At 39.3% G+C, this 144179-nt stretch overlaps 1 protein-coding gene across 2 annotated transcripts; it reads right to left on the reverse strand.

The window, feature by feature from the left end:
* Positions 1–44049: 44049 nt before the first annotated feature.
* Rbbp8 (RB binding protein 8, endonuclease) lies at positions 44050–113947 on the reverse strand. 2 transcript variants are annotated; one of them, XM_027404328.2, is made up of 19 exons: positions 113808–113947; positions 108900–109107; positions 98875–98917; positions 96124–96219; positions 89502–89614; positions 84371–84437; positions 76931–77106; positions 72989–73093; positions 68988–69079; positions 67003–67115; positions 65482–66349; positions 65280–65406; positions 63294–63382; positions 61526–61634; positions 58329–58466; positions 52301–52370; positions 48747–48843; positions 45883–46024; positions 44050–44327 (listed from the first exon to the last, which is right to left on the reverse strand). In XM_027404328.2, exons 2-19 carry the CDS (start codon positions 109006–109008, stop codon positions 44230–44232), a joined length of 2652 nt encoding a protein of 883 aa, XP_027260129.1. In that variant the 5' UTR covers positions 109009–109107; positions 113808–113947; the 3' UTR covers positions 44050–44229. The 2 variants fall into 2 exon arrangements, with proteins under 2 accessions (XP_027260129.1, XP_035296176.1); XM_035440285.1 differs by lacking the exons at positions 96124–96219; positions 98875–98917; positions 108900–109107; positions 113808–113947 and adding an exon at positions 94649–94761.
* Positions 113948–144179: the final 30232 nt, after the last annotated feature.

A 144179-nucleotide genomic window follows, 5' to 3' on the forward strand; every position in this document is an offset into this window, starting at 1 on the left:
TAAAATGAGATTGATGACTTCTCTTTATGCCATCCTAGAGCCCTCATCCAGTGGCTGATGGAAGCAGAGACAGACATCCACAGATATACACTGAGCTGAAATCTGGAACCTAGTTGAAGAGAGGGAGGAATGAAGATTGAAGGGGTCTGTACCAGGTTGGAGAAACCCACAGAAACAGTTGGCCTGAACAAGGGAAAGCATATCGACCCCAGACGCTGTCTGGGAGGCCAGTACAAGACTGATTCAGCCCCCTGAACATGGATGCCAACAAGGAGGCCCCTGCACTCCAGGGAGCCTCTGGAAGTGGATTAGCATTTTTCCCTGGTGTAAGAAGGGACTTTGAGAGCCCATCCCATATGAAGGGTTACACTCTGGCTCTGGACACATGGGGAAGGGCCCAGGACCAGCACAGGAAGATTTGGTGGACTTTGCAGAGTCCCCGTTGAGGGCCCTACCCTGCCTGGGGAGTGGTGGGTGGATGGGGTGGGGGGTAGGTTGGAGGTGGGGGAGGAGGGATATGGGTGAGGGGAGGGAGAGGGAGAAAGGACTTACATGTGAAACAAGCCTGTTCCCTAATTTAAATTAATATATATTAATTATTTAATTATATTAAATTATATCATTGAATTATTATTTATGAATTATTAATTTAATAATTATTTATTTATTTAATATTTGATAACTATGTATCATTGAGGCTTTTAAATGAGATAATTTTATAATCAGCCTTTTAAAGATCTGTTCAGTTTTTAATAAAATTTTTAGTTTTATTATAGGGTTTTCTAACTTTTCTACCAATTCCTCTATATTATGCTTTTCTTATTGATGAAAGCCCATTATTGGACAACCACTTTAATTTAAGGGCCCATCTCAAATGCATCCTAGAGGAGAATCTGCCTTGAATGCACGAAGCCCTGGGTTGGATCCCCAGCACTATCCAAACAAACAAACCAGAGAGAAATAATAGTGTTTTCCTCTCTCTTCTGAGTGTGGAATTGATAAAAATGTTTGGCACTGAGTGTGGAAAACAGAAAAAATCCCCAACTTGGAGTTTACTGTAGATTTCTTCTTAATCCTCTTGTAGACACGGATTCCTGTAAACCTTTGTGCCAAAAGAAGAGAGGGAGGGTTGGAGAAAACCATGGAAAATGCCAACATAAAAGCTGTGTGCTGGTTGATGGAAAATGGGAACATGAACAAGAGGAGGGCAAGCCAAAAGTGCAACAGGAATGAAAAGGGGGAAAGTGACTCACAAAGAGACCTTCAGAGGAATGAAAGAAAGCAGAACCTATGAGCAAGGCTACTCAGAGAGTCCTGTGTCTGAGATAACTATGTCTATGCAAATCTGAAGAAGACAAAACAGGAAGAGGCAAGAGCGGCGTTGTGAGGCCCAGGTGACAAGACTCTCCCAATTTTTGTGCTTTGTGAGATTGCCGTGGGAGTTTTCCAAGACACTATAATTCCCATGAAGAAATGAGGCTTCATGGTTTGCCAAATCTGACATGCATTGGTCTATGAAACCCAATTATTAAATTCTTAGGAACTTTGTAAGCAAGTTGTTAGATATGGCTATTTTAAAAATTAAATTATATAAGCTTATGGTGACACATATATTAAAAACTATACTCAAAAGTCATCACTTTTGAAATGAGAAAGATTTGTATAATCTAAAGAGAACCTAGAGTCTAAAAGGCCATCACTTTGTGATTATGTTAGTCCCAGCTCGGTGTCACAGTATTCTGAAGGTTGCTCACATGTCTTAGAAGGAACTCCATACAAAGATGTGCTGTGTGGTGATGTAAATAGAAATGGCCCCCACAGGCTCATGTGTTTGAATGCTTGGTCATTAGGCAGTAGTGCTACTTGACGGGTTAGTAGGCATGGCCTTGATGGAGTAGGTATTGCCTTCTCGGAGGAAGTGTGTCACTGGGTGTGGGCTTTGCAGTTTCAAGGGCCCAAGCCAGGCCTAGTGGCTCTCTCTTCCTGCTGCTTTCAGTTCCAGATGCAGAACTTTTAGCTCCTTCTCTAGAACCCATGTCTGTCTGTGCGTCACCATGTTATCGGCCATGGAAATGAAGTAAACCTCTAAACTGTAAGCAAACCCCAAGAGTTGCCATGGTCATGGTGTCTCTTCACAGAAATAAAACACTGATTATGATATTCAGGGTTTTTTTGTTTTGTTTTTGTCAACTTGATACAAATTAGGGTCATTTGGGAAGAGGAACCCTCCCTGAGAAAATGCCCCCCCATCAGATTAGCCTGTAGGAAACCCTGTGGGCATTGTCTTAACAGATGGTTGTGTGGAAGGGCCCAGCCCACTGTGGGCAATATCATCTCTAGATAGATGGTCCTGGAATGTGTAAGAAAGCAAACAGTGAGCCAGTAAGTGGAGCTCCTCCGTGGTCTCTGCATTGGTTCCTGCCTCCAGGAGCCTGCCTTGAGTTCATGCCCTGATTTCCCTTCATGGTAGACTCTAAACTTTAAGTTGAAATAAACCCTTTCCTTCCCAGGTTGTTTTTCGCTATGACATTTTGGTCTGCAATAGAAAGTAGACTATGACAGGTATGTAACTGCATGTTCCTTCCTAACCCTGCCTTCAGTGGGTGCACACTGATGGGCTGGAATTAGCTGTGGTTGGGAGTATTTTGCATGGAAATCAGCAAATGATGTACGTCAGGGCTTAAAATAGTTTGATAATTGTCTAAATATAACAACAGGGCAATGGAAGGATTCAGAATGCAGGTTAAATTTGTGTTGAGCCTGTAACTATTAAATTGTGGACGATCCAAGAAATGGGAAATATTCTTCCATTACTCAAAAGCAATTATTTAATACATTGAAAGATTGCTTACACTGTTGAAGAAGAAGAGCAATATCTTGGCATGTCTTTTCTGTTTCACGTTTGTTTCTCTCATTTTAGGAAAATATTAACCTAATTCATGTCATAACTATACTTTTTCATCAGCCACTGTGATGGTTGTTTTTGGTTGTCAACTGACTACATCTGAAATTAACTAAATTCCCAAAATGGAGGACATGCCAGAGAGGGACTTTTGCTTAATTTGAAGTAGAGACACCTACTTCTAATCCAGATCTTTGAGGAGGAAAGGGACACCTTTAATCTGGACCACACCTTCCACTGGAAGCCTTTATAACGTAGAAGAGGGAAGCTTTTGCTCTTTGTCTGCTTGCCCTAACCTTGTTAACATGCTATCCCTTCACTGGCATTAGAGCCTACTTCTTTGGGATCCCAGTGTCTACAGAAGACTAGCTGAGATATCCAGCTTCGTGGACTGAACAATTTCCAGATTCTTGGATTTTGCATTCACAGCCAACCAGCCATTATTGAAGTATCTGGATCACAGCCTGTAAGTCATTCCAATAAATCCTATGTACATATACATATATTTATACATACATACATTATATATGCATATACATATATATGTATATATGTATATATATTTATTCTGTAAGTTCTGTTACTCTATGGAACCCTGACTAATACAGTTACAATCAATGTTGGCTTTAGATTTGAAGAGTTTGGCATGAGTTAACGAAATCATCCTTTGAAAACCAGTTGGAGATGTAGAATTTAAGGAGTATTGTGTATCTTAAAGTTTTAAAATTATATGATACACTTTTTACCAGCACATTTATCAGACACTTTCATGCAAATATATGCATAGCAATACTTATTGTTCTTGTCGGAGGGTCAGTTCTCAAACATCTGCTGGGTCCTCACTGGGTAGGGTGATCACTTACCATTTCCTCACACAGATAATGACATCCAGAAGTCTTCCTTTATAAAAGGAGTTGGGGCTAATGAAAATCAGAAACATAAGATGGGGCCACGTCTTTAATCCCAGCACTTGGGAGGCAGAGGCAGCAGATCTCTGAGTCCAAAGCCAGCCTGGTCTACAGAATGAGTTGTTCTAGGGCAGCTAGGGCTACACAGAGAAACCTTGTCTTGAAAAACAAAAAAAAAAAAAAGAGAAAAAAAGAGAGAAGAATACTGTGGTAATTTGGCTGCCACCTGTGGCCATGTTGGTGTCTGAGGGCTATGCCGCCACTGGGGTCATGCTAATCTGAGTAACCTGTGCTACCACCCAGAGCCATGATGACATCTGGGACTGAGTTGCTGCTCAAAGGACCAGTCTTGGTCTGTGGCCCCACTATAGCCAGGGTCTATGTTGATGTCTATAGCTCCTGTTACCACCGAAGGCTATGCAAAGACCCAGGGTCTGGACCATCACATTAGGCCAGGTGGGTGTCTGAGGGCTATGCTGCAGTCAGGGCCATACAGATATAAATGACCCGTGCTGTCACAAGGTGCCATGGTGTCATCCATGTCTGGGTCCATGGTTCTACTACAGCTGGAGTCTTTGTTGATGTCCATGGCCCATGTTGCCACCAATTGCCACATGGATGCTCTAGGCTACAATCTGTGGCCATGCTGGTGTCCAAGGATCATGCCCCCATTGGGGCCATACCAATCCGAGTGGCCTGCACAGCCACATGGGGTCATGGTGTCATCTGGGCCCAGGCTGCTGCCAAGAGCCATGTCTAGGTCCATGCCCTACAGCAACCAGAGTCTGAGTTAATGTCCATGGCTCCTGTTACCACCAAGGGCCATGAGGTTGCCTGGGATCTGGTCAGCCACCAGAGACCATGTTGGTGTCTGAGGACATGCTGCCACTGGGGCCATACTGATCTGGATGACCTGTGCTACCATCCAGTGTTATGGTGACATCAGGACCCAAGCTGTTGCCGAGGTCCATGTCTGGGTCTGTGGTCTGGGTCCTGCTGCAGCTGGGTCTGTGTTGATATCTGTGGCCCATGTTACCACAGGGGGCCATTGGAATCTTGAATGTTGAAATCCGAGGACCATGCTGAAGGAGCCTCGCTCCTCACTGGTCCTTGGAGAGCTGACCCTACCCCCCTCATGGGAGAGCTCCCCCCCCATTTTGGAGAGATGCCCCCACACCTCACCATGAGTGTGGGAGAGCTGGCCTTGATGATATTGGCCTAGGAGAGCTGGCGGTTCTGCCCCTCACCTAAGGGGCCAGTCCCAGTGACCTGACTGACGAACTCAGCTACCACCCAGACCCATATCCTGGGCCTTGGGTTGGCCCACCCTAATATACACCACATCTATGACCTGCTGGAGCAAGTGAAGGGACTGGTCCCATGTGATGATAGCTGCAGGATCTCCATGACTTGGGGCAACAGCAGAATATCCTAGAGGATTTCCGTGAGGGTCCAGTTGTGATGGTGTGCCAGAGGCCAGAGGCCTTGAACCAGACCAGTGACTCATTGCCGTGAACATTTGTCAGTGGGGCTGAGTGGACAAAGGGGTATACTGTGTGACACACCACAGTCCTCAGTGCCACTAAGAGGAATGAAGAAGTGTTGGAGAGATAGGAAAGATGGAGGGGTGAGGTGGGTGTTTTGTTTTGTTTTGTTTTTAATTAATTTTGGGAGAGTTTTCTTTTGGGGAGAATACTGCAGGGGTGAAGGGCAGACATGGAGGGCCTGGGAGGTGAGTGGGACTGGGCTACATGATATGAAATTTCCAAAGAATCAATAAGAATTATTTTTAAAAATGCTGTTGTAATGGATTAAGTTCCAACAACCACGTGGCAGCTCACAGCCATCTGTAACTCTAGACCCAGGGGATCTAGATGCCCTTTTCTGCCTCATCAGACTCTGCATGGGCCTACAGGCAGAACACCCATGCTCATGAAAAAAAAAACAAATGGGTAAAAGTAAAACTTGTGGTAAAATACACTTAGCATAAAGTTTATAATCTGACCCATTTAAAATGCACTTCCAGTGGTATGAGGAACATTCACACTTCTGTGCTGATTGCCACCACCCATCTCCAGAGCTCTTTTCATGGCTCTTACTGGAGCCGTGCATCATTCAACCGTAACCCCCATTGCCACTTCCCTCAGTGCCTGGCAAACCTCTGCTTTATTCTATTTTCTCTCTATTTTCATATTCTAGGCATCTCATATAAATAGAATCACATCACATTTATCTTTCTGTGATTGTTTTTATTCCACTTATAATATCTTCAAGGCCTATTTACATTAGAACATGTCAAAAACTCTTCTGTTTTTGTCGTGGGCTAATTTTTTTGTACACTGTGAAGATGTGTCTCTGTCTCAGGCATCTTCTGATTGGTTTACTAAAGAGCTGAATAGCCGCTAGCTAGGCAGGAGAGAATAGATGGGATTTCCGGGAAGAGATGGGAACTTGGAGGAAGAATCTGAGAAGTGGGGAATTGGCCAGCCAGACAATGAGGAAATGTGAGAGATACTGAGCCATGTGGCAGAATAAATGTGCTAATTTCAGTCATCAGAGCTATTTGGGAACAAGCCGAAGCTAAGGTCAAGCTTTCATAATTAATAAGACTTTTCCATGTCATTATTTGGTAGTTGGTGGTACAGAGAAAAACCCGACTATAGTTTTTACTGCTGAGCAATATTCTATCGAATGGGTCTGTCTACATTTGGTTCATCCATTCATGCATCTGGAGCATTAGGGTTGCTTCTACCTATGGCTATTGTGCATAACATTTCTTCACTAAGAGTTCTTTCCTTCCTTCCTCTTCAGAATACTTCTAATTTTTTGTCTTCTGTAGGGCAAACAAGAACAAGATGTGTCAAAATGGGATTCTAGTTCTAGCCCAAACCGTTGCTTTCATTAAGTAGGTAGCTTTGTTTTTCCTCTTCCTCCTCCTCCTCCTCCTCCTCCTCCTCCTCCTCCTCCTCCTCCTCCTCCTCCTCCTTCTGCTGCTGCTGCTGCTGCTGCTGCTGCTGCTGCTGCTGCTGCTGCTGCTGACAGGGTTTCTCTGTGTAACTACGCTGGATGTCCTGGAACTAACTCTGACCAGCTCCAGGCTGGCCTTGAACTCACAGAGATCTGCCTGCCTCTGCCTCCCCAAGTAATTGGGATTAGAGGTGTGTGCCACCACTGCCTGTCTTCTCCTCTTCCTAAATAAGAGGTTGTGTGTTATGGGAACAAGACCCAGGAAGACCAAGCTTGGCTGTTGAGACATGATAGTGAATGATGCTTTGTAGATGAACATAGTCTGGACTCCTACCATAGTATGAACCACAATTGCCTCCTGCAACAGGGTGACAGATACCCCAGCAGGTGGTTTCTAGTGAGCCAAGTGTCTTTGAGATTGTGAGATAGTGGTCTCAGGGGATGAAGGATGCAGCCAAAGGTCTAATCTCCTCCAGGGCCAGGAAATGCCAATCTTACTGAAAAGCTACAGTGATGTGGATCTGAATAAGCTTTTTTTTTTTCTTTTAATGCAGGAAATAATTTATCCTGCATTATACCTAGTTGCTGAAAAAATGACTAGTCTTTCCCAGATGGGAAAAATATTTGCTGTTAAAAATTCATTTTTAAGGCCAGGTGTTGGTGGCACACACCTTTAATCCCAGCACTCGGGAGGCAGAGGCAGGCGAATCTCTATGAGTTGGAGGCCAGCCTGGTCGCTAGAGAAAGTGCCAGGATAGGCTCCAAAGCTACACAGAGAAACCCTGTCTCGAAAAACCAAAAAAAAAATCATTTTTAAATAACATGCCTATCACCATGTTTCTTGGTCAGCTTTTTTATTCCCTAAAACAACTGAAAATAAAACAGATGATGAAAAAGGTTTTGTGTGGGGTTGTTTTTTGTTTTTGTTTTTGTTTGAAGGAGAAAATCAGATATTTGGGGCTCTTTTGAGAAGATAGTAGAGCTATGTCCAGCAGGGCAAGGTCACTGTAGCAAATGTTTTTTAGGTGACATCCAAGCTTGGAATGGAATCAAAGAGCCCAAGATGAAGAACACTTTTATAATTGCTTTTAAATCTTTTGTCAGGCTTAGAAGAGCTTCCTAAGTTGAGAGTGCTGGCCTCTGCTGATATGGTAAGAGCTTTGATAAGGTAAGGACAGGGAGTTGAAATGTTAAAATTGCCAAGGTTGCATATTGCTTAAGTGGCAGCCACCTCTCCACTGCCCTTTGTAATACCCACTTTCTAAGACCTCAGTTTATAGACATTCAAAATTCTGCTCCTTAATTACTGCTTAGACTTCCTGGTCATTTGGAAGGCCCCCAATCTAAGAATATTCTGGACACAGCTATCACTGAGTTGGTAGCAAGTCCTGAGCAATGCTCTTAGTTGTGCCTAGCTGGTTCCAGCTTGTCTGTCACTCTGGAACACAGGCAGATGCCCTGAGCAGAAACTGCCCAGCTCAACTCATATCTTCATCTGGAGCAGACCCTCCCTGTAGCTGGCATCTTTGTTCAGTAAGGGGTGTGAACCAACAAAGCCTCAGGGTGTTAGCCCCCAAAGAGGGGGTGAAGGAAAACCATTTCTACACTTACAAATATTCAGGTTTTCAATACCAGACAAGACTCCAGTTCTCTATAGATTCCAACCAGTGTCTATAGCTTACTTCACCTTTGATATAACCCAGAGTTGCAGTTATGCCCTACTCCACATCATATAAAACAGTGTTTGTTCTAGGCTGTGCCTTACCCTAGGAGACTCCATTTTACAAGCACCTCTTCACTTCATTTTGAGGGAGAAGGGTGAATTCAGCCCCTAGATGGACTGAGAAACTGCACCATCTGCCAGTCACCACCCATCCAGCACAGAATGACCAACAACTTATTCCTGGAAGTAGAAGGGAGCCACCCTGTAAGTTTATTGGGGTGAATTTAAATTGAGGGGGTACATATGCATATTAAAATTCTATCAGGGAAATGAGGCCCAAGAGTTGACCGGATGTATCAGATTGAGAAAGAGTGGGATTCCCTTATATGAACCCCATAAAGTAATGAACACCTAACAGTGTGATGGCATGGCCCCTACCAACCAATCCCCTTCATCAAGAACAGAGCACTCCCAAAGTGGCTCCATCCCCTGTTGTCAATGTAGTCTGTTTGACTGTGTGTTCACCTGCTTGGCACGGGACCTGACTAGCTGTTTTCTGTGCCTGACTGATTTCCTACTCTAGATCTACTTTGGCCTTTTACCTTACAACTGAACTCTGAAGTTTGCTCTTACACTGGACTCCAGTAGCTCCAGCACTGGTCTGGTTCACTATCTTATAAATACAGACTCGGTCCACTTCTGAAACCTCTTGAACTCTGCATCAGCCTCTTTAACTTGTATTCATTCTGTAATCTATATGCACAACACATTATACATATAGATCTATATACTGTGTGCTGTGTGATATGAGAGTTAATATCAGTAAATAAGATTGGAATAAACTTGCATTTGACTTGGCCAGGCGACCAAGATAGGTGGATTTTAGTAAAAGTCGCTGCCATTCAAGCTGCGGTCAATTGTTGTTCAATAAATTCTAACGTTGTGGAAAGACACAACATGCTTATGGTTGTTCTTTCCATAGTGCAGTCAGAGTGCTCAGGGTACCCAGATGTTGTGGACTATTCCTTTACACTGTATGAAGATGTGTCACTGTGATTGGATTAATAAAGAGCAGTATGGCCAATAGCAAGGCAAGAGGAGGTTAGGTGAGATTTTGGGAACAGAGAGGTCTCAGGGAAAAAGAAAGATGGGTTGCTGGCTAGATGCAGAGAAAGCAGGACATGTAGGACATGTAAAAGCCACCAGCCATGTGGCAGTATGTAGATTAGAATAAATGGGTTGAATTAAGTTGTAAGAGCTAGTTAGGAACACGTATAAGCTGAGGCCAAGCTTAAATAATTAACAATTACTCTCTTGTTGTTTTCTGGTGAGCTGGCAACCCAGAGAAAAATGCAGCTACATATGGTACCCAATGTCTGGCCAGGTATGTCCACATAAGGCCTGAGAAAGCTAAAAAAAGAAAGAAAAGTTCAGAACATGGAGTCAAACGTGGCTTTCTGATCACCACAGTCCTCAGGTAGGTTTGGTGGCATATAGAGACACAGCCACTGGCTACTGGCTGTGGGCTGGAACCAGCCACCAGTGCCATGCTCTAAGCTAAGCTGTATGGCAGCTGACATAGCAGTTTAAGATTTATCTCACCCCGTCAGAAAATGCTGCAGGCACTTAGTAAAGCCAGGCCCAGACACAGAAAACCTCTAAAAAGTTATAGTATGTTTAAAAATGTGCTTAGATGCTGAAGAAAAATAAAGAAAATAGGCATATACAGTCATAAAATAGTTTAAAATAATGAAGTCTTTAAAAAGAGAGTAGAGTAATAAAAAAAGCCATGTAAGGATGAAAAACATTATAACACAGTGAGCTTGGACCTCATGTGATGCTTTGTTAGTTTTGAATTCTTTTCATGCTAATAAACAGAAAATAACGGCTGCTGAGAGACACTGGATTGTGAAAGGGAGTGCTATCTATTTTAGGAATACCTTAGCTTTAAAATGGAAGTCAGAAAATGTATTACTTGGGGGGAGAGGTTATGCTTTTGTTTTCACAGAAAGCAAAAGGCTATGGTTAAAGAGGATCAGGTTTGATTGAAGGAATCCCCTGAAAATCCTGGCTACAGACATAAGAAAATAAACCCAGAAAAACTACAAAACAGGTGACATATAGTTTACCTGCTTAAACATAAAAAAAAAAAATCTTTGGCTGGCTTATGCACAATGCACAGTCCTTACTTGTGTTAATGCAGACTTGAATGTTACCTTTGAAAATTTGTGTTTTCAGAGCAAGGGAACCAGAAACCAATGAAAATGATGGCCCAGGTGGTCCAGCCTCTCAGAGTGCCCCTGTTGAAGTTTCCAGCCTCAGAGACTATTCTAGTCAGGACTGTGATTGAGTGGGAGTGCCAGGAGTAAGCAAAATGGAGTGTTACAGCTCTGGGGCTGCAAAGGTGTCCTGACCTATGGAAAGTCAGACTATCTAGAGTTGCAATAGGACAGCTCAGTCCTGGGGGGAAAGGTGTCCTGACTGTTTGGGAAATCAGGCTGCCTGAAGCTGGGGTGTGGTGGGGGATGGTCTCCTCACAGGAAATAGCAATCCTGTGTAGCCAGCCCCTAAGTAGGAGTGGCTATAACTTGGAGGATGCTACACCCCCTTTCCCCATTGTTGTCACTTAGGACAGTGTATATAACTAGTTAAGGATTGCTTCCTATTGTTTATGGTTGGGATTGGAAGGAGGTGTTCAGGCTTGGATACCTCTCTCAGATGACTTTAGGGTTTAGTTAAAATAGATAGTTAGGATGTGACATAAGCAGATTGTTGTATCTTCTTATATTTTACCTTTATGATTGTTAATTTTGGATACTTTACACTGTTAAGTTTTAATCCTCTTTTAGACTAAAAGGGGAATTGTAGGGGAAGCTGTAGCCACGCCTGCTTAGGGGCTGGCTACAGGTATGCCTGATCACGCTTGTGAGGGCGTGGCCAGAGTGACGTAGTGACGAAGTGCGTTTGCGCTTTCGGTTTCTCTTTGCTTCTTGCTGTTCAGGCTGCTGCCATGCCGGCTGGCTAGGTCGCTCTGTAAGTAAGGCTTTTCCCTATTAAATACCTTTATATTTCTACCTGACTCCGTATTGGTAATTCCCCACTATAATCCTGCTCCTCTCCTGAAGAGAGTGGTTACAGCTAACCACTTCTTGCTTCTTCTTTGGCCCAAGATGTTACTTCTTCAGCTACAGTCTGCTAAGGGGGAAGCCTCTGCAAAAATGTAGAAATCTCCTCCATCTCCTGTGAAAAGTTACTATTTTTCTCTGCTACAGCCTTGCTCAGTCTCCCTAAGGGAATGTCTCAGCAAGTTCTTCTATTCTGTTCTGGTGAATGAAGATCTTCACCCAAGACTCTTTTGAGAAAGAGATTTATTTGGGAAGGAGGAGTCCAGGACAGTGGCTGCCCCTGACAGGGAGGGGAAGGACAGCCAACTGTTGAACAGGCAGACAGGCTTATATAGGGCTTCTTGGGGGTGGAGTTTTCCCACGGAGAAGTTATTCTACTCAGGGATTGGTTAGTTTAGTGGGTCAGGGGCAGAGATGGCTCTGATTTCAGGGCAAACTGTTTCTTTCCCTGGTCCTTTTTAGACTTTGGCTCTAATTTTAGGGATAAGGCATATTTCTTTCACTGGCTCCAATTCTAGGGACAAAGTGTATCAAAGTGTATTTTTTGGCACTGGTTTCAGAGTATTTCTTTGGTTCTGGGTTTAGAAATGAAGTGTTTCTTTCACTGGCTCAGGTTCCAAATCCTGGATGTGTTTCTGTCACTGACTCTGGGGTTCAGAATCAGGGGGCTCAGGGATTGGTTTGTTTCATGTTCAGGAATTGGTTGGTTTTGTGTTTCAGTTGGTCAGAGACAGAGTTGGCTCTGGTGTCAGGGCCAATGTGAGTTTCTTTGACTGGCCCTTTTGCCCTACAAGGACTACAGATAAGCCATGCTTTCTCATTGCACAGACACTGGACAACAAATACTATGGCTAGTTTTTCCAGGATTTGGCCATTATCTCAGTTTTTCCCATGGTTTCCCAAAGAGCCATCACTCCCAGACACCAGGAAGCAGTCTAGAGAACACAATGGCCATATTCCCAAGAGGTGGGATGGGTAGTTTATTGTTGTTCAGTGGGTTATGGATGTTTGTCATCATCTGGGAGGGTTGGTTACAAATTGTTACTGGTCATGATCAGGGAGAAAGCTAAACAAAGGAGATTAGATTCAGGGAACTCTCTCTGAATGGAAAAAAGGGGGGGTTATAGTGTAGAAGTGATGGGATAAAAGGGTGGATTGCTGAGCTTACTTTTGAACAACCACTGGTCTCAACTATTTTACATTGGTAAAGACTTTTGTATATTAATACAAATTTAAGGTTATTTTTGTTGGAATATACTACACATATGTTCCTATTCTTGTTTAAGGTATTGTATCTATGCAGTTCATTTAACAATGTAATATAAAATTCTAGTTCTTGAAAATTATTATTAGAAGCTATTTAGGATAATAAAGAAATGCAGGTTAATAGTCACCTATAACAATCAAACTTGTAGTCATGTTAGATATGTTTTCAAGGTCAGTGATGTATTTTGGATAAACAGGTGATCCTAAACACTTCAAAGACCTATAGAATATGGTTTTTAGGTTTTGTTTTTTTGGGAAGGATTTCTCTGTATAGCTTTGGAGCCTGTCCTGAAACTCACTCTGTAGACCAGGATGGCCTGGAACTCACAGAAATATGCCTACCTCTGCCTCCTGAGTGCTGGGATTAAAGACATACACCAACACCACCTAGCCAGAATATGGCTTTTAAAATGTTTTAATAACATAAGGCTTTTCATGACAGTGAGACACATCTGTTCCTAGAAGCACCAATGTACTTAAAAAAAAGATGATGAGCATTGAAGAACCTCTTTGTGGGGTTTGCTTTGTGGCAAAAGCAAGCTATTTGGACAAGAAACTCCCCTTGCCTCTACTGCTGACTATGGAGAGTATTTGTGACTCAGATGTCAGACCTTCTCTCTTTTCTTTAACATTGTACCCTCAAGAAAGCCCTATCCTGAGACTCTATTCTCCACATTAACCTGAGAAATGGACCAGTGCTAAGGTAAGGGTGACTGTGAATATGAGATGACTCCTCAGGGGAAGGGGCTTATTAGCGAGCCAGGCCTACCCTAGTTCCATCCTCAGGACCCACAGGGTAGAGAGAACCAAATCTTCTCAAATTGTCCTTTGACCTGCATGCACACACTCACACATATACAGGCGCACATGTACATGCTCACACACACATGAACATCCATACATAATACTTGTGTTATGTAGGAGTGTTCATGTTCCAATAAGATACTCTTACAGGTAGAATGAATTAAAAAGAAAACAATCTGTAATGGGGACATTTCAAGTGAGGTTTAAAGGCAAATAGGGGTGATTTGGGACCCCTGAAATTGCATCAGGTGACTACTCAGCCAAGGCCATGTCTGAGGAATTGAATGATTAAATGATTGGAGGAAAGAGACAAAAATGTGTGTGTTGGTAATTAATCTCTTTGTGAGAAGAAAGTTTTGGGTTAAAAATTTTAAGTTTCTCACAAATGCAAAATATACATTGTCAAAGGACAACTAGAATCATGGCATCTGTCTTGGTTTATACAGCTGATTTCATAGGTAATCACATTTTTTGGCATTTCCATGTTATTTCTCCCTGTGCTGTTTAGACATTATTTGCATTTTGATATTTGAGGGGCAGGTCCCCATACTTCTCCACTATGCTGTTTTTCTGATTAAGAAGGTTTTCCCATGTGCTGCAAAGATGGAGGGAGGCATTTAGCAGGGACATCTTTAGAAAATTCAGCTGCTGTGTCATTTAACCCGGTTCCCTTCACCCTATCTGGAACAAATGGCTGCACAGAAAGTGGGAACAATTAGTACCTGAAATGTATACCTGTCCACTGCCACAGCTATCAGCAGTCCACTCACTGCAGAAGGTCAAGCTGGTTTTTCTTTCAATTCATGCATTATGAAACAGGGCTGCACGAACTTTGGAACACTCCCTCTGTAGGTGTTTTCTTTCTTTCTTCCTTCCTTTCTTCCTTCCTTTCTTTCTTTCTTTCTTTCTTTCTTTCTTTCTTTCTTTCTTTCTTTCTTTCTTTTTTCTTTTGCTTTCTGATGAAATCCTGGCCTTAGCTTGGCTTGTTTCTAGTCAGATTTTCTTTTTCTTTTTTTTCTCAGATTTTTTAAAATTTGAATTAGAAACAAGATTGTTCTACATGACAATCACAGTTCCCTTCTCCCTCCCTTCCTCCCCTATCACCCCCCAACTAAAACCCTACCTATCACATATCCTTTCTGCTCCACCTGGTTGGTGAGGCCTTCCATAGGTTTCATCAGTGTCTATCGTATCCTTTGGGATAGGGCCTAGTCCCACCCCCTGTGTGTTGGCTCAGGGAGTATTCCTCTATGTGGAATGGGCTCCCAAAGTCCACACCTATGCTAGGGATAAGTACTGAACTACTACAGCAGGTCCCATAGATTTCTGAGGTTTCCTCACTGAAATCCATGTTCCTGGGGTCTGGATCAGTCCCATGCTGGTATCCCAGCTATCAGTCTGGGGAACAAGAGTTCCCTGATGTTCAGTGTGGTCAGCTGTTTCTGTGGGTTTCACCAGCTTGTTCTGAATCCCTTTGCTTTTCACTCGTCCTTCTCTGCATCTGGATTCCAGTTCAGTTCAGTAATAACGTTGTGGGTGTCTGCTTCTACTTCCACCAGTTGCTGGATGAGGGCTATCGGATGGCATATAAGTCAGTTATCAATCTCATTATCAGGGGAGGGCATTTAAGATAGCCTCTCCTCTGTTGCTTAGATTGTTAGCTGGGGTCATCTTTGTAGATCTCCAGATATTTCCCTAGTGCCTGATTTCTCTGTAAACCTAAAATGTCTCCCTCTATTATGGTATCTCCATTCTTGTTATCTTCTATTCTTCACCTGACTCAAACTTTCTGCACCCTCGTGCCCTCTGCATGTCTTCTGTTCTCCCCTTCTCATTCTCCTAGCTCCCGCCCCCCTCTTCCTGTGCTCCCAATATGCTCAGGGATCTTGACGCATTCCCCTTCTCCAGGGGACCATGTAGGTCTCTCTTGGGGTCCTCCTTGTTTACTAGCTTCTCTGACAGTGTGGATTGTAGGCTGGTAATCCTTTATTCTATGTCTGAAATCAGCATATGAGTGAGTACATACCATGTTTGTCTTTTTGTGATTGGGTTACCTTGATCAGAATGGTTTCTTCTATCCATCCATTTTCCTGCAAATTTCAAGATTCCATTGTTTTTTTCCGATGAGTAGTACTCCATTGTGTAAATGTACCACATTTTCTCTATCCATTCTTTGGTTTAGGCGTGTCTAGGCTGCTTCCAGGTCCTGGCTATTACGAATAGTGCTGCTATGAACATCGTTGAACAGATGTCCTTGTTGTAGGAATGTGCTTATTTTGGGTATATGCCTAAGAATAGAATTGCTGGATCTTGTGGTAGACTCATTCCCATTTTCTTGAGGAGTTGCCATACTGATTTCCAAAGTGGCTGTACAAGTTGGCACTCCCACCAGCAGTGGAGGAGTGTTCCCCTTTCTCCACATCCTCTCCAGCATAAACTGTCATTGGTGTTTTTGATTTTAGCCATTCTGACAGGAGTAAGATGGTATCTCAGAGTTGTTTTGATTTGCATTTCCCTGATGACAAAGGATGTTGAGCACTTATGTGTCTTTCAGCCATTTTAGATTCCTCTATTTAGAATTGTCTATTTAGTTCTTTACCCCACCTTTTAATTGGATTGTTTGGTGTTTTGGAGACTAACTTCTTGAGTTCTTTGTAAATTTTGGAGATCAGCCCTCTGTCAGATGTGGGGTTGGTGAATATCTTTTCCCAGTCTGTGGGCTGCTGTTTTGTCTTGCTGACTGTGTCCTTTGCCTTACAGAAGTTTCTCAGTTTCAGGAGGTCCCATTTATCAATTGTTGATCTCAGTGTCTGTGCTACTGGTGTAATGTTCAGGAAGCAGTCTCCCTTACCAATTAATTCAAGGGTATTTCCCACTTTCTCTTCTTATAGGTTCAGTGTGGCTGGGTTTATGTTGAGGTCTTTGATCCATTTGGACTTAAGTTTTGTGCATGGCGATAGATATGGATCTATGTAGTCTTCTACATGCCAGCATCCAGTTATGCCAGCACCATTTGTTGAAGATGTTCTCTTTGTTCCATCGAATAAATTTGGATTGTTTGTCAAAAATCAGGTGTTCCTAGGTGTGTGGTGGAATATCAGGGTTTTCAACTCTATTCCATTGGCCTACCTGTCTATTTTTGTGCCAATACCAAGATGTTTTCAGGACTATAGCTCTGTAATAGAGCTTGAAATCAGGGATGGTGATGCTTCCAGAAATTCCTTTATTGTACAGGGTTGTTTTGGCTATCCTGGGTCTTTTGTATTTCCATATAAAGTTGAGAATTGTTCTTTCAAGGTCTGTGAAGACTTGTGTTGGGATTTTGATGGAGATTGCATTGAATCTATAGATTGCTTTTGGCAAGATTGTCATTTTTACTATGTTGATTCTACCTATCCAAGAGCATGGGAGATCCTTCCATTTTCTGGTATCTTCTTTAATTTCTTTCTTTAGAAACTCAAAATTCTTACGGTACAGTTCTTTCACTTTTTAGGTTATTGTGACCCCAAGGTATTTTATGTTGTTTGTGGCAATTGTAAAGGGTGATGTTTCTCTGATTTCTTTCTCCACCAATGGGCATCCGTATATAGTAGAGGTACAGACTTTCTTTTGAGTTAATCTTGTATCCTGCCACTTTGCTGAAGGTGTTTATCAGCTGTAGGAGTTCCCTGGTAGAGTTTTTCGGGTCACTTATGTAGACTATCATATCATCTGCAAATAGGGAGAGTTTGATTTCTTCCTTTCCGATTTGTATTCCCTTGATCTCCTTTTGTTGTCTTATTGCTATAGCCAGGACTTCAAGGACAATATTGAAGAGATATGGAGAGAGTGGACAGCCTTGTCTTGTTCCTGATTTTAGAGGAATTGCATTGAGTTTCTCTCCATTTAATTTGATGTTGGCTGTTGGCTTGATGTATATTGCGTTTATTATGTTGAGGTATTTTCCTGTAATCCCTGATTTCTCCAAGACCTTTATCATGAAGGGGTGTTGGATTTTGTCAAAGGCTTTTTCAGCATCTAGTGAGAAAATCATGTGATTTTTTTTTCCTCAGTCTGTTTATATGGTGGATTACATTGATGGATTTTCGTATGTTGAACCATCCTTGCATCCCTGGGATGAAGCCTACTTGATCATGGTGGATAATTTCTCTGATGTGTTCTTGGATTCGATTTGCCAGTAATTTATTGAGAATTTTTGCATTGATGTTCATGAGGGATATTGGTCTGTAGTTCTCTTTCTTAATGTATCTTTATGTGGCTTGGGTATCAAGGTTATTGAAGCCTTATAAAAAGAGTTTGGTAATGACCCTTCTGCTTCTGTTGTGTGGAATACTTTGAGGAGAATTGGTATTAGCTGTTCCTTGAATTTCTAGTAGAATTCTGCACTGAAGCCATCTGGCCCTGGGCTTTTTTTGGTTGGGAGACTTCTGATGACTGCTTCAATTTCATTAGAGGTTATAGGTCTAATTAAGTTGCTTATCTATTCTTGATTTAATTTTGGTAAGTGATATCTGTCCAGAAAATTGTCCATTTCCTTTAGATTTTCGAATTTTGAGTAATATAGGTTTTTGAAGTATGACCTGATGATTCTCTGGATTTCCTCTGTGTCTGTTGTTATGCCCCCCTTTTCATTCCTGATTTTATTAATTTGCATGTTCACTCTCTGCTGTTTGGTAAGTTTGGATAAAGGTTTGCCTAAAATCTTGTTGATTTTCTCTTAGAATCAACTCTTTGTTATATTGATTATTTGTATTGTTCTCCTAGTTTGCACTTTATTGATTTCAGCCCTCAATTTGATTATTTCCTGGCATCTGCTCCTCCAGGGTGATTGGCTTCTTTGTGTTCTAAAACTTTCAGTTGTGCTATTAATTCTCTAGTGTGATTATTCTCCTGTTTCTTTATGTGGGCACTTAGTGCTATGAACTTTCCTCTTAGCACTGCTTTCAAAGTGTCCCATAGGTTTGGATAGGTTGTGTTCGCATTTTCATTGAATTCTAGGAAATCTTTAATTTCTTTTTTATTTCTTGCTCGACCCAGGAATTGCAATTAGGTGTTACTTAATTTCCATGAGTTTGTAGGTTTTCTGTAATTCATGTTGTTGTTGAATTCTAACTTTAAAGCATGGTGGTCAGATAAGATACAGGGAGTTATTTCAAATTTTTTGTACTTGTTGAAGTTTGCTATGTTGCCAAGTATGTGGTCAATTTTAGAGAAGGTTCCATGTGGCACTGAGAAGAAGGTAAATTGTTTTGTATTTGGATGGAATGTTCTATAGATATCTGTTAAGTCCAATTGCGCCGTAACTTCTATTAGTTCCTTTGTTTCTTTGTTTTGTTTCTGTCTGGTGTTCCTGTCCAGTGGTAAGAGTAGGGTGTTGAAGTCTTCCACTATAATTGTGTGCAGTTTTATGTGTGATTTGTGTTTCAGTAATGTTTCTTTTACAAACCTGGATGCTTTTGTATTTGGGGCATAAATGTTCAGAATTGAGACTTCATCCTGATGGATTTCTCCTGTGATGAGTAGGAAGTGACCTCCTTCATCTCTTGTGATTGATTTTAGTTTAAAGTCCAATTTGTTGGATATTAGGATTGCTACCCCTGCTTGTTTCTTGGGTCCATTTGATTGGAGAATCTTTTCCCAACCTTTAATTCTGAGTTACCATCTGTCTTTGAAGTTGAGGTGTGTTTCTTGTATGAAGCAGAAGGATGGATTCTGTCTTCTTATCCATTCTGCCAATCTGTGTCTTTTTATAGGGAAGGTAAGACCATTAATGTTGATGGATATTAATGACCATTGATTGTTCATTCTTGTTTGTTTTTGATTTGGTGATGGTGGCAAAATTATGTGTGGGATTCTATCCCTTTTTCCTTTTGGCTGTTGGTAAGGTGGGATTATCTATTGCCTATATTTTTTTGTTTATAGTTAACTTCCTTGGGTTGCAGTTTTCCTCCAGAACTTTCTGTAGGGCTGGATTGGTGGATATGTATTGTTTGAATATGGTTTTGTCATGGAATATCTTGTTTTCTCCATCTATATTGATTGAAAGCTTTGCTGGGTATAGTAGTCTGGGATGGCATCCATGATCTCTTAGGTAGAATATCTATCCAGGACTTTCTGGCTTTTAGAGTTTCCATGGAAAAGTCAGATGTGATTCTGATAGGGTTGCCTTTATATGTTACTTTACCTTTTTCCTTCACTGTTCTTAATATTTTCTCTTCATTCTGTATGTTTGGGGTTTTGATTATTATGTGGCAAGGAGACCTTTTTTTTGGTTCAGTCTATTTGGTGTCTGTAGGCTTCTTATATTTTCTCTCTCGCTTTTGTGGTGATATATTATTTATAGTTTATTAAAGCTCGCCTGAGGATTTAGAAAGCAAAGCCAGCCACAAGCTATAGAGGTCAGGCAGTGGTGATACACACTTTTAATCCCAGCAGCTACACTAGCTAGCCAGGCAGTGGTGGTATACATCTTTAATCCCAGGACTCAGGATCAAGAGGTCGACAGATCTCTGTTAGTTCAAGGCCACACTGACTACACGAAATTGATCCAGTCCTAAAAGAAACAGCTCAAACAAAGGTTACCTCAGCACCTGCAATCACACACCTTTAAAATCCAGCACTAGGGAGGGGGAGACAGGAGTGATATGGCTAGATGGAGAAAGGAATAAAAGGAAGAAGAGACAGGAAGTGAGAGCTTTTGCCTCTGAGGATTCGTGGAAACAGGATTGCCATTTCAGCTGGGCAGAGTTAAGATCTACTGGCCTGGCTGCTTTGCTTCTCTGATCTTCAGTTTGAACCTTTAAACCCCAATATCTGTCTCTCTGGGTCTCTCTGGGTCTCTCTGGTTCTCTCTGGGTCTCTCTGGGTCTCTCTCTCTGTCTCTCTGTCTCTGTCTCTCTCTCTCTCTCTCTCTCTCTCTCTCTCTCTCTCTCTCTCTCTCTCTCTCTCCAACCCCTGCCTGCCCAGGGAATCTCCAAACAAAGGAAAAGCCACAAAGCCCAGTTCCACATTATTGGTGGCTGTTGCGACTTCACCCCCTGATGCCCCCCGCCCCCCAAAGTCCCTGCCTAAGTGTTCAGTTTTTGATCATATTGGGCACAAACCCACTGTGGCAAACAGGTCATCACCTCTTGCCTAGAATCTATAAAACCTCCCTGCCTTAGCTCGGGTGCACAACTTCTCTGGCCTTGTTCTCTGAGACCAGTGAACCTTCTCAATAAACCGCTGCTATCCTTTTTCAATTCTTGCCATAGCTCACTTCATTGGAGGAGAAACTTACCATCAAGGGGCGGAAAATGTATTATCTAGGTGTGAATATATCACTGGGATTTTAATGGGGATCACATTAAATCTATAGAACACAGTGTTATAGTCATTTTTATTTATATAGCAATATAGGTATAGTGATTCTGCTAATCCATGAACATAGAAACCTTTTCTAGCTTCTAGTATCTTCAATTTCTTTCTGTGGAATTTAAAACATTTTATTATTAAGGTCTTCCACTTTTACACCCAGGTATTTTCAAAAGCTATTGCAAATAGGATTACACTCCTGACTTCTGTATGTTGGTTTTGTATCTTGCTACTTTTGCTGTGTTTATCAGTTCTAAGGGTTTTCTGATGTAGCCCCCAGGTCTCTTATTTACAAACCATTTCATTTGAATAGGGATAATCTGACCTATTTCTTTCCTACCTGTATCTCTGTTTCTTATTATTCTGCTTAAGTACTCTAGTAAATAAGAGTGGAGAAAACACACACACACACTCCTTCTCTTGTTCCTGATTTAAGTGGAAGCGCTTTGAGTTCTTCTATTCAGTACAATGCTGGTTCAGGTATGTCACATCCATCCTTTACTATGATCAGTTATGGTCTTTCTGTTGGTTAGTTGCTTGGGTCCTTCATCACAAAGGACTGGTGCCTGGGTGGTAATGGCGCACACCTTTAATCCCAGCACTTGGGAGACAGAGGCAAGTGGATCTCTGTGAGTTTGACACCAGCCTGGTCTACACAGTGCGTTCCAGGATAACCAGAGTGGTTTCACAGAGAAACCTTGTCTTGGGGTGGAGGGTGGGTGGGGGAAGCACATTATCAAAACAGACTGGTGAACTTTTGTCAAAGGCATCTACTAAGATGATCATGTGATGCTTTCTAGTGAGTCTATTTATGTGCTTGCTGTAGACATTGAATTTGTTATTTTGCACTAAACTGTCCTTGAGTCTCTGATGCAAGGACTCTTGATCATGGATTAATGAAAAACAAACAAACAAATAAATAGGAAAGGTAAGGACATGACTGTTCTTAGGTACGGTGCAGAAAGTTTATTGTAGATAAAAGGGGGAACATAAGCCAGAGGCAGACACATCTGGGAAAGTCCAGAGTGGACATAAACAGACTGACTGAGCTGGGCCATGTGGTGACAGGGACGGGAAAGAAGATGGGAGACAGAGGAACCAGGTGTACCAGCCAAGAGGCCAAAGGCACAAGAGGGGCAGGTAACCCAAACGGCTGGATTATACAGAGAAGAGCCTCTGGAGGAAGGGCAGCCCGATCCCTGAACTAGAGAGTTTAGGTAAGGGACCTGGTATGCTGGGACTGAGGAGTGTTGGGAGAACCTGGAGGCCAGATCTGCTTTGATATGTAGTTTTGTTTTTTTTTTCATTTAAAAAATTAGTTTTCGTTTTTCATACCAACTCCAGTTTCCCTTCCCTCCCCTTCTCTTGCCTCCCCACTTCTTTCCCTTCCCATCCCCCATCCACTCCTCAGAGGTTGTAAGGCCTTCCTTGGAGAGTCAAAAAGTCTGGCATATCAAGTTGAGGCAGGACCAAGACCCAGCCCCCTGTATTAAGGCTGAGAGAGATATCCCACCATAGGGGTTGGGCTCCAAAAAGCCAGTTCATGCACCTTGGATAGGTCCTGGTAACACTACCAGCCCCCCCCCCCACTACAATAGACCAAGCCACACAGCGTCCACTACATTCAGAGGGCCTGCTTTGGTCTCATGAAGGTTCCCCAGCTGTCGATGCATTGTCCGTGAGCTCCCACTAACTCGGCTCGGCTGTCTCTGTGGTTTCTCCATCATGGTCTTGACCTCCCCGCCTCGTTCATAAGATCTCTCCTCCCCATCTTCAACTGAACTCCAGGAGCTCAGCCCAGTGCTTGGCTGTGGTCACTGCATCTGCCTCCATCAGTTACTAGACGTAGGTTCTATGATGACAATTAGGGCAGTCACTAATCTGATTAAAGGGGAGGGCCTGTTTAGACACCCTCGTCACTATTGCTAGGAGTCTTAGCTGGGATTCCTGAGAATTTCTCTAGCACCAGGTTTCTGCCTAACCCCATCATGGCTCCCTCTATCAAGATATCTGTTCCATGCTCTCCCTCAACTGGACCTACTCGATCACTCATGTTCCCATCCCCCATCCCCTCCCATCTACCCTCCCTCTAAGTTTACTCAGGAGACTTAACTATTTTCCATTCCTGGGACCCTCCATGTGTGTCCCTCTTAGAGTCCCCCCCTTTCACCTAGCTTGTCTGGGGCTGTGGATTGTATTCTGGTTATCCTTTGCTTTACATTTAATATCTACTTAGGAGTGAGTGCATACAATGCTTGTCTTTCTGGGTCTGGGTAACCTCACTCAGGATGGGTTTTTTTTCTTTTCTTTTTTTTTTTTTTTTATCAAGGCTTGCTTTTTCTTTTTTTATAAAGATTTTATTTATTTATTATGTATACAACATTCTGCTTCCATGTATATGTGCACACCAGAAGAGGGCACCAGATCTCATAATGGATGGTTGTGAGTCACCATGTGGTTGCTGGGAATTGAACTCAAGACCTCTGGAAGAACAGTCAGTGCTGTTAACCTCTGAGCCAACTCTCCAGTCCAGGATGTTTTTTTCTAGTTCCATCCATTTGCCTTCAATTTTAAATTAAAGGTTCTATTGTTTTTTACTGTTGAGTAATACTTCATTGTATAAATGTACATTTTCTTTATCCATTCTTCAGTTGATGGGCATCTAGGTTGTTTCCAGGTTCTGACTATTATGAATAATGCTGCTATGAACATAGTTGAGCAAATGTCCTTTGATGTGACTGTGCATCCTTTGGGTATATGCCTAAGAGTGGTATTGCTGGGTCTTGAGGTAGATTGATTCCTAATTTTCTGAGATACTGATTTCCACAGTGGCTGTACAAGTTTGCATCCCCACCGGCAACGAGGGAGTGTTACCCTTACTCCACATCCTCTCCAGAATAAGCTGTTATCAGTGTTTTTGATCTTAACCATTCTGACAGGTGTAAGATGGTATCTCGGAGTCATTTTGATTTGCATTTTCCTGATGACTAAGGATGATGATCAATCCCTTAAATGCCTTTTGGCCATTTAAGTTTCCTCTGTTTCGAATTCTCTGTTTAGATCTGTACCCATTTTATTTTATTGGATTATTTTGTATTTTGGTGTCTAGTTTCTCAAGTTCTTTGTATATTTTGGAGATCAGTCCTCTGTTAGATATAGGGTTGGTGAATATCTTTTCCCATTCTGTAGGCTATTGTTTTGTCTTGTTGACTGTGTCCTTTACCTTTCAGAAGCTTCTCAGTTTCAGAAGGTCCTATTTATTAATTGTTGCTCTCAGTGTCTGTGCTGCTGGTGTTATATTTAGGAAAGTGCTCTCCTGTGCCACTACAAGGCTACTTCCCACTTTCTCTTCTATGAGGTTCAGTGTGGCTGGATTTATATTGAGGTCTTTGATCCATTTGGACTTGAGTTTTGTGTATGGCAACAGATATGGATCTATCTGCAGTCTTCTACATGTCAACAGTTATGCCAGCACCATTTGTTGAAGATGCATTCTTTTTTTCCGTTGTACAATTTTGAATTCTTTGTCAAAAATGAGGTATTCATAGGTGTGTGGATTAGTATCAGGGTCTTCAATTCGATTTCATTGATACATGTTCTGTTTTTATGACAATACCAAGCTTTTTTTTACTACTGTAGTTCTAAAGTAGAGCTTGAAGTCAGGGATGATGATGCTCTCAGATGGTCCTTTATTGTACAGGATTGTTTTGGCTATCCTGGGTTTTTGTTTTTCCATATGAAGTTGAGTATTGTTCTTTCAAGGTCTGTGAAGAATTGTGCTGGGATTTTGTTGGGGATTACATAGAATCTATAGATTGCTTTTGATAGGGTTGCTATTTTTGCTATGTTGATCCTACCTATCCAAGAACATGGGAGATCTTTCCATTTTATGATAGCTTCTTTCATTTCTTTCCTTAAAGACTTAAAGTTCTTGTCATACATGTCTTTTACCTGTTTGGTTAGAGTTACCCCAAGATATTTTATGTTAATTGTGGCTATTGAAAAGGGTGATGCTGCTCAGGCTTAGGAGCATCGGCAGAGGCAGGTCTGAACCTCAGGCCTGGGAACAGTATCAGTGTGATACCTGAACCACCAGCCAGCCTAGAAGCAGTGTCAAAGGGAGGCTCGGGCCTCAGGCCCAGGATCGGGGAGTGACTGCCAGGTAAGATGACAGCAGCAGTTTCCAGTAGTAGCTTCCAGAAACTATTGCAAGAAGTTCCTCTGGGAAAGAGCACCTGTGTCCCAGCCAGCATCGCCTGTCGTTTCTCGGTTGGAGATATCCCATTGCTATATCAATCACTGAACCATCAGCCCCACCTACATCTAGAGGAGCAATTACCTGGGCTGTGTCCCCGCTGCCAACGGGGGGAGCATCTAGTGGAACTATAGCTCCACCTTTACCAAAGGAGCTGCTACTGATCCTTGGGCTCTCTTTCTACCAGGAGGAGAGTTCACCAGAGGCTCTGCTTTGCTTGTGCCTGAAGAAGTAGTCATTGTAGCTACAGCCCCCAAATATATTAATTGGAGAAAGAGAAAGATCTCCTGAAACACAAGCTCCACCTATACTGATTAGAGGAAGAGATGTATAGACAACAAGGTACGAACACACTCAACAATATAAAGAGAAATAAGGCATCACTAGAAACTAGTGGTGCTACAACAGCAAGATCTGAACATCCCAACCCAGATGAAGCAGAATAAAGCGACCTAAAATGTAACTTTATGAGGATGACTGAGGATCTTAAAGAGGAAGTGAAAAATTCCCTTGAAGAAATGGAGGAAAAGACAAACAAGAAATTGGAAGAAATTAACAAATCCCTTAAAGAAAACCAAGAAAAAAGCAACCATACAAGTGAGGGAAATGATTCAAAACTTGAAATCTGAAATAGAGGCAATAAAGAAAACACAAACCAAGGGAATTCTGGAAGTGGAAAATCAGGGTAAATGATCAGGAACCACGAATGCAAGCATAAACAACAAAATGCAAGAGATGGATGAGGAGAGAATTTCAGGCACTGAAGATGCAATAGAGGAAATAGGTTCATCAGTCAAAGAAAATGTTCAATCTAACAAGTTCTTAACACAAAACATCCAGGAAATCTAGAACACTATGAAAAGACCAAACCTAAGAATAATAGGGATAGAAGAATGAGAAGACTTCCAACTCAAAGGCACAGAAAACATATTCAATAAAACAATAGAACAAAACTTTCCCAACCTAAAGAAGGACATGCCTATGAAAGTACAAGAAGCTTACAGAACACCAAATAGACTGGACCAAAAAAAAATTAAAGTCCTGTCACCATATAATAATCAAAACACTAAACATACAGAATGAAGAAAGAATATTAAGAGCTGCAAAGAAAAAAGGCCAAGTAATATATAAAGACAGAATTACACCTGACTTCTCAATGGAAACTCTAAAAGCCAGAAGATCCTGGACAAACATTATTCAGACACTAAGAGACCATGGATACCAGTCCAGACTACTATACCCAGCAAAGCTTTCAATCACCATAGACAAAGAAAACAAGATATTCCTTGACAAAACCAGAGTGCAAAATTATACAGCCACTGTGGAAATCAGTATGGCAATTTCTCAGAAAATTAGGTATCCTACCTCAAGACCCTTCATTACCACTTTTGGGCATATACCCAAAGGAGGCACATTCACGTCACAAGGACATTTGCTCAACTATGTTCATATCCACATTATCCATAATAGCCAGAACTTGGAAACAACCTAGATGCCCCTCTACCAAAGAATGGATAAAGAAAATGTGGTGCATTTGCACAATGGAGTACTACTCAGCAGTAAAAAACAATGACATCCTAAAATTTGCAAGCAAATGGACTGAACTAGAAAAAAAAATCCTAGTGAGGTAACCCAGACCCAAAAAGACAAATATAGTATGTACTCTGTCATGTGGATACCAGACATAAAGTAGAAGATACCCAGTCTACAATCCACAACCCCAGAGAAGCTACAACCCTCTTCCAGAAACAGATGGAAGCAGATGCAGAAATCCACAACTAATTATTGGGCCAAGCTTCTAGGGTACAATCAAAGCGAGGGAGGAGTGATAATATGAACAAAGAAGTCAAGATCATGAGGGGGACATGTCGGGGCCTGAATATAATATTTCAGAATAAGACTCAATTCGATTCCAAAAGCTTGAATCTCCCATAGTCTTTTAGATATTGGTCGGTTACCTCTATGGCCTGGCCACGGTGGAGAATGTCTCCTAGTTTGTATAACAAAAGACCTAGGCCCCGAGTGAACCCACATCCATCCTGAGACTGGTGAGATGTGCCCTTATGGAATGCCTAAGGGCTAGAGGACTATCTCTAGGATTAAAGAAAATGTTACCTAGTCAGCCCTTTATATATGATAATAGATGTCTTCTGCCATTACCCCTGCTTTTGGAGAGTTATTTAAGATGATGCTGGAATAAACTGTGGTCTCCATTACTGACTGACAGCCCTCCTGAAATGACAAGATGTCTCTGTCTCATCCTTAACACTGTTGGGTAGCTAGGACTTCCCTCATCCACATTCCCCCACTCAGGGTTGGACCCGGGGGTGTTCAGCTGTTTCCGATTGCAGCTCCAAAGACATCAGTCCAGAATAGATGGCCACTGTAGCATGGGACTGATACAGGCCAGACCCCTGCAGAGAAACCCACAGAATCAGCTGGCCCAAGCTAGTGGGAGATCACTGACTCAGGTCTGACAAATGGGGAACCTGCCTAAGACTGAAGTAGACACCCTTAATATAGGTGACAATGGTGTGACTGGAACAATATATGAGGGCACTGGCAATGGATCCAAGATCTAACTCTAATGAACAAACTGACATAGTGGAGCTCATTCTATATGGAGAGGTACCTGGCCCTGGCTAGACACAGGGGTGTTGGGGTGGGGAGGTGCCTTGGTCCTGCCTCAATCAGATGATGGGACAGACTTAGTAGACTTCCTAGGGAAGACCTTATCCTCTCAAGGAGCAGATGGGAGGTGAGCTGTCTGGGAAGTGGGGGGAAGGAAAGAGAGGAGGGGTAGGAAACTGGGATTGGAATTTTAAAAATAAATTAATAAAAAAGTTTAAACAAGAAAAGGGTGGTCCCTCAATTGAATGGATAGAGACAATATGGTACATTTACACAATGGAGTACTACTCAGTGGGAAAAAAAAAAACAATGGAATCTTGAAATTCAAAGGCAAATGATGGAACTAGAAGAAACCATCCTGAGCGAGGTAACCTAGTCACTAAAAGACAAACATGGTATGTACTCACTCATATATGAATTTTTGACATAGAGCAAAGGTTTACCAGCCTACAAACCACACCTCCAAAGAAGCTAAGAAACAAGGAGACCCTAAGAGAGACATACATGGTCCCCCAGAGAAAGAGAAAAGGACAAGATCTCATGAGCAAATTGGGAGCATGGGGGAAAGGGAGAGGGAACTAGGAGAGAGAGAAGAGAAGAAGAGGAGGGGAGAGGAGGACATGAGGGAGCAGGAAGGCTGAGTTGGGGGAAGAATAGAGGAGAGCAAGATAAGAGATACCATAATAGAGGGAGACATTATAGGTGAAAGGAGAAATTAGGCACTAAGGAAATGTCCAGAGATCTACAAGGATGACACCAACTAACAATCTAAGCAATAGTCGAGAGGCTACCTTAAATGCCCTTCCCCGATAATGAGATAGATGATCTTATATACCATCCTAGAGCCTTCATCCAGTAGCTGATGGAAGCAGAAGCAGACACCCACAGTTAAACACTGATCTGAACTCCTGGAATCCAGTTGCAGAGAGGGAGGAGTAATGAGCAAAGGGGTCAAGACCAGGCTGGAGAAACCCACAGAAACAGCTGACCTGAACAAGGGGAAGTTCATGGACCCCAGACTGATAGCTGGGAAATCAGCATAGGACTGTTCCAGACCCCTGAATGTGGGTGTCAGTGAGGAGGCCTCTGCAATCTATGGGGCCTCTGGTAGTAGATCAGTATTTATTCCTAGTACATGAATGGACTTTGGGAGTCCATTCCACTGTCTCAGCCTAGACACATGGGGGAAGGCCCAGGCCCTGCTCCAAATGCTGCCAGATTTTTGAAGATCCCCCATGGAAGACCTCACCCTCTCTGGGGAGCAGAAAGGGGATAGGATAGGGGGTTAGTGAGGGGCAGGGGAGGAGGGAAGAGAGAGGGAACTGGGATTGACATGTAAAACGAGCTTATTTCTAGTTTAAATAAGTAATAGAAAAAAAGAAAAGGGTGATGCTTCTCTGATTTCTTTCTCAGCCCATTTATCATTTGTATATAAGTAGGCTACTGATTTTTTTGAGTTAATCATGATTCCTGCCATATTACTGAAGGTGTTTATTGACTGTAGGAGTCCCCTGGTAGAATTTTTGGGATCACATATATACTATCATATCATCTGCAAATAATGAAAGTTTGACTTCTTCCTTTCCAATATGTATCCCCTGATCTCCTTTTGTCTTATTGCTCTAACTAGAACTTCGAGTAGTATATTGAATATATATGGGGAGAGTTGACTGTGGTGATATATTTTAATGATTTATTAAAGCCAATGGAGATCAAAATAACAAAGCAGCCATATTAGGTAGCTATAGAAGCCGGGAACACACCTTTAATCCCACGGCTGAGAAGACAAGGGCAGATGGATCTCTCTGAGTTCAAGGCCATCCAGGGCTACACAAGATTGAATCAGTCTAAAAGAGTAACAGAGCTCATGCCTTTAATCCCAACACTAGAGAGGTGTAAAAGATAGAAGCGGGATCTTCAGTAGTCAGTCTCAGGATTATTCTCCAGTCACATTGAGGAGAGGCAACAGTCTGAGGTTTGGTAAGAGTTCATGGAGACAGTTTCAGCCCTTTCAGCCTGAGCTAGAGGTAAGAGCCAGAGGCTTGACTGCTTTGCTTTTCTGTTCTTCAGCTTGAAGCTTGAACATCAATGTCAGTCTCTGGGTCTTTTCTTCTTTATGCTATAGTTGACAGCTTTGTCTTGTTTCTGATTTTAGTGGGATCACTTTGCGTTTCTCTTCAATTAGTTCGATGTTGTCTGTTGTCTTGTGGTATATTGCCTTTATTATGTTTAAGTATGTTCCTTGTATCCCTGATCTCTCCAAGACCTTTAATGAAGGGGTGTCGGATTTTATTGAAGGCTTTTTCAGCATTTAATGAGATGATCTTGTTTTTTCTTTCCTTTCGGTTTATTTATATGGTGGATTACAGTGACAGATTTTCATATGTTGAACTATCCTGCATGAACTCTGGCATGAAGCCAACATGCTCATGTTAGATGGTTTGTTTTTGTTTTGTTTTGTTTTGTTTTTTTGATGTGTTCTTGGATTATGTTTGCCAGTATTTTAGCAATTTTGTGTCAATATTCATGGGGGAGAGTGGTCCATAATTCTCTATTTTAGTTGCATCTTTGGGTGGTTTGGTATCAGGGTGACTGTAGCCTCATAAAAAGAGTTTGGCAATGTTCCTTCTGTTTCTATTGTGTGGGACAATTTGAAGAGTATTTGTATTAGTTCTTCTTTGAAATTCTCATAGCATTCTGCACTGAAACCATCTGGGCCTGGACTTTTTAGTGGGGAGACTTTTGATGACTGTTTCTATTTCCATAGGAGTTATAGGTATATTTAATTTGTTTATCTGGTCTTGATCTAATTTTTGTATGTGGTACTTATCCAGAAAATTGCCCATTTTCTTTAAACTTTTTCATTTTGTGGAGTACAGGTTTTTGAAGTACGACCTAATTATTCTCTGGATTTCCTAAGTGTCCATTGTTATGTTGCCCTTTTCATTTCTGATTTTGTTAATTTGGATGTTTTCTCTCTGCTTTTTGGTTAGTTTGGATAAAGGTTAGTCTATCTCATTGATTTTCTTGAAGAACCAACTTTGTTTCATTGATTCTTTGTATTGTTTCTTTGTTTTTATTTTGTTGATTTCAGCCCTCAATTTGATTATTTCTAACCATCTACTCCTCCTGGGTGAGCTTGCTTCTTTTTGTTCTAGAACTTTCAGGTGTGCTGTTAACTTACTAGTGTGACATTTCTCCACATTCTTTATTTAGGCACTTAGTGCTATGAACTTTCCTCTTAGTACTGCTTTCATAGTGTCCCATAAGTTTGGGTATGTTGTGCTTTCATTTTCACTGAATTCTAGGAAGTCTTTAATTTCTTTATTTCTTCCTTGATGCAGGGGTGATGCAATTGAGCATTGTTCAATTTCCATGAGTTTGTAGGTTTTCTGCAGATAATGTTGTTGTTGAATTCTAACTTGAAGCAATGGTGATCTGTTGGAGTTTGCTTTGTTGGCAAGAACCTTTTAGAGAAGGTTCCATGAGGTGCTGGAATGTTGTATTGATGTCTGTTAATTCCATTTGAGTCATAACATCTATTAGTTCCTTTATTTTTCTATGAAGTTTCTGTCTGGCAGTCCTGTTCAGTGGTCAGAGTGGGGTGTTGAAGTCTCCCACTCTTAGTGTATGGGTTGATGTGTGATTTAAGCTTTAGTAATGTTTCTTTTACAAATGCGGGTGCCCTTGTATTTGGGGCATAGATGTTCAGAATTGAGACTTCATCTTAATGGATTTTCCATGGATCAAATACGACATTCTTTATCTCTTCCGATTAATTTTGATTTTAAGTCTATTTTGTTGGATATTAGGATTGCTGCACCCACTTGTTTCTTAAGTCCATTTGCTTGGAAATTTTTCTCCCAACCCTTTACTCTGACGTAATGTCTGTCTTTGAAGTTCAGGTGTTTCTTGTATGTAGCAGTGTAACCGTAAATCTTTCCACCGAAGCTGCCCTAGTCCTCCTGACACATGGGCGCTTTCTGCCAGCTGCCCCAGTTCTGCCCAAGTTCTGCCCACCATGTTAGGGCCCCAAATAATACACAGAGACTTATATTAGGTACAATGCTGTTGGCCAATGACTAGGATTTCTTTTTTTTTTTTTTCCTTAGGATTTCTTATCTGCTAGCTCAGTCTTAAATATCAACCATAATCATAAGACTTATGGAGGATGCTGGTGGAATGTGTCCTGTCTTGCTGGGGTCACATGGCTGCTCCAGAGCAGAGAGGAGGAGGAGGAGGAAGAGGAAGAGAATGACTTCCTCTTTGTCCCTGCTTATATTCTGTGTCTGCCTGCTATGTCACTTCCTGCCTGGATCACAAGACTTCTTTACTACATTTCCCAGAATTCTCCTCAACTCCTAGTCCCACCTAACTTGCTTCTTCATTGGCCAACTGTACTTTATTCAACAACCAATAATAAACATACGCAGAAGGCCATTCCCCATCATAACAGAAAGGTGGGTCTTGTTTTCTATCCATTCTGTTAGCCTGTATGTTTTTATAAGTGAATTGAGACCATTGATATTACATAATATTAATGACCAGTGATTGCTATCTCCTATTATTTTTGGTTTTGTTGGTGGTGATGGTATTGTGTGTATGTGTTTCCCTTCTTCGGGTTTTGCTATTGTGGGATTATCTATTGCCTGCCTGTTTTTTTTTTTTTTGGTGGGGGGAGTAGCCAACTTCTTTGGGTTGGGTTTTTTTTCTAGTACTTTCTGTAGGGCTGTATTTGTGGATAGGTATTGTTTAAGTATGGTTTTGTCATGGAATATCTTGTTTCCCTCCATCTATGGTGATTGAAAACTTTGCTGGATATAGTAGTATGGGCTGGTATTCATGGTCTCTTAGTGTCTGCATAATATTTGTTCAGAATCTTCTGGCTTTTAGAATTTAGAGAAGTAATTCTGATAACTCTGTCTTGATATGTTACTTGGCCTTTTTCCTTTGCAGCTCTTAGTATTCTTTCTTTATTCTGTATGTTTAGCATTTTGATTATTATGTGGTGAGGAGACTTTTTTTTTTTGGTCCAGTCTATTTGGTGTTCTGTAAGCTTCTTGTACTTTCATAGGTATGTCCTTCTTTATTTAGGTTGGGAAAGTTTTGTTTTATGGTTTTATTGAATATGTTTTCTGTGCCTTTGAGTTGGAAGTCTTCTCATTCTTCTATCCCTATTATTCTTAGGTTTAGTATTTTCATAGTGTTCCAGATTTCCTGGATGTTTTGTGTTAAGAATTTGTTGGATTTAACATTTTCTTTGACTGATGAATCTATTCCCTCTATTATATCTTCAAGACCTGAGTTTCTTTCTTGCATTCTCTTGGTTATGCTTGCCTCTGTTCATTTGCCCAGAGTTTTCCATTTCCAGAATTCCCTTGGTTTGTGTTTTCTTTATTGCCTCTATTTCCATTTTTCAAGTCGTGGACTTGTTTGATTTTTTTCCTTGGCTTTCTTTAAGGGTTTGTTGATTTCTTCCAATATTTTGTCTGTCTTTCCCTCCACTTCTTTAAGGAAATCTTTCATTTCCTCTTTAAGGGCCTCTATCATCTTCATAAAATTATCTTTAGGTCATTTTCTTCTGCTTCATCTGCGTTGAGATGTTCACTTCTTGCTGATGTCGAACCGCTAGTCTCTGGTGGTGTCATATTGCTCTTTATGTTGTTGAACGTGTTCCTATTCTCTCATCTACCCATCTATGCCTCCTCCAGTGGGTGCAGGTGGGGCCTGTGTTTCAGGGGCTTCCTCTTCTTCTAATTGGTGTAGGTGGGGCCTGTGCCTTAGATGGTCACTCTTCTTCCAGGTACAGATGGGTCTGTGCCTCTGGTGGATGCTGATAGGGCTCAGGTGCTTCTCTACATGTAGGCGGGGCCGATGCTGTGGTGGTCCCAGATGCTGTGCTACAGCAGGCCCTCCTCCAGGCCCTGGCACTACACTTGCCAGACCTAACCCAACCTTTCTCCCTCTATGTAACAGAAAAAGGCACATCCTCTTGGGGTCTTAGGCCACCAGCTGGGACCTTCCTTTGCACCTGTCACATACCTGTCAAAAAAAAAAAAACACAAAAAAACAAAAAAAAAAAAACTAGACCTTACCACTCAGGAATGGGCACCCTTGATTATGCTTTAGCAGCTGGGGAGGTCCTCATTTGCAAATTAAAAACAAACTAACTAAACTTTGGGCCACCCACCACTATCATCTCCTCCTACAACCCGCCCCACTTCTTAATGTATAAAGGCTTACAAACTATGCCTCCTTCCTGGGTTCTCTCTCTCCAGGTGGCATTAGTAGAAGATGCCACACTTCCTTTCCAATCTTGTTCACCCTTCAATATCTCAAATCTGTTTCTCCAACCAAACACTGACAACTCCTCATCTCATTCTTGCATTGGAACCCTAGAGGAACTACTGCTCCATCCCTCACACATACAGATGGGCACATTGCTTCAGGCCATCTATACCTGGCACGCAGATGGTAGCTCCTTCTTACATGAGGGGACCCATAGATCAGGCTATGGCATAGTGTCAAATACTGTGGTGGTTGAGGCACAGGCACTCCTGTCCACACCACTAATCAATCAACAGGCTGAACTAATAGCTCTCACCAGTGCCTTCCAATTGACACAAAGACAATCCCTACCCATCTATACAGAGTCCAAATATGCTTTTCATATCCTTCTGTCCCACGCTGCCATCTGGAAGGAGCATGGACTACTTACAACAAAAGGAGGACCAATAACCAACTCAGACCAAATTATGGCCATGCTAAAGGCTTCCTATCTCTCCATGGCTAGAGGAATTGTCCACTGCCAGTCCTACCAGACCAACAATTCCATCATCTCTAAGTGAAATAACTGAGCTGAAGATCTGGCTAGAGTTGTAGCTCTCAGATGCTCAGACCCATCTCACCCACAGCTGGGCATCCTTATACTACAACCTATATCCCCACCTCCTGACACGTCACAAATTCTGTCCCATCTATACCAGCTCTTTCATCCTAATAGCCAAGCCTTGTCTCAGTCAAGAGCCACCTGAAGCCCATGCCTGAGGATCTGTGTTTCTTAAATGCTATTACTGCCTCTTGTAGTCTGTCAAATGTCACACCACACCTCCAGTTATGGCAGCCCCCGTTTCCCTACCCACCAGGTCAGAGGCTGTCTCCCTGGAACTGACTGGCAGCTTGACTTTACCCACATGCCCACAGTCAAACACATTAGGTACCTCCTAGTATTAGTGGATATTTTCTCAGGGTAGGAGGAGACATTCCCTACTACCAATGTAAGAGTTCAGACAGTCTCTGACCTCCTCCTCCAGGAGGTCATTCCCTGCTACAAGACAGTAGTCTCCTCCAGTCAAGACAACAACTCTGAATTTACCTCTCAGATTTCCCAATCCTATTGAAAGCCCTCAACATTCCTTGGCATTTTCGTATCTCATACCATACACAGTCCTCCGGAAAGATAGAAGGAACTAACCAATCCTTAAAAACAGCCTTGTCAAACTGTCACGGGAACTTCACTTGGGTAAAGCTCCTGCCACTGGCCCTTCAAACTACAGGCTCTCTCCAAGCAACCTCTTTCCACCTCACCATTTTAGCTCACGTACAGTTGACTGGTTCTGAACCAACCCCCCCAATCTTTCACCCAAACCCTCGCCTCTCCCTGAGTCACCTACTTACCCCCTTACTCTGTCATCCCTGCCCCTGCTATGGAACTTTCCTGACCACTGCCTACCCCAGCCTGTCCCTAATCAACCTCAGGGTTGAGGTTCTTCTCTCTCCCCCAGACCAATATCCCTCATCCCCCCACCCTTTCAAGGTAATTCTTGTAACCGCTCAGCTGCTAAGCTTGAGGACCTCCCTCACTGGATTCACCTACCCCATCTCAAGTCCTTTCCTTCCCACCTTCCAATAACATCCCTCCCTACATATCACCCCCAACAGAACCCTGCTCCCTTAAGTTTCAGAGGATACCGAGATCAACTGCCTTGTTCCTGGTTCCAGAAGAATGAGGCTTCACTCTGGCAGCCATGCTGGACTCTACTGGATTGGATGCAGACATTTTTCCTTTCCTTCCTGTCCAGGGCAACTCTTATATAAAGAGATTCGAGGTTCAAGAAACACTTATAACAATCCATCCAGTAGGGCTGGGAAATTGTTCCATAGCAGGTTGTCAGGAGCCAATTAGAATTCTCGTCACCCCTATACCCACCCCTCCCTGCTTCATTTACCGACCTTCTTTGTCTCCTTCCTCTATGACTAGACAAACGGTCATTGTAAAGGCTGGCTGGCCAGAGCTGCTCACACTGGTCTTGCCAATACCATCATCCACATTTGTATCCTTGTCTGATTCCCCTTCTATTGACAAAACGGGGCCCTTTATTTCTATATCCGGGGCCTATGGAGTCCCAGGTGGGAGAAGGGCAACATGGGTTAACCCTGTCTCTTTAACTCCCAACACCCAGTGAGCACAATTTAAAATCAGAGAAAATATATCTCAATTACTCAGGCCCTAGAGATAGCAAGTAGTAGAAGAGGCTTCCATATCAACCAATCTGGTAGAGTAAAAAAATCCAACAACTTCAAACAGACCTGTAGCAATATATTCACCTCCACACCTGTAGCAGTGGCCACGCCTTTTGGGCGTGGTTTCAAGTGAGGAAGTGACCGGTTAAAGGGAAAGGATCCGGGCTTGGAAGGCCCTTGGAGTCTCGCAGAGCATCTGGGAGGCAGTGTCTGTATCACTTGGAGCGGAAAGGCCGTGACTTGTTTTCTGTGTAAGTTCTTTCCCCAAATAAACACCATCTATTATTCTACTGGGTCTGGTTAATTCATTACTACACACTTATACAGACCTACAAAAATGTGAGTAACAACTTGATAACTCCAGCCGCTGGGCCCTTTAGAACCAATATGGAAGCAGATACTTCCCTTCCTGACCCCTCTTCTCATTTTCTTGTTTCTACTAATCGCACCCTGCTTTACCAATTTATTCTCTACATTCCTCTAACAACAAATTTAAAAAATTTCCTAATCAAACAATCAGCTATTGTTACAGGACTACCAACTGCTAGCCACAGAGTCAGATGCTCATAACCCCCAAATATGCCCTGATGGTGAGAACCAACAGCGCCTGAAGATGCCTAGTGCCCAAACAGTAGGAAGCAGTCTAAAAGAGCATGATGGCCCTGTCCATGCCTCACCTTTTCCCTTATTTTCTCACCTTTTATAATAAACTAAAGGGGGGTATTTTAGCATTCAGGCATTTACATTGGCCTGCCCTCAGGGACTAAGCTACTATGGTCATTGTCTCCAATGTCCCTGCTACCGCCACACACTCCCCTATGTGCTTGCACCATATCCCATTATAAAAAGCAAGTGCCTTCTCACCTCATTTCCCTGTTCTCACTCAGAGGCCTGCCTCTGCCTCTACACATCCCCACTCCCACAAACCTTTTATGTAGGATCTGTTGCATAGTGTGACTGTGGAACACCTTGGCTCCAACCAGCCAAGATAACTTTCTGTCGTTAAATCATTTCAGTATGTTTAGACATTTATCCAATTAACTTTTAAAAAGATGGGTTATAAGATTTCAAAAGTATGCCCTAATGATAGTCTGAATTTCACTGCTCTCTACTGCAATGTTTTTTCTTTTCTTTTTTGAGTCAGGGTTTCTCTGTGTATCCCTGGCTGTCCTTGAACTTGCTCTGTAGACCCGCCTGGCCTCAAACTCACAGAAATCTGTTTTCTCCTGGGCCACTAGGCCCAGCTGTGGTTTTTGATTGGGAACTGAAACATTTAACATTCAGACTTGCTATGAAAGTGATTGTCTGTCGTTTTGTTAATGCTTGAAACTTTCCTAATTTCATGTTTGTTTTTTTTGTTTTTGTTTTTTAAATTTTTGAGACAGGTTTCTCTGTGTAGCTTTGTAGACCATGCTGGCCTCAAACTCACAGAGATTCACCTGCCTCTGCCACCAGAGTGCTGGGATTAAAGACGTTAGGGCAGTTTATTTTTCCTGTGGTCTCGTGGACGTTTCTCTTTATTGTGCAGGTTTCTTTCAGGTATCTTCTGTAGTGTTGGTTTGAATTTCTATGTTTAGCCTGTTTTCTTCGGTTATGAAGGACAGTTGCGCAGGTGCAGCAGTCTGGGTTAGCAGACACTGTCCTAAACATGCTGAAACACATTGCTTCACTGTCTCTAGGATTTTTCAACATCTTAGTATTGTCTAGAATGATTTGATTTTATTTCTACTGCTTAGGGTTTGAAGTTCTTGAATTTGTAGGTTGGTATCTTTTGTTTTGAAAAATTTCCACATAGCTTCTAATATTGCTCCTGTTCATTCTCTAAGACCCCAATTATACATAGACTTTTCAAGTATGAGCTGTATTCCTATCCCCTCCACCAAACTCTTTGCTTCCTTCTAGATATTTCCTGATTAATGTTTCAATTTACTAATCTTATCTTTCATGTATGTAATCAATTGTTAAAGTGATCATCCAGGACCCCTTGATAGTCTTCCATCATTGCCTAGGTCTCTCATGCTAGAAAATATTTTTCTGCCATTCTCTGTTGTCGTAGAAATATTTCTAAGCTTGATTCATACCAATCACTTGGGAACTTATTAACAAATAATAATAATAACTTATTAACAAATAATAATAATAATTCAGGTTACCACTGAATCAGAGTTCTCATTGGAAGGGCCTGAGAATTTATACTTCCCAAGGCCCTGGGTGATCTGAATGATTAGACTTGTGGCCTTTATACTAGCAGCAGCAGCTGGAAATATACATAATGTAATGCTAGGGCTAAAATCCAGACCTATTAAACCAAAAACGTGGAGGTGGGGGATATGGCAATATCTAATTCACCTTTTAGGTGATTCTGGGCTAAAGCCTGAATACCACTGTGCTAGTTATATTAATGTCTTAGGACTGTTTTTAAATTTGGATGCACACTAGAACCATCTACAAATCTTAAAACAATACAATTGTCTGGACCTTTTAAAATATTCTGATTTAACTGGTTTGGAGTGCAACAAACATTTGACTGGAGAATCAAGGATGATGAAGAGTGGGCTGGAGAGATGTCTCAGCAGTTAAGAGCACTGGCTGCTCTTCCAGAGTTCCTGCATTTGATTTCCAGCCCCTACATGGTGGTTTCACAACCATTCTAGAGGATCTGACACCTTCTAGCCTCCAAGGGCAATGTATGCCTCATACCTGAGGCAAAACACACACAAATGAAAAACATGCCCATTTATTTAGCCTTACTAATTGGGCTTATTAGGTGACAGGGTTGAGTGAATGAATAAGTTTATGCTATCAAAGCACCATTTCGTAAGCTGGGTGTGGTGGTGAATGCCTTTCATCCTAGCACTTTGGAGGTAGAGGAAGGATGAGGAATTCCAGGCTAGTTTCAGCTATATAGTGCTCTGCATATTGAGGCTCCAAAGATTTAGTGTTAAAAAAGGAAACCAGAGATTTGACTCTGTCTAAACTCTGCTTACATTGCAGTTCCACATTTAGGGCTTCTCTTACTAAGCCACCCTACGAGTTCTACTCTAGTACTCATACCCACACCTGGCAGGGTAAGAACAGAGGCCCCAGACATACCAATTCTGGCTTTTCTAGGAGCTCTACTCTTAGTACTCCAACCTATACCTAGAAAGGGGAAAGAACAGATAGAGGCCTGGATGTACCACATTCTGACTTTAGCTTTTTAGAACCATGGCATTACTGTTAAATCATTATAAAGTGAGAGGCTTTTAACTAAATTGTTACTAAGGTTTTGGCTCCCTAGTGATTTAGCATTTCATCTCCTGACAAAGTGTACTGTCTTTTCCTCTCCTTCTCTAGGCTAACTTAAGGTACAGTCTTAATTCTATTTTTCTATTTTTTTTTTCAAATTTTTAGGTACTCAGTCTGAATTTCTTTGGACTCTTAGGTGGCTTTTCTCACTGGGCCTCCTCTATGTCTTTGTATCTCTAAACACCAAACTTATGTTGATGGCGTATTCTCAAGGCCATGAATTCTTGTTTATGTCACTGGCTTTATTATAATAGTAGCTATACTGAAATCTCTTTTGGCCCAATGAGTTTTTATTACTGTATCAAAGACATGCCAGTATTTCCCCAGATGGTTTCTTTTATGGTACAGCTCTCTTCTGACCTCTGCTGGCTGGACAGCAGATACCCATTTCATGAATTCTGTTACACTTCGTTAATGTTTACTCAGGGACCATTCTAAGGAGTTATCCTAACAATGCTGTCTTTTAAACTGGTACTTTGAAAAGACACAGCTAAATGGTAGAATATGAAATCTAACTCACATGTTTAACTTGGAAGTGACATTTTTTCCCAAATTAAATCCATGCTTATAATGTGCCAGGGACAATGAAATAGGATGTTCAGACATGTGTTTCTTAAAAATCTGCTCTTCTGGTGGTGGTGGTGGTAGAAGGGGTTGTATTGTTTTTTTTTTTGTTTTGTTTTTTTCTTCCAGAGATGGGATGTTTCTGTGTAGCCTTGATTGTCCTAGAGCTTATTCTGTAGACCAGACTGGCCTGGAACTCAGGGATCCACCTGCCTCTGCCTCCTGAGTAAGGATAATGCCCTTAGCAAACACTTGTTAAATGAAAGAAGTGGTATCCTTAGGTCTATGCATGATTTTTGTTTTTATAACTGAATTTTCTATAAAAAGCAATCTTAAGAGGAATCTTTACAGTCTTTTAGAGTGCTGACTATAGTTTAGACTGAGTTTCTAAGATAACAGGCTTCTCAAGCAGCAACTTGCCAGATAGGTTTTTTTGTTTGTTTGTTTGTTTGTTTGTTTTTTTTTTTTTGTTTTTCAAGACAGGGTTTCTCCGTGTAGCTTTGGAGCCTATCCTGGCACTCACTCTGGAGACCAGGCTGGCCTCGAACTCACAGAGATCCGCCTGCCTCTGCCTCCCGAGTGCTGGGATTAAAGGCGTGTGCCACCAACGCCCGGCTGCCAGATAGGTTTTGAAAAAGTTTTTTTTCCTGCGTAAGTGGTTTTAAGAAATATTTTAGTTTCACACAGTCTCCTGCCCCCATAACATTACCTTCTATACACACTGAGGTGCTCCTAATTAACTCACATTTCAAAGGGCTTAAAGAATATCTGTTGGTTAAAGGCAGGAGTTACTCAAATGTTATGTGATGGTATTAGCTCTGCTTATTTTCAGCATCCAAGTCAGGTCAACTCTAAGAAGCTTCTATGCAACTGAAATTACTTGGAACTGACATATTTATACAGAAATACCACCTAACATCTTTTAGACAAATTATTTACAAATATACAAAGCCCAATTCTATACATTAAAAAAAAAAAAAAGCCTACAGGTGTTTGCCTGCATGTATGTATGTCTGTGTACGAAGTGACTGCCTGGTGCCCATGGAGGCCAGGATTCAGATCCCCTGGAACTAGTTACAGATGGTTGTGACTGCCATGTGGGTGCTGGGAACTGAACCTACGGACCCTGGAAGAGCAGGCAGTGTTCTTAACTGCTGAGCTCTCCCTCCAGTTTTTTCATCTTTTTATTTCATGAGTGTGACGATGTTCATGTGTATATCACCACATGCCTGCCTGGTGCCCAAGAGGCCAGAGGAGCCTCAGATCCCCCTGGAACTAGCGTTATGGATGCCATGTGGGTGCTGGAAACCAAACCTGGGCTTTCTGTAAGAGCAGCAAGTGCTCTTAACCACTCAGCCATTTCTTCAGTCCCTATACATTAGCTTTTAAAAGCCTGAGAATGTGGTGTCTTAAACTTCCACTTGCATTTAAATGCCTTTTAGCTCAAGTGGATTTAAAGTGTTTATTTCATTACTTTAAGACAGAGCTAAAAGTAGATAAAAGGAATATTGGCATCAGTTCATCCAACCTTCCACGGGGTGACAAGATAAAATTTAAACAATATAACTACTAATGGGTTAGGCAACTGTCACACTATCATTATACAGACAACCTTCCTTTGCTTAGGCTTTTTAAAAAGCAAACTCTACTGGAGGTGGATATCACACTTCTGCGGCACATTGGTTAAGTTCAGAGATCTCTCAGACTCTAGCCTGTGGACAGGAAGGAGCCAGCCCTGTGAGTTTTGGCCACTGAAAAGCAACAGGGCTTTCTGTAAAACAGTCTCGACTTAATTATTTGTGGTTCTTTGAGAGAGGGTCTCCTGTGTAGTCCTAGATGTTTTGGAACTCTCCCTGTGGACCAGGCTTCTAACCTCCTCCTGCCTCTAACCCCCTGCTGGGATTAAAGACATGGCTAACCATGCCCAGCTCCATAAAACTTTTTAAAGGGGACAAAACAGATAGCATGTGCTTTTCTTTTTGTACAGAACATAAATATAATTCTAGATACTACATAGATTTTTATAGCCATGAAGACAAATTTAATACAGAATTTGGAAGAGCTGAAAGTCAGAAGAGATCTGGGGAGGGAGGGAGGAAGGGAGGGAGGAGGGAGGGAGGGAGGGAGGAGGGAGAAGAGAGAGAGAGAGAGAGAGAGAGAGAGAGAGAGAGAGAGAGAGAGAGAGTTGGGTGACAGAACTACAAGCAGTCGCTGACTTATGACTTCTAGATTTTTCTTTTAAAAGTGTGTGTGGGGGGGGAAGCAATCATTTGTTTATTTAATCTGCTGTCTCGGGGATCTACTTGTTACAATTTAACATTACCATTAAGTTCACAGATTATTTAAGAATAAAAAGAGAAAATTCTATGAAAATTCTATGTGACAAGCACAGATCCTAGAACATAGCAACAAAAAAGATGGTTAACACTTGATACAGAAAACAACAAAACCAAAAAAAAAACCAAAACAAAAAAAATACCTCCACTAAACACAGGATAAATAATTACTGAAGGAAAGAAAAGTGATGAATAGAAACTACCATAGTGATGTACAAAGTTGAGAGCTGAATAATTTATTAGTACATTCCTATATAAGATCTGGAACCCTGATCATATAAAGGAAGACTAGCCTAAGTAAGAGGATTTTCACAATTTTGAGATTTTCTGAATGAGGTTACATAGATCTTACTAGTGTAAGATCTTCAGTCTTTTGTATGCTGGTTTACATAAAATATTGGCAAGATACAGGTTAAAGGAAAATATAGAAAAAGACACAGGTAAACTAGCTGCCATTAAAACAGGAGGTACAGAATGTACCCAGTTAATGCAGACACCATTAGTCCCAGAGGAATATAAAGTTACTAAAAGACTCTGAGGCCAAACTACAAGTACTTCATAACATTAGTCAGTCCAGCAAAATCAGACACTGCATTTGAATACACAGGCAAAGATGCATCCAACAAATTCAGCTTGAAAATTACTAGAAAAGAATCTTGTGAAAAGAACTGGAAATTATTATTAGGTCAGAGGATATGCTTAACTTAGTCTATTGATATCTGTGGTAATTTTGAAAGGAATTTACTATAGAGTGGCAACTCATTTCAGTTCAACAGAAGAAATGATCCTGGACAGTTAGAAGGACTACTGAAAGTTAGCTCCCATTCTTCTTTCCAAAATTTAAAGACTTGAATGTCAAAAATTGGTCTGATCTCCAGAAGGTTATTGGCCAAACTGAAAGCCCATGGAGGTTACCACAAGAGCACTTCTACATGTACATACCAGAGGAAACAAAATAAGAAGGTACACAAAGAACAAATTATAGGCCACCATGATCATATTTCAAAATCTGTAATTATCAAATAAAGTTGTGGTGGTTCGAAATAGCCACCATTGGCTTATTAGGGTGGGGCACCATTAGGACATGTGGCCTTGTTGGAGGAAGTATGTCACTAGGGGTCAGCCTTTGAGGTCTCAAATGCTCAACCAAGTCTAGTGTGGCATTCTGTTCTTGCTGCCTGCTGATCTGGAATGCAGCACTCTCATCTCTCCAGTACCATGCTTGCCACCATGATGATAATGGGCTAAACCTCTGAACTGTAAGCCAGCTCCAATGAAATGTTTTCCTTTATAAGAGTTGCCATGGTCATGGTGTCTGTTGACAGCAACAGAAACCCTAACTAAAACAAAAGTAAATAACCATTACGTTAGAGTGAAAAATGAAAAACCTTATTGCTTAAAGGCACAAAAGACAAACAAACAAACAAACAAACAAACACAATATAAACACATCCACATTTTAAATAGTTATTTGTGTGGTAAGTAAATGCCACTTAAAAACATTTTTAATAGAAAACTCGTTTACAAATTTACAGAAGATCAAAAAAAAAAAAACAAACCAAAGATCAATGTTTATTACAACTTTAACTATAAATAACTAAAATGGAAAAAAAAAGGTCTTCTGCCCTGGTTTTACTCCAACATCTAGGTCCTCTGTTCCTTGCCTTTTGGAGAAAACACTACATTGTAAGGGTGCCGTCTTTTGGGACGAGGGCAAAGATCAAGATCTTCCTTGATGTAACCTGAAAAACAAATTTTGAATTTAGAACACTGTATTATCAACATTCCTTTCTTTCAGCACAGATGAGCATGGTGGCTGTCTGTATTCCCAGAACTTGGGAAGTAGAGGCAGGAGTATTAGGAGTTCAAAGCCAGCTTGGGCTTCAAGAGACCCGATCTTAAAACATTAAAACAACAAAAACAATAGCATTTCTTTCAGTATCTATCCATTACATATTTAACTTGTTTAATGCCTAAATACTTCTGATTTTTAGCTTTATGATGCTGGTGAATGATTTCACTACTTAGCATCAGAGTTCCCTCATTTATGCCAAGAGAAAAAAAGCAGCAAGCATTAATAAAATACTCTGTATCCACCACCTCAGATAGCTCTCATGCTCCTTCCAAGCGCTTCTACCACAGTGAGGGTGGAGACCGGCAGGAAACAAATCACTCGCTCAAGTTCACAAAACTGGAAGAGTATGTGAACCATGCCCAACTCTGTCTAACTCAGGACCAGCGTTCTCAGAGTTTTTCTATATTATCTGCTCCCCATAGGTTTGTACATGGGGCCACATTGTTAAAGCCAAACTCTACTATTATTATAAATCCCAGTGATTGCCCTCAAAGTCTTTTGTGGTAGCTATCCCATTGGGTGAGATGCCTCTATGTTCTCTCTACACACCATTTAGATTCTCCCAAGGAATCTCTAATCATGTAATTTTCTATAGAGGACTGTGCTCTGGGCCAGGCTAGTAGGGCAAACACCAGATGTAGCCAGTTTATCTGATTCTATATAATAACCAGAAGGAAAAATGATGCCAATGACTGTATTTCTTACAGTTAAATGTATGAAGCTTCTCTGAAAGTGAGGAAGCCCTTCCCATGCAAGTCACAAGTAGACCTTGAAAATTATGTAAGAGAATGAAGCTGAACTGAAAGTCTATTTGGTCATCTTTTAACATTTGATATTTATTCAATGCCGTATCTCTGGGTAAAAATTTTAGATATTTTAACTTAATATATAGGTCAAAGACCAAAAGGCTACAAATAAATTAAATGGCCATAGACCCCTTAGTCATATTATAATTTGAATAGTATTATATTTGCCAGACACAACTCAGAAAATACACCCCTTTTCATGAAAACTCAGTGTACCCATATTTTTTTAGCACTGTGCTACTGGTGACAGTAAGGAACAAAAATCACTACTTGAAACTTTAAAAACTAGCTTTGATGATGTAACTGTAAATGCCAAATTTGAAGGAATTGGCTGCATGTCAACATTTTAACCTCTATAAGGTTATTGACAGGATGAAGCTGCTTTCTGAAATCTGAATGACAAAGCTAGTAACTGCACGGTCAGATTAAAGAGATTATATGAAGTGTCTAATCCCAAGCAAATCAACAGAGCAGCTGAAAAAGCATCTTTCCTATCCAGGAATTCCCTTGTATTCTTCAGAAGCAGCATCTAACACACAGCATAAGATGAAGAGTTATAGAAAGAGGACTAATATTTAGACTTACTCTATACTATATTTAAAAATACATATATAAAATGCTGAAATTTATTCCTACCCCTTTCCAGACATGTCTGAGTAGAAGGAAAACCAACTTCCCAGAAATTCTCTGGTGTGCTGGGTGGAATATAGCGAAATCGGTGTCGTGAGCAGGAAGCCAACTTCTTTTCTCTTTCTTCCGCTGGCATATCTGCATAGTACTGACAACAACAGGTAAACACTTCATGTTATGTTTATTGATTATAAACTAGAAGCCAAAAAGCTTTTTAGATTAAACATTCTAAGGAAATAATACTGATTATATTGCAGTAATAATAATAATGATAATAAAACAGTCAGTGCTGATATTGTGAAATGCTTGACTCATAAATGAGAAAAGGAGCTTGTATTACAGCCTTTCCTTTATCAACAGAGGCTTGCACTAACAATCACCAACCTTGGCACACTAACACTGAACTACCCCTGGGCCTGGTAAGAGAGCTACTTGGTAAGCTGAGAAGACGCTGAAAGGTACTGGCACGATTTTATTTCTATTCTAAAAGATCACTAGGAAAAACTACAAAGACCTTCATTGTGTTTAGTGAAAGATAAGAACAAAAAGGGAGCATATGGAGGTGAGCATGTATGAGGACTCTCTTTTTGCTCACGTTCTGAAGGGTGAAGTGTATTAAGGAAGGTAGAGTAACTCAACAGTTCTTGGTAAGATGGTGTCTGGGTATGTACTGGGCATTGACAGTGGAGCTAGTAAGTGAATGTAAAGGGGAATTTTCTGAAGGTAGAATCCATGGGATTTGCTGAAAGATAAGTTATTGATATGTGCAAAAACATAGTGAGTAACTAGAATCTTTCCTTCAAAACAAACTCCAGACATATAAGAGACTGAGTCCTGAAGCATGGGGATCAAATGTAGAAAACACTTGTTTTCACACATGTGACATTTGTGGTCCCTATCATACTTTCACCATACATTTGGAATAGACATGGGATAAACTTACAACCAGTAAGTACATGAGAGATATACATTTATTTTTTACCATTTAAAGCAGATCAACAGTGTCCTTGCTATGATAACTGTATCTAAGTGGTTTTATTTGCACTGATGTGCTGGTTAGTTTTTATCAACTTGACCCAAGGTAAGTTGATAAGAGCTCACCTGGAAAGAAGAACCTCAGCTGTGGAAGTGTCTCCATCAGACTACCTGTAGGAAAGTCTGTGGGGCAATTTCTTGATTAATGAATGATGTGGGAGGGCCCAGCCCATTGTGTCTGGATTTGAAAAGACTGTGGGACTTATAAGGTTATTTATGTTTTAATGTGAGATCTGGGGATGAATAATGGAGCTTAATGGTGATGCGGTTGTACGTCAGGATGAAAAGGTTCAGTTGTACTGGCTGGTTTTATGTGTCAACTTGACATAAGCTAGAGTCATCAGAGAGGAAGAAGTTGAGGAAATGCCTCCCCAAGATCCAGCTGTAAGGCATTTTCTCAATTAGTGATCAATGGGGAAGGGCCTCCCTCACACACTGTGGGTAGTGGCATCAGTGGGATGGTGGTCCTGGGTTCTATAAGAAAGCAGGCTGAGCAAGCCGTGTGGATCAAGTCAGTAAGCAGCATGGTCTCTGCTGGAGTTGAGTTCCTGCCCTGATTTCTCTCCATGATCGACTGTGACACAGAAGTGTCAGCTAAACAACCCCCGTCCCAGCTACTTTCCATCATGCTTTACCACAGCCACAGAAAGCAACTACAACCGCCAGTTTTTTTAAAACAGGATCCCAGTTTACATTCCCGCTATGATTCAGAGCATATTTTCACAAGTGCGTACAGTAATTAATTCATACCTTCACATGTTACTTTCAAGTACCTTGGTTATCAAAAATTTTTTAAGGATTTTATTTATTTATTATGTATACAACATTCTGCTTCCATGTATATCTGCACACCAGAAGAGGGCACCAGACCTCATAATGGATGGTTGTGAGCCACCATGTGGTTGCTGGGAATTGAACTCAGAACCTCTGGAAGAGCAGTCAGTGCTCTTAACCTCTGAGCCATCTCTCCAGCCCCAGTTATCAAATTTTTAAGATCATAGTTAATAAGAAAATCTAAAAGAGGAAGTTAGGTGTTGAGAAAGGCATCTGACAGCTATAGTGGGACAAAAAATAAAATAGCACATTTTAAGATAAAAAAGAACCTGTCTAGGACAACTCATTAATTAGTACTGACTTCTTCAGGATAAGGTAGCCAATGTAAAAAGGGGAAAAAATGAAGTAAAGCTAATTTTTCATGTTTTGTGATGAAAAATACCTCAGAGAAAAATAGGGCCTATAGTGGTATTTATTCCTTAAATAGTTATAGGTACACCTTATTTCTTGAGAGTGAAAAGAATAAATGTTGAAGTTTCCTCCTGAAGGACCGATTTTCCCTAAATGGCACATGTACATCACCATTTGCAATAACTATAGAAAAGAAAAATGGTACATAATGTCTTAAGATAGTCATAAGACCTAGGGTACCTGCAATTTGGCTCAGCAGGTTATTGCTGCCCACCAAACCGGATGACCTGAGTTCAGTCCCCGGGACCCACATGATGGAAGGAGAGAACCAGCTCCCTTAAGTGATCCTTTGACCCCACAACCCTCACTGTGGCACTCATGTGCCCCACTCCACATTAAATAAATAAATGCATTTAAAAAGAGAATTAGGGTTAGGCCTCAGACTCACTTAATCTAAGATAAGTTGGGGGTGTTCACCTTCATTTATTCATATCTATTTATTAATATATGCTGGTCCTAGCTGGCATGTTCCTTATTCCTTCTATCATTACTGGATCAAACAAGGTTTCTGAATATAACTATGATCTGTATCTGTGATTTTAAATCTTGTACTTATGATATATAAAGCCATACTTCAAGAAAGTACTTACAATTTCACATTCCTTACATGTGTGCCCAAGCAATTTCCTTCTCTCTTCTTTTTTCCGAACTACCTCAATATGAGGAAAATTCTGTATGTTACTTTCTCTGGAGGGAAAAGGAATTTAAAGTTATCCTATTTGTTACGAGAAAGATTTTTGGTTTAAAATCTGAATTAAAAACATAAGAACCCAGAAGAGAAATAATCTAAGTTTATGTAGAACCCATTTTTGCCACATCCTTTACTCCTAGAAATCACTAGAAGATTGGCATCCATAGCAGACCTCAAAGAAAGCATCACTTAAAAGGTTGGTAAGATTTTCATCCCTGACTGGATTTGATGTGTAATACTGTCAAGTTGACAGCTAGAGTCACTTAGGAGACAGTCTCCAGGCACATCTATGAGCAGCTGTCTAAACTGGGCTGTCTCTGGTTGAGGTGGAAGACCCACTGTAACTGTGGGGGTACCACTCCATGTCGGGGGGGGGGGAGACAGTGTAAAAGGAGGGAGAGGGAGCAGTGAACACTAGCGCTCATCTCTCTGCTTCCTGACTGGGACACAGTGTGACAACCTGCCTCATGCTCCTACTGCTGTAACCATTCCACCATACAAAACAGATCTCAGAACTGTGAGCCAAAGAAATCCTTCCCTCCTCATGTTGCTTTTGTCAGGTATTTGTCAAAGCAATGAGACAAGTAACTAGTACACAGGGGTTTTCTAGAATTCTCAGTAGGAGAAGCACAAGATCAGAGACCTTTGCCATCCTTCCACCTTTATCCCCTTCCTGTTTCCTTAGCTACCCAATAGCTTCAGAAATAAAATAAAACTACTTATATTTTAAAAATTAGTGAATCTCTATTAAGAAACATTAATAAAATTAAAACACAAGCTATATTAATCTAGGGATGTCTCAAAGACGCAGAACAAAGCTACTTATCACTGTATCATTAGGTGTACTGCATCATGGTGAACAAAAAAAGCGTTTACTGCTAGAGAACATTCACAGTACAGTCACACATAACGTGAAAAAAGAAAAGCATTATTAACAATTCAACTAATTTCCAAGATACACAATTAAATGAAAACTGGTCAATCAGAAAAAGGCTATATACACTTGCTTAAGGGTACACGCATGCATGCACACATGCATTCAGGCATGCGTGCATTTCTCATAGACCACTAGAGGGGTTGGATCTCCTGGAGCTGTAGTTACAGGCAACTGTGAGCCACCTCGTGTGGTTGCTGGGAAGCAAACTCCTGTGGAAGAGTGGCAAATGCTCTTAACTGCTTAGTCAGTTCCCTAGCCCCAGCTAAGAACACCTTCTATCAGAGAAGTTGTAAAAGATGTCTACAGAACTGTTTGTCCCTGGCTTCTTTCTAACAGGTGAAGATGGGACAATTTGTAGTAGTTCCTCATTTGCAGCTTCACTTCCTGCTGTTTGTTACCCAGGTCTAAAACTATTACATGGACACTTTCAGGGACAAATAATGTTAAAGTTTTAAGTGTATGAAGTTCTCTGTATGTAGTACGATGGAACCCTGCACCATTTTGCTCCATCTTGTCCCAGATGTAAATGACCCCTTTATCCAGTGTCTGATCTGTATACGCTACCCACTTGCAGTCATTTCAGGTGTCGTATTGGCCATAGCACTACTACAGTGCTTGTGTTCAAGTCACCCTTATTTATTATTTATTACTTTGGGCTACCAAACCTGACCTGAGTTTGATCTCTGGGACCTGCACGGCAGGAAGGGAACCTACTCCTCCTCCAAGGTGTCCGAGAGATTCCCATACACCAGCTGTAGCATGCTCATGCCCTCCTCTAATACATAAATAAATGTAATTTAAAAATAACTTATGAAGCGACTCATTCTGAGAACCTCATAAAGAAAAAAAGCAGGGTTTTTTTTTGGAATAAGTATTAGGTATAAGTATTATTTACGTAATAATTTATTAATTTTATGTGCACTGGTGTTTTGCCTACATGTATGTCCTGTGTGAGGGTGTCTGATCCCAGGGAGCTGGAGTTACAGACAGTTGTGAGCTGTCATGTGGGTGCTGGGAATTTATCCTCTTGAAGAGCAGGCAGTTAGTGCTCTTAACTGCTGAGCCTTCTCTCCAGACCCCTAAATTTACTTAAAAAACCAAAACAAACAAAACCAACAAACAGGACATATCTGAAAGTAACAGAATTTACAATCTTTGTGAAAAAGACAGAAAACAGCATTGAGGTTCAAAATTAAGAAGCTGAAATTTATTGTTCTAAAGGTTCAAATATCTTCAAAAATGAAGCATGGAAACTTCAAGCCTGGGACCTAAAGTCTTACACATGTGAAAGTTAAGAGAACATAGTGCAACAAATTTCCAAAGTTCAAAATAAAAGACTACAAACATAGTATTTGTTATAATAAAGCAAAGAAACCATTACTGCTGTTGGAAAATGAGTGGTACTGGCAAAAATTTCCTTCTATGTAAAATTTGTATTCTTATTTTCAAGTGTCTTTGTTTACAAGTATAAAGTAAATGGCACTGTGTGTGTCAGCATGGGTGCATGCATGCGTATTTGCATATGCTTGCCCATGAGGACACATGTAGAGGTCAAAGGTGGACATCAGGATGCCTGCAATTGCTCCCCTCCCCACACTTTTTATTATTTCTTTGAGAATTTGATACAATGTATTTTGATTATATCCAAGTGGCCCTCTTCCCTACTCACCCAGTGGAGCATTCTCATTTTTTAGACAGGGTCTCTAACTGAGCCTCAGCTGTTTCTGTTAGACTGACTGGCCAGCAAGCTCCCAGGACTGACCTACCTGTCTCCACTGGCCAGGGCTGGGGTAGTAAATGATGTGCACTCTGCTTGTGTGTGTACCTTTTATGAATTTAAGGACTTTACCCACTGGTCTATATTTCCAAGCTCCCTGCCCCATATATGATTTAAAAAAAATTTTTTTTTTTTTGAGACAGTGTTGTAATTTAAAAAGTAGTGCTTGAGAGAAGATGCCATGCAACAGAGCTCACGTGGAGGGGTTTTTATTAGGGGAAAGGGAATGGGAAAATGGGAGGGGGGTACAGGCCTCTGGAGACAGGAGCAACAGAAGAGAAAAGAGAGGAGGGGGAGCAGAGAGACAGGAAGAAAAGCAGAGGGGGGAGACAGACAGAGAGAGAGGGAAAGAGAAAGATGGGAGGTAGGCAGGGCCCTTTTAAAAGGGAATGTAGTGAATGTGCACAGGAGGTGCTCTTAGTGGCTGCAGCTGAGAGCATACCCTGTCAGAACCCCAAAGGCAGGCCAGTACAGATGCCTAAATACTAACACAAAGTCTCACTGTGTAACCCAGGCTGGTCACAAATGTGCAATTGTTCTGCCTCAGTCTCCCAGTGCTGTTATTAGAGATGTGACCATGGTTGTAAATGACTCTTCTATCTTCTTTTTATACTATGTAGCTCTGGATGGCCCCAGTCTCCTTTAAGTTATTTTTATTTTAATCAAAGCAATAATTAAATAGCTTACAGACAGCTCTGCTGTACCGCCAAGCACATTGGTAATATTGAGACCCACTTACCTCTCTTTATCTTTAAAATATGGCTCCACAAGTGCTTTCTGCTTGACTCTATCTTGTTTATCACCATGTACTGTAAACAAAACAAGAATTTCACAAGCTGTAAAACTTGATGAGAAATAATCAGTTTACTTAGGAAAAAAAAAAAAAACTACAGCATATACCAAACCCCTTTATATTGATTTTTCACACGAGTTATGGTGGGCAAGTCACTAAAATTTTATTTTCATCTACATTAAAGGTGATGATTATATTACCTCAGAGACACTAAACTAAAAATTACATTTCAGGAAGTATTTAGTTGATTGATAATTAGTTTATTTTGAGACAGGGCCTCAATATGTGGCATCAAACTGAAGAGATCGACCTTCTCTGCCTCCCAGTGTTGGGATTAAAGGTGTATGCCACCTCACACCTTGCATATTAAGTATTTAAGATTAACAGAACTATCTAGATGTCTGTTATTACTTGGCAGGAGGTATCAATAGACATCTTTTAGTATATCTCACTTGTTTGCCCTATTAATTTGTATAATGCATTTTAAAGATAGGTTATGATTAGAAAAATCGATTAAAGAATTTTATCAGAAAATTAATGATAAAAGTGAAACATTTCCAACACTTCCAACTTTGCTATTATTCCTTTGTTTCTTATGTATAGGGATGTTCTTATGTTTCCCTTCCATCCCCTCCTCCAACACCAATTTGATTTCTTTCACCAACTAGATTGTTTTAAAACTACATACTAAAAACATTACAATTTTATTTATCATTTTTATTTTCCCAGCTTAGCAAGTTGGAGATTTATTTATTTATGTTGTTTTGATGTATTTACTTGTTGATGGCTGTCTCCAGTTATTACAGATAGCACTATTATATTTTTTCAGTGCTACAATCCTAACCCAATGAACAAAAATAATCACAACTCCATTGAGTTTTCATTTTTCTTAGGACATATATGTACCTGAGTCAAATGCTGTGATAGGTATATGTTTAATTCTGTATAAAACTAATGATTCAATCTATGAAATGGCTTTTTTTTCTTTTGTTAACTCCTGTCGCCAAATACAGGACTCCACTCTTCACCCTTTCTAGTATTTGGTTGTCAGCATTTTTAATCACCCCAGGGAATGTGAATTCAACACCTGATGACCAATAATACTGGATACTTTTTTCATGTGCTTATTGGTTATTTAATTATCTTTTCATTGAAGAACTTCTAAAAGAAAACATAATACAACCCAATTTGTATTTAAAGTAAGGTCATCCTGGTATTCTGTAGAAAATACAGAAGGCAGGCATGCAATAGGTGAAATAACAATGCTTTGAATCAGGGAAAGAGAGAAACAGTAATGTAAAGCATGCTTTGGACAGTATCTCCAGAGTATCAGACTGGGCATCGAAGTGAGGTGAAAAATAAACTCAAATATGACTCCCACTTCCCATCTAACCTCTGCTTCTGGGGCTAAGTCTCATCCTGGAACCGGCTTTGTGTGGCCTCTTAGGTAAGGGAAACTTTCCAGGTAGCATCCACATGGTAGGTAAGCCACTACCACCACAGCAAATAATTCCTATCCATTTTCATTAAGGCTTTAATTTTCATACTTCTGTGATTTATTCTGACATTGTTAGGAATTTGACTCTCATCGAGTTTTGTTGTTATGACTGTGTCTGTCACAAAACAATGATAATGTCTACAAATAATGTATGACATTTAATTTTGATTGGTAATTAAAAAGTAAATGATGTTAACAAGAGCATTCAAGATCCAGTCTTGATGCTCTCTCAGGGTACAGGCTGGGGACTTACAGAAAGCTGGTAAGGTTTGGCACAAAAGAGAATCTGAAGCTAAAGGGAAACAAACCAGCTCACACACACATTCTTCTCATGGCTCTTTATTCTTTAATGAAGGGCAGGTTTATACACCCAATACAGATACAATTAGTAACTCTGGCAATAGCAGGGATATTGGGCATGCATAACTCTCAGAGCCAGGAAGCAGATAAAATCTTGAGAAAAGTGGGCGCCTCATATCTTGGGGGATGTGACTTGTGAATCATCCAGGCAAAACTCAAGGGTTAAATGGAGTAAAGGGCTTATTAACGCTAAGAAGGAAGAAGAATGTTAGTATATAATGCTACATTTATGTGGTTAGTTAACTTAGAAGTTTATAATTGATAAATGTGAAACAAGGAAGAAATACTAGAATAGTAAATGTAAAAAATGTAAATAAACACTATGTGTTGGGTTTTGCTTTTGCTTTGGCAACAGCTGGGAACACAGAGTCATGGTAATCATGGCAACTTACATAAGCTGTGGAAGAAAAATGAGCTCTTAATCCATATTAGCATTATTTGCCAATTGATAGCGAATTCTCTCAACACTAGATCAAATGAAGAAACTATATGAGATCCAGAGGCTGCAGCTTCCAGCCCAGCGGTGGGCTAAGTGGACAGGGCATTGGTACTGCTGACGCCCCAGTGAGAAAGGATTCCTTTCTTTGGGGCTGGCTAAGCTATCCGATGCTTGTTCCTGAATCTTAGGAGTAAAGGCACAAACAGTTTCTTATAGTAAGAGCTTGTATCGGTAAAATTGAGGTGGAGGTGAGTATGAAATATTGACAGCTTCTTAAGATAGAACAGGGGCCAGTAGGCTGCACTCTCCTGAGTGGGCTGTTAGAAGAATCAGTGTCACCCAGTCCTGCTTGTCAGTGGGGACAGACATTTGTGTCTCCTACTCAGTGGTTGTCTTTGAAGCTCTGAATATGGTCTATTTTCAAGGCTTCTCTCCTTGTCATGCGTCCTGTCATAAGAGATAATTAATTGTAGGGAGATAGCTTCTAAGTTATGTACATTTGACTATGAGAACAAAAGGTTTCCTTGACTGTGTGAATAATTCACACCAGGGCCCCACAGTGTTAGAGGTTATCCAGTTTACCAGTACAAGAGGGAGTTGTGCCCAATAATTGATGAATACATTGCTGGAGTTTTTTTTTTGGGGGGGGGAATCCCAAAGGAGGGATGCTATGGTTTCATAAGGGCTTCACAGGGATGACAGTGACTATTCAAAAGGCAAGTATCCCCAAGGCTTTACAAGTGGGGATTTTTCTCCCGTGGAATTCCAAGGGGTAGCCTGGTGAGTTTATTGACTAAAATCTCACTGTATGATCTTATGGACCACAGCATTATGTAAAAGCTGATTCATACGTTTCTACTTTTAGCCACTGGGTAGATGGGTAGGTATTTGGCAAACAATGAAACCTGGAGTGGCAGGAGAACATAAAAAACTGGGGTAGAAAAACAAAAATATACTGGGCAGTTGGTAGTGAATGCCTTTAATCCCAACACTTGGGAAACAAGAGGCAGGTGGAAATCAGTCTGATCTACAGAGTGAGTTCTAGGACAACCAGAGCTACACAGAGAAACCCTGTCTTGAGAAACCAAAACACAAAACAAAAGAAAAACAAAACTCTATTGATTGTCTAGATACTGAATGGGTGACATAGAGGAGTCTAGGGAAAGGAGCACAATGAATACACAAAACATTTTCCCTTAGCTTCCAGAACAGCAAAAACAATTTCTTTCCTACCTCATGTCCTGAGCACCATCTGTTTCCTTTGCTGCTTCTGTTAATGTTTCGTTCTCTCCCTCTCCTCCTTCTGTATTTTTTTATTTTATTTATTCATTTAATGTGCAAAATGTTTGTGCTTCCACAATGACTGTGGAGGTCAGAGAACAAAGCCTGGGACTTGGTTCTCTCCCTCTACTACGTAGATCCCAAGGATTGAACTCAGTAGTCAGGTTTGGCAATAGGCCTTTACCCATGAGCCATTTAACTGGGTCACACCTCTGTTCTCTTTAAGTTGCTATATCCCTTGGGCTGAAAAGATGACTCAGTCATTCATTAAAAAGCAAGACTCACAGACAGACCATAATTTGCTATATCCCAGAGGTCAGAAACCTAGGATGCTTTTCCAGTGTCATGGCTTTATGGAATGTCTACTTTCTGTTAATTTCCTGTCCTCAAATTATCTTTTTACTCTGGATTTCTTGCTCAAAGTCTACATGCACTAATTGCTTACTAATAGATCCATTTGAATGTTTAGCAAATAAAAATCTGTCAGAATGAGTTTTTGATATTGTTCTCCAAACTTACTTTTTCCTATGAAGGAAAATCAGTCAGAACTTTAGTATAAGAGTTGTGAAAATGAAAAGTTAAGCTCTAATATTTATGCCAGTGGTTGAAAAAAATAAATTATCTGTTGGGAAATACATGGAACGTGGCTTAGACATTAACAGTTTAAGTTGATGAGTCACAAAGGCATCTAACAATTACTTACAAATGCAGGTCTGGGATTCATTAGAAGTCAAACATAGAAATTCAGATTTGAACTAATTTTCAGTAATGAATATAAAAGCCTTGAGCAAAAATGCTATGAGGAAGGAAGAGCCTTAGAAATATTCTACTATATAGAAGTCTAGAAACCAAATAGTCAAAAAAGAAACGAGAAGTTTTGAGATGGCCAGTGTTTAAATGTAACATGTGATACTTAGCAAAAATTTTAACTTGAAATTGCAATTATCTTCTTAAGAGTTCCAAGTAGATGGAATACCCTTTACTATCACACTACCTTTAGAACACTAAGTATATTAGATATTTCCTCTGAGAAGATAAAGTACTCACAGCTGTGGTGATATTTTGTTTATGCTATTGACAAATAAAGCTTGCCTGAAGATCAGAGTGTGGAACTAAGCCACTAATTAGCCATAGAGGCCTAGGCAGTGATGGCACACATCTTTAATCCCAGCACTTGGAAGGAGGAAGCAAGAAGATCAGGAGTTCAAGGCCACCATGGGCTACACAAGATTGAATCAGTCTAAAAGAGAAACAGAGCTCACATCTTTGATCCCAACACTTGGGATGGCAAGCCTTTAATATCAACACTAGGGAGGTAGAGCTGGGAATGATATGGCCAGGCAAAGACAGGAATATAAGGAGGAAGGAGACATGAGCTCAGAGCAGTCTGAGGATTCAGTCTGAGGATTTGTAGGGACAGCATCGTCTGTTTGGTCTGAGCCTTGGTAGAATAAGAACTCTAGTGGCTGGCACTCTGGTTCTCTGATCCTTCAGCTTTCACCCCCAATAGTTAACTCTTAAGTTTTTATTATTAAGACCAAAGAGAATTCATGCTACACACAGCAGAAAACAGATCTAAACTTTCTGTGAATCTTTTCTATTGTATTACTAGTATTGAAAAAATTAATAATTATAAGATTAAACTTTCTCACATTTTTAATATACACATACTTCTTTATATATTTACATATATAAATATAAAGTTGATATATATGTATGTATGTATGTAAAGAAAATTATAGAACCAAGATTAATTTCTTAGTTCTAATACTTCAGTTGTGTAAAATGTTTGCATAAAGATGTGCTCAGTGGAAGGTATACACTCAACTTCTTCTTTGAAATATTTCCTTAAGTGGAAGTTATTTCAAGTAAAAGAAAGTAACAGAGAGAGATGGCTCAAGTTGTTGAGAGCACTGGCTATTCTTCCAGAGGCCCTTCTGTAATTCCAGTTCTGGGTGATCCAATGCTATCATCTGGCATCTATGGGCACAAGGTACATATGTGGTGCACAGACACATACACATAGGCAAAACACTCATACACATAAAGTTTTAAAAAATATCTGGAAAAGAAATTAACATAAGAAACATGAAACTTTTAAGCCGGGCGTTGGTGGCGCACGCCTTTAATCCTAGCACTCGGGAGGCAGAGGCAGATGGATCTCTGTGAGTTGGGAGGCAGAGGCAGATGGATCTCTTGTGAGTTCGAGACCAGCCTGGTCTGCAAGAGCTAGTTCCAAGACAGCCTCCAAAGCCACAGAGAAACCCTGTCTCGAAAAACCAAAATAAGAAACATGGAACTTTTAATAGTTGTAATCAATCCTCTACTAATTAGCTTGGTAACTTAGTGAAACCAGTATAATGGAAAAGATATAATTAAAGAGAAAACAGACTTACTGTTTGGTTTCTTTGTGGCAGCAGACAATTCTTCATTTGGTACCTGGGGGAAGCTATCTGCCAAACAAGATTCATATTCTTCATGTGTTGTCCGATCAAACATTTCTTCCAAGCTATCATTTATTGTTATGTCTCCATCTATAAAAAAGACATTGGCTTAGCAGCAGGCAAACTTTGGCCTTCTATGAAGCCCATGAACTTACACGTTAATATTAACGACCATAAAGTAGTATAATAAGGTCTTTGAGAGTACTTGTTTTATAAAAGATTCTTTTTTTTTTTTTATTAGTTCAAATTAGGAAAAAGCTTCCTTCACATGTCAATCCCTTCTCCCTCTCCCTCTCCTCCCCACCAACCCTTCTTCCTAACCCCCAACCCATGCCCCCTCCACTCCCCAGGGAGGGTAGGGCCCTGATGGGGGCTTATAAAAGATTATTACATGTGGATTGTTGGTTTCACCTTAAAGAGTGTTCTTCTAAATAGATGGATATAGTGAAGTGCTTATAGATACACATGTAAAAAGTGACTCTAAGACTGTTAGTTTTGCTGGGCAATGGTGATGCATGCCTTTAATCCCAGCACTCCGGAGGCAGAGGCAGGTGGATCTCTGTAAGTTCAAGGCCAGCCTGGCCTACAGAGAGAATGCTAGGATAGGCTCCAAAGCTCCACAGAGAAACCCTGTCTCAAAAAACCAAAAGACTGTTAGTTTTATGAGACCTTGTCAAAAGAGACAATCAGATGGGTAACAGATGTTAAAAAAAAAAAAAAAAAAAAAAAAAAAAAAAGTTCTAGAATATTTCCTACAGTGTAACTTTTGCTTGATATTTACTGAATGATTACATATTTGTCCTATTTTTCTTTTTGGCAGAGGAACAAAATTATAAATAACCTTTAAGTGATATCATCCCCGTCACCCGCCCCCCCTCCCCATACCTTCTGTATATCTGTTAGTGAGCTAAGGTGCTGACTCACTGGTCTAACTTCTGAATGAGAAATACTTGTACAAAGGCACTACATACTTTTTGATATTTATTTCATCACAGCACCTGGTAGGTCTAATGTGCAATAGGAGTACAAAGATATCAGCAGTTTATTGTGTACCTCACTTTGCATTAAAGAGGTTTATTTTAATAAGATATATTCCTTTTTTTCCTTCAAATATGGCTTCAACAGATCTACTACTACAAATTTTGTTCTTGCAATGTGATGTTAACAGCCATGTGGTGATTGATATCTTGCTTGTACAAATAAAGCCTGTCTGATGATCAGAGAATGGAGCTTGCCACTCGCTAATCATAGAGGTCTGGAGATCTGTACAGACAGACAGCAAGTGAAATTGCTGGGCAGAAACGGGAAGTTAGATGGTTGGGCATGGGCAAGAAATGAGACAGAGCAAACCACACCTTACCTCCTTAGCATCTCAGCAGACAAAAGAGGGTTCCTGTTTCTTCCCACCTATACCTGCTCTCTGCCCAGCCCTCTCACAGTGTTATGGAGAGACAGGGTTCAGGACAACAAACATGGGCAACTAGAGTGAGATAAGTAAATGGGAGGAGGATTGAAGAGAGGGGTGAGGAAGGAAATATGAGAATAACACTAAGGGCCATTGAGGGGTCATATGGAAACTTGTTACTGAAGAAGCTTGTTAAATATATAGTATTATGAAAGGAATCTAAGTGGAATCACCAAATAATGGGGGAGACACTGCCCCAAATAGACATCCATGTCACCAAGGAAAACCACCAGTGCCAAGGATGAATTACATGCAGTTGAGTTGTTGGCCAAAAGGCTCCATGGAAACCCCAAAATATCAAGGCTATTGCCAAGGCTACTGGTTACTCTCCACAAACTGACAGTAAGGCCCTATTCCTGTAAGTGTCTAGAGACAATATTTATGTAATCATTGGACATGGATAATGTAATTGGACATGGAGAAGTCAAGCTGGAGCCTAACTAGAGGCTTCACCCCCACCAGCCAGTATTCATTGTAATGGAAGGCAGTCTGCATGCTACCAGAGAAGAAAGGTAATCCTCAACTCAGCTACAAACCCTGCAATCAACAATGATGACCTGCCTTTAAGATACGCTGGCATAAACGTTGTGGGAGGAACCATTCATACCCTGATCGGATGCAAGTCCCATTCCATGAGATGGAACCCATGCCTGACACTGCAAGGGTGGCCAAGAAACTGAATACACCATGCGCCTAGGCAAAAACCAAATACTATTGTTCTACTATAGAAACATAGCAATAAAATGGCTCTTACTACATTCGCTATACCCATGTTCACCCATCATCACAGCAGCTTCTGGAAGTAAATGGTAACTAATACTGAGACCAAAGAGGACAATGTGCAGAGAGTGACAGATTTTAGGGTAGTCAGTCCTAAATGAGATGTCTTCACCAAACACCTCCCTTCAGAGGTCAGGGATCTATGTGGAAGAGGTGGTAGAAAGACTTCAACAGGACCGATGCACAGATGAACCAAAGAGACTGTGGCAGTATACACAGGACCTGCCTGCACAGGTTCAAGCCAGATGGGGTCCTGACACTGAAAGGAGGAAGTGGACCAAGGCTCTCACACTTAACCAAGGAGCTATCTCCAACTGATGACCACTTGCAGAGGAAAAATTAGTTTTCTCTAATGGAATCTTACTGGGTATATCAACCACATTTGAGGGCAGGCTCCAAGCCTGGCTGTAGTCAGCCAACATAAAATGAACTCAATGGTATTTTTTTTTTCCGAGACAGGGTTTCTCTGTGTAGCTTCGGAGCCTATCCTGGCACTTGCTCTGGAGATCAGGCTAGCCACGAACTCACAGAGATCCTCCTGTCTCTGCCTCCCGAGTGCTGGGATTGGGCGTGCACCACCAATGCGTGGCTCAATGGTATTTTTGTATAACTTTTTGTCTCATATAACTTCGCCTGAACAATTTTTGTTCTTTTACTAGTATATTTTGGTTTCTTTTCTTTTTTTTTCCTAAAGAGAAAGAGAAGGCATGGAGTTGGGTGGGTGAGAAGATCTGGGAGAAATTGAGGGAGGGGAAAAGTGTGACTGCATAAAAATTATTTTTCAATTAAAAAAATGCCTCAAAATATGATTTACAAAGTTTCTGCACTGATCAGCATAATGATATATGACTATACATTTCATTCCACATTTCATTAAAGTAACAAAAATCAAAACAAATCTTACTTGGACTTTTTTCTTTTTGCTCTTGTTTCTTCATTTTTAAAAGCACAGTTTCACTGACCAATGTACAGTCCATGTCCACTGTTTCTCCTAATCGTGAATGACTGTTATCCTAAATAAATATTTTAAAAACCCAAAAGTTTAGCAATTATTCCTTCATAGTCTTATACGTGCTTTTGACCACAAAAGGGTTAAAAACTCTCATCAAATTTTACTATTTTAAAAACAGTAAGTTATTTTCTTTTGTATCTCAAGAACAGAGATATAGGTTTCCTTGCCTCTGTAACACTTTAGCCTCAATGTATAAACACTTCATGTCACTCTGAGAAAAAGGAAAGCTCTGGCCACGGAAGGGGAGGTTTACTTACCAATAAAGTACTTTGTGCTTTACTTACTTTCTCCAATCTGCTTTGCAGTAATAAATTTTAGTGCACATGGAAAACAACTTTAACTATAAAACTTGGTTTCTTCATAGCTACATGTTATTTTAATAAACTACATCATTTCTTAATGTGCCACCAAGTAGGAGAATTTCACAAACTATATGGAATGTAAACATAAAGCAAAATCATATTTCCAGTACAAATTAAACAAAACAAAACATCAAAACTGGGTGTAGTGGCACACGCCTTTAATCCCAGCACTCGGGAGACAGAGGCAGGTGGGTCTCTGTGAGTTGGAGGCCAGCCTGGTCTACAGAGTGAGTGCCAGGACAGCCAAGGCTACACAGAGAAACTCTGTCTTGAATGAATGAATGAATGAATGAATGAATGAATGAATAATGAACGAACGAACACACACACACACACACACACCACAAAAATGTTACTTCTTAAAATAGAAAACTGGAAAAAAAATTCCTTGACAGCATATCTTTCCCTCTCCTCCTTCTCTCCTCCCCTCTCCCTCCCTTCCTCTCTCTCTATGCTAATTAAGGTGGCTAGAGAGATGACCTGGTAGTTAAAATTAAAAGTACTTGCTGCTTTTGCAGAGGTACCAGGTTCAATTCCCAGCACTCATATGGTGACTCACACCATTTGTAACTCCAATTACAGGGGATCTGACACCATCTTCTGACTTCTGCAGGCAATTTCAGACAGACATAGTGCACAAACATACATGTAGGCAAAACTCATATACATAATATAAAAATTTAAAAATTAAGGCTAAACACATAAAGGAATTACAGGCATGGTGATACACACCTACACTCCCAGCACCCATGAGGTGAAAGCATGAGCACAGTTAAGTCTGAGACCAGTCTGGTTTGTATAATGAGATCCTATCTAAAAAATTTAGAACATGTGATTGGTGATTTTTGATAAAAGTAAAGTCACATGGAATATGTACCTATAGTTCTTTGTTATTTAAAAACCAACATTAATGCCTTATATCAAAGGTCTTTAAAAACCAGAAAATATTAACCTTTCAATATTATCATTGTGTTAGAAGGACAGGTATTATTTCTGTTTCCTGAGAGAACATATGCGAGTGTTAAGAAGTTGCTGTCTTGGGCTAACAAGATGACTCAGTACAAGCCTGACAACCTGGGTTTGATCTGCAGGACGTACATGGTAAACGGAGAAGACCAAATCCTGAGGGTTGTGCTTGGCCTCTGCATGTATAATGTAACGTGCATATGGTGTGCACTGATGCAGACATGCACACATACACAATAAATGAAATGTGTAAAGAAGTATTTCAAGGAGAGGAGACTGATAACTCACTAGAGTAACAAACAAGTGGGCTTTAGTCCAATTTTGTAACTTACCTTTGTATCTATTACAGTAACATCCATTTTATACTGAGAAAGATCGGCTCCCGGGTCTACACTCCACTGGATATTGTCAAAGGGCACATCTTGGGAAAAAAGGAGAACCACAAATTAAAATGCCAATTTGAAAATTTGTTTCACTTTAAAATGAAAGGGACCCACAGAACATGAATATAAAAAATTTCTATAGCACATATTCAAATACATATATCTCAGGAAGCTGAAGAAATAAGTATCTCAGCAGTTGAACACACTAACTACTCTAGCAGATGACTTGGGTTTGGTTCTTGGCATCCACATGATGGCTCTTAACTGTTTATAACCCAGCCAGGGGATCTGATACTCCCTTCTGACCTCTGTAGGCACGAGGCACATGGTGCAAATTTACATACAGGCAAAACTTACATATACATAAAAATTTAAAAATCTTAAAAAACAAAAACAAAACCCAATTCAAAGTGGGCAAAGAATCTCACCAGCAGTTCAACTTGCCACTAACATTATGAGAAAGTGACCAATATAACCAGCAATCAGAAAAATGAAAGACAACAATGAGATCATTCACACAGACTAGGATGACTAGGCTAAAGTGTGTATACAGATATTGACTTGGAAAGGATGAACGCTTCACACAGTCATGCTAATGTGAAATAGCATAGCTGCTCTGGGAAATAAGAAGTCCCTTAAATGGTCAAAGTAAGAGCTGATATGAGGGCCAACAATTTCAGTACCAGAACACTGGGAACTGGGAAAAAAGAAAAAGTAAACATCCATTTTCAGAAAAATCTGTACACAAATGTTCATTGTATTATTCATAAAGGTAACAATGACAGTAAATTTGTATTAACTGATCAAAACATGACTGTATATAATGAAATTTTATTTAGCAATACATAGGGATGGAATACTGATACATAATATAATATGGCTAGGAACTGAAAACACCACCAGTGCTAGGGAGATGGCTCAGCAGGTAAAGGTGCTTGCCTGTGCAAGCATGATTACCTGAGTTTGACCCTTGGAACCAGTGTAAAAGTTCAAAGAGAGAATACTGCACAAGCTGTCCTCTAACTACATATGCTGTGGCATGTACACATCCACACTCACAGAAACACACCACATATACAATAATGGTAAAATAACGTTAAAAGAAAACATTGTGCCAAAGAAAAGAAGTTACAAGATTTCACACTGAGTAGGTCTCTATTCACCTAAAATATCTACAGTATTCAATCTGAGAGATAAAAATTAGGCTATTGATAACTAGAATTGGGAAGGATGAAAAGGCATGGAAGTATCATGGAAGTTTATCATAACTTAGACTGTACAACTCTTTAAGTATGGACATTTTCATAACAAGTGATTTGTATTTCACTGAAGTAATTCTTTAAAAGCTAAAATTCTAAAATTTGGATTTTCAATGTATTATATGTAGGTATAACACATGACAACTGCAAACTGTAGTTTAAGAACATGAAGCAACAGGTAGGTGGTGCATGTCTTTATTCCCAAACAAACAAACAAACAAACAGACAAACAGACAAACAAACAAACAAACCCCAATGGAATAGTTAAAATACTTTTAAAGCTTTTGCAAAGGAAGCAAGAAATAACTAAGTAACTAAATCCACAACATCATCTAAAGTATTTAAAATAAATTTTTAAAAAGCTTAGGAACAAATCCCAGCACTCGGGAGGCAGAGGCAGGTGGATCTCTGTGAGTTCGAGACCAGCCTGGTCTACAGAGCTAGTTCCAGGACAGCCTCCAAAGCCACAGAGAAACCCTGTCTCGAAAAACTAAAAAAAAAAAAAAAAAAAAAAAAGCTTAGGAACAGAAAAATCCAAGGTAAAATGAAAGTGGTAAGAATAATGCTATAAAACACAGATATATGCAGGAAAAAAAAAGATCCCCCCCCAATTTTTGTGTAAGGAATGTAAATGCCACCCAATTAAAAAGAGAGAGCCTGTTAATAATGCACACACCTTGGTTGTTTGGCAGGGACTTTGTTTTAGCAACTCTACAGGGATTTAACTGAAGAACTGATGCAAGCTCACATCCTCCATGGACTGGTCTGCTTTTTCCTTTTGTTGGCACAAGAGAACCAGTATCCTAAACGGAAACAATTATTAGCACTTAAATGAAATCACAAACTTTAATCAAAATCTCTGAACATTTAACACAAACCTTCATGTCACTAAAGAGATCCTCTGTCTCGGCACTTTCCTGTGAGCACAGAGGGGTTTTGAAGACAGGTTCTTCTTTTATCTGCAGTGGTATTTTATGATCTGGAGAGGCTTTGCTACAGGACTGGAGGACACACTGCTGTAAACAGGACACCTCTGAAGAATCTTTGGCTAATAAGCAGGCCCCGCTCAAGGCTTTACGACCTGAGGAAGAGCCCCTGGGAATGGGCTTCAAAACCTCATAAATAGTCACTTGTTTAAACTTGTCTTTACAAGTTTCATTTCCGTGGCTCTTCTCTTGACGTTGGGTAACTGCAAACCGATCTGACAGGTCCAGGGGCTTATCCATCACATGGTCTCCATTCATTGGAAAAGGAAGAGAATTTTCCTTATCAAAACAGGTTTGGGAGCAGTGTACTGCATGTTCACTCTCTTCCTCAGTCTTCTTCCTTTTGCATGCTTTGCCTCCCAGTGATTTCAAAGGCACCAAGTATTTATCAGAAATAATGTCTTTAATATGATCACTACTGCCCTGCTCATCTACGGATTCACTTACATTTTTATTCATAAGTATCTGCTTATTAGGAAATGACTGGCTAATGACCTTGCTTACTTCAGACCCAAGATTATGATGTGTGAAAAGAGCATTGTCCTCTGATTTTGACCTAGCTTTCTCTGATCTAGATACAGAAATGTTGCTAAAAGGAGCTGTCTTCAGGAGGTTTCTTTTCCCAATGTCTAAAAGAGAAGGGGAGAAACTTGTATTCAAACCCAAATGACTTTTTATAGTAGAGGTAGCTCCAAATACAGGAGATGAGACCCGAGCAGTAAATTCTTTGGGAGGTGTCTTTGAAGCAGCATCTGAAAATCTAAATAAATAAATAAATAAATAAATAAATATACAAGAATTTTTTTTAAACTGAAAAACAGGAAAAAAAATTAAAAGACCAGTATACTAAAAAAAAATTTCTTGATAGATCATAAAATAGTAAGGTGTTATCTATCTACTAGAGGCAGATAATTAAAACAAATTTAAGAAACAGTGTTCGTTTCTCCTCATTTGGCAGAATAGAAGACGAAAGTAGAAATAAAATCCACTGAGGACTTAAAAGTCTTTTGCTATTATTAAATCTTATGAGTAATTCCAAGAAAAAGTTCTTAAAGTACAGAACTGAATAGAGCTTGGTAAGTGCTCTCAACAGCTACACGATCTTATATAAGATATTCAACTTTACAGAGCCACATTTTTGTTAACTGTTTAAAGAAAATAAGAACAGGGTAATAAAACTCACTTGACAAGTTATTATCATGATAAACTAAGAGTAAGTGAGGCACCAAGATAAATAAATAAATAAATAAATAAATAAATAAATAAATAAATAAATAAAATCAAACAAGGGCCAGGTGGTAGTGGCTCACACCACTCAGGGGGAGTGCAGCATTGCTGAAATTCAACCTTATAGGGTTTTATGGAGCTACATTACAAAAACATAACAAACAAACACTATGTGATTCAAATTACCTTAAACTATCTTCACTACTTCTTGCAGATTCCCCTGACAGCTGTTTTTTGTGATCTCCTTCAAGACAGTGGTAGAGCTCATCCCCAAGAGGGCTTGTACAACCTTGGTGTTCCTTCAATAGTAAAGTACGCTTAAAGTTGATAAATGCTACAATGCAAACAAATCTCAAAAGTACATGAAGTAAAAGAAACCAGATGAAGAGCTATATAATTAGATAAAGAAGGGAGTTGTATAATATTGAGAATGTATAAAAATGCCTGTACTGTAGTCTTTAAAGTGACTAATTTTATTATCTAAATTTTATCACAATAAAAAAGTTGAAAGAAGACACTACCAGTATATGAATATTTATGTAAGTATAATTTAATACCACACAGAAATACTTCAATATCAAAATACATTAAGAGGGAGGGTAGAAAACACAGGTTAATTTAAAAGGGTTCTTTTGAGGGAATTCCCAAAATTAAATGTATATACAAGTCTGTCAGGAATCATTAAAACACAAGGCCAGTTGATCTGAGATCTGTGCCTATAATACATTAAAGAATGATAAAGATATTGCTGACCTGTGAATCAGACTATAAGAAGTCCTATGACATCTTCTCCTTTAATATATTTTGTATCTGAACTTTCTAGATTTATGGAGGATAGTAAGAAACTAGAAACTATTAAACTCATCTAAATATTCAGAAGCTAAAATTAGCCGCTATCACTTTAGGATGAATTTTAAAAGGTTAAAATTCAAATGTAATGAAAAATTAACTCAAGTTTTAGAAATTCAACAGTGAGACAATTTTCCAAGAGCACACACATATTTAATGGCAAGAGCAAAGGAGGACTATTTTAAAGCTGTCACTTGTTTTTGCAGTGGTAGTGGTCAAACTCCGGGCCTTGCACATATTACCCAAGTGCTCTGCCACTGAGCTAAATTAAGTCTTCAGTTCTTAAAGTTTATCAAAATGGAACTTACCCTAGCATTTGTGAAGCCTTGGTTCTAACACCCAATACTACAAAGAAACAAAACTAGTTTGAGGCTAGAAAGATGGCTCGGTGTTTAAGAGCACTTGCTCCTCTTGCAGAGACTAGAATTTGGCTCCCAACACCCTTATCAGGCAGCTCACAAGTGCCTGGAACTCATAGCAACATGTAGATGTACACATAAATAGGCAAATAAACCTAAAACACAAACAAACCTAGAACCTGAGACCTGGGAATTCAAATTCAAGTGTTTTGTGTTATAAGGTTAAGGGGGGGGGGGAGTGAAGTATTAAAATAATGTAAACAGAACTGTAGGGTCAGTCTCTGACCCAACCTCTAAGGATTATGTTTAGCTGAATTGGTAGTTCTTAAACTTCAGGCCAGTTTTCAAATCAAAATGAAAACTTAATGGCTGTCAGAAAGACCCAGTAAGTTCTGAATTCAATCTAAATTGAATTCATTTTCTTAGAATGAATATGGGGAGGAAGCAAGAAAGGAGGGGCATGAAAGACAGTTGACAACTCAATTCATACCCTAAGAGTCTGCTGCTGTGACTGCATGGAAAGGATCACATAAGTGGGCCTTTCTAACAAGTTTTGTTCTAGGACTTTATCTAATGATGACTGGATAAAATTGTTTTTTTCTCCTGCTTGTTCTCATAGTCCTCTGTCTCTTCAGCATATCCTACCAGCCTATGCCATTATAACTGGTTACTGTTTAATTCTTTAAAAATGGATACAAGCCGGGCAGTGGTGACACACGCCTTTATTCCCAGCACTCAAGAGGCAGACAGGCAGATCTCTGAGTTTGAGGCCAGTCTGGTCTACAGAGTAAGTGAATCCCAGGACAGCCTCCAAAGCTACAGAGAAACCCTGTCTTGAAAAGCCACCGCCCACCCCCCCCAAGAATGACTATAAATAGACATATCAATTGTTAATAATTCATATAATCAAGTAGACATATCAATTAATAATTCATATAATCATCAAACTAAGTGATTACTTACAGACTCTTCTTGAACATTAAGTCCAAGTGTTTCAGGAACAACAGTATTAAAAGGTGACTTTTCAGTGGGATAACTGCTTGTTCCACATATTTCTAAAGTAAGAAGAAAAAATACTCATTATACAATTTTAGAGAGTAGATATATTTGGAAAAAAACCACAAGGATTAAGAGAAGAATCAAGGTATTAAAAAAATCACAAAGATCAGGAAAAACAAAGAAACCAAGGTACCATTTTTAAGATAACAGTGAACAAATTTTAAACTGTTCAAAAGGTCCAAAATATTTTCTATAAATAGCAATGGGTTACATATATTTTAGCATCTAAACTTGTTAAACCTTTCCATTCATCTAAGTTTTCTACTTTTTTCATAATGAACTGAGTATAACAATCAGGTTATATGTTTTCTTCTCAAGGAGCTTAAGTGACTACACTTAAAAGGTGAAAATAGAATTTGTTTTCTAAGGGGAAAAAAGAATTTGCAAAAGAATGGAAAAAGCATAATAAAGGTTTTAATAAAGGACTCTAAACCTTCTTTGGGGAATTAAGACAAACTATACAAGCTGATGCCTAAAGGTAAAGGGAAGTTTGGCCACTTAATGAGATGAGGGTGGTGGTGCTAAGGTTTTAGATATCTTTAAGGATACAGGTATATGGAACAAAATTGCTTTTCAGAGAACTACATGTGATTTTAATAGCTAGGATTTGAATTGTAGAAAGATGAAAATAGAAGGACAAGAGCCCAAACCTGTGAATTAGGGGTCAAGTTATGCTTAAGAGTTCAGAATTCCTCTTGTGAACAAGGAAAAGATCTAAAAGTTTTGAAAGGGTAAAAAGAGTAATTCTGACTATGATAGACTCACAGCCAAGAAGCAAACTCTGACAGGAAAATGAAGCAAAGTACTGGAACAGTCCTGTTGATACTGGTGGCTAAAGCTAGTACAGAGAATGTGTAAGACATGGAGGAAAATGTGGAGGAAAAACCAGTAAAACGTGAAGGACGTTGAGAAATGAGGAAGCAGCAGGCTACGCAAACTCAAAGCTTTTTGACTAAGGAAACCTACAGAGACGTGTCCAGTGTCATCCACTGAGACTCTGAACATAAGGATAAAGATTAAGGTTGATGAGCGCTTCCATTTTGGACATGCTGAAGATAAACTACATCCAGGCAGATTCATTGCTCTGGAATCCAGGAGCAAAGTCTTGAACAGAGATACAGATTGGCATATGAATAGGAGCAGACTACTGAGAATTTTACAGAAAGACTAAATATATTAGCAAGCTCTGTTTCAAGCACTTTTGTGGTGACAAATTATTTATGATTTATTAAAGCTTGTCTGAGGATTCAGAAAGTCAGCCACAAGCCATAGAAGCCAGGTACACACCTTCAATCCTAGGACTCAGGATTAAGAGGAAGATGATCTCAGTGAGTTCAAGGTAACCAGATCTACACAAGACTGATCCAGTCCTAAAGAGAACCAGCTCACACAAAGATGATCTCAGGACCTGGGATCACACGCCATTAATCCCACCATGAGAGAGGTATAGAAGACAGGAGCAGGGTCTCAGTATCAGGCATTCATTCTTCAGCCATGTTGAGAATAGGAATGCCCCAGACCTTTTACAGGTAAGAGCTCTCTGGTAGCTTGGCAGCTTTGCTTTCCTGATAAAATCAGGTTGAACCCCAATATCTGTCTCTAGGTCTTTTATTATTTCATGTTACACACCTCTGGCTCTGATAACAATAATTTTGACAGCTTTTTTCTAGAACCAGTTAGAGCAGTAAGAGAGGGTGTACAAATATGTTCTTTCTCTATGCCGTGTCCTTCCATCCTTTTCCTTTGTATTCTCTTCTCTTTCCATCACAAGGAACACAGTAGGAGAAGAGAATCAATTCTAGAGTAGGCTGGAACAGATGAGTGTTAAAGCAAAGGATACTGAAAACAGACTACTTCCTGAACCTTGAAGAGAAGCTATAGCTAAAAGCAACGAAAATTAAGAATAGGATTTTTTAAAATGGAAAATAATATATGTATATGCCAACAAGAAAAGACAAGCAGAGTAGCTGGAGATTCAATAAAATATAAACAGACAGGCCTGGGATACGGTTTAGTAGCAAAGCCACTTGCCTCTATGTGCAAAGCTCTGGTTTCAATCTCTCACATGGGGTGGGGGGACAACAAACAAACAACAGCAAAAAATAAGAAACCAAGACGAGAAGGCAAATGATGGAGTAAGGTAGCCACAGTAGAGGAAAAAGCAGTGAGTACCAAGTATCTGCTGTATTCATGTGCTGTTCTAGGCTAGGGATCGGCCTACATACAGACAAACATAACTGTCCATACATACAAACATAACTGTCCAAATCGTCATAGATCCACAGCAATACAGGATCCTCTATGGCTTCCAGAATATCAGTCTGCCACTAATATGATATGAAACAGTTAATTAACACTGATACAGATCTCATTTCCTCTCATGCCTTCTCAATGACTTAGCAGTTATTTCATCTTCTTGTGCATTACCAATTTTCTCCTTTGCTTGATAATCCCATCAAGCATAAAAATTTGCTGCCAATCTTAAAAACATGAGACAATTTGTCCCATTTTTCTTGTTAGTCACAGTCCCATTTTCCTTCCCTTTATGGAACACCACCATAGAAGATTCATCTGTAGGTATGCTCTCTGCTTTTTCTGCCTCCCATTTTTTAATGACAGTTTCAGATACTCATTGCTGTACCTTCCAAGTTTTGAATTATACTACTAGTTTATTCCCTAATGATCTCTATGCAACCAAATTCTATGGTCAAGCCTAAGAAGCCATAATCTTTACTAGCCATTAGTGCTAGTCCTCCTTTCCCACTGGAAGCTCTTTACCTGGCTACAAGAGAGAGAGAGAGCGAGAGAGACAGTGTGAGAGAGAGAGAGAGAAAGAGAGAGAGAGAGAGTGCGAGAGTGTGTGTGTGTGTGTGTGTGTGTGTTTAAAGTGGCTTTGGGGACAAATATGTCTTACTCTTTTATAATAACACACAGAAACGTGTGTCTACGGTACTATAATTCTATGGAATAAATAGGGAGGAAAATGTATACAATGGTTCCTAGAAAAATAAAAAGGAGATAATAAAAAATCACTGCTTAACATAATGGCAGAGCTGCTAGGCCTTGGTCCCTGACCTTGTCTCTTCCACCTGCACTGACTTGCTTGGTAACCTCATGGTTTTAATACTGTGTTAACAACTTTCACATGTATTTCAGCACTTTCACCTTCTCCTCTAAAGATGAACCCAGATATTAATAATGAGTTCTTATTATTAGAGAGACTGCTATTCCCAGTCTCTTCTGTGAAGAAGCAATTCTATTATTCCTATTGTCTGAATCACTCTTCCCTTCACTCATTCTGCACCAGCCAGACTTCCACAATGTTCCTCAACAAACTAACTGAAACTGTACTTTGCCTAAAATGCTGTTCCTGGACATCACCTACTCCTTTGGCCTCTGCTGTCCTTGTCACCTTGCTTTGTCTGCAGAGCACTTGACTTTTCCCGACATAAATATGTTTTCTTTCTCCTATAACCAGATTGAAAGCTTCAAAAGGGCAAAGGCTTTGTTTGTTCAGTGCTTGACATGGAAGACTCTTAAACATTTGATAAATGAAGGAATAAATCACAATAGTCTTTCTTATATAAATTATTAACATTTCATATTAGATCCAATATTAAAATGAATATTAGCATAACATTACTTTCTCAAACATAACTTTAAGGCTGGGGGTGGTGGTGCAAACCTTTAATCCCAGCACCCAGGAGGCAGAGGCAGGTGCATCTCTGAGTTTGAGGCCAGTCTGATCTACAGAGCAGGTTCAGGACAGCCAGGAAACAAACAAACAAACAAAACCAAAAACCAAACCAAACCGTACCTTTAAAATATTGCCTAATTCTGATTGTTGGTCATTGTTGCCTACCAACAATCACAATCTTAAACTTATAGCCTCAGTATCTACTTACTAGACGGTGGTGAGTGACTTTGATTGCAAGTGTCAGCTACTAGAATTTCATGTTCTTCAGAGTTATGTGATACAGGAGCTAAAGCCTTGGAAATTTTTCTTAATTCTACGAGAGAGAGAGAGAGAAAATAGAGTTACATAATAAACATAAAGATGCTATCATGCTTTATTCAGATAAGTCAATATAAATTTGTCTTTAATGTATCACAACCATATTGATACATCCTCATAATTCTTTATAGCTTCACCAAGAAACAAAACTGCAGGCTAGGAGAGTAGGAGTGAGGGGACTTGAACAGGTTAGTTTCCTATGACTTAAGTTACCTAGGGAGTGACAGCTCAATCGCTTTCCTTATTTGGGACAAAGCACTGAGTTTACTGAAAACGTCCCTGGATCATGTTTCTTTACATCTGTCCTGAAAGGACATTCTGAAACGTACTTTACTGAAAATATTTCTACTGCTTAAATACTTAGTTCAAAGACAACAAAAGGACAGAGTTGTACTTTAATTATAACTTGAAAATTAAAGTGTTAGAAACTTTTAAGATAAATATGATAAAGAAAATAGTACTAATTAAGTCATTAAATAATTTAAAATTATTTTTGCTTTCTAAGTAAAAATGAATAGAATAAGATTAAAACAAATTAAGTTTTAAAGAATTTATATACTTGTTTTCTACAATTAGGAAATAAGCAAGACTTTATGATACAAATGACTACCTAAAAATCACTGCAGTTGTTTTCTATACATTCATATGGATATATTTAATCATGATCTAAATTATACAGATAGTTGTCTATCATGATTCATATCCTGCCCTAACTTAAAGACCAATAAATGTTCATTTAAGATATAGGGTCTTATATTGAAATTAACTCCAATTAGATGAAGGATTTAAGAACATTTTTTTTGGCCGGGCGTTGGTGGCGCACGCCTTTAATCCCAGCACCTGGGAGGCAGAGGCAGGCGGATCTCTGTGAGTTCGAGGCCAGCCTGGTCTCCAGAGTGAGTGCCAGGATAGGCTCCAAAGCTACACAGAGAAACCCTGTCTCGAAAAACCAAAACCAACCAACCAAACAAACAAACAAAAAAACCAAAAACCAAAAAAACCCACATTTCTTTTGTTTTCCACTAGAGGGTGATAAAAACTCACAAAACAGAGAAAACTTCCAATTCCAAGTCTCAACATTTTTCAAAAAAAGATATAACTAATTTTTTAAGAATTTAAATTTTATTAAAACTTTTCATACAATATATTTTGATCATATACTTTCTCTGCCTAAATCCTCTCTACCAATTCAACTTCATGTTCTTGCTCTTGAGAACAAAACAGTTTTAATACCCCAATCAAATCAGACAAACTAACCTCCCGCCTCCACACACACGCAGAAAGAGAGCCCGTTTTGTGTTGGTTAACTAACTACTCCTGGGCATGAGGCCTGCCTGGAGTGTGGTTGGTAAACCTAGTGATACTCCATTCAAGAAAACTGGTTTTTCCTCTCCCAGCAGGTTATCAGCTGCAAATAGCTTCTTACTGGGGTTAGAACTCTCTGTGTCTACTTCCCATTTTCAGTGCTGGAATTTTGTCTGGTTTAAACCTCTGAAGGTCCTGGGTGTGCTGTCACAGTCTCTGTGAACTCATGGTGTCAGTCCTGTTGTGTCTGGAAGAAGCTGTCTCCTAGCATCCACCACCTCTGATTCTTAACAATCTGTCCCCCTCCTCCTCTGCACATGTCCCTGAGCCTCCACTTAGGGCTGAGTTCTTCAAAGTCTTTTACTCTCTGCATGTTTTCAGTTGTACATCTCTTTGTCAATTACCATCTACTGCAAAAAGCTTCTCAGCTAGGTGTTCGATCTCATGGCTGATTGCTCCAATGACATTTACGCCACTATTGTACCAGTATATTTCATAGGCAGGTGTCTGTTGTGGGTTACAGGCTTTGTAGAGCTGGGTAAAACTGATTACTTTTCTCCTCTTTTAGTTCATAAAACCATCCAGAACCATGAATGCTAGTCAAGAGGGTGAAACTTCTAGTTGGGCACCATCTCAATTTCTCCATGTTCAATGACATAAGTGGTGTCTTTAGCAATAGGGTCTTACCATCAGGGTTATGGAGAATAACCAATAGTCTTGGAATAGCTTGTGATTTTGTGAGGTGGTGGTCTATGAAGTCATTATGGCCAACAATTAGACCAGATGTAACCCATTCCTGGCACTGGCAGTTTTACTTGGTGGCTTAAGATGACTAGTTGGGGCATTGTCTCCCCCGTTCTATTGTGACTCCATTTAAATTCCTTACACATACGTATATACTTTAGGGAACTGCTACAGTAGTAGGTTTCCATATAGTTTATCAACAGGCCTTTACTGTTGTCCTTTCCCACATTCCTCCTTCATCCTGTCCTCTCATCATCCTCCCCACTAAATTCTACTCTAATTTCCCCTTTGTCTCTTGATAAGATTATTACATTTTTATTCTCACTGTAAGTGTAATAAGACCAATTTATACTTTCAAAAAATAAAGGTCTAATTAAATTTTAAATTTATTTTACATATGTATAATGTGTGTGTGTGTGTGTGTGTGTGTGTGTGTGTGTGTGTGTGTCTTGCATGTATATACCTGTTTATACCACTGCCCACAGATGTCAGAATCAGATCCTCAGAAATAGAGTTATGGATGGATGTAAGCTACTAGGTAGGTGCTGGAGACAAGTACTCCTAACCACGAAGCCATCTCTCTAGGATTCTAGATTTACTAGTTTTTACTTTATGTATATGGGTGTTTTGTCTGCACATATATCTGTGTATTACATATGTGTTTAATGTCTATGGAGACCAGGAAAGGGCATCAGGTCTCATGGAACTGGAGTTAAAGATGGTTGTGTTATACTATGTGCTTGTTGGGAATTGAATCTGGGTCCTCTGAAAGAGCAGCTATTTCTCCTAACAGCTAAGCCATGTCTCCAGCCACACAGATCTACTTTTTAAAAGCATAACTATCAACAATGTATTCACTTGATATAAATATTTTTATAACTTTGCAAACCTTCTTTTCCCAAACATTTTGAATATTTTGGGCTAAGAATTAGTCTTTGCCCTTAACTTTAAATGGGCAATAAAAAAACAATCACAGTATCATGTTACATAAGCTACAAGTGTAAGACCATTTGAAAAACTAGTTTTGAAGTATTTAGCTGAAATAGTAAACCGGATGGAATTAGAAATAGTTTCCACACGCCAGGCATTGTGCAGCACACCTTTAATCCCAGCACTTGGGAGGCAGAGGTAGGTGGATCTGAGTTGGAGGCCAGCCTGGTCTACAGAGCAAGTTCTAGGACACCCAGGGCTACACAGAGAAATCCTGTTTCAAAAACCAAAACCAAAACCAAAACCAAAACCAAAACCAAACAAACAAAAGGGGTACATTAATCCTTCCAGGACAGTAAAGGGTATAGAGATACTCGGTCTCAAAAATAAAGAAATAGGTTCAATAAAGTATGTACATAAAAAAAAAAAAATCCATGCAGAGGGCTGGAGAGATGGATCAACAGTTAAGAGCATTTGCTGTTTTTGCAATTTCTGGGTTTGGTTCCTGCACCCACATGGCAAGCAGCACACAACCTCCTGTAATTCTAGTTCCAGGGGATCCAACACTCTATTCTGACCTCTGTGGGCTCCAGGCACATACATATATACCCAGACACAAACATCAACACACACACAATCATTCATACATATTCAGATGAACTATTTGCTCACATCTGTATATAATGCCAGCAGAAAAATATATTAGTTATTTTACTAATAGAAGTTAAATTCACAATGATATTCTTGATTATCTGAACAACGTCCATTTTCCTTCCACCAAACCAGGTTACATAAAAACAGTAAGTGAAAACTTTACAAAACCAGCTAACTAAAACATATCACTGAGCCTTACCATTTGTACATACAGAGTGCTCTAATTTAGTATGTGATTGTTCTACGTATCGGACATGGAGATTCTCCTTTCTTCGTAGCCGGTTCATGCCAGAAAATGAAAACGATGTTATCGGTGAATCTGGAATAATGTTTTCCTCACATTCCAGCTCAGCTACTTGATCCTGTTGATCATTTCTAGAGCAAAACGGCAAATTGAAAGAGAATGGATTCTGTAAATACTTATTAAAACATATGTGTAACTATAGAACAGAAATACAAAGATATAAGAGGTGCCATCCTTACATCTAATGATCCAAACTCAGAGACTGGAAGAGTATGCAAATAAGTCAGTACAAAGTAGGCAATATTAGTAGAATTCTTAACCTAAACTATTTGAAACATTTGGAATTGAAGTAGAAAGTACAGACTGTAGCATCTGAGGTAAAATTAAAGGTATTTTGAATTGCAAAGAATACACACGGCTTGAGGAAAGGTACACAAGAGTGTATATTTATGTTGCATTAACGGTAAACTGGAATTATAGGACTCCCTGAATATGTCCACAATTGAAGAGAAAAAGAATTAAGGTTTCAGAGCATAAAAGGAATGTGATAATTTAACTAGAGCATGCAAAAGTGATTGGAATAGGAATAAAGGAGAGAAGTAAATTAGACAATAGCTGTAAAAGAGCAGGCAAGAACTGTGGTCTGAACTATGATACTTATGTATGGAAAGGAAACGACTATGTTAAATGACTATGTTAAATGATGCCCAGGATAAGAACGATGACATGCTAACTACCAACTTTTGTTGTATGTTTACATTTCCAGGAAGTATCCAAAGTGCTTTATGTATGACTTTAATTACTATTATAACTGTGTGAAATTTTATTACTCTTATTTTACAACAGGAAATAAAGAAATGGAAGTCACTTACTTCCATAGTAAACGAGCTAGGATTTAAATTTAGCATAGACTCTGGAGGCTCATATGGTAAGCCCTGTGGTAAGTTATTCTTAGTATAGATCAGAAGTCTAAAGACCACCCACAGTAGGTATCTATCCCTGCTCCTATCAAGCTCTGCTTATCCCCTTCTCTCAACACAGCAGTCACAACAGTCCCATTAAAACTGAAGTTAATCAATTAAATCTGATCAAAATCCTGCACATCTTTCCAGTTCACTGAGAATACAACAAGCCTGAACTCCCGCAAATATGCTAAGCATACTCCTGTCTTAGGCTCACTGCTCTAACTATTCCATCTGTTTGGAGTTCCCTTGCCCACGTGGATACTCATGTCCTTTATGCCTTCACAGAAATTTCACTCATCATTACCACATTTTTATGAGGTAGGACTCAAGCTGGTCTCAAATTTGCTATCCTCCTGCCTCAGTCTCCTGAGTGCTGGCATTATAGGCACACTTCACTGTGCTTTGCCTTTGCTAAAATTTTAATGGTAAGTTGCAACTCTTTACTGTAACTTAGTCTCCTTCTAGTTCCTCTGCTCTATTTACTGTATCTATTGTAAAAATACTGTCTAACGAAGTATGTAACTTATGATGTTTACTGATTATCTATTATAAAGCAACATTTAAAAGAGCAAGGACCTTTGCTTTACTGATGAATCACAAGAGTCTAAAAGAGCAAGTTTGTTGAGTGAATGACTGAGACAGTTTCAGGTTTCACTGAAAAAATAAATTTGTGCTGATCTCTGCAACTGTACTTGCCTAACTCCATTCAGGACCAATGACACCTGGAAAATTTGAGTTTGTATTGAATTGTATTACTTAATGACCTATGCCAAACTATTGCTGATCTTATTAGATAATCAATAGTACTATTCTGTCAGCCATTTAATTTTTGAAGACCAAACTAGTTATATTATTTGAAAACTAATCTGTCACATGACTTCAAAGAACTACTTAATGAATTTTATAAACTATGATTAGCAGAGACCGACAGAAGGCTGGCAAGATGATTCGGTAGGTAAAGGTGCTGGTTTCAAGAACTGCCAACCTGAGTGTGATCCCCAGAACACATGTTAAGATGGAAGATGAGAAATGACAGCACAAAGCTGTCCTCTGACCTCCACAGGTGTACCATGGTATGTGCGCACGCGCGTGTGCGCGTGCACACGCACACACGCACGCGCATACACACACACACACACATACACACACGTACACACACAGGCAAATAATAAATTTTTTAAAACAAAATAAAAATAAATCTAGGACAAAGACAAATGTTTCCTAACAAATATTTATAATTTAATTTCCTGAATAAAATCCATGTTATTTGTTATCTATAATTCCATAACATATGATAAAGGACAACCTTAAAGCTAATTAAATTTTTTCTAATTCATAAAAATGATTGTGTGTATGTACACACAGGCACATATATATGTGTATATCATGTTTTGATATGTTGACCCTGTGGAATAGTTAAATCAAGCTAACTAGTAAATTCACTTTATAAACCCATTTTATAAAGAAAAACATTGAAACCTACATTTGTACCAAACTTTAACTATATACTATGTTACTGTTTTAGTCACCATTTTGTGCAATATATCTAACATGTAATCTTTAATAACTTAATAGCATTCTTTTCTTAAGTCCAAATGGATTAAAGACTCAATATAAATCCAGCCACACCGAACCTCTTAGAAGAGAAAGTAGGTGGTACCCTGGAACGAATTGGTACAGAGACCGCTTCCTGAACATAACACCAGTAGCACAGACACTGAGATCGACAGTTAATAAATGGGACCTCCTGAAACTGAGAAGCTTCTGTAAAGCAAAGGGCACAGTCAACAAGACAAAACGGCAGTCCACAGAATGGGAAAAGATATTCACCAATCCCAAATCTGACAGAGGGCTGATCTCCAAAATATACAAAGAACTCAAGAAGCTAGTCACCAAAATACCAAATAATCCAATCAAAAAGTGTGGTACAGAACTAAACAGAGAATTCTCAATAAAGGAATCTAAAAAGGCTGAAAGACATGTAAGAAAGTGTTCAACATCCTTAGCCATCAGAGAAATGCAAATCAAAACAATTCTGAGATACTATCTTACTCCTGTCAGAATAGCTAAAATAAAAAACACCAATGACAGTTTATGCTGGAGAGGATGTGGAGAAAGGGGAACACTCCTCCACTGCTGGTAGGAAATCAGTATGGCGGTTCCTCAGGAAAATGGTAATCAGCCTACCACAAGATCCAGCAATCCTAGAGCCTTCATCCAGCAGCAGATGGAAGTAGAAGCAGATACCCACAGCTTAACACTGAACTGAACTGGAATCCAATTGCAGAGGAGGAGTGATGAGCAAAGGGGTCAAGACCAGGCTGGTGAAACCCACAGAAACAGCTGACCTGAACAAGGGGGAATTCTTGGTTTCCAGACTGATAGCTGGGAAACCAGCATGGGACTGATCCAGACCCCATGAATGTGGTGTCAGTGAGGAGACCTCTGAAATCTATGGGGCCTTTTGTAGTAGATCAGTACTTATCCCTAGCATAGGTGTGGACTTTGGGAGCCCATTCTACATAGAGGGGATACTCCCTGAGCCTAGACACAAGAGGGTGGGCCTAGGCCCTATCCCAAAGGATATGAGAGATTCTGAAGACCCCCTATGGAAGGCCTCACACTCCCTGGAGAACAGAAAGAGTACGGGATAGGTGGGGTGTTAGTTGGGGGGTGGGGGGGAGAAGAGGCAGGGGAGGGAGGCAGAGGGAACTGGGATTGACATGTAAAATAATCTTGTTTCTAACTTAAATAAAAATTGGAAAGGAAAAAAAAAGAAAAGTAATTTGGACAAATAAATACCATATCATTTGTTACTACTATGCTTAAAAAAAAAAAAAAAAAAAGATTCAGCAATTCCACTCTTAGGAATATACCCAAAAGAAGCACATCCATACAACAACAAGGAACATCTATTCGACTATGTTCATAGCAGCATTATTTGTAATAGCCAGAAACTGGAACCAACCTAGACGCCCCTCAACTGAAGAATCGATGGAGAAAATGTGGTACATTTACACAATAGAGTACTACTCGGTGGAAAAAAACAATGGAATCTTGAAATTCGCAGGCAAATGGATGGGACTAGAAGAAACTGTCTAGCAGTGCCTGGCTAAGTAAACAAGTATAAATTCTTACCCTCTTTGGTCAGAAAAGGCAGGCACCAGAGGAAGTACAATTTTCATTTTATCTAATTTAATTATTTAAGACATTATGTTCCATCCTGATTTTCCGAGAAAAATAGAGTTCCTGACTTAATCTCATTTAATTATGTACTTGCCACTTCCTTTAGCTTTTCATTCCGATGTCAGAGTATTTGCTGTTGTTTTATTTGTAATCTACCTCTTAAAACTTCCATCAAAACTGTTTTAGCTATTCTTTCTCAATAATCTATGAGGAGCCAGGGTTTCTCTTCATGAGGAACTCAGTTTAAAAGTTTTTAAAATTTAGCTTTTCCTTCACTATGTTGAAGAATTTGTATCTCCAGTTAAAACTCAATTTAAACTCACTAAAGCAATGTTACAGCTATTAAGCTGTTACTGAAAAATTCTCACTTTCAAAGTACAAATCCTAAAAGTACAAGTAATCCTTCAATCCTTAAAGTACAAATAATCTGATACCTTAATCCCTTAGAATCAATAAGTTTATCATATAAGTAACTTATAATATAAATAATTTAAAGGCTGATTTTTAAAAGTAGAGTTATTAGAACAATGTTCTTAAGGAATGCTTGAGTATCTAGCTATCAGGAAATCTGAAAATGACCCTCTTAATAAACTTTCACTGTAAACAATAAACTAGAAAAGACACACAAACATGGTACGAACATAGACTCCTGTCACAAGTTATTATCAGTGGTAACATGCTTCAGGGCTTCACTCTCAGGCATACTTTGTTCAGTATTTTATCAATGGCCTTGATACATGGCATTGATAGAAGTTACTTAAACCTGTGAAAGGCATAAAGTTAAAGAGAATAAAAACAAACCCAGCATACATTAGTGGAAACAGCAGCACATGGGAGCCACCCCAACCTAGAGTTACAAAGCAAACCTAGGAAAATGCAACAGCACATGAGTAAATGCTAGTGGGCCACTAAGATGGCTTAGCCACTAAGGGTACTGTCATTAAACCTGACAAGCTGAGTTTGATCCTAGGATCCACATAATAGAAGGAAAGAACTGACTCCCCAGAGTTACCCTATGATTACTATATACACGTTCGCACACACAAAGTTTCCTTTCTATTGTGATAAAACACTATGACCAAGGGAGTTTATTTGGGGCTTACCACTTCAGAGTTAGAGTCTATGACCATTGTAGTGGAAAGCATGGCAGCAGGCAGGAATAAAGCAGAAGCTGAGAGCTCACATTTTGAGACACAACCATAAGGCAGAGAGAGTGAGATTCACCTGCCCTCAGTGACACACCTCCTCCAACAAGGTCAATCTTTTCCAACAGCTCCATCAACTTGGGAACCATTCTCATTCAAACCACACACACACAATGTCATTTAAAAATTTTAAAAACGGGAATAAATGTGTCACAAGAGAGAGAATTTGGGCTTAGTCATCTACAGGGTGACACTATGTACAGGTAACCTGTGGCTGTTTCAAAGCAAGACTACAGAGAAGGGGTTTTAAGTCAAGAGTGAGTAAACTACCTCTAGTCGCATTAAATAAGTTATTTAATATTCCTGAGCTCTACTTTCCTTATTGGTTAAACAAGTATGCTTCTGTACTTTCCTCTTCTCTTTTCATGGGAGATTTGTAAAGAGGAGAGATACAACCTACTTCCCTAAAAGTGCTACTTCAGAAAGTAGCCTAAGGAGCTAGGGAGATAGCTCAAGGAGTAAACGGTTTATAATACAAATATGAGGACCTGAGTTTGGGCCCCTAGAATCCACATGAATCTAAACACAGTACATGTGTTTGTAACCCCATGCTCCTAATATAATATCGGAGGCAAAGACAGATAAATCCCTAAAAACTCACAAGCAAGCTAGTCTGGTCTAAGTAGCAGTGACTAAAAGATCCTGCTTCAAAGACAGGGACAAATAAATACCTGAGGTGGTATTCTGACATCTACACACAAACAACTACAGACACACAGCTGTTCTGACACACAAGATATCATATCAACACAAACACGGAGGGGGGGGAAGGGAGGCAGGGAAATGAATAAGATGACCAAAACATTAACAAAGATTTAAAAAAAGAGTTCCAGGACAGTCAGGACTCTTGTTTCACAGAGAAAACATGTCTGGAAAACACCCCCGCCACCCAAAAAAGGAACAAAAGAAAGATGTGTGTATACAATAGATGATAAAAGGTTACTTCAATGAACTGTTAAGTCATGTCTCTGAAGTCCTGCATTTATATTTAAAATAACAAATTTGCAAGCAGAGGGCAGGGAAAAGATAAACTAATATGTATGTTTGTTTTTACTTAATACTGGCCAAACATACCTAAGTAAAAAGAAACAAAGATGAGGAGTTTGGCAGCCTTGCTCTGTGTTTAGATCCTACCGGGATCTCTGAGCAAAAAACTTAAATGGCACTTTGAAGAGTCCTCATGAAGGGCAGTTAACAAATGAAAGAATAAGGTGAGCCAGACAGTTGTTTTGAAGCATCAAAAGTGAAGTCAGGTAAAACAATAAGAGTAATGTTTCAGATGGTCCTAGAAGGTGAAGCTGGGATCAACAGTATAATTCTAAATACTTCAAAAATTTCATGGCTAAAATATCACACTTGGCAAAAAAGTGAACTTGCACCAAAACCATTCAAACAATGGTTGAAGACATAATACAACACATTCACTTTCAGAGAAAATAAAATGAATCTTCTGAAATTCTGTGTAGATGCCTTTGATCAGAGAGCTATGACCTCAAGATCCAACATTTAACTACTTGCTTTCTGTGAATTATACAGATGGCTCTTCTTTTCTACTGAATAATTTCTTACTGCAGTTTTACTTAATAATTATCTTGCCACATAGGGAATCTGTAATGTCAAATCCAACTCAAGCAATTTAGAAGAATTTAGTCATTATTTTCTAAAATTTGGGGGAATTCAGGTAGACATAGCATGACACTACGGTGTATTGGCAGTCAGACCAAATAATTGTTGCTTTTGTAAGATTATACTTGCTATTAAAAAAAAAAAAACAAAAAAACTGCTAACCAAAAGGAGAACAAGTTGGGAAGAGCAAGTTACTGCCTAGCTATTTGAAGCTTTAAATGTTTTAAGGTGTTGATAGATATTCTCCTAAAACATAAACAAAATGCAGTGATTCTCTTTGTATTTCTCATGGTAGAGCATTTCATAATTTAAAAAAATATAACTTGTGACTATACTTTCAGTTTGTACAACTAAGTATAATAAAAGCAAGAAAGGGATGAGAGTATTCTTGCTGCTGTTCAGAGAATACTTACTCAATTTTCTGCTGCAGTTGCTCAGAAAGCTTTTTGTTTTCTTCCTGGAGAGTATTCTTTTCATTCACTTAAAAACAACATGAAAGAGAAAGCATATTGATATTCATGTCAGGTTCTTGAAATGTCAACATTTATAAAGAAGTTAGGATTTTATTCCTTTTCCTTTTCCTTTTTTTTTTTTGAGACAAGGTTTCACTCTATAGCCCAGGCTGTTTTGGAACTCAGTGTATAGCCTCAAAGGAAAACAAAAGAAAAAAAAAAAAAAATCACAAAACTCCTCATGTCTCAACCCCTTAAAAGGGATTACTAGGATGTGAGGCATGACACTGGGCAGAAATGAAGATTTCTAATCCTAAATCATAATGCTATACAAGGTTAGTACTAATGTGCAAAACTAGCTTGCTTCTGCATTTCATATTGTGCCAATTGTATATAACTGATTAACTGATAGTTTTATATAATGCTTGTGGGCAAAAGAATGTTAAAGAGTACAGTATAATTATTCACACTGAGGATGAGAAAGAATTCCATCTGGGTTATTTAGTACTATTTTCAATTATTATGTTTTGAAATATTTCAAGTTACCCTGAAATAAATTTAATTACAAAAATGTTTCCTAGTGCTCCCAAGGTCTGGGTTTGATAGCCAGCATTAAAAATTATAAACCTTAATATTAATAAAACACTTATAAGCACATTTGTAAGAATCAATCTTTCTTTATCATACCTTTTCACGAATAATTTAAATATATCCCACTATAAGTTATACCTATTGGAATGAATGTATCTTTACTAAATCTTCCTGACCCTACTTAATTCATAAAGCATAAAAATAATAACTATAAAATGTAATGTCCATTGGAGGTTCCTATCAGTGATTTGTAAGTTACTATGGGCTAAGTAAGCATTACTAAACTAGGAGGACTAGATCTAAGAAATATTACAACAAAATAGCATCCACCAATAAAGGCTGATCATATTCTAGAAATTTATTAGGATGGTAGCAGCTTAACTTAAAATCCAAATGTGTTTTCTTACAATGAGGAAATGACCTTCTAAGGAGAATCTGGAACTTAAAAAGAAAAAAAGATATGGGCAGTAACCTAAAAAGTAAATTGGGAAAATGTATTACATTTACACAATGTTGTATTACTCATCTGTTAAAAAACAAAACCAAAGAAAACCAACAACAAAAATGAAATCATGAAATTCACAAGTAAATGGATGAAACAAACAAACAAACAAACAAACATCATCCCGAGTGAGGTATCCCAGACCCAGAAAGACAGATATGGTATGTATTTGCTTGTATGTGGAGATTAGCCATTAAGTTAATGATACAATCCATAGAATCACAGAGGTTAGGTATAGAGAAAGGGACTATGGGGGACAGACAGATCTCCCTGGGAAATAGAATAAGTAGTTATGGATGGTTTGGGGGTTAGAGTTGAAACAGGAGGATCAAGTGGAGAGGGGAGAGAATGCAGAGAGAAACAGCTAAAATAAAGGGTCCTTTGAAGGGTAGTTTGGAAACAGTAGAAGCCTCCTAAAATATATACATGTATTGACAGTAATCTAAATGGAATCGACAAATAATGGAGGAGACACAGGCCCACATGGACCAGAGTGGAGTTACATTGAGTTGTTGGCCAATGGGAACCCTAAAGCAATCCTGGCTTTTGCCAAGACTGTGAAGATTGCTCTCCACAAACTGACAGCAAGGTCTTATTGCTGCAGGTAACACCTCTGCAACTCACTGAACATGTAGAAGTAGAGCTGCTGCCTACACAAAGCTTTCACCCCTACGTGCTAGCATCTTTGGTACAGGAGGGTATTCTGCACACTACCAAAGCCACAAATCTTTTCATCTACAATGCTGCCCTGTCTGCAAGATACACAAGTGTAATGGTAGGACAAGCTTGTGGGAGTAACTAACCAATAACTGATCTATCTGACTTAAGGCCTACTCCATGAGATGGAACCCATACCCAACACTGCCTGGGTGACTCACCAAGAACCTAAGATTAGAGAGCAAAGAGACCTAAGGTAAAACCAGATACTACTGTTCTAAAACTCAAAAACAAACCATAGCAATAAAATGACCCCTAATGACATATTGCTTTACTCAGATCAGTGTCTTGCTCAGCCATTAACAGAGAAGCTTCCTCTTACAACAGATGGGAACAAATACAGAGACCCATAGCCAGATATTATGCAGATCGAGAGAAGTTGGAACACTTGGCCCTAAATGGGATGTCTCCATTAAATCCCTCCCTTAAGGGAGCAAAGAACCCTGTAGAAGAGGGGAGAGGGTGAAGGACAACAAGTAAACACGGTTCTCTAAGTCAACATCATTTATGCACATATGAACTCAGAGACTAAGGCAGCATGCACAGGCCTACATGGGTCTGCATGAGATAGATAGAGTATTGGAGCTGAAAGAAATAGACACAAGCCCCAATCTCACCCAGAAACAATTCCAATGGATAACCACTTGCAAATACGAATTTAGTTTCCTCCAAGGGGAAAGAAGCTTTAAGGGTAGGCTGCATGCCCAGAAGTAGATGGCCAACAGAAAATTAACTCAATGGCATCGTTGGAGGTTCCTTGTCTCATAATGTCATGTTAGGGCTCTTCCTTTTTTTTTTTTTCCTTAATTTTTTAAAAAATTTATTTTTTATATTTTACCCTACAAATAGATCCTTTGCATATATACTATGGCTTCCAGTTTAGTGCTATTTTTGGTTTTGTTTTGTTTTTTTTCAAGACAGGGTTTCTCTGTGGCTTTGGAGGCAGTTTAGTGTTTTTATGGGATTCCAGAGTGTATGTGGATAAATGGGTCTGTTTCTTATGCCTTCTCTTGGGCTCTTTTCCTTCTGTTTGTTTTGTTAGTTTATGTTTCATGTTATTACATTTTATTATCTCACAGAAGTCTGTTTTCTAATGACAGACAGAAATGGGGATGGGTCAGGGTTGAAGGGGAGTGGGAAGGAACCTGGGAGAAGCTGAGAGAGTGGAAACTGTAATCAGGGTATATTATGTGAGAAAAAAATCCTTTTCCAATAAAAGGGGACAAAAATCTCAAAAATCTCACCCAATCCATGTGAAGTTATTCTGTAGCATGACATTTTTTTCATATATACTAGCAATATACAGGTGGGAGTCATGGGACAACAGCCTTTTAATTCTTACCTTTGCAGTAGGTCTTAAATACTATGCCAGATGTCATTTTAACCATTCCCCATTATCAATCCTGTTTCTTTTATTTAGAAACAGACTGGCTCTTTCATACACATTGATTGGCTCTTTCATACAATGGGCCAACACTGGATTTCTTCAAGATATACATTTGTGGAGAATTTATTCAGTAAATTTTGATTTTTAATTTTGAAAAATGAATAAATAAATGGGGGCTGGAGAGGTGGCTCAGTGTTAAAGTGCTTGCTGTACAAACACGAGAACCTGAGATCATGTTCCCAGCATCTACATAAAAAGCTGGTATAGTGGTACATGTCTGCAACCTTAGTACTAGGGGTGTAGGGGAGGAGGGCAAAGATAGGATGATTCCCCAGGGCTTGCTGGCCAGCCAGCCTAGTGAAGACCATGAATTCCAGGTTCAGTAGGAAACCCTATCTCAAAAACTAAAGTGAAAAGCAAAAGAAGATTGACCTCTGTCCTGCACATGTACACTTACGAGACATGAACCTGCATTCACATATGCATGCATAAACCACATATATTGACAGAAAGATAAATGAACTGAATAAATGATATAGAGAATTACTACTATACAGAAAGAAAGACTGAGTATCATCAGTGATGAAAGTCTTTCAGTACTAAACTAGGAAATCACTGTGACCTGGGGATGGGCCTCTGTCATGTCTATTATAATCAGGGATTATACTGATTGTGTGAGGTGAGTGGTACCCTTCTCCAGGCAGTGGACAAAGAGCTGAGCACTAGCTTGCATACATTCAATGCGCTCCATCGCTAACTGCAGGTGCAATATGATTACTTACTTGCAGCTCTTGTCACTATGACTGAACTGTGAGGCAAGATAAGCCCTTTACCCTTAAGTTTCTTTTGTTAGACTATTTTATCACAGTAATAAGAACAGAAACTAAGACAGGATTATGTTTTAGGATTACCAGGAAACTGGGGCTCAAATTCATTAACTCCAGAAGTTGAGAGACTGAGGCAGGAGGATTGCCATGACTTTGTCAAGATCAGCCTGGGCTACAGAATGAGACCCTATCTCAGAAAATCAAACCAAATAAAACTAGGATTATCAACTAGCATTTTTCAGAGACAAATAATAGAAAGACTAAAATGTTGGTATGTAGTGTAGCATATGGCAAAATGAAAAAGATTGGACAAGATGACTCCTGATGATAATTAAAAGAAATGAGTACCTTGAGCCAGGAATGTCAGAATATTATCTATAATTCCAATATCGAAGAAACTGAGGTAGGAGGGTCATAAACTCAAGGAAAGGAGGCCATCTTGGGCTACAATGGAAGACTCTGTCTTGAAAAGAAGAAAGGAAGGAGAGAGTGGAAGGGAGAGGAGGGGGAGGGGAGGGGAGAAGGGACAGTATCTGAACTAATGAAGGAGGAGTAGAGACAAACAGACCAATATGTAGAACCAGAAGGATGTGGCAACTCAGTTTTTTAGGGGTGACCAAAGTAAAAAATGACTTTAATAGAGCAAGAGCTAAGAATTTAACAAAACAGTACAATAAATGGGTAGGAAAAAGAAACTGAAAATAATATACTCAACAATATACATGGAAATCAAAACAGCACACACCTCTGAACATACTACATTGCAGTATTGAACTTTACAATGCATCCAACTGTATGCAATCAAGATAAAAGCAATATGGAATTGCCCAGAAATATGCTTCTTGTCTTGAAACTTGGTGGTACTTTAAAGGACAATGTAAACTACATATATAACTTTTGTGCCTATTTCCTACTAAAACAGTAAATCTATACACGAAGACATCTAAAGTTAAAAACCAAAGTTCTAAAAATGTAAGTAATTAATATAATTACAAGCAATTCCCTAGTACGTTTTAACAACAGGACAGAATACTTTAAGTACTTGGTAAAAAATGAAAGGAAACTCACTAAGCTCTGTAATAAGCTTAAGATTCTGCTGTCGGATATTTTCAAACTCCTGCTGCTTTTTGTGCATATGTTCTTCAGTTACTGCACAGCGATCACATAATCCTGCTCTTAACCTGTGAACAGAAACAAAATATTTTTCATCTATGAACACAGAATGAGTATCCTTTCTTCACATATTTGGGACTCTGGTGTTTCAGATTTTACTTTGTTGACTTTTGTAGTATTTGCATATAATCCAAAGTCTAAAAAAAAGTATTTTGTTTTTGTTTTTGGAGACAGGGTTTCTCTGTGTAGCTTTGGAGCCTATCCTGGCACTCGCTCTGGAGACCAGGGTGGCCTAGAACTCACAGAGATCACCTGCCTCTGCCTCCCGAGTGCAGGGATTAAAGGCGTGCACCACCAGGTATGCCCCACAAAAAAAGTATTTTTTAAAAGTGAGAAGAGGAGGGGTGAGGAGAACATGAGGGAGCAAAAAGGTTGAGTTGGGGGAAGAATAGAAGAAAACAAGATAAGAGATACCATAATAGAGGGAGACATTTTAGGCTTAAAAGAAATCAGGCACTAGGGAAATGTCTGGAGATCTACAAAGATGACAACTTGCTAACAATCTAAGCGACAGAGGAGAGGCTACCTTAAATGCCCTCCCCAGATAATGAGATTGATGACTTATATGCCATCCGATAGCCTTCATTCAGCAGCTGGTGGAAGTAGAAGCAGACACCCACATCTAATCACTGAACTGAACTGGAATCCAGTTGCAGAGGAGGAGGAGTAATGAACAAAGGGGTTCAGACCAGGCTGGTGAAACCCACAGAAACAGCTGACCTGAACAACAGGGAGCTCTTGGTCCCCAGACTGATAGCTGGGAAACCACAACTTTGGGACTGATCCAGAGATAAGAAAAAAATAAAAACAAAACAAAACCCTGAAATGAAAGCAGAACAAGAAAGAACATACAAATGGCTGGAGTGGTGGTGAATGCCTTTCTAGCACTTGTGAGGAAGAAGTGAGTTCTAAGACAACCCAGTCTACATTAAGAGTTCGAGGCCAGCTAGGCTACACAATGATACTGTCTCAAAATGACAAACTCATGTAAAAGATCTTGGAAATTAAAAATATCAAGGGGGTGGGGCAACAACAAAACTTGAGAGAAATATCCCTCCAAGATATATAAATGCAAAGAAAACAAAACTAGGGAATGAACACCCTATAACATGCTCTAGAAAAAGCAAGGGAATTGATTGAAAGAAACAATCTACTTATCAGCAAAATCCAGGCTGGCCTCAAACTCACAGAGATTCATTTGCCTCTCTGCCTCCTGAGTACTGGGCTTAAAGACATGCACCATCATGCCCTGTTCCTCCATGTATTCTCTTCAAAACTATAATTTCATTCTTTTGGCTGAGTAAAACTCCACTGATTATATGGAAAACATTTTATTTCCCATGCATTTGTTGAAGGGTACATATATTAACTCCATAACTTGGCTTTTTGTTTGAGACAGGGTTTCCCTGTGTAGCCTTAGCTATCCTGGAACTTGTCTTTTTAAAATTGCCCTTTCCATGTTTCTTGAGGGAGATGTGCATGTTTGCATACGTGTGTGGGCATGTGGGGGTGTAAGTTTACGTGACCCTAAGTCTGATGTTGGGAATTCTCAACAGCTCTTCCATTTTTATTGAGGCAGGGTCTTTCAATCAAACCCAGAGCTCAACAATACAGCTAGTCTCCCTAGCCATCTTGTTCTGAGTCCTGACCCTAGCTAGCATGCCAATTGAAGCCCTATCTTGGCCTTTGTAAATACTGTCACAATAAATACAGAAGTGTAGGTATATCTACTGAATATTGACTTGATTATTTTCCATACTAAATCAAGAAAGTTATTACTGGATTTATACATACAGCAGTTCTATTCTGACTTTTTCAGAGAATTTCCATACTGCCTTTCATTTAGACTATATTAATTCCCATTCCATCCAGCAGTATAAAAGAATTTCTTTCCCTCCACATTCTTGCCAGGATTTGTTGTTTTCCTAATGACAACCAATCTGGCTAGTGTTTACACAGAATCTCAATGTAGTTTTGATTTGTATTTCCCCGATGGCTAAAAATGTTGAATACTTTTTTCCTTCCAGTTCTGTACTGGCTGTTTTACTTCTTTTGAAAATTATCCATTTACTTCATTTGCCTGTTTATTGATTACTTGGCTCTCTTGGTATTTGAGTACTCTAATATTATGGATATTAATCCCATTCACTCTAATTATTTCTTTGGCTGTGTAGAAACTGTCTAATTTCATGTAATCTCTTTTATTAATTCTTGTTATAGGCTGAGCTATGATGGGGGACGTCCTTCTGTATGTTGTGAATATGTGTTTCTCTTATTGGTTGATGAATAAAGCTATTTCAGCTAATGAATGGACAGGCAGGATTTAGCCAGGCAGGAAATGCATACAGGGATAAATAAATGTAAGAGGTGGAGTCAAGGAGATGCCATGTAGCTGCCAGGGAAGCAAGAGGCCTGGGCATCACTGGTAAACCAAGACCATGTGGAGATACACAGATGAATAGAAATGGGTTAATAATTGAGAGCTAGCCAATAAGAAGCCTGAGCCATTGGCCCATTTATAATTAATATAGCCTCTGTGTGTTTATTTGAGACTGAATGGCTGCAGAACCTGGCAGGACGGAAAGCTCCGACTACAGAGCTATTCTAAAGAAAGCTTATAATCCACCATCTTCTGGGCTCATTTATTTTCTCCAAATTTCCTCAGTGATGCAACTTCTGCAAATCACCTCCAGTACTGGCTAAAGGGACCAAGTCCAAGCCAGGGTCAAGCCCACCTTTAGGCTAAGAAGTGGAGAAGAGAAAAGTGATCCTATAGCACTAAGGAGAAGAAATGGGGATGAGGCTGCAGCCTGTGGTATACAAAAGTAGGAGCAGTAGGACTTGTCTGCAGGCCAGATGGCCAGTGCTTTAAAAATTAGAACTCATCATCTCATTTCCTTTTATGTATCAGGCATTTTAAAAACATAAACACTATTTGTTTTTATATAAACATTAAGAAATGAGCCAGGAAGTAGTGGCACACACCTTTAATCCCAGCACTTAGGAGACAGAGAAAGGCAGTTTTCTGTGAGTTCAAGGACAGCCTGGTCTACAAAGTGAATTCCAGAACATCCAGGACTATTACACAGAGAAATCCTGTCTCAAAAAAAAAAAAAAAGAAAAGAAAAGAAAAGAAAAGAAAACAACAATGACAAAAACATTAAGAAATGAGAATCAGATGCTCCTTTTCCAGCAGTCCTTGTGCTGGCTTGCCTCTGTGGACACCAGGACTTCAAGATGGCATCACTTGTGCCTCTCAAGAAAAATTCATGAAAATTAAACTTGGATATTGATGCTGGATTTCACTCCCACAAGCTCTACTGGAGCCTTTCAGGGATTATGAATGGTATTCCAAATATATTACAAGTGGAAAGACAGCATTGTAGGTCTTAACATGGTGCTGGCAACCTTTTCAGTTACTGCATTTCTTACAAAGATTGCAAATATAATGCAAGTATCACTGAAGATGGGTCAGTATGGAAGGCACTGCACTCCTTATGAACTGGCTCATGTAATTTTTAAAAAGGAATAAAATCATTCCATCTTAAGATAAAGCATGCATCAAAACTAATGCTTAGAAATGTTCACAAAGGTCAGTTAGTGGAACATCACCACAAAGCCTGGATCAGTCCCCAGTACACACAAATTGGGTACAGTGTTACACACCTGTAATCTTAGCACTTGGGATGTAGGGATAGGAGGATCAGAAACTCAAAAGCCATTAGCTATATAGCAAGTTCCAGGACAGTCAGTAATACATGAGACTTTGTTTTCAATGAAGAGGAAGAAAAAAGAAAGAAAACAAATTTTCAAAGTAGATGTTACTTTTTAATACTCTTAACAAAATATCAACTTTTATACTTTAAAGTTTGTTCTAGGAAGCTGAAAAGATAGCTGTGGTAAAAACATCTGTGGCTCTTGCAGAGGACTAGAGTTTAGTTCCCTGCAGCCACAACAAGCATCTCACAACTGCCTGTCTCCATCTCCAGGAGATCTGGTGCCTTCCCTGACCTTCAAGGCACCCTCATGCACGTGTACATACATACATGCAGACACATACACATAAATGAAAGCATAAAGCAATGGAAAATTAGTAGCCTGCTCAACATATCATTCTTATGTGTGATATAGACATAAAGTGAATTTTAAAGGTAGAACTTTACTAAAAGTACATTTAAAGATAGTATTCAACAGCAATTTAAAAAAGAACCTTCTAAAAAGAATAGCCTATATAATAGGCAATGTTGAAGAGTTAACATTTCAGAACACCAACTTTGGTAATGCAGGTCAAGTATAAATACTCTGAGATGTAATTAATTTACATTCACATTCATAAACTTAAGACCTACAAAGTATCACAAAACCACAGGAACTATGGGCAATAAGGAAAGTTTCAGATTTGATCTAATTATGTATTAACTATGAGATCCTGGAAAAGTCTCTCCCTTCTATGCCAGGTATTTTCTTACATGGAAAATAGACCTATCATATGTCTTATGGTGTTAATTTGAAAACTGACTGCTAAGATGCCTGAATATAAAGTTAATCCTCAGTGCATATAGATTCTCACTTAAAATGAACCATGACACAGGCACAAATAACACACAAGACTGTAATCCAAGCACTGAGAAGGTTGAGACAGAAGGAATGAGTTTGAAGACAGCATGAAATATACCTATCTCAAAGATAAAAAGGCAGGCAGGCAGGCAACATTTTAAATGAAAAACAGCAATGAAGCATGGCCCACATGAAATTAATGACTAGAATGGTCAGAGGTTGGACAACTTACAAAACAGTAGTCTAGCTGGGCATTGGTGGCACACACCTTTAATCCCAGAACTCAAGAGGCAAAGGCAGATGGATCTCTGTGAGTTGGAGGCCAGCCTGGTCTACCGAGTTACAGGACAGGCTCCAAAAACAATACAGAGAACATCTAGACATTTTAAAGCTTAATTGAATAAGGAAAATAGCTTAGAAAACACTTCCATGGGAGGTAGATGTACTGACACTTCTCAAAAAGGGTGTAGAATAGGAAAACTCACTTAAGAAAGCAAGTGGGGTATAGTGGCACACTTTCAATACCAAAACTTGGGAGGCACAAGCAGGCAGGTCTCTTTGCGTTCAAAGCTGGTATGGTCTATATAATGAGTTCCCCTGTTTCAAAAACACCAATGAGAAAAAAAAGTAAAAGATACAAAAGCTAACTAAACTGGAAGACCAATTAAACTACAAAGTGACACACGCTTGAAGACAATGGAAACAGAGGATCTTCAAGGGCTTAGATAGAGTGAGGAAGAAATGGAGAGTCAGTTGTATGGAGCCAGTTCAAGCAAAACAAAACCCATATTCTGAAACTGTCTCCCCCACAGCCATTTCATTCAAGTTTTATCTCAGTAGCATTGCCTCAGAAAGGCCACCCTTTGAAAATCTTAAGTATCCTTCCTATAGTCACTCAAATATCCCATTTACCTACATTTTCTTCATAGCACTTTGTATATGAAATTCTCTTATTGTTAGATGTATGAGTTACTTCCAGAATTTGACAATTAAATATAAGGTACATGATATACTAAGGAGAGTATTACTTCAAGTCCTAGAGCAACATCTAGGGTATAATAAGAACAGAAATACTTATTACTAAATCTTAATTAAAGTTAGAATTAGGATACACATATGTGATCCCAAAGCATGTAGATCTTTCCCACAAACTATTACCTATTCAAGTAAATGGATATCCTTAAAGCCAGCAGTTAGAGATGATACTCACCTTTGGTTTGCATATGTGCAGAATACTAGATTATTGTGAAATGATAGGATGGTAGAGCAGGTAAAGGCTCTTACTGCCAAGTATGATAACATGCATTTGATTCGTGGAGCCTCACAGTTGTTCTCTGACCTCCACATCACATCAAGGCACATACACATGCACACAAAACAAAGAAATTATTCCACCACTTTAAAGAAAAAAAAAAAAAGATGCTAGTTCTAATCAGTTGGCCTATCTGTAATATAGATGAAAATGTTTCATTCCCAGGTATTGGTCACATCTGAGTGGAAAAGAAAAGGTCTATGTATGAAGTCTGATTATGTTATCTGAAGAACATTCAGAAAGAAGAATTCCTATACAGGCAGGAAGTGAAAAGGTATATATATATATATATATATATATATAAAGAAATCAGAGTAGAAAAGATGGCAGGAATAGGATTTATTAGTTTCCATATACTTGGAAACAAAAAGAAACGTAGGATTGAATGATTAAAACATTGATACACTTAAGTTCCCCTTATACCTAACATTAAAGATGACATTTATAGGTTAAGTTATGATTACTAAAAATAATGGGGAAAAAATATACAAAACCTGGGAGTATATCCTCAGTGTCAGAAAGGACTTATTCAGCGATGATATAAGGCTAAGAGGGAAAAGAACATCACTTACAATCCCAGAAACAAAAGTAAACCCAATGGACTCCTATCGAGAGGAAAATAATTTCTTATTCAAGTACCAAACTTACCTATCTTCTAAAATTTTAATGGTTTCCTGAAGGACTTTCTGTTGGTCTCTCAGCTGTTGATTTTTAGTGAAGAATTCTTCTAGTCTTTGTGCATCTCTAAAGTTAAGAAATAAATGAGAATTCCACAGAAAATTAAAAGGATAGTTCTGACATTACAACTCCAAAGTTTGGTCTTAAAAAAAAAAAAAAAAAAAAAAAAAAATGTGCTGGGGAGATAGTTCAGACAGTAAAGTGCTTGCTCCAGAAAACTAAAGGTAGTTATTTTGCCTTCTCCAAAGTAAGCTAGGTCCTTGCATAGTGGGACAAGTAATGTGTGTTTACCTACCTTAGAAATCTACCATTACCTTAGGTAAAATTCATTTCCAATCCACTTAAAATATAATGGAAATATCTGTTTTATTTAAGAATAAATAGACATTTCTTCCATGTTACAGTTTTTTGAGTTATATGAGTTTTAAAATTTGTTTTCATGTCCTTTATAAACATTGTCAATGAAGATATGAATACTGTCAGTAATATCATATGGTGATTTGATGAAAACCAAATGAAATATCTATATGATTCTCCCTTGTATAATACACTCAACATCCTAAGAGTTCTTCACTTTTACTTTTAAGAAGAGAATTTTATTATCAATAATTGTATGTGTTTAGGTTTTTGCCTGCGTGTATGCCTATGTATTGTATGTACCTGGTGCATATGAAGGCCAGAAGGAGATCTTGGATCTTGAAACTGGAGTTACAGAGGGTTGTGAGCAGTCATTTCAGTACTAGGAATCGAACCTGAGTGCCCTAGAAGAATAGCCAGTACTCTTAACCACTGAGCCATTTCTTCAGTTCCGTGTTTGGCTTTTTCTAGTAAGTTTAATGTTTCAGAGTTGATTAGTAATTACAGGATGAAATCTTTTATGTTGCTTCTTGGGTCAGTTTTAAAGTTAATAATGTTGTAAATTCTGAATTAACAACCACTGAATCAAATGCCTTCTCCTAAAAGTGAGTGACAATCCTAGCCCTCAATGTCAACAATGTACTTAGTTGTTTAAACTATTCTGGAATACAGATAAAGTAGCATCAAATTTATTAATTTAAACCAGTCATATTAATTTTTGTGTAGTTATTTAGGAAATGGTGGCAAAATTATGGTCAGTAAATTAGAGCAAGTCAGCTGAAGGGTTCTGGCAAATGCTGATAATCAATGAAGAGGGATACAAGTCCCCCAAGAGATGATTACAATGACATGGCCATCGTGCCATTTTGCTAAGTCTAAGGGGAAAAGGAAACATGAACAATGGTAGAGAAGAAAAGAATAATCTGAGTCCTCAACAATTTCTGAATCACTGATTGAGCAGTGCTAAAATGTCTCTTTTAAGGGACTTGTACAAGAAAGAACATAAGTTCCTTCATACGCACGCACGCACGCACAACTGAGTCATTTGCCAATAATTTGCCAATATATTTGTATGTGCACCAATGTAGGTATCTGGTATCTATGGAAGTCAGAAGAAGCCATAGATCGCCTGCAAATGGAATTAGGGTTGTATACCACCACATGGATATTGGGAATTGAATCCTGGGTCCTTACAAGAGCAACAAGCATTCTTAACCACTAAGGCTTAGTGACTAAGCTGTATTTCCAGCCCCATGTTTAAAGTTTTTGTATTCTTCTATTGTTCCAATTTCTGAATTTATCTCTGCCAGCAAATATTACTTTCTACGTGTGAAGGAAAAGTTTCTTTTTTAAATAAACATAAATGATTAGTTAAGTAATCTTAACTTTCAGCTATAATCTGAAAATCTTAGAAACATGAGGTAAGGTAGGCTCATATATGGGTATATACTATAAAGAAAATATAAAACCACTTGTCATAATGACATTGTTTTTTGTTATGTGAATTGACATTCTATTATGCCACCTACTGCACGTTCTCAAAAATGCAAACTCTAAGTATCCATGAGTAAAACGGACTCCAAACTTGAAAATCACATATGATTCATAGTTTAATAATCAAAGCAATTCAGGAGCCTTCTGTTCATTCTAAACTTCTTAGAAGTAATATCAGAATACCCATTTAGCATTCATTCTTTCATACATGTGTACATTCACATACATACACACATTATGTGGTTGTGTGTGTGTGTGTGTGTGTGTGTGTGTGTGTGTGTGATCTTTAGAGATAAAATCTCATGTAGCTCACAATTGTCTCTAACTCCTTCTCTTCCTGTCTCTACCTCCCAATTACTAGGATTACAGGTGCAGCACCAGACTCAGCTCTGTTGTTTTTAGACAAGTTCTTGTGTAGCTGAGGCTATGTAAATGAGATTGGCCTACAATTCCTGATCCTCCTATATCATCTCTCAAGTGCTGAGACTACAGGCAACTGCCACCATGTCTAGTATCCATTTCCTACAAGTTTAGAAATCTCATAATAATCTTCTCCATTTCTTGTAATATTGTGAATTCCAAATATTAATAAACCAGAGAAAAGAATGATATAAACAATTCTCATTTCACTAAATATTCTATGAAAATATAATTTTATATTATAGAATATAGTAAAATACACATATGCATGTTAACTAAGCTTGTACTTAGAAACCAGTTCTTTATTACTTTAAAACATAAAATAAAATCACGATTAATTAGCCCAAAGCTAATTCCTTTTTAAGACATGAAGTTTAAAAAAAAAATTAGAGTGGCTATTAATACCAATTATTAATAAATAAAACATTGTCATTACATACTAATACTTACAAAATTCGTTCCTTTTTCAGTTTGGTTACTTTTATTTGTAAACCTGCAAAGTAACAAAGAAAAAAAAAGAACAGTATTTTGTTACACATTGTACCAATTCTAAAGCAGTTATCTTAAGTTCCTTTATGAGGCAAATGCTATACTATTAAGCCAATTTAAACTGGCTTCTGAAAAATGATCCAGTACTCATTTGATGTACAGTGTATTCCCCTTACTTATACCCTCAGGCTACAAAAATAAATCTGCAACATTATTGCTTTTAGTCTATTATATGACAGCCAAGTAGATTAAAAGTGAGTTATTTCCTTTCTAATAGTGAGGGCAAACATATAATTAGCATTTCACTATAAACGCAGATCTGTGTTCTGACACAGCCTATGTATTTGTTAACAGAAATAGTGCTTATGTAGGCTCAAGTCTCTGGGGATTAAGCTAGATTATAACAGGAAGTACTGGATAAGAAACAAAATTGCTTACAGAAAAGTACTTAACAAAGAACACTATGATTTTTAACTCTAGACATGCCCATTTCAATTTTAACTAAGTCTGATACAAAACAAAATGGCAAAGGAAAATATTGATAAAGAAATAGGGTATTTCGTTAAATTAAAAAAATCATAAAAAAAGAATGTATGTCTAATTTTCATGGCAATAAACCCCCCAAAAAACACTCCAAATATAGTCTACAACAACTACTAGCAACTTACTATAAATGCAAACTGAAAGAATTAAATTACTAATTATTAAAATGATAATGCTGAGCATTGGTAAAGGGTTGTAAAACTATACAACCATACTTCTCTGGAGATATTGGAAACTAGTATAATATAATTTTCTAAAGCTGTTCTCATCATCTGATTTCTTGAGTTCTAATCTCTATAGAAACTCATAATAAAAATATTCAACGTTTAGCAATGTAAAAATATTTAGAGATGGCCAGGCACTGGTGGCATACACCTTTAATCCCAGCACTCGGGAGGCAGAGGCAGGCGGATCTCTGTGAGTTGGGGGCCAGCCTGGTCTCCACAGCAAGTGCCAGGATAGGCTCCAAAGCAACACAGAGAAACCCTGTCTCAAAAAAAAAAAAATTTAGAGATGTCTACACAAAATATATATAACGTACTACTTGATGGAACGACAGTCTGTTTAACAAACCATGCTATCTCATATTATACCATCTTTACAATCCTCGGAGCTCTCTGCAAACACACACTGGGTCCTGTGTGAACAACTGTAATATCAGCTCTTACGCTGAAGCAGGATGATCACAAGGTTGAGACCACCCTGGGCTACATAGTCGAATGTGTCTTTTTAAAAAAAGTCAAATTAATTTTTCTAGGTGAATATGGCTTTACTCTTTATCCTCTACAAATCTGATTAACATAAGAGAGTAAAAGGACTTTCTATTAACTTTGATTCCTAATTAAGTTCTTCCTATTCCGTAATTTTTTCAACTAGAAACATTATACTTTAAAAATAAATTGCTTAGAAATTGTTAATATTCTCTAAGAATTTCACTTCCTGTCTTTGTTTAAAAGTTGGACCATCCAGACTGGAGAGAGAGATTGCTCAGGCGGTTAAGAACACCAGCTGATCTTCAGAGGACCAGGCTTTGATTCCCAGCACCCACATGGTGCTTTACAACCACTGTAACTCCAGTGCCAGGAGATCTGATGCCATGTTTTCACCACATGGGCACCAGGCATACTCATAACACATATGCATACATGCAGGCAACACTCATACATGTAAAATAAACCTTGGAAAAATTAAAATTTTTGGGGGGGGAGCTCAAGAGATGGTTCAGTGTTTAAGAGCACTGGCTGCTCTTCAGAGAATTCAGATTCCATTCCCAGCACCCAGGTGGCTTTTCATAACCACCTATAATGCCAGTCTTCGGGAATCTGACTTGTTTTTCTAGCTTCTAAGGGCATCAGGCACAGATATACATTAAGGCAAAACAATCATATACATAAAAATAAAATGTACTTGACAAAAACTAAAACAAATCACCATCTCTCTATTTCTCAGGCTGGCCTCAAACTCACAATCCTTTCTCAGCCTACTAAACCCTGAGAATGTAAGTGGATGCCACTAAGTCTAGCTAAGATTATCGTGTATTGGAGAGAATTAATCCTAAAGAAATAGTTATTAGTTGAATGATTTTTGAATAATAAAAGATTATTTACTATCTGCCTTTGGTAGTTCATGGACACTACTAAATTACATACTTACACCATCATGATGTGTCTAGAAACACTAATGCACTTACTTCTAAGAACAGGTTTTTTCATAGTACCTGTAATTACTACAATATTAGACAACATAATCTAGATAAGAAAGAATTTTTAAATATCCTATTTCTTTTTTCTTTATTTTGTCATTTTTAAAAAATACCCTATTTCTTTCTCTTTTTTGTTTATTTTTTTATCATAAAAAATACCCTATTTCTTTTTTTCTTTTCTGTTTTTTCCTTTGTCATTTTAAAAAATATCCTATTTCTTAATCATTGTCAAAATAGACACTGATGGGGTAGTCTGTCTAATCTCCAGTGGTGCCAGGAAATCCAAATAAGCAAAATGAAGGCGCTGAAGAATTTGGGAGGCAGTGTTACAGTTTCATTCTCTCTTGAGTTTGGCCTCTAGGAAATGTTTAGCTAATATGACACATTTTACTCTTTCCTCTACAACCTATTATTCAGCTAAATAAAATATTATTAAGGAAGTATAAAAAGTCCTAGATGTTACAGTAGATTTAGTATACCAGCTACACATTAGAAACAACCCAATGCTTAAGTAACATCGAACAACAATGAAAACCTACTTCAGAGACACAGAATGGCAAGATTGAGGCCACCTTATGCTTCACAGCAAGACTTTCTCTTAAGCAATAAACTACTGATACATGCATAATTTGGACAGATCTCAAAGGGTATTGCGTTGAGTAAAATTTGCCAATTTCAAAAGGTTATTTTTTGTGGCTCTATTTATATAACATTCTTGAAATGAAAATATCAGAGACGAAGAACAGAATATTAATGGCAAGAAACTGGAGAGGAAGAATGGAATGAAGAAGTGTTAAGTGGCATAGAATCTTTAGTGGTAGATACAATCTACACATTACTAAATTGTACAGAACTAAACACACAAGTCTGAGTTTCACGCATACACAATTTGTGTGATCTGAATAAGGCTAGTAAATTATACCAATAAAAATGCCTTGGTTGTGATTATATATAGTGACTAGGTATGGTGGCTCATACCCATAATCCCAGCAGTAGGAGGTAAAGGCTAGAAGACTGCCGTGAGTTTAAGGCCAACCCGGGCTATCGAGTGATTTCCTATCTCAAAATCAAGCAAACAAAACTATACAATTTACTACCAGTGGGAAAACCTAGGTAAAGGGTACATGGATCTCTGTGCTCTTTCTTACAAGTGACTGAAAATAACAAGAAATAAGTGATTTGCTTTTAAAAGATTTGCAAAACAATAAGAAGGGAAAGCTTGTATTATAACTGGTAAAAATAAGCTGGTGTGCTTTTAATTAAAATATTAATAATAATAAGCCTTCACAGCTGACAAATCCCTAACCCAATGAGTTTTTTTCTCTTTGGGTAATGATGGCAAACTCAAGAGACATTGGAAGTACTCAGCAAAGCACCATTCTTGCAGAATTAAGAACTTATGACACCACTAGAATAAAGACAAGAGTCAGCAGTTTTGTCTCCTCTCCCTAAAATGTGGGTTTTTTTTTTTACTTGCTGACAGATTTTCTTGCTTTTAATTTTGGCTGACTTCTAAAAGTCAGGTCTGCTTTTGCAAGTAAGAAGTAGCCAAAGATGAAATGGATTCCTGCTGTGAAATAAAGATTCATTTTTTTTTAGAAAAGAAACAATGAAGTGGAAAATCCATATAAACTTCAAAAGAAAATTCTTGGGAAATATGGAAAGACTCCTCTTTTATCTTATAAGCATTCAACACCTGTGAGGCATTTGTTCTGTCACGTAGATCAGCTCTGAAACAGGTTTATGTGTATGTGTGTGTTTAAATTTTAGCATTCACTATTCATCAAGTCAATTAGGTATCTACAATTAGAACCCCTATAAAGTGTGCTTTAATCCTGCTCCACACCCATCGGAAGGAATGAGGCTATGCAACAATGTAGCTCCTGTATGAACAGGTAGTCTGTTCAACAAAGTATTTGGGATCTGAACACTAGCAACCTGAGAACCTATTGAGGAAACAGTATTCAAAAGACTAAGCACTATAGGACATCAATTAATCATATATCTATCCATTCTATGAATTTCTAAGGAAATCCATCAGGGCAAGTATATGTTGTTATGTTATACTACAGTAAACAAGTTTAAGAGTTCAGAAATGAGGCAAGAGTTCAATTGGTGAACAAAAATCAATGCTATTCTTGTTTTAGTTTTTATCCAAATAAAAACCACATATAATGTCTACCATCACTTTAGTTACCTGTTTTTTTTTTAACTAGAAATGATTAAACTAGAACCACTTTTCTTGACAAGTAACAGCTTTAACTATAGATCAAATAATTTAATTTTACCAAAAAAAAAACCCCTATTTCTCTAACTATACCATAAAGTAATTCTAAACTAAAAAGCTTAGTATTTATGAAATCGGCTATACTTAATGTATATGTACTTTGCTTACTATTTAATTATCTCATAGTAAACTAATTGTGAATTTCACTGAAATTATAGTAGTTATGAATGCAAATAATAATGTGTGAGAGCTACTTAGACAGCTCTTAATGAATGAATAGGCACTAGTACTATGAACCAAAACTGTTAATTTTGTAGTCTTAATGTAAATTTTTGTGTAAAGTTGATGAAACATTTGAGAATAAGCAGAACAATAAACAACTGGAACAATCAAAATCAGACTCAACATGCAGTTGTACTGTCATGACAGAGCCTCAGGTCTGTTCCATTTCTTTAAATCAGTTGCAATTATGTCCTTCAAACTGCCTAGCTTTCTATGAAAATGGTTCAGATTTATGAGACACAAAAATTAACTGAGATGGGACAGCAGATGTGACTAGTAAACAGTGAACACTATAAAATGGTATGAAAAGCAAACATGCTAAATTCTACTTTATTACTTGTGCTTTTTAATAATAAACCTGATACTAAGATTTAAAAAAAAATCCAATGAAATATACTTTGAAAATATACTTTTAGAATTTAAAGAATTTTGAAACTTCTATTAAAACCTGTTATTCTGAACTCAAAGCATAAAGTTGTCTATTCTCTATGACAATATTGACACTAGAATGAACAATGAATGATAAAATTATGCTAAAAAGATTAAAAACTTAGTGGCAAATATCAACAGAATTACCCCCTGCAAACAATGCAGCTTGCAAATTGCTGATTTTCAACATAAGATGGGAAACCATTTATTCTTAGTTTTAAAATGCATGTGCCTTATTATATCATGATCAATGCATACCCTGTTTAGTACATGGCATATCATCGATATTGTTTTATTATGTTCTGGTCAAACAAAGCGAAGAAGAAAACCTAAATACAAGATATACAGATGCATGTAATTTCTTATGGACAGATTTCCTTGGCTGTCTATGTAAAAATTATACATCTGTTTACTCTTCCTAATAGTTCTCCTTTGTCTTTTACTGACATGAAGCTTTAAAAGGTAATGAGTCAATTTTGATTCCTATACATACTTCAAAACCTGTGATGTCCAGACATGTCTATGTTTGATGTCTTGCAAACAGCTTCTTGTATTGGTTTTTCTAAGTAGATCCCCCAGCTACTTTTTTAAAAGTAAGCACCCCCAGGCAGGTCTTTGATGTTATTACATAGTCAGATGATCCAATTTTATATGGAACCATGTGAAGCACATTGACAAAGGACTAATAATAAAAAAGCCCTCTTTTATTTGGGAAATATCCAGTAACACAAACTAAATTTTTAAACACTATCAATTTTCTACAAATAGTGTTTACCATGCTCAGCATGGTTGTACATGCCTGAGATCCCAAGACTAGGAGGCTGAGGCAGGAAGACCTTCAGTCTGAGGCCTGCCTGGGTTACATAGCAATTTCTAGACCAGCTGGGCTCCATAGTGAAACTCTGTCTGAAATGAACAAACAAAAACCACATCTTCAAAAATCCATAAGCAGGAAACAAGTCTGCTTATCCCCTACACTCTTAATGCTTTTTATAGCACACTCACATTCCTGGGACCATGAAGCCTATGAAAGAACAGCAACAAGGCCTGCACAACATAAAAGAATTATCTACTATAAAACAAAGGTAAGCTATCTACTATGTAGTATTCATCAGATTTAATAATGAATATATTGCTTTGCTCAAGGAATACATTATTTTCCTAATGCTACTTCATCATAAAATAGAGGTCTCCTGAAGACCCTGTTTACAGAAGAACAAAAAGAAACCTGTCAAAATATATTTCCCTGTTAAATTAAGACAAAAAATAGCTGGGCAGTGGTGGTGCAGTCGGGAGGCAGAAGCAAGTGTATCTCTGAGTTTGAGGCCAGCCTGGTCTACAGACTCACTCTGTAGGTAGGAAAACTAGGGTGACACAGAGAAACCCTGTTTTCAAAAAACAAAACAAAAAAACTTGAAATTAGAAAGAGCAAAGATTAGACTGGCAAGATGGATCAATAAGTATAGGTGCTTGTTGTCAAATCTTATGACCTGGGTTCAGTCCCTTGAATTCACATGGGGGAAGGAGAAAACCATCTCCGAAACATGTCCTCTGACCTCAACTAATCCGTCTGCTTATATGTAAATATCTCTGAGACAGGGATAGGAAATGGCTAACCACTTAAGGGTATGGCTGTAATACCTGTAATACCAGCACTTCTGCAAGTAGAGGCAGGAGGAGCAGGAATTTAGTCACCCTCAACTATACAGCAAGGTCAAGAAGTGACACCTGCTCTAACTGCCCACCTCCACACAAACCAGCAACCTCAGATTATAATTAACAAGGTATATAAATACATCACAGTCAAAGAAATACAGATTAACCTTAAATTTAACCCGTGGGAGATAGAGGCAGGAGGATCAGTTCATCATACAGTATCTCAAAATTTTTATAAAGAAAATTTTCTATTTGATACAACATGGAAATAAAATGCTTAGGAGACAAAGGACTCATACACTAAAAATCATAAACTCTTCCTGAAAACAAACAAAACAACAACAACAACAACAACAAAATAAAAAAATATAGACAGCACTAATACCTGCCAAAATGTTTCCTGTTCATTGTCAGCCTAGGCTATATAGGGAATTTGGGCCAGGGTTAGATCCTGTCAAAAAATAGAGGAACTAGGCAGTGGTGACACATGCCTTTAATCCCAGCATTGGGAGGCTGAGACAGGTGATCTCTGAGTTAAAGGCCAGCCTGGTCTACAAAGTAAGCTCAGTATAGCTAGGACTGTTATACAGAGAAAGCCTGACTTCAAAAACCAAAAACCAAAAATAAATAAATAAATAAATGAATACATAAATAAATAAATAAATAAATAAATAAATAAATAAATGAAAGAACTGAATGGGAGTCACTCACATAGATTGTCCAGGCTTGCTGCTGAGCCTGACAACATGAGTTTGATCCCCTGGGCCCACATGGTGAAGACAGAACTCACTCTTAAAAGTTATCTTTTACCTACACAAAAGCACCATGGCCCAGACACTTCCAAAAAATAAATAGTTTATGCACCAAAGGAATCAATATATGAGACTTCTGTTAAAAGCTGTTTTCCAGTATCACACTGTCGGGTGTCTACAGCAGGCACTGATTAAACATAAGTGCTGCTTCAGAATGATGGTGATAACTCACAAATATTGGTTACTGTGTGCCAGGCACTCTTCCAAACACTCCATACATATTCAGTTATGTAATACACCTGGAGGTAGAGATCATCTTCTTACCATGCATGTGGCAAATGAAACAGTACAAAGTTAAACAATTTGTGCAGTTACCATCTCTACTCCAATCAGATAGGAGATAGCTTTTTGAGACTTGCAGTTAAATCTACAATTTACAGACTTCACCACTGTATCTCATGTCTGTCTCAATATAGCACTACTTGAATCCACTTACAAGCAACAGAAGTGGAGCACTCAAGAGCTAATCCATACCTTTAACCCCACTACTCGGGAGGCAGAATAGGACGATCTCTGAGTTCTAGGCCAGCCTGGTCTACAGAGTGAGCTCCAGGATAGCCAGGGCTACACAGACAAACCCTGTCTTGGACTCCCCCTGCTCCCCGCAAAGAGCTAATCCTAAGTAAGGATAAGCTGGTGAGACTCTCCTCAGCATGCGCATGCTGCTGACCTGAACACAGCTGCTTCTATCTTACCTACATGCCTAACAGACTCCCATCACATTTCCACTTAAGATCAAGCTCTTATCTCCAATTTTTTCTAGAGTCTTTCTTCTCAGGAAATTCTTTCTCATCTTACTACCACCTGTATTGCCTGGATGTACCCAACTGTAAAGCCTGATCCAAAAGAAAACTCATCATCACATACTGGTTTCTGCCTTGTCGTCCCAAACAAAATACATTGCATTAAAATTCTGTCAAACAGCAAATATTCAAAACACATTTTGTGATTACGTATCTCCATGTACACTGGGACTTGCAAGGTTACTCTGAGGTTCATAGTCATAATCTACTGAGGCTATTATTATAAAGTTTCTGAAAGAAACTAAATTTACCATGGAAAGATTCAATACAGCCCCACAATTAAACGTTAGAATTGATTAAGGTGTGTCACATTTTAAGGGCACTACAGTGCAATGTGAAAGTTGTGGAGTACTGTAATATAAAACACATGGTTGCTGTAGGCAATCAAGAAATACTCATAGGGTTGGGAGTCTAACTCAGTGGGAGAATACTCCCTCTTCAGCATCACTACTAAAAAACAAATTTGTAATAGGAGATTTCTCATATATGAGGAAAATCTATCATAAACTAAAGACACAAGAAAAACCTTAAACTTCTAATCCTGTTGCCTCTCCCTCCCAAGAGCCTTGACTCCAGGTGAGTGCCAAAGCATCTGTTTATGTGGTACTGGGGGATAAACCCAAGGCTTTGTGAAAGCCAGGCAAGCATTCCCTCAACAGAGCTATATCCCCAGTCCCCAAGGGATCTTTTAACTGAAATATTTATATACTCATCCTAATTACAACTACTTAATCTTTTGTACATTCACTGTACTCCATATAAGTCTTCTGAGCTCCTATTTCACTGTACTGTATATGGCTGTTTCCATGACCATCACCAGCATCCTACAGGAACTTTGAAAGGAAACTGCCATTCACTTTTGTATAGGAGAAGTGTTCAGTAGCAAACAGCTCCTGAAAGGGTTGTCAGATTACATAAATGACACTTTTATATCTAGAGGTAATCCTGCAAATAATGGTAGAAAAAAACCAAAAGTTTATAGAACACTTAAGATCACAAAGCCATCAGGAAAATGAAATTTAGAATTCAAATCTAAGTCTTCAAGAGTCAATAAATTCTACTGTTTTTTAGCACCTCAAAGCATATTTCCATGAATAACTAATGACAAGTTGTATAAAAACTATGTTCTGGGGGCTAGAGAGATGACTTAGCAATTAAGAGTATTTATTGCTCTTGGAGGACCAAAGTTCAGTTCCTAGCACCCACATGGTAGCTCACTGCCTATAAATCTAGCTTCATGGGATCTGATACCCTCTTTTGGCCTCCATGGCTCCTGAGCACATATTGTATATTCATGCAGGCTCACACATATACATATAAATTTTTAAAATAGTAAAAAAAAAAAAAAAACCTATATTCTGCAGTAGTTGTAGTTACAGAGTAACAATTCATCAATAAAACAAATCATAAATAGTAAATGCCCTTTAAAGGCACAACATTTGCCCCTAAATAAGGTTATATCTAAAAATATATAAAATAATCATAGCTAGTTTCTACTGGTATAGTCTCAAGCACCTAAGGCAAGACTTTACCTTGCACTTCCTTATCATGATATTCTTTTAATTTTGTCCAGAGTTCCTTGAAGTCACTGGACACGTCTGCAGAGTTGGGGCTTCCACAACTGCTTCCTGAAATGCTCATCTTCTTACCAGCAGGCTTCACACTTCTGTTTGCTGGTGCTTCCCCGCTTTTTCTGTTACCTTACACAGGTGTGAAGTTGTCTTCGGATTGCTGAAATGCCTGAAATAACAAATTGCAATATGTCATATTTTGCATTTCCCTTTATGTAATTTGAAATCAGGATGAAATCGGAAGCTCAGCTATTTTCAAGTTTTCTTTATCTATTTACAAGCAATCATTCAGATAATTTGACAGAAGTTGGGAAAGAGTGAGGAAAGAAGACAACGTTGAGAGCAGGGTGTGGTTGGGAGGCAGAGGCAGGTGGAACTCTCAGTTCAAAGCAAGCATGGTATATGTAGTGAATTCCACAAAAAGCCAGGACTACATAGTGAGACCCTGTGCAAAAAAAAAAAAAAAAACCACTATAATTTCAGCTATTTGGCCTTCATATGGGATAAATCTCCAGGCAGATTTTCATTTTTTTCCATCTAAGGAGTAATTACCTAAATTATGTTGAAGTTAAAAGGACTCTAATAATACTGAAAGGTTTATAATCAATCATTCAGTCAATATTCATTTACCCTTATAAAATTTAATGGCTAGCTGTGCTGGTTTATGCCTATAATCCCAGCATTCCAGAGGTAGAGGCAGGAGGATCCCAAATTCAAGGTCAGCCTGGGCTACATAACAATACCCTATCAGAAAAGGAAAGAAGGAAGGAAAGGGGAGGGGAGGGAGGAGGGAGGGAGGGAGGGAGGGAGGGAGGAGAATGGGGGCCTGCAAGATGGATCAACAGGTAAAAACACCACCAAGCCTGACAACTTGAGTTTGATCACTGGAAGGGGAAGGACTCCAACAAGTTAGCTTCTGACCTCCACATGTGTACTATGGTATGGGTGGACATATATGTTCACTCACATGGTAAACAAATGTAATAATAATAAATATTCAAGGAATGAGGATGTGGATTAGAAAAGGAGTTTTGCTGAGCACATCCAAGGTCCTAGGTTCAATCCCTAGCACTGAAAACAAAAAAAAAGTACTGCTGTAACTTTTGGAGAGATGTGCACACTGTACTGAATCAGATACTAGAAAACATTCTCAAAGAGTCCTGATTGACAATCATTTGCCTGTACATGGGTTACAAAACCAGGCAGATGGTTGGCACACTACAGCATTGGAGGATCCATGTATATTTCTGAGAACAAGTCAGTAAGATACACATACAGCAAAGCTCTAAGAATACTCTATTTAGAGGGACAAAGCTATTAGGGTAAAGGTACTTTGTGACTCTTTCATAGTAACGACTAATGATTAACTTTACAACTTATGTAGCCCCTAAATAGAAGTAACAGACTATTAAGAAACTCAAGTGGTTTAATAAATATGTTAAACTGTGTTCTTACCTGAAACCATTAATTAGCTACCATTACAAAAGTAACCCATTGGGCATGGTGACTCATGCCTAAATCTCAGCACTGGGGAGGCTGAGGGAGGAAGACTGCTGCAAGTTCCAGGCCAACCAGGCTACACAAGACCTTCTCAACAAAAATGATGAGAGGAAGCAATGGAGAAAGGAGGGGAAGGAGGAGAGCAGGACACATATGAAGTCTGGAGCTGTGGCTCAGTTGAAAAAGTGTGTATCGAGCACTTACAAGGCTCTGGGTTCCATTCCCAGCACCCATAAATTGAGCCTAGTAGTGAATGCTTATAATCCTAGCACTCAGACAGAGACAGGAGGATCAGGAGTTCAAGGCCATCCTCTCCTCTCAGCTAGAGTTTGAGGCCAGCCTGAGACACATAGACTCTGTACTAAAACAACTTTCAGGAAAGAGAAATGGTTCAGTGCTTAAAGAACACGGGCTGCCTTTTCAGAGAACCTAAGTTCAAGTCCTAGCACCCACATAACAGCTTATAACCTTGTGCAACTCCAGTTCTAGGGAATCTGACACCCTGTTTTAGCCTCCATGGATACCAGGCATGCATGTGATACATACATGCAGGCAAAACACCCATACACGTAAAAATAAAAGTAAGTCTAAGAAACAAACTAAAACAAAACTTTCAAAGGAGCAATAATGCATTCAACCTGATAATACTGCATAATGAAGAAACCCATTACTTTGGCCAGATATAGTGGCTTACACCATTAAACCCAGCACTCAGGAGGCAGAGGCAGTCACATCTCTGAGTTCCAGGCCCGTCTGATCTAAGGGAGTTCCAGGACAGTCTGGGCAATACAGAGAAATGCTATTTTGAAAAACAAAACCAAACAAAACACACACACACACACACACACACACACACACACACACACACACACACATTAAAAAAGAAAAGAAAAGAAAAGAAAAGAAACCCATTACTTTGTATTCTAACCTAAAATTTAAAAGAAAAGACAAGACTGTGAGTTAAAGGACAGCCTGGTCTTACAGATTGAGTTCCAGGACAGCCAAACCCTGTCTCAGAACAAAAAAACAAAACAAAAACGGTTTGTAACCACTTGGTTACCTGTATAGTACTACTGAAATAATACACACATTGACTAAGTGTTACAAAAACTGCAGTTAGACTTTCTAAAAAGAATCACAAAAAGCTGAATACATATAGATTTCAAATAATCTTATTTTCTTAGGTGCACTGTTATTGTTAAATCTCTTGGATTCAATAGTGATGTGTTCATTTAATCTTTTTATGTATTTTTTCCGTTTTTATTATTTTTTTTATTTTATTAGTTCAAATTAGGAACAAGCTTGCTTGCTTCAGATGTCAATCCCTTCTCCCTCTCCCTCCCCTCCCCCGCAACATCCACCTGCCCCTAGCCATCCCCCCTCTACTCCCCAGGCAGGGTAAGGCCCTCAAAAGGGGCTCCCCAAAGTCTACCACATCATCCTGGGCCGGGCCTAGGCCCTCCCCCATGTGTCCAGGTCAAGAGAGCATCCCTTCATATGGGATGGGCTCTCAAAATCCCATCTTTTTTTTTTTAAGACCTTACATATTTAATACAGTGCCCTACCCCTGTACAAATGGAAAAAAATTAAGTTCAACATTTCTAGAACAATATGGCTGTTAATTTTTGTACAATGCCAACTGAATGCGGTAAAATGGGATACTTAATCTTTTTAAAAATTTTTATTTCTTATGGTGCTCAGAAAAGAATCCAGTGCTTCAGGCATGCTAGGGGAGAAGTCTACCATTGAGACACATTTCCAGCCCCATTTTTCTTTTTTCACTGAAAGACTCTATTTATTACAGGAATATTATGAGATAAACTAACGGTCTCTGGAACTGGCTTGAAAATGGGTGTGGGTGGAGAGATGAAAGAACAACAACTTATTTTGGCAATTATTGAAGCTAAGTGATGGATGTGTCCATGAAAGGATTAATAATGCTGATGTCTCTCCCTTGTGAACATTCGTTTCATATTAATTTTTAAAAGTGAGATGAAGGGTGTTAATATAATTTTGCTTCACAAGCCTGTGTTTAACTACTTAGCTATAAAAGATACATTATGGTCAATACGAGACTGCACTTAGTTATGTATAGTAACATATAGTTATACTTTTATTAACAATTTTGGTGAAATATCTACAAAGAGGTAAAATTGTTAACTCCAATACAGATAGGGCATGGCTATACACTATACTTCTCTATAGCAAAAAATAAAGCATGGCGGGGTGGTGGTGCTCACTTTAATCCCAGCACTCAGGAGGCAGAGGCAAGCAAATCTCTAAGTGCGAGGCCAGTCAGGTCTACAGAGCAAATTTTGAGAGCTACTCAGAGAAATCCTGTCTCAAGGGGGGAAGGAGGGAAACAGGGAGGAAGGAAAGGAAGGGGAGAGAGGGAGAGAGAGGGAGGAAGGGAGGGAGAAAAGGAGGAAGGAAGGGGGAGAGAAAGTTAAAAGTTTTATAACTTTAATGAAAAACTTAAAACTGACAGTTAAAATTAGTGTAACCTAAGTATCCTTTAGGAAACGCCCCAATGACGAGGCAGTTAAAACAATTCAGTGCTTTTGCTGTTTCCAAACAGGGTCAGGCTATTTAGCCTTGGTTCGCCTCGACGTACACCAGGCTGGCCTCGAACTCACAAAAACCTGCGGCCACCACGGCCGCTAAGCTGTTTTTTGTTTGCTTGCTTGCTTTTTAAACGGCCACACAAACCACCATCAATACCACCTTAGCAAATTTCGGCTCACAACATCCTTTCCGTGCCCCGTGCTCACCCAGCACTTCGGAGCCACTCTTTCTGCTCTGGACCGTTACTCCCTGGCACTGCGCCCTTCCCTCTCACAACACGCCTGTCTCCGGCTCGGCGGACACAAAGGACGCATCCTTCTGCGCGTGTCCTCGCCATCGCCAGCCTCCACCCTGGGGATGCTCGGCAGGGCTAGGCTGTCACACCACACACACCAGGGAAACAAACAAACGCCCAGGGCGCTCAGCGTGCCTCTCACGAGCGAAGCGCGCACTCGCCGCGGCTCTCTCGCCTTTCCTCACACGCCCCTCAGCCACCCCGCGCGCCCCACGTCCCACGCCAAGACGCTCGGGACCGAGGGCTTGCGAAAAGCGCGCGCGGCGCAGATGGCGCATGCGCGGGGCGGGCTCAGCGCTGAGGGGCTCGCCCTGGAGGCGCGCGGGAGCCCGAAAGACCGTGGAGCACGAGCCCGGCGCGCGTCCTCCGGCCGGCCCCGACCCAGCCTCCCTCGGCGGGTGCCGCACGCGCCTCGGCCGCCCGAGCCTTCCCTGGAGCGCAGCTCTGACCGGAAGTGGCCGCTCCGACCCTGCACGCCGGCTAGGGGGAAGGAAAGCCCGCGTACTCACAGCTTCCGAGCCTCCCTGGAGAGCCCAAGGCGGAGAGTGGATGTCCTCCGGGCCGGGAAGGCCCCGCCGCTCGCTACTACCCTCCGTGTCCTCCCCTCGCCAGGCGGCCGAACCCACGGCGGGGACGGCCAGAGCCTCCCGGAGGAAGGCCCGAGGGCGGCGGACCCGCCCGGCCTGGAGCCCTGCGGCGTCACGTGACGTCACGCGGGAGTTCCCGGCGCCACGCCCCTTCCCCCAGCAGCTGGGCGGCGGCTGAGCGGCGGAGTGGTGTGGATCAGGGTGCTCGGTGCTTCGGAGGTGAACTGTCCAGGGTCCCCAGAGGCATGACAAACTCCGGCAACGTTCGTGGAAGTCCCTGGAAAACTGTCCAGCCGACCTGTTGTGAACGTGACCGACCGCGAGCCCTTGACTGTGTCTGACTCCAGCACGTTTCCTGGCAGTCAGTGCTGACACGGGGAGTCAAGGTGGACGGTTGGGATGGATAGGCTCGCTCTTGGTTTTCAGCCTCAGTTGCCTACGGTTTAGTGATGGCATCCGAGGGGACTGGGTGGGAACGCCACATTTCAAAACGATGCTGCCAGAGTTAAATGATGAGTTTCTGGCAAGTGTGGAGTAAGAAATTACAAGTGTCTACAGTTGATTGTAAACAGGCTGTTGAAACTTTTTGTGTGTGTTTTTGTTGTTAAAAAAAAAATGTTGAGTGCCCCAAGCGGGCTTCGGACTCACCATGCATGTTCTTGAACTTCTCATTCTCCTGTTTCCTTCTTCTGAGTGCTGATATTATGCTATAATTTGGTATGTAGTAGCCACCACACCAGGTCAGTTTGTTTATTTATTTATTTTCGAGACAGGATTTCTCTGTATAGCTTTGGAGCCTGTCCTGGAACTCTGTAGATCAGGCTGGCCTCAAAATCACAGAGATCCGCCTGCCTCTGCCTCCCGAGTGCTGGGATTAAAGGCGTAAGCCACCAACACTCGGCTAAAGTCAGTTTATTTTTAGGCAGTGTTGGGCATCCAGCCCAGGGCTTTGTGAATGTTAGGTCAGCACTCTCATAGCTGCTGAGTCATCTCTCCAGCCCCCTGTCTCACTTAAGACTTGAAGAATGAAAAATGAATTATATTTTTCCTCCAGCAAACACTCTACCACAGTTACATATACCCAGTCCTATTATACTATTATTGGCACAACATACAGGTCCTAATTTTCAGTGAAACTTTTATAGTTTCTAACAGAAATACGAAGTATAGATGGTACACCCATAATCCCCAGCCCTTGGTAGACCGGGAGGCTGAAATAGGACAATTGCTGTGAGCCTAACAGCAGCCTAGACTACATAGCCAGACCTTGCCTTAACCAAGACCAAAACAAAGCACCTCTCTATATGTAACCCATTTATATAAATCAGAATCCATGAAAACATCTCATTTAAATGTCCTACTAAATCCTGTCAGTCATAACTATGAAATCATCTTCTAAATCCATCCCTTTACTTTCATCATTGACTCCATAAACTACCATAATCTCTCTCTCTCTCTCTCTCTCTCTCTCTCTCTCTCTCTCTCTCTCTCTCTCTCTCTCTGTTTTTCGAGACAGGGTTTCTCTGTGTAGCTTTGGAACCTATTCTGGCACTCACTCTGGAGACCAAGCTAGCCTCTAACTCAGAGATCCGCCTGCCTCTGCCTCCCGAGTGCTGGGATTAAAGGCGTGCACCACCAATGCCCGGCCTACCATAATCTCTTATTTTTGTTTGTTGTTGAGACAGATCACATGCAATTTAGGCTGTCCTCAGATTTGCTATGGCCTCGAACTCTGACAGTCCTACCTGTAATATCCAAATGAAACTCTAGCTCACCAAACTCCCAAAGGCAGTCCAAACACAGGAAGATTTCTGGCAGGTAAAAGCCAGCATTCCACAGGAACTTGTGAAGCTGGTTCCCCCCTACCAAAAGGAGTCATTTCCCTTACCTCTGGCAGAAGGGACATAGGGCAACCTGTGGCACCTATTAACATACCAAAGTTGATGCTGGCCTCCAGGCTCCCTCAGTGTCATAAGTAAGCTGGTACACATTCGAAGTCCATGAAGCATGTCAGCCCTTCTCACCTCCTCCCTTTCCATAAACTCTTTCTAGCTACTAATTCTCGGAATAGCCCTGCTTCTCTCCCTATGTTCCCTGCCTCTCTCCCTTCCTCTCCTGCTCACTCTGATCCTGCTCCTTTCACTATGTATTTTCTATTCCCTGCTCTCCTCACTGGAAGACGCCTATGGCCTTGTTTAGTTTGCTGGCTTTTCTCTCTCTCTCATATCTACAATAAAAAACCTCCCCCTTTAAGCCGGGCATTGGTGGCACACGCCTTTAATCCCAGCACTCGGGAGGCAGAGGCAGGCGGATCTCTGTGAGTTCGAGGCCAGCCTAGTTTCCAGAGCAAGTGCCAGGATAGGCTCCAAAGCTACACAGAGAAACCCTATCTCGGAAAAAAAAACAAAACAAAAAAAACTCCCCCTTGACCATAACATGGAGCAGTCATGTTGTCAATTTACATACTACCTCCATCTACAAAGTAATGGGATTACAGGCATGCACTACCATGGTCTCTAAACAACTAATTTATTTTCCATTCCACCCACCCAGTCACCTTTCTAGACCTTTCTCTTCTCAGATATTTAGGGAAAACTGAGCATCTTTTCCCATGGTGCATTTATTGTCTATGTATTTATGTATGTTGCTAAACATTTTTTTAAACGATACATAGTCTAATTAGTAAGATACAGAATTTGGAGACAGAACTGAGTTTGAACTCTGCTCTCACTGTAACCTCTGTCACATTTCCCCTGCCTGTAAAATGAGTATAATTGTGCAAACTTAACACGGTATAAGGATGAAATGAACATATGAAAGTTAAGATAGAATTCAAATATATATTATTTGCTCAATAAAAGCCAGTTGTTAGCATTTCTGAGCTAAGAGACAAATATTGTGATACATTTAAAAGTAATTTTAAATAACTGAAGAATGGAATTAAAAGCCTAATCTCCAAAATCAAAAGTAAATATTTTAAATTTAAAGTTTTAAGTGGGCATTGTGGTACACACATTCAGGAGGCAGAGACAGGCAGATCTCTGAGTTCCAGGCCAGTGGGATCTACATAGTGAGTTAAATTTGAATTAAAAGGCCTAGTTTTTTTTTTTTTTTTTTTTTAAGGTAAATTTAAGTTACCCCCCTCTCCTTTAAACTGGTTCCTTCCAGATCACTTTTGCACAGCAGCTGTGAATTTAAATCTGCTTAAAGCCCTTCAGGGACTTCCTGCTACTCTTTAAAGAAAGGCCATTTGTACCTCCTCCAGCGTCGTTTGCATTTTCTGTGCTCTGCCTCTCTAGCTATCTGTTACTTGTGCTCCTAGCCCTCCATGTGTCTCTTCCTGGATCACACTCTTCCTTTTTACCAGTCATCTTTTTATTTTATCACAGTAGACAATTAGTTCCTTTTCTAGCACCGTGTTCACAGCTTTAAATATTTAGTTTTTCTCACCTTTAGGTTTGTAAGTTTCTTTAGATCAATAGCCATGACTTGTTCACTTGTTTTTTGTTTGTTTTGTTTTTCTGGTTCCCCCCTCCCCTGAGACAGTCCTGGAACTTACTCTGTAGACTAGGCTGGTCTTGAACTCAAAGAGATCTGACTCTCCCTGCTTCCCACCTGCTGGGATTAAAGGAGTGTGACACCAAATTGGTTTCCTTGTTCACTTTTAATATCCCCAATATAACCTAAGTAGGACTCTGATAACGAGTTGGACATCCCTTGACAGATTCCCATTTTTCCTTGTATTTTGGATACACTGAAAAATCTTAGTGCAGATGTGGTGGCATAAGCTTGAAATCCTAGCCTTCAGGGAATGGAAGCAGGAGGGTCAGGAGTTCAAACAGAGCTTCAGCTACACCTGCAGTCCCAAGCCTGCCTGAGCTGCAGGAGACCTTGTCTCTCAAACAAAAACCAAGAACAAACCTCCATTTTCTTTCCTGTTGTTTTTCAAGTTTCCCCCATTTGTTTTTGAGGCAGGGTTTACTATGTAGGTCAGGTCTATAATTCACTATGTTGTACAGATTGGCCTGTAAGTCACTGTGCAGTAGAAGATGACCATGAGCTCTTGTCATCTGGGTCCCGCCTCCCAAGTATTAGCATTACAAGAGTGTACCACCAATCCATCTTTTTATGAGATTTTATAATGTCCTCTTTATTCGTGGAAATGGTGGTCATAATTGTAGATATTTGTCCCAAAAAAAGAATTCTAAGAACTACCATGGGATAGCGTATGATGTTCCAAATATTTCCTGAGGAAGCATAGAGAAGCAATTGCTTTGAAAGCTTCATATTGCTTTTCTTCTTATTTTTATAGTTTAGAAATTTTATATATTTATATTTTCCCCTTACTCGGGTGTGAAAGTGATATGTATTCAGTAGACTTCTAATCTTTTATTAGGTTAGTCATAACACGATTCTGTTGTAACTCCAGGCCTCCCCAATGAACTGTATAGCTCCCAGACAGTAGCTCCGTCAAAGAGGAACCAAAGCCACAGGAAGCACCATGCGGCTAAACTCAGATGTCCTCTTAAGAGTTTTTTGTTTATTTTTTTTTTATTTTGGGAGGTGTGTGTGTGTGTGTGTGTGTGTGTGTGTGTGTGTGTGTGTGTGTTTGAGCACAGCCTTATGCATGCTTAGCAAGTGTTCTACCGCTGAGCTACATTCGAAGCCCTGTTAAGTATGTTTTGACTTAAGATATTTTTAATTCTTTTTGGGTCTATGGGAACAAGGCCCTGCTTTAAGACAAGGAGCATCTGTACTTGTATATTGAGATGGCAGAATAAGGCTGCTTATATGGAAAGTTTGGGACCCTAGCACTCCACACCCAGAGCTGCCCCATTAGGGCTGCAAATGCCACGTCTCAGCATACCTTCAACCCATTAGATGCCCCTATTGGGGTGCTCAGTTTAAAAATTGTGTGATGAAATGCTTAAAATGGTAAATTCTGTGCTGTGTGTATTTAATCAGTTAAATTCCTTGTGTTTTATAGGGTTTTTTTTGTTTTTATTTTAAATATATGGCCTCATGTAGCTTTCTAAACCACTTAACTCTCACCATTAAAAATAAAATAAAATTCTTGACTCTACAGTAAATGCTTAACTCCCACAGTTGGATAACTGAGTAATATGAGGGGGAAAATCACATGCTAGGTTAGACTAATGACATTAAAATTACATGGTTTTAACCCTTATGGAAGGCATTGGTTAATCCTTAAAGTAGCCTCGTTCAACTCCTTTTATTTCCTTTGCTCTCTTCCAAGTCTTCAGTGTATTCTTCAAGCTCTCCTGTACAGTATTTTCATTTTCAACTCAAAAGCTAGTCCAGATGAAATAAGACAGTTGAGCTAAGATGGGGGCAGTGTGTAGAGCCTTACACTACAGCTCAGGCTGTTCTAGAATGCAGTTAAATCCAGACTGGCCTGGAACACATCCCAGTGCTGGGATGACAAGAGTGAGTTCCACCCAGGCTTGCTTCCTTGCTTCTTATCACCTCCTGTGGTGATATTTTGTTTTTGTTCTGACAATTAAAGCTTGCCTAGAGATCAGAGTGTGGAGCTAGTCACTAGTTTATACAGGTCTGGAGGTCTGTACGGACAGGAGACAGGATCTCGGCCCTTTTGGTCAAGGATTCAGAGAGGTAAAGAGGTGTCTGTGGCTGTTCCTTTGTTTCTATTATCTTTCAGCATTTACCTCGATATCTGACTCAGATTTTCTTAATAAGACCAATTAGGAGCACACTTCAACCTTCTTTGCATCCACCTTGGTCTAGATTACCAGGAACTCCTTCTGCAGCAATTACCTCCCGTCTTCTTCCACAGAGGCCCCCTCATTCACCCATACCTCAACACTCATCTTTATCGGCACACTAATGTTATTATATTTTAATTCTTTTCATAAAGCTTTAATGTTTTCCAGCAATGTGAGTTTCTAAATACCAGAGGATGCTTTCTCCAGTCTTCTGTTACCGTAGTTCTTGCCAGAGAGTCTTAGCATTATGCTGTCTGATAGCACCACAGATATAAATTAAAATTTTCTAATAGCCACATTAAAAAACAAAAACAAAATGTGGTGAAGCTGGGTATGGTGACTCATGCTTGTAATTCTACCACTTAGTAGGTAGAGTCAGATGGATCTCTGTGAGTTTGAGGTTAGCCTGATCTAGCCTAGCCAAAGCTACATAATGAGACCTGTCTAGAAACAAAACAAAAACAAAAAGATGGGATTAGCAATGTATTTTATTTAACCCAATTTTTCTAAAACAATAATCTTAACATGTAGTCAGTTAAAAAGTAATGGGAAGCCAAGGATATGGTTTGTGGGTAAAAATAATTGTCCTGCAAGCTTGATAACCTAATTTTGGTCCCGAGAAACTACATAAAAATCTGGATGTGGTAGCGCACATCTGTGATCCCAGAACTAGAGGGAGTGAGAGGCGGAGACAAGCTTCAGAACCAGCTAGCCTGGTCAACACAGCAGCGAAAACAAGAGAGACCGTCTAAACGCAAGATAGGAGGGCAAGGTCCAGGTCCTGAAAGTTAACTTTCACTCCATACAGGGGTCTATACTTAATGCCTTAGACACACACACACACACACACACACACACACACACACACACACACACACACCCCAACCACACACACACACACACACACACACAAAAAAAAAGATTTTTATGTTTCTTTATACTAATGTTTTTTTTCTTCTATTTTTTTCTTTTTGAAGCAACACTCCATACTAATTTAGGCCAGCCTCAAAAATCATAAAATCCTCCTGCCTCGGTCTCTCACATTCTGGGATTATAGGCCAGTGTTACTACTCCTTGCTTTCATACTAGGTTTTTGAAGACTAATGGATCTCTTGCCTAAATGGCAAATCTCAGTTCAGACTAACCACATTTCATATGCTCAAGACCATGTGGCTAGTGACTACTTTTTTGGATACTATTATATATAAGGAACAAATTAATGTTAAAGGAACAAATGAGATTTCGTGATTCTTGTAAAGAACCAATATGGAGCTAAGAGGAAGGTACAGAATTTGTATCTCATTGTTCCCTATTCCTGTCTGGAATTCCCCATCTTTCTTTAACCCCCCTTCATCTCATATTGTCCTCTTCCATACCATTAGGTGAGAACCTGTATCTCCCAACTCAAATTTAAGCCAGTGATTAAATCCATTTTGATAATTTACAAAAAAAATCTCTAGCATAAACATATACTACTGGAAAACTGGAGTGAGCTGTTATACTTAGCCAGCATTATTTTAAGTGCAAACCAAAAGTTGTTTGAGAGATAAAAGGGAATAGGTTTTTTTTTTTTTTTTTTTTTTTTTAGGTTTTTTTCAAGACAGGGCTTCTTTGTAGCTTTGGAGGCTGTCCTGGAACTTGCTCTGTAGACCAGACTGGCCTCGAACTCACAGAGATTCACCTGCTTCTGCCTCCCGAGTGTTGGGATTAAAGGCAGGTACCACCATCACTGACTGGCAGGATTTTTAAGATTTAAGTATGTTAATTGAAAATATTGGACCAAGTTAAATGAACACTTGATACTAGTTTTTCCAGAATTATTTGTAAGTGGTGTTTATGGGTGGGCATATACACCAGTATTGATCCTGCTTCAAGTGCCAAAATATTTGGTTTATGATTTGAGTTGAAAGTGCCAAAGTTCAGTATCTGTCTTTGCTGGGCCTGGTGGTACATGCCTTTAATCCCAGCACTCAGAAGGCAGGGATAGTTGGATTTCTGTGAGTTTGAGACCAGCCTGGTCTACAGAATAAGTTCTAGGACAGCCAGAATTACATAGTGAGACCCTGTCTTGAAAAAAACAAACAGTAACAAATGTGCAAAAGTTGCAGTCAGGTTTAGCAATTTAAAATTTTATAATTGTTTAAAAAATATTTAGCATCCCTGGGTCATGTCGGCATCAATGTTTTTATGTTAATAGTGTCTTAGATATACATGTAAGTTCTTATAGCAGGCATTACAGATTATGAGGGCATGGTGGTTTACACTTGTGAATCTAATCTCAGTACTTAAAAGACTGAGGCATGATTGCTGGCAGTTGGGCACCAGCCTGGCTATATAGGAAGTTGCAGGTAGTCTCAGCAATATAACAAAATACTTCTCCGAAACATTTCTTTTTTACCTCATAGCTAAGGAATGTAGTTTGTTGATAGAGTGCTAAGTTAGCATCACAGGTCCTGGGTTTGATCCCTTACACCAGCACTGCAAACACATAAACACAGAAGACCACACACTACTTTCAATGAGAAAGAATAGCCTCATTTAGTCTGTCTAACTTTCAACCTAGGTCAGCAAGTTTTATTACTTATTTATAGACTTGGACTTTATGTAACCCAGGCTAGCCTTTAGTCCTCCTCTTTCGGGAGGTATTACAAAGGTGTGCCATCATACCTGGCTAAAAGCTTTATTTAGTTTGGCTAAATATGTGGCTATAGCTATCCTGAAATAAATTTCCTTCTTTTCCTCTAGAAACTATTTGAGTTTTAAGACAGGATCTTACTCTAGAGCTTAGGCTGACCTCATGGTAGTCCTCCTGCTGCAGACATCAAAGTCTGGGATCATAGGCATGAGCTACCATATCTGCTGCATATTTGTTTTGATTTTAATTTAACATAACTTGTTTTAATTTGGTGTGTGTGCTGTTGTTGCATGTATGATATATGTACATGCTGGTGTGAATATGTGCATGTGTGCATATGTGTGTGGGGGCCAGGTCAACATCAGGTGTGCTTCCTCTTAGTGAGTGAGTTTGTTGAGACAGGTCTCACTATGTAGCCTTGGCTGACCTGGCATTTGCTATTTAGATCACACTAGCTTTGGACTCAGAGATCCGCCTGCCTCTGCCTCCAAACTGCTGGAATTAAAGAGTGCCATCACACATCTTATTTTTTGAGACAAGGTCTCTCACTGGGTACTCAGAGTGTATTGACTGAGTTAGGCTGGCTGGGCAGTAAACCCTAGGTGTCCATTTGTCTGCACCCACTGGGGGTTTTTAAGATGCTGGGGATCTGAACTTTGTACCCGTGCTTGGACAACAAGTACATTATGGTCCATTCCTTAGTCATGTTGTTACTTTTTTTTATTTGTTTATTTTACTGGGTTTGAGGACACAGCACACATGTGGGAATCAGAAGACAACTTGCAGGAGTTGGTTCTTTGCTTCTACCATGTGGGTCCTGAGGATCAAACTCAAGTCGTCAGTGTTGGCAGCAGGCACCTTTACCCACTGAATCATCTCACCAGCCCCCTCATTTGTTTTTAAAGATTCACTGAGCTTCATTTCATGTTAGTAATGGACAATGTTTTAATAGATATATGATTTTCTCAATAAAGTAACTCAGTATGGTTGATACAGAAGGTTCTCACACAGTTTATTCCTAGTTGTAGATGTGGTAATGATTTAAGAATGTTAGTCTTTTATTTTCAAAATGATGTGTCATGGACAGGAACATCATGTATTTATAATGTAGTAGTATTCAGGCAATGTTTCATCTCTATGACTACTTTATGGGTTTATGAAGTCTAAGAATCTTAAGTATTTATCCCTTATGCCTGCTTTCTAACACTGGCACTTAGGAGAACCTCAGGACTTAACTGCCAAAGAGATGCCAGTAAAACATAAAAGCAATCACCAAGACTATAAAACTGAAAAGGTTTGTTTATTTTGAGAATCTTGAAAAATGAGTCTTTATACTTTTATCCAGTCAACATACCTTATTGTTTTTTTGTGTGTGTGTGTATGTGTGTTTGTGTGTATGAATCATGTCAGAAAGTGAGAATAGTACTTATTTACAGTTATATAAACAGAAAGTATTCTGAAGGGCTAACTGTAAAAGCAAGTCAGCCACACTTTGTTAAAGCATTCCTCAATATATTTATAAAAGTAGCCACATGTAATCATCTCTGTTGTAGTTTGCTCTCAGTCGTTGTGATAAAACACTAACTAAAAGCAACCTGGGAGGAAAGGATTTATTTGGCTTATACATCTCAGTCACAGTCCATCCTTGAGGGAAGCCAAGGTAGGAACTCAAGCAGGAACCATGGAGGAAGCTGCTACTGGCTGGCTTCCCCTGGCTTGCTCAGCCACATTCCTTACAGAATTTAGGACCCAGGAGTGGAATTGCATTTATTGGGCCGAGTCCGTCAATTAGCAAACAAGAAAATGCCCAACTGACATGCCTATAGGCCAGTTAAAAAAGACTTTTGAGTTTTAGCTAGTACTTTCCCAGCTTTTCTTGAGTTATAATCCAGAGTACAAAATTTCACGGTGAAATCATGCTTTAACACATCGTGCTCTCAGTGACTTTCTCTGTGAGTTGTTGAGGACACTGATGCTGTAATGGATTGGCTGAATAAGGTCACCATGTGGCTTGGCTTACCAGTCATAGTTCTGGTTAATATCTGTTGCTGTAGTTTAATTATTAATGGGTCTCCATTTTACTCAAAAATATCTTAGTTTGGGTCTTAAGTCACACAACAAACTTTTAAAGAATTTTAAATGTAACCTAGTTAAAAAAAAAAAAAAAAGAGAGAAGACACGTTTTTGTGATCAGGACTATTTCCTTCTCATCTATACACAGTCCTACAGTCACATCTAAACTATCTGTAGGTGATTGCATATGTAACATAAGCAATGGAGCATTATAGTTTTTGATTTATTAATAGTACACTGAGCCTGGTGTTGTGGTATATGCCTGTGATCTCAGCACATGGGAGGTGGGAGTAGGGTAATCAGAAGTTCAAGCTTGTCTTCTGTATAGAGTTTGAGACCAACCTCAGCTGCATTAGACCCTGAATCAGTTAAAATTCCCCAGATTAAAAAAAATAATAATAATACTCAAAATTTTCTATGAGTTGAGTTAATATTGATAGGAAATTAATTTAAGAACAGTGTTAAAATATAAATGTACTTGTGTGGGTGCACATGCATGTGTGTGCCTATGTGTGTGTGTGTGTGTGTGTGTGTGTGTGTGTGAGAGAGAGAGAGAGAGAGAGAGAGAGAGAGAGAGAGAGAGAGAGAGAGAGATTGTTTGGCTTGGGATTGGGAGTTGCTATGGCCCTAGCTGACCTGATCCTTGTTATATGCTCAGTCTTTCCTCAAACTTGTTCAATCCTTTTGCATCATCCTATTGAATGCAGTATATATCATCTTTTTTGAACCTAAAAGTAAGTCATAGCCGGGCGTTGGTGGCACACGCCTTTAATCCCAGCACTCGGGAGGTAGAGGCAGGTGGATCTCCAGTCTGGTCTCCAGAGCGAGTGCCAGGATAGGCTCCAAAGCTACACAGAGAAACCCTGTCTCGAAAAACCAAAACCAACCAAACAAACAAAAAAAGTAAGTCTTAAAGGTAGAGCAGGTATGATTTTCATTTTTTTTCACAGAGGTTGAGAACTAACTACTAACTACTATTAGTGTAAAGTAATGAGTAGGTAAGTAGACCCAGTCTCTGCTCTGTCTATAAATGTCATGTTTGTTTGTAGGTGTAGTCTCCTCATACACCATGAAGTTTTTGATGATAGAATCCATAGGGAAACTTTAATTTTTTTCTTTTTAAAAAGCCATTTAGTCATCTTTATTTCTCTTTTTTGTAATTTATTTTTATTTCAAGTTGACCTCAACCTTCCAGCTCTGTCTCAGCCCCTTGAGTGCTGGAGTACAGGCATTCACATATCCAGCTCAATTTTTTAATTTTGTGTTTTGCTTTTTTGAGACAGGGTTTCTCTGTATATCCCTGGCTGTCCTGGAACTCGATCTGTAGACCAGGCTGACCTTGAACTCACAGAGATATGCCTACCTCTACCTCTGAGTGCTGGGGTTAAAGGTATGCACTACCAGTGCCCACCTAGAAAATATTTTTGAAAAAAATAATACAGTTTCTGAATTTTAGCCAAAAAGTTATTACATAAAAGTTAATTTATAACCCAATATATCTTTCTATTTACTCCAGAAAGCTTTAAATTGTAAGAGATGATAAAGATATTTTAGTTAGTGTCAAGATGAGTTCTTTCTGTGTAGTTCAGGCTGAACTGGTGCTTGTCATCTTCCTGCGTCTGCCTTCTGGGATCACAGATCATGTCCCCCAAAAAAGACTTTCAAATTTGATGTAACTTGCCAGGAGTGGTGGTGCACAGCTTTAATCCCAGCACTCAGGAGGCACAGAGAGATCTGCAGATCTCTGTGAGTTCAAAGCCAGTCTGGCTTACAAATCAAATTCCAGGGCAGGCAGGGCTACACAGAGGAATTAGGAGGGGGGGGGGGTGAATATAGCACAAACACATTGCATAGGATTTTCAAAGAATTAATACAAGTACATTTTAAAAATCACCTACCCCAATTACAAAACTCTATATAAGTAGAAACTAATTCATTCATTAATTTCAGAAGTTATTGTTTGTTTGAAATTATTTAATGATGGTGATTCATGTCCAAGGAAGATTATATTGATGTATTTTTACCTTTGGTAATGTGCAATAGTAAATACTAGAGTGTGCTTTTCCTCTGTTTGAAAGTGTATCTGGGTCTTTTGTTTTGTTTGTTTGTTTTGATTTGGGTTTTTTGTTTTTTGTTTTTTCTGAGACACGGTTTCTCTGTATGACTACCCTGGAAGTCCTGGAGCTCACTCTGTAGACCAGGCTGGCCTCGAACTCACAGAGATCCGTCTGCCTCTGCCTCCCGAGTGCTGGGTTAAAGGCGTGCGCCACACTGCCCAACAAAAGTGTATTTGTTATTAAGGGTTTGTTCAGCAGTGTGTATGTATCCTCTGCTCTTATTTGCTGTGCATTAGGATTAATTTTCCTGTTTTATCCCAGTTCAGTTAACTAGCTACTTTAACACTCAAGAGTTTCTTTTTTAATCTCAGGCATACTTTTTCTAATAGAATTCAGGCTAATGAAAGATACACTCGTTGTTAGATTTCTTTCTTATCTGAACCTGTGTCTCCTTTACTTTCTTTCTGATTTTTCCTGAGATCATGTCTCATGCTGTAGCTCAGGTTGGCCTCCAGCTTGCGGCAGTCCCGAGTACTAGGATTACAGGCATGGTCTACCATGCCAGGCATCTCTCTCACATTCTCGAAACCAAGTTCATGCATTACGTAAATGCACGTGGCATCTGTGCAATTGAAGCACATGACTAGCTGTTGAGTTTTTCAGTTTTTCATCTGCTTCACTAGAACCTGTATACATACTCTTCAGAGTTAAGCTCTTGCATCCTGTTATAGGCTATATTTAATTACTTCTGGTAACCAGACCCTCTTGGAAACACTCCCAAATAAACTTGTACTGTTCAAAATCCTGTGTTTCACTAGAATGAAAAGTGTTACTTAAAGGTCCAATGTAGTCAATTTGTTTTTGCTATAATTTTACCAATGTAAACTTAAAGTCTTTGGACCAATACTGGGAATAGAGTGCATACTAACTGGACATTTTTCTGCTCTTTGGCCCTTTAAGATTAGCAGCCAAATTCAGGAACTGAGTTGTAGTTTATTAGAAAATACCTTTCTCACAGAAGGTCAGGTTTCAGTGCATCTCAGGTTTGTGGGAATGGATTGAATACATGAAACAAAAATAGGCTAATGTTTCTTACTTTCCATTTGCAATTGTTCTATTAGTAGCTCAGAAAATCCTACTAGGTATGACATGTATCAAAATGTATTGACAAACTAAAGAAAAAGCAGTTTGATAATGTTTTTCCTATTATATAGTATATTGGACACTTCACGAGCCTTGCTTGTCCCAGCAACTTCAGTGACAACCAGCTTTAGGCAGGTGGAACGTGAAAGCTCCTTGCCCAACCTTTTGGCCTGCAGCCTTCTTTAAAACTAGTGGAAACTGCACACTCTGAAATTTTAGGAAATTGATACCTGTGAGGCCCTTTACCTGGAAGTCAGAGCTGGTGCATATGTGTTCTTTGCTTCTTTCCTCTGACAGGAAAATCTGGGGTTGTTTCTTGGCTCCTAAGAATATGTTGGCTTTTGGGCACTATTTGATTGAACTTGAGGATGGATTTAAAAGTGAAGTCTTGGGTTGGAAAGATGGGTCAGTGGTTAAGAGCCCTTGTTCAGTTCCCAGCACCCAGATGTAAGACATCAGACGTCTTACAACCACCGATGACTCCAGTTCTTAGCTTCCATGGGCACTCAAACACATGTGGCATATATTCACACAGGTACACACATTTTTTAAAAAAACCTTTAAAAAATAAAAAGCAGAAGTATGGTTTGCATTGGCTGTTCCCTGTTTCTTTTTCTTCTCTCATTCTTGATTGAGATGACTTCCCAAATACAGAATTGCATGTTGGCTGGAGGACCAGACTCTATTCCCCATGAAAGACATTAACTAAGAGGTAAGAGGGACACACAAGATTTCTATTTCACTATTTTTTTTAGTAATGAATGGACATTAACAATTTTAGAAGTTTATGTTAGACATGGTGGCATACATCTTTAATCCCAGCACTTGGGAGGAAGGGACAGGGGAATTCTTTGTGAGTTTGAGACCAGCCTGGTCTACAGAGTGAGTTCCAGGACAACCAGGGCTAGCTGCATAGAGAGATACTGTCTCAAACCTGACCCCCCCCCAAAAAAAAATTCGAAGTTTGCATACACAGATGGGAGTCACACTAATTATACATAGTTGTTTGTAAGGGTGGTAATGCTGACCAAAGATTTGTTGAACATGCACCATGAGGGTTTGTTCTGATAGAGTTCATGACTTTGCTTTAAAGTACTCATTACTTAAGATCTAAAACACATTTTTTCCTGGTTACTTTGAAGACTGTCTTTAATACAGTGAACTGTAAGGTTCTTAATATCCTAGTTCATTTCTTATTCATAGCAAGTTTGTTAGTCTTGAATTATCCAAATTAGCTAATTCGGGGCAAAATTCAATTAAATGAAAATCACAAAATCCAAATCCAAAGTATAGAGTTGGGCTTGAAATTTTAGCGATAGATTTTTGTGCAAAACATGCATTTGGTTCCTCGACAGTTTTTTCTTCAAAATCATAAACATAAAAAAAAAATGTTCCGAGTCTCAGGTTTGTCTCTGAGCAGTAAGCCTTGTATTTTAAACATCATAGTTTATTATTTTTAATTACAATTTGCAACAGAGTAGTGGAAGCACCATGATATACTCTGAATGTATATTCTACCTAAAAACTAATTGAAAAGAGAAAATTCAACTAAATCAAAGTTTTGTCTCATTACCTCAATCTTGGAAAATACAATTAATATTGAATAATAGGCAGGTTGTTTTGCTGAATCAGCACATTCCACTGCAGCTGCACTGCAGAGCTTTTCAGAAGTGGTTTCATGCAGAACTACCTAAAAGCAGGACTAAGAAGCATCTACGGTTTTCTCTATGAAAGTGGGAATCCCCTGTGAACACCTCCTGCCTCCACTTTACTGACACACGACAAGTGTTACACCTGTTTGAACATAACCATAAACTGGGGACACTGGCACAATGAAAAGGTCCACTCAGTCCTAGGCAAAGTCCCATTGAGATAAGTGACAGGAAAGTATTCAGTATTCCAATGTCAGCTGTTAGGTTAAATTCCCCAAAGGTGGGTGCACTCACTTCTTATGGTGACTAACTTGATATATGGTGTGCTTAAGTAAATCTACAGGCTTCTTGCCTCCCAGTGACAAACTACAGCAGAAGTTAATTGGCTCCATGAAAGAGACGTGAAAAAACTGTTTTAGAATGGAAGTGAAAGGAAGATCCAAGTATTCTGTAACCAAAAGGTTTCAGACCTAATAGGCATGACACAACCTGTCTTCATTCCTTTCTGTTCAGCTCAGCAAGTGCTTTTGAACCTAATAGTTAATCAGTCACCAGATCCCACAATCTTTGTTTTACACACTCCTCAAGTCTTGTTGTGAATTGTTCCTCTCAAGTACTTAGGGTCACCAAATAGGACTATACATTTTTTCTTTTGCCTTAAAGAAACAATTATTATTTTATTCACAATTAGATTTACTATATGAAATTGCTACCATGTAGCAAGAGCCTGTAAAACATAATAGTATATATATATTATCAAAGAAATAGATGGCCGAAGATGATTCATTAATATATGAGATATACTTAGCAGAATTATTCAACTCAATTTTTAAAATGACAATAGTTATAACTTACAAAAAATATAGCAAAATATATAGTGTACCAAATAACCTTATCTCAAATAGATGAACATAGATGCAAGTTCATAAAACAATATTCAACTAGCTTTACAGAAAAGTATAATAATGCAGGTGGTTTAATGCTGCTGTATTAAAATATATATATTCTTAAACATTTAACCTTTCAAAGGTGCATTTAAAATTGGAAAATATAAAAATTATGAACTTACCCTTTAATTTATTTAGGTACTGTCTGTTCCTGGTCAAAAGCAGATGGTATTTCACTGCTCACCGTACCTGAAGCTATGAACCTAGATGTTAGGTCAGTGAATGCCACCTCTCTGGACCACATCAGAGTTTGCTAGACACCACTGCAATGTGGAAGAGTTCTGCTGCATCTAAGCAATGTACTGTGTGCAATGGATAACCTAATATGCCTTTCATTGAACTCGCCGGGCAGGTTTTCTACCGTCTGTGGAACATGGAATCAAACCAGAATATGTTGGCATAACAGGCCAGTCAAACTGGTTCTTCTGTAGATCCAGAACCTGTCCAACCAGTTTTCATCAAAGGCTAGCCCAACATGCTGCAGCGGCTCAGCTCTGCTAAGCTTGTATTGGGTGAGTTATCCCCACCTCCAGTCAACTCCCAACAAACTACTCAGAATGTTGTAGCCTCCAGCAAAATAATTCAGAGTTCTAATGGGAGGGGCAGCTATGTGCCAGGTACAGCAGGAGTCCATTGTTAGGAGATTCTCCTGATAGCAGGCTGCTATCCTCTTAAGAGGTGGGTAATCTGTTTCAAAATGTATCCTGAGCCCTGTGCCAAAGAAAGTCTCTAGATAGAGACTATGTATGGTGGAGGTGGAGAAGAATCCATATGCCTGGCCTTTCCCACTTGTCCATCAGGGTTTATTTTCTAGTTTAGCCTTGAGGAGTGAGATCAATATTCCCTACAAGGTAGAAGGAAGCATTACCAGATGGAGAGAAACAGGTGTAGGTTAACCAAACATTTGCCTGGGTGTGTTGTCTTCCTTGTTTTCAGTTGAGCCTCACAGCATTCCAAAGTCTAGAATTGGAAACTCTGCTTCCACAGAAGAGAGAATTTAGAAAAGGTTTTGCTTTAGATATTCAACAGTTCAACACAGAACATTGATATCTAGTATGTTCTAGGAACTGTGCCAATTTTAGGTCAATGTGGAAAAGGGCAATTTTAAGAAGAGATGGGAATGATGTCAACGTCTCCAGTTAAACATGTCTAGTAAGCTTTTGGAAGGAGGAAGTGAGCAACACAGGACTGCATTTTGAGAGAAATTTTATTTTATTTTTTAGGGAGATGAAGTGTTTAGAAACAGTTTGCCTACTGAGACAGTGATTCTCTAACTTTCATTCAGCTGAAGCACTGCTTAAAAACACTTGCTGGGCCTCAGCTACTTTACTTGAGTAGGTGGGGGTGGCCCAAGCTCTGCGTGCAGCATAGGCCCATCTCTATGCTGTGCCTCACCTCTGTCTCCCCTGCTCCCCACTGCTCTCTTTGAGGCAGGCAGGGTCTCAAGTACCCCAGATTGGCTTCTTTCTTGTTATGCAGTGGAGGATGACTAAGTTTCTGTCCCTCTTGCCTCTACTTTCCAAGGGTGGGGATTATAGCTGTGCCCTGCTCTCCTGGACAAAAAAAGTAAAAAGACTTTTTTTAAATTTCTGGGATGAAAATTCTACTGAAATAACCCAGGCTGTCCTCATACCTACTATCCAGCCTGCATTGGCCTTGGACCCCAAGTGCTGAGATTTCAGGCCCCCTGCTCGACTTCAAGTTCTTTTCTGTATCTGATTAGTAAGTAAAAAAAGTTACCATATTCGTTTTGGATTCCCTGGTGTTTGAAACACTTACTGACATTTTGAAAGTGCTTAATCAATGCTTGCTAAGTGACTGTCTACTCAAAAACAGCATTACTAGATTCCAGGGAAACCACAGCCAGTAACTATTATGTGAATCAAACTGCATTAAATACTGTAATTATACCAAGGAGGTGGAATCTCAAGAAGAGAGCAGGTATAACTGAGAGTGTAGTGAAAATGGCACAAAAGACTGTTTAGAGCAAGGCTTCTTTTAAAAATTATTTAAATATTTATCTATGTGTTTCTTGTGTGTGTTTCTTGAGTGTGAGTGCATTCGTGCATGCATGAGTGTGTGTGTGGGGGGGGGGCAGAGGAGGATGTCATGTGCCTTGCCCAGCTTATCATTCTGTCTTAATCCTTTGAGACAGGGCCTCTCACTGAACTTGGAGCTAGGATGGAGGCCACCAGGCCCAGGTGATGATCTTCCTGTCTCTGCCCTGGACAGTGCTTGGGTTACAGATACATGCACGGCATGCCTGGTGTCTTATGTCGGTGCTGGGATATGTACATGGCCCTGATGCATAGAAAGTACTTGTACCTGCTGAGCTGTTTCCAGCTTCAAGTTGGGTTCCATAAACTTTGTCCACTCACAACCCCCTTTTAACTGAGAAATATTTACATGAGCTCAGGTTCCTAGAAATATATAGAAGGTATACCAAGCAAATATTTACTGACAACAGATCACAAATTCACTTTAAAACATATATATAATTTTATCACTTATTATAGAGGAAAGAAAATTTGTATTCTATGAAAGTATATGCGCTTTTTTGTTTTTATATAAAGAGAATCTTGGGCTGGAGAGAAGACTCATTGGTTAAGAGCATTGGCTACTCTTCCAGAGGTCCTGAGTTCAATTCCCAGCAACCACATGGTGGTTCACAACCGTCTATAATGGGACCCGATGTCCTCTTTTGGCATGTAGAAATACATGCAGAAAGAGCATTCATCTGTAAAAATAAATAAATAAATGAAAGAGTTAATCTTGACTGGATATTTAATTCTGCAAGAGGTAGAACATTAGTAACATTTTAATGGTTGATTCATGTTTTGATTTTATAATGGTTACTGAGAACACTGCTTCACATAAATACATTGTAAAGAAAAACAACAGACATATATAGTACAGAATGGCTGAAACTAGTTAAGGTCATTGCAGTATTGTTGGAAATTCTGTCTTAATCCCAAACCTAATTCATTTAATGATTCTTTTTGTCTCTTTTTTAAAAAATGAAATTTAGGTTAGCAATTCAAACAGTAATTTTTGACATTTTGATTGTGAACCTAACCTTTCGTGGCTAAGCTATCTCTTTAGCCTCAAACAGTAATGCCTTTTCTTAAAAATTGTTTCATACAATACATTGTGATCACATTTCTCCTTCCCCAACTCCTCCCAGATCCTCCCACCCAACTTTGTTCTCTTTCTCCCTTTCAAAAAAGAAAAAAATCAAAACAAATAAACAAAAAACAATGAAACAAAATGCTCAAACAAAATGAAACAAAAAACCCATAGAAAATGGGAGAGTGAGGGAATGAGGGGATTGATATGTAAATAAGAATGCGTCTAAAATTAAAAAAACAAGAAACAAAAACCAGAACAAAACAAAAAAACCCAGAAAAACCATAGAGTTCATTTGGTGTTGGCCAACTATTCCTGGGCATAAGGCCTACCAGGGAGTGTGGCAGATATACCCAGTGAAATTCATTGGAGAAAACTGATTTTCCCTTTGTTAGGGTTATCAGTGGCATAACCAAGGTTATCCCCTTGGTTAGGAGTGAGAACCCATGTCTGCTTCCCCTTCCCCTGTTGGAGCCTCACCGGGCTTGAACCTGTGCATATCTTTGGTGTGCTGCCACAGTGTCTGCATTCATTGGGCATCAGTCCTGTGGTCTGGAACACAGTAGCTTTGCGGGGGTCAGCCATTACCTCTGGCTTTTCCAGGCTGTCCACCTCCTCTTTTGCACAAATCCCTGAGGGGAGGGCTTTGGTGAAGACTCCCATTTAGGACTGAGTACTCCAAAGTCTCTCACTCTGCACATTGTCCTCTGTGGGTCTCTGTCAGTTTCTGTCTACTGCAAGAAGTTTCTCTGATGAGGGTTGAATGATGCACTGTCTATGTATTGTATAGCAATATGTCATTAGGAGTATTTTTATTGCTATTCAAGCAGTGATTAGAAAAACCAAACATCCTAATATAGTACAATTAAAAGCTGTACTAATTTGATAGCTATGTAGTAGGAAATGATAGGGAAAATATGAAAAGTCTTTGTTTCCCTCAATTGAAATAAATCTCTATAAAGAAAAAAATGTTGTATGTACAGTTTAAAAAATACTACATTTCCTAACATACAGTGGTCTCTAATCGGAGCCCACGGTGTAGCAGGAAGCATTCATGGGTAGTGTGAGATATGACGGAAAGTATGCAGGACAAGGTATGTGTGCTGTATGTTTAGAGACAAAGCTGCAGTGAGGTTCTGTGGCAAAACACCTGCCAGAAACACCTGACTACTCATCAAAACTCAGTTTTCAGAAGTCATTGTCAAAGGACAGAGTATAGTTTGGCATAGCTAGTTCGTTTTTAAATTACTGAAGTATCTCTTATTCCAAAATTTGATTTATCAAATTCACAGAGTAATTGTAATAAGTAATATTGACTCTCATTTTGAAAGTTTCTTTTTAATTCAGGTGTTTACTTTTTATTTTAATTTGGCTGTCCCTAGGGAAAGTTCAGTGTCTGGCAATTTCATGTTATAGTATTGTTTGCCATAATAACATAATATAATCAAATTATACTTCTACTTTATAAGTCAAACCAAACAACTAGCTTAATTATTTTGTACAGTGTAGTAAAGCTAAGCTACTGAATGTATCTGGGAATCTTTTTAAACTGATTCAAAGTTAATAGAAAATGGGGTTAATGTTAATGGATCATAAAACCAGGAAGGCAATCAAACGATACAAGTACTAACTTGCACGTGCAGGAAAAGTATGCACAAACATTTGTACCTGCCAATTTCCCCAAGTAGACATTTGCAACACACTACTCAATAGTTAGTTGAACTTGATCACCATAAAATTAAGAGCATGCTTTCCCTGAACAAGCTCGAATCAAGATCTTGCCTTAACTACTCTTAGGTTATAAACGGGTTAGTAAATCAAATTTTGGAACTGGAATTTCATCCTCCACAACCAGCCTTCTTTAATTGAAAGATGAAAACTTCTAGGCATTTTCACCACTCACAACTGAAGTGGCTCTAGCAGCCCAAGGGTAATTATGTACAGTCACAAAAATTTTGATAATAGTGAAAGGTTTCTGAAATTGCAATGACTGAAAATGAATTCAAAATCAAATGTGTAATGAGTCTAGGTGAGAAATAGGAAAGGAAACAAAGTGAAGAAATACTTCTATGTCTCAAATTCCACCTATTAAGATTAACTGAGTGGCAAACTATGCTACCATATGTTAATAAATCTATTTATCAACCACATTGTTGCATTTATAAAAATGGTACCTAAACAACAGCAACCCCTGTACAAATTTCCTTGGTGAGAAAAAAACCAAAACCAAAAATAGATCTTAATCTTGGTCTCTGTATTAATTTTCTGTCATGATAATAGAATACCTGAAACTGGATACATTATAAAGCAGGAATGTTTATTTACTTATAGTTCTGGAGGTCCAGGAGCATTGTTCCAATGTTTACTGGGGCTCTGCTGCATGTCACTGTGATGTATGTTGGGTTAATTAAAGTGGGAGACACTGCACCACCATTTACTAAGTCTGGTTTTGTTTGTTTCATTTCTGTTGTTTGTTTTTGAGGAAGGATCATACTATATAGTCTAGGCCACCCTTGAATTTGCCATCCTCATGCCTGGACCTCCTCATTGCTGGGGTTATAAAATAGGCCTTCCTAAATCTTCTTTTAATAGTTGTAACAAAAACATTTTGTCCTACAAACTCTAAAATGGCCTCTAGCTCTTCCTTTAGAAAATAACCTTCAATTCCAGCACTCAGGAGGCAGAGGCAGGCAGATCTCTGAGTTTGAGGCCAGCCTGGGCTACAACCAGAGTTCTAGGACAGCCAAGGCTACACAGAGGAATCTTGTAAAACCCAACCAGCACAATGAGATTGTGAGAGATTGTGCTGATTGGCACATTTCTCCTCTTTTTTTTTTTTTTTTTTTTTTTTTTTTTTTGAGACAGGGTTTCTCTGTGTATTCCTGGATGTCCTGGAAATCACTGTGTAGACTAGGCTAACCTTGAAGCAGGTTACAGGTCCAGCAACATTTAAGAGTAATGTCAAAATAGTTACCAGTATCAGATTTCCTACCACCCACCACCTGGAGCAATGGCAAATGGAAATGGCAAGTATATGAAATCATGGCTTCCAAGTCATTGTACATTGGTCAGTAAAGAACAGAGGGTAATAAGCAAGTCCAGCTTACACTCTCTGGAGAGCTGTCAAGCTGCATCAAGGAGGGTACCATAGGTTGAGTCTAGTAGTCTACAGAGAATGATACCTTGGATAAAAATATGCCTCAAAACTCATTTTAGATAAATAAAGCCAAGTGCATTAGAGATGAGAGAGAGAGAGAGAAAGAGAGAGAGAGAGAGAGTGAGAGAGATCTGTGATTGTTCAAGACTTTAAAAGAGAAGGAGCTTAAAATGGCTACTTTGTATTTGATATTGGAGTAATTGTGCACTTAAACTTCTAATTTGAAGCAAGCGTCTTGGTTAAATTTGCTTGTGGTAAGGAGTCCTTCAGCTTGAGCACAGTGAAACTTGCATCCCACCTGGCTTCTGTGCACTGCTATAAGCCTTGGCGGTTGGTTTTCTGTTCTTTTTGTTGTTGTTGTTGTTTTCCATTAAGAACTTTTTCCTTTAAATTGCCTCTTTTGCAAAGTTCACAGAGACAAATTCCTGATACATTTATTTTACATGACAATAATAATAACTAGATCTATCAATAAAAGAAGCCTCAGCCATCTTTATAAAAGTACGTCATACTTATTTCTGTCACTTGATATAACTTGTATGTTATAGACAAATAGACTTGTATGTCTATTTGTGTGTGAAAGAGAGAGAAACAGAAGAAATGTGGGAGTCGTGACTAGTGTCATTAATGCCAGAGAAATCCTTGTTGACTGGGAACATATGAAGATGACATTTTCTAAGTAGCTTCTGACTTGGAAAGCATTGACATTATATATGTCTTCTCCAGATATGGCTGTTGAATTTCAAATTTAGGAAGGCCTGAGTTCATAGTACATAGTTTAGCTATGTTCTAATTGTGAGATATTGGGCAAGTCACAGGGCATCTGAGCTTAGTTTCTTCAGTTATAAAAAGAGATTAGGTTATTACAAGGGGGCTAGGTGGTAGTGGTGGCACATGCCTTTAATTCCAGCACTTGGGAGGCAGAGGCAGGAAGATCTCTGAGTTTGAGGGTAGCCTAGTCTACAAGCCCTTCCAGGACAGCCAGGGCTACACAGAGAAACCCCATCTTGAAAAACAAAACAAAACCAACAAAAAACAAAATAAGAGAGAAAGAAAAAATAAGTTTATTACAAGGATTAAATGGAATATTTGTATTGTGCTTAGTAAGATCTGACACATAATCAATGCTTTAAAGTAATAATAATAATTAATACTCAATAGAAACCATTATTTTCCATTTTCGCTGAGAAGTAAAGTTGTATATATTAAAGGAACTTATAGCAAAATGGAACATAGGACATAAAGGGGGCTTGGGTACATTGAAAAAAATGTTTCTTTATGGAAACAGAATTTCACCTAGACAAGAGGAATAAGTTTAAGAGAGGTATTGATGAATATAATTAAGGACAAATATTGTATACATAACAATTATGACAATAGTAAAATTTAACATTTTACAATCAAAAAATCTGTGTGTGATATTAATGTATATGTTCAATTATTTGATTCACCCATTCCACAGTATCTACTCATTTCCAGACATCACATTGCTTAAACAAAATATATGAATTTATTTCAAGTTACAATGTATTCCTCTGGCACCTAAGGCTAGGGAACATTGTTGAAGAGGGGGTGGAAAGATTGCAAGAGCTAGAAGATCAGGAAGTTTGCTGTGAGACTGTGTCTCCTAATAATATTAGAAGCTACACCCATAAAGTTTCGTCAGCATGACTGCTCAAATGTGAGCTGAACAAGGAGGATGCTAACAAACATGCCAAAATGGACAGGAAAAAGTCCATGAGGCCTCAACCCTACACAAAGAACCAGAAGCAACTAAGGAGTGCTTGGATCAAGAGAAATAGTCTTCCCCAGGAAAGAACACACCAATTGATTATTCAATACCAAATGATCAGCTCTGAAAACATACATACAAGTAACATTTTACAGTTATAACCTACTCAGTCTGGCTGGGAGGTGATGGTGCACGCCTTTAATCCAAGCACTCAGGAGCCAGAGGCAGGCCGATCTCTATGAGTTCTAGGCCAGCCTGGTCTATAGAGCGAGTGCCAGGATAGGCTCCAAAGCTACAGAGAAACCCTGTCTCAACAAAACAAAACAAAACAAAAAACCAACCTGCTTAGTCTGTATATATGTGTGTGTGTATATATATCTTTTCATATAATCATTCAATTAATGAAAGAAGTGGCCATGGATTTCAAGGAGAGGAAGGAGACATATAAGGGAGGGTTTGGAGGGAGGAAAGGGAAGGAAGATATGCCATAATTATAATCTCAAAAATTAAAGTAAAAATAAGTTACTAAAAATTTGTCTTTATATTGGGAAGGCACTTGATGCTTGAAAATTATTAGAATTTCCATCAAATGCTGTATGATTATTTTTTAAATAGTGTCATTCTGAACTTTGGTGTTTAAGAGCCTTACATTTGTTGGGCATGGTCCTATATGCCTTTAATTCTAGCCAGCACCTAGGAGGCAGAGACAGGCAGATCTCCTGAGTTCCAGGGTTACACAGAGAAACTGGTTGGCACCGGGGGCATGCCTTCACATCTCTAGGAAAGAATGGCAAGCAATATACCCATAACTGTTAAGTGTAGACATTCTTTACCCTATTCTTAGTTCTGTCCAGGAATGAGGGAGGGACAGCCAGGTGGTCATCATATCCAAATAATGGAGCATATTCAAGCTAGGTGACTGGCTCTGGAGGCGTGAAGAAAGGGTTAGATGTGAGGTGCAAATTCCAGAAGTATGCTCAGAATTGAGGCAGAGAAAAGCAATAGGTCAGTCAGTTAGTATCCAAGGCCAGAGTTACTCCAGGCCATTGTGGTTGGGAGGAGGGAAACTTGAGGAATTCCAAAGATCTGTGTAAGCATTCAAACAACAGCTTGCCCTTCACAAAGGCAGCCTGAGGAGGGAGAAGGGAGGAGGGAACCACTGAGCTACCTGTGTTTAAGCCATTGCTCTCTCTATAAACCATTTGGCCGTGGACCTTTACTTACCTATTTATATTGTATATACACGAATCTCTGCTGCTAACATCTCAATGTATAGTGAAGTTTATTATTGAAATAACAGTTATTTCTAATAGTTTTGAAAGTAGTTTTGAAGGGACCAGACCCTCACCTAGCCCCCCCCCCCATTTTGGCAGCCATGACAGGCTGCAGAAAAGACCCAGCAAGATGTGGGCCTCAGACTTAGCAACACATGTTGAGCTCCCAACTTTCCCTAATTACTGGGAATAAACCACCAGATACTGTCCATGTGTCAAGGAACCAATCAAAAGTTAGCTGGTGGGCTCTGGAATGCAGAGCATGGCAACCTCCCTGGGAGGGCCTCTGGGCCATAGCAACTATTCCTGCAGGTGCAACTGATTAATTAATACAGGACAGGTCCCCCAGCCCAGCCTGAAGGTGCACCAATCCTGAGGCTGTTGCTATGCAACTAACAGACCACCCCAGACATCCCCCTTGCTCTACCCCAATATATTCCCTGCCCCACAGTCCCTCCACCCACTGTGTCAGGTGGATGGAGGACCTGAGTTAATACAGTTAACTCATTAATTAAAGACTCTTTGCTTTTGCATCAGATTGGGATCTCTTAGTGATTTTGGAGTTCAGAGTTTGGACACAATTTTGTCCAGGTTATTTCATATTTAATTGTATTATTATTGGTTTTATTTACTTTCTTCTGAGACAGGGTTTCTCTGTGTAGCCCTGGCTGTTCTGGAACTTGCTCTATAAACCAGGCTGTCCTCAAACTCACAGAGATCCACCTGCCTCTGCCTCCCAAGTGCTGGGATTAAAGGCATTGTTATTTTTATCTTAAATATGTCTTTCTCTTTTAAAACCATCTGTGAGAATTTAGCAATCTATAATCCCCATAGTTTGATACACAGGAATACAGTGCTGCATGCTGAAACCCAGTGGCAAACAAAACATTGTCTTTATTCTTCCCATTTGGAAGCCCTGGCTTCTCCTCAGCTCACGTATGTGAACATGACCTTCCTGAACATCTCCAGGGTGAGTAGTCACAGTAGAGTCTCCCAGGAGCAGAGTACATACACATGTAAAATGCCTTTCATTGCTAGTTGCCACCACAAACCCCTGGCAACCTTAAAACTCACCTCTTGCTGAGACTTTTTAAACTGGGAGCAACAGCACTTCTCACGGTACCTGCTTTTATTGCAAGGTGACCTTGGCCCTTAAGCTTTCATTGAAGATGTTTAAAAATGCAGAAAACTGCCTGAAGCCATGTTCACTCACCCTAGCCATTAGTAAAATGCAAATTAAGACCTTGGTGAGCTATTAACTGACATTATAACAGCTAAAACTAAAAAGTTAGGACACCACTAAGCTTTGACAATGATACAGAGAAACAAGATCTCCTGATTTGCTGTTTGGAATGGAAGATGGTCTAGCTCCTTCAGAAAACAGTTTGGCAGTTTTTGTAAAAGCTAAACAGAGGCTTAACATTACAATTTACCAGTTGTACTCTTGGGTATTTACCCATAGGGATACTTACGTTCAGACAAAACCTTTGTGCAAGTGTTCATGGCAGTCTTATTTGTAACAGTTTCAAACTGTAAATACCAAGATGCCTGACAGTGTTTTACTACTAAGCAAACACTGAAATATTCATACTAGGGAATACTACCTAGCAATAAGAAGGAATGTGCTATTGGTGCATGAAGTAACTTGGATGGATATCAAGGGCATTATTCTGAATACAAATACCTGTTTTTGCTGGGCATGGTGGCACACACTTTTAATTTCAGCACTCAGGAGGCAGAGGCAGGTGAATCTCTGAGTTCAAGGACACCCTGGTCTACAGAGTGAATTCAAGAACAGTCAGGGCTACACAAAGAAATTTTGTCTCAAAAACAAAAGTGAAAATTTTGTCTTAGAACATTTTGTGTTAGTAATATGAAATACCTGAAGCTAAGTAACTTTATAAAGAAAAAAGTTTATTTTGCTCACAATCCTACAGATTCAGGGATCTACATGTAGCAATAGTTTTTTTTTGTTTTTTGGCTGGCAGAGTCTGAGGTGGCACAGGGCCGCACATCGCCACCATGATTCAGCTTCCTCTTATAAAGTCAGCAGAGTTCAGTCAGGAGCCTCTACTTCGCTGACTTTATCAATCCTGACCTTCTCCCCGACATTCCTACCTCTAAACAACAAAGCTGGACTGTTTCTACCCTTTTATTTCATCTACTCATTTTTTTTTGTGGGATACTTGGTTGGCTTTTTGATACAGGGTCTCTCTGTGTAGCCTTGGCTGTCCTGCAACTTACTATGTAGATCAGGATGACTTTGAACTCACAGACACCTATCTGCTTGCCTGTCTCCGTGGTTGCTGGGATTAAAGGTGTACATCACCACACTTGGCTTGTTTCTACCGTTTTAATAATTCAGTTAATTAAATTGCATTCCCTTTAGGGATGTACTTGCACCCGATCCAAACCACACCAGTCCTAATCTCAAAAAGCCACACACACACTGATTTCAGTTACATAATATTTTGGAAATGACAAAGTGGTAGAGATGGAAACAAGTGAGAGTTTCAGAGTTAGAGGAAGGAGCCAAGGTGTGCTGGTACAGCGAAGATCTGGGGGATACTTCTGGGTTTTAACTCTGGAGTTGATTCTGTAAACACGTGGGTGTGATGAAGAGACACAAAAGATAACAGCGCCCCTGGTTGAGAGTTGCCTGGTTTCAAGTGGAGTTACTGAGGTGTTGTCCCTCAGTGGAGCTGCATGAGGGTTTCCAGCTGCACACATGAGTGTGCAGCTTCTCGTGAATCCAGTTAGGAGAGTAAGCTTAGGTTAGCCCCTCATGACCCATTACCACTCTGCTTTTCCGAGCCTTAGGAAAGTCTGGATGAAGGGAAAGGCATACTAGAAATGGCTCACAATTTCTGTAATTTCTTTTTGTAACACAAAAAATAAAAACCCAGAGATAGATATTAGGGTTCAAGCTGAAAGAGCAGAGAAGCAAAGCAGCCAAGGCAGTAGCTCTTACCTCTATCCAGGCTGAAGCAATACTGCCATCAACACAGCTGGAGACCAAAATGCCCCAAACTGAATATCTGCTTACATACCCCAGGTGCTGAGATTAAAGGCGTGTGATCACAAGTGCTGAGATCTCGTTTGTGTAAGCTGTTTCTCTTAGACTGGGTCAATTTCATGTAGCTCAGTGTGGCCTTGAACTAACAGAGATCCATCTGCCTGTCTTGTGAGTCCTGGGATTAAAGGTGTGTACCACCACTGCCTGTCTCTATGGTTTATGACTAGCTTTGCATCTCTTATATTTATTTAATCCCAGCATAAAGTTAAATTATGTTAATTTTCAAGTATTTGTGGATTTTAACTAATTTCTAATTTAATACCATTGTTTAGAATCTTAAATCTCCAAAATTTATTGCTTTACATATGTGCTAACTTGCTGAATTTGTATGTGTGTCTGAGTAGAATCAGCATTCTATAGGTGTTAATAAGAGTGGTTGTTAATTAGTTCAGGATGGCCAATCATCTATTCTCTTGCTAATTCCCTTCATCTATGTGTCTCACTGTTATTGTGATCTTATTAGTTGTGCATTTCCCTATTTCTGTCAGTTTTTGCCTAATGAATTTTAAAGTTCTTTTTAGAAACACATGCACGTAGATTGTTACGTTTTCCTGGTTAATTCTCCCCATTTTATCATATAAAATTTCATGTGTTATCCTTTGTAATGTTCCTTATCATGGGTTGTACTTTTCATAACGATGCTCATCACAGTGTCTGTGTACTGAAAGTGGATTTTTCTGCCCCTCCTGCCAGATCCCAAATCATGACATGGGGACTTGTTATTAATTATGAAAACTCGACCAATAGCTGCGGCTTGATTCTAACTAGCTCTTACATTTCTGTTCATCTACATATTGCCACATGGCGCATGGCTTTACTTGTCCTCCAGCATGCCTTGCTCCTGCTGCATCTATCTCCTGGTGACCCATCTTTCTTTTTCCTACTGCCCTATGTTTGGGTATCCTGCATATACCTCCCGCCTAGCTATTGGCCATTCAGCTCTTTATTAAACCCATCAGAAGGTGCCTTGACAAAGACACATCCTCACGGTGTACAAAAAGATTTTCTCACAACACTGTTCTTCCTGTCTCTATGATACATATTTTCCCATGTTTACTTTATCACTTTTTGTCTTATATGTTTTTCTTCTTAGATATTTTCTGTCTTCACATGCACCAGCTTTTTTAGTTGTCTCTTCCATTCTGTTATGATCATTTATTGAGATTTTAGTTATTGTGTTGCTTTCTGTTTGGATTTCTTCCTGTTTTCTTCCTTCCTTTTTTTGTTTGTTTTTTCGAGACAGGGCTTCTCTGTGTATAGCTTTGGCTGTCCTGGAACTCGATCTGTTTACCAAGTTGTCCTGGAACTCACAGAGATCTGGCTGCCTCTGCCTCCTGCATGCTGAGATTAAAGGTATGCACCATCAGGCCTGGCTTCCTTTTTTTTTTTTTTTTTTTTTTTTTGGTCTGTTTTCTTTAAGAGAGAGAGAGAGAGAGAGAGAGAGAGAGAGAGAGAGAGAGAGAGAGAGAGGCCTCATTTAAAATACATAATTCAGTGATAGGACATGTCATGTAAAAACAGACCTATGCAACCACCATCACATGTGTGAGGCCTTTTTATTCTCAGCACTGACAACATGTACTGTTTAGTTATCAGCCTAGATTCCACACCAAGCCCTGCATAATCATTAATCTACTTTACAGCTTTCTGTATTCTAGATATTTCATACAAATGGAAT

This window comes from Cricetulus griseus, chromosome 2, assembly GCF_003668045.3.
Source record: "Cricetulus griseus strain 17A/GY chromosome 2, alternate assembly CriGri-PICRH-1.0, whole genome shotgun sequence".
NCBI classification, from domain to species: Eukaryota; Metazoa; Chordata; class Mammalia; order Rodentia; family Cricetidae; genus Cricetulus; species Cricetulus griseus.

Coding starts and splice junctions, on each gene's coding strand:
- Rbbp8 (XM_027404328.2), bottom strand. CDS start 109,008: ATGAGCATTTCAGGAAGCAGTTGTGGAAGCCCCAACTCTGCAGACGTG. Junction 61,635..63,293: donor TTACTGTAATAGATACAAAG/GTAAGTTACAAA, acceptor ATATTTATTTAG/GATAACAGTCATTCACGATT. Junction 46,025..48,746: donor CATGTAAGGAATGTGAAATT/GTAAGTACTTTC, acceptor TGTTGTTGTCAG/TACTATGCAGATATGCCAGC.